This window comes from Homo sapiens, chromosome 12, assembly GCF_000001405.40.
Source record: "Homo sapiens chromosome 12, GRCh38.p14 Primary Assembly".
NCBI lineage: Eukaryota > Metazoa > Chordata > Mammalia > Primates > Hominidae > Homo > Homo sapiens.
Window position 1 is genome coordinate 90,733,713 of NC_000012.12, and position 144,179 is coordinate 90,877,891.

The window sequence follows — 144,179 nt, forward strand, 5'->3', positions numbered from 1 at the left end:
TTCCCAGAAGGCAGATGTGAATACCTTTTCAGGTTTGTGTTTTCAGGGCCTATGAAAGTACCTGGCATTTAGTGGGAATACCAAAAACATCTGCTGAAGTGAATTAAATTTAACTGTGAGGGTTCATGCTCAGGAAGTTGGTTTTATGTTAAGAAATATACAAGAAAAATTAGATAATGGGGTGGGAAAGTGTATTAGTCCATTTTCACACTGTTATAAAAAACTGCCTGAGACTGGGTAATTTATGAAGAAAATAGATTTAATTGACTCACAGTTCCACATGACTAGGGAGGCCTTAGGAAACTGATAATCTTGATGGAAGGCAAAGGGGAACTAATACCTTCTTCACAAGGTGGCAGGAGAGAGAAAGAAGACAAAGGGGAGAAGTTTCACTTTTAAACCTTGATCTTGTGAGAACTCACTCATTATCACTAGAACAGCATGGGGCAAACTGCCCCCATGATCCCACCAGGTCCTTCCCATGAGGTCCTTCCCTTGACATACGGGGATTACAATTTGAGATGAGATTTGAGTGGGGACACAGAGCCAAACCATATCATTCTGCCCCTGGCCTCTCCCAAATATCATGTTCTTCTCACACTGCATAATACAATTATCCTTTATCAACAGTCCCCCAAAGTCTTAACTCATTCCAGCATTAACCCAAAAGTTCAAGTCCAAAGTCTTATCTAAGACAAGGGAAGTCCCTTCCACCCAGGATCCTGTAAAATCAAGACCAAGTTAGTTACTTCCAAGATACAATGAGGCTACAGGCAATGGGTAAATATTCCTGTTCCAAATGGGAGAAATTGGCAAAAACAAAGGGACCATAGGTCCCATGCAAGTCCAAAACCTGGCAGGGCATTCATCAAATCTTAAAGCCCCAAAATAATCCCTTTTGATTCCATGCCTTACCTCCAGGGCATGCTGATGCAAGGGGTGGGCCCTCAAGGCCTTGGGCAGCTCTGCCCCTGCGGCTCTGCAAGGTACAGCTCCCACAGCTGCTTTCATGGGCTAGTGTTAAGTGCCTGTGGTTTTCTAGATGCATGGTGCAAGCTCTTGGTGGATCTAGCATTCTGGGGACTGAAGGACAATGGCACTCTTTTCACAGGTTCACCAGGCAGTGCCCCAGTTGTGACTCTGTGTGTGGGCTCCAACCCCACATTTCCTCTTTGTATTGCCCCAGTTACGGTTCTCTATGACGGCTACACCCCTGCAGACTTCTGCTTGGGCATCCAGGCATTTCCATACGTCCTCTGAAATCTAGGTGGAAACTCACAAAGCTCAGCTCTTGTCTTCTGCACACGTGCAGGCCCAACACCACATGGAAGCTGCCAAGGCTTGGGAGTTGCACACTCTACAGCAATGCCCTGAGCTGTACATTGACCCCTTTTAGCCACAACTGCAGCTGGAGTGGCTGGGACACAAAGAACTAGGTCCTGAGGCTGTACAGAGCAGCAGGGCCCTGGGCCCAGCCCACGAAACTATTTTTCCCTCCTAGGCCTCTGGGTCTGTGATGCAAGGGGCTGCCTTGTAAATCTCTGACATGCTCTAGCAACATTTTTCTCATTGTCTTGGCTATTAACATTCAGTTCTTCATTTCTTTTGCTAATTTCTGCAGCCAGCTTTAATGTCTCCCCAGAAAATGGGTTTTCTTTTCAACCACATGGTCGAGTTGCAAATTTTCCAAACTTTAATGCTCCGCTTCCCTTTTAAACATAAGTTCTAATTTTGAATCATCTCTTGGTGAATGCTCATGATGGAACACTTTCAGAATCAGCCAGGTCACATCTTGAATGTTTTGCTGCTTAGAAATTTCTACCACCAGATATCATAAATCATCTTCCTCAAGTTCAGTGTTCTACAGATCTCTAAGGCTGGGGCAAATTGCCACCAGTCCTTTTACTAAACATAACAGGAGTAACCTTTGATCCAGTTCCCAATAAGTTCCTCATCTTCATGTGAGACCACTTTAGCCTGGATATCATTTTCCATATCACTATCAGCATGTTGGTCAAAACCATCCAACAGGTCTCTAGGATGTTCCAAACTTTCCCATGTCTTCTTTTCTTCTGAGCCCTCCAAACTGTTCCAATCTCTGCTAGTTACCCAGTTTCAAAGTCACCTCCACATTTTTGGGTTATCTTTATAACAGTGCCCCACTATCTTGGTAACAATTCTCTGTATTAGTCCATTTTCATATAGCTATAAAGATACTACCTGAGACTGGTAATCTATAAAGTAAAAAGGTTTAATTGACTCATAGCTCTACATGGCTAGGGAGGCCTCAGGAAACTTACAATCATGGTGGAAGGTAAAGGAGAAGCAAGTACGTTCTTCACAGGGTGGCAGGAGAGAGAGCGAGCAAAGCAGGGAAGTGCCATTTTTAAATCATCAGCTCTCATGATAATCCACTCACTGTCATGAGAACAGCATGGGGGAAACTGCCTCCATGATCCAATCACATCCCACCAGGTCCTTCCCTTGACAGGTGAGGATTACAATTTGAGATGAGATTTGGGTGAGGATGCAGAGTCAAACAATATCAGAAGGGGTCAAAAAAAAAAAAAAGGCAGGAGTCAGAGCTGACATAGTCCTGAGATGTTGAGCCAAGTGTTTACAGATCAGCATGTAGTTGTGCTATAAGTGTCAGAATTTAAGGTTAAAGATGAAGTAAAGACCAATGTTCAAATCAAGAATCTGGACAATAGGCAGGAAGAGTCAAAAAATCAGTAGATTATTCTAGCATTCTCCATCCAGTAAGTCTTTACACCCTTCTTCTGCACTAGGGCCAATCCCTATGCAGGAACAGACACAACTTAAAATAAGAATAAGAAGATGATGTAGTTCTCAGGAAACTGAATTCAAGGAGAGAAAGAAAGACCAAAACAAAATAATGTAAATTAGAAAAAAAATTTAGGAAGGTGATATAGTTTGGCTGTGTCCCCACACACATCTCATCTTGAATTTTAGCTCTGTTAATCCTCATGTGTTGTGGGAGAAACCCAGTGGGAGGTAATTGAATCATGGGACTGGGTTTTTCCCATGCTGTTCTTGTGATAGTAAATAAGTCTCATGAATCTGAAGGTTTTAAGAAGGGCAGTTCCGCTGCACACTCTCTTGCCTGCCAACATGTAAGATGTGCCTTTGCGGCCGGGCGCGGTGGCTCACGCCTGTAATCCCAGCACTTTGGGAGGCCGAGGCGGGTGGATCATGAGGTCAGGAGATCGAGACCATCCTGGCTAACAAGGTGAAACCCCGTCTCTACTAAAAATACAAAAAATTAGCCGGGCGCGGTGGCGGTCGCCTGTAGTCCCAGCTACTCTGGAGGCTGAGGTAGGAGAATGGCGTGAACCCGGGAAGCGGAGCTTGCAGTGAGCCGAGATTGCGCCACTGCAGTCCGCAGTCCGGCCTGGGCGACAGAGCGAGACTCCGTCTCAAAAAAAAAAAAAAAAAAGATGTGCCTTTGCTCCTCCTTCACCTTCCACCATGATTGTGAGGCCTCCCCAGCCATGTGGAACTGTGAGTTCATTAAATCTCTTTTCCTTTATAAATTACCCAGTCTCGGGCATTTCTTCATAGCAGTATGAAAATGGCCTAATACAGAAATTGAATTATGTATGGTAGTCAGATCCAAAAAAATCAGTAAGAAATAGAAAACAAATATAAATGAATCACCAGAGGGAAGTTTCTTCTCCCTAAAGCTATAGAAAAAAGATGAGAGGTTGGATCCAGAAATAAAGTTGTCTAGTTGAAAATGAGGAAAAAGTCTCATTTCATGTCAGTGTACCTAAATCTTCTTGAGGATGTGACATGTTGGGTCGACAGGTCAAAGGAGAATGACAAATTGAAGATGTCAAAGAAGAGTTGTTCTTGAGGGAGATTCATAATCTAAACAGTAAATACACACACACACACACACACACACACACACACACACACACACAGCTCCTGAGAACATGTGCCCAAGGTGGTGATGGCGCAGGAGGCAGGAAAATGCCTAGGCAGATAGGGGTGAAACCCCACCCCAAGCCAAAGACAGTTTAAAGCCTGAAAGCCAAGCTACAAGTCAAATCCATGGACAGGGTTGAGAACCCGTCTCCCTGTTTGGCGCACTTTCCTCTAATTGATCCCTACCCTTGACAGATTTGACATATACCTACCTTTTCCTAATGGGTTTTATATACTGTTGTACCCCCCTTTGAGTGATGTCTTCTCATTAACCTTTCTGCATACTCACAAACCCATCAGCATGCACTTCCCATTCTGAGTCCATAAAATGCCACAGACCCAGCCACAGGGAGAGAGAACCCACCCAACAGCAGGAATGTGGAACCACCGTATGGTATCCCCTCTCCACTGAGAGCTGCTCCATTACTCAAAAAATTCTTCTCTGCCCATCCTCACACTTCAATTTTCAGTGTATCCTCATTCTTTAACTATTAATCTCTTTAACTATATGGACCAGTGGGTTTTATGTTTCACTAAGTATCCATTACACAATGTGAGATAAACAAAAATGTAGTATCGTTTTTTTGCTGTTACTTTGTAAGTGTTTTTTCACTAGAATAACTGACTGCCTTGTCATGAGCTTCCTTTCCTGTATCACAAAAATTATCTACTGCATAAAAACTTCTAAGGTTTATGTCAAAATGTAATTTAAAATCATATTTTTTCTACTTACTTTATTTGAAATCAAATTGTTTATTTTTCCTTTGCTTTTCTACTATCAAAAATACTTTCTCTACTATTATTTTAATGGTTCATTTCTACATTGACTTGCCTTGTTTTTTCCAACTTCATTTTAGTAATTTACTGAACTTTCATGGAACAAAATGTGAGTTATATTCTCTAGGCCTAAGAACATATACCATTAATGCCTAAATGTGCTACACAATCAAGTTCTTAAGAGAGTTGAATTCAAGACATTAAAAGCACAGTATCTGCCTCATACCAATGTTTTATGAATCTCTAGGGCTAGTTAGAGTAACCACTGATCAAGAAAGTTCAACAAATGCAAAACAACATAAAATATAAATTAATATTTTAAAAATCTAGGTACATTACCAAACTATTTAAAACCAAGGATAAAAAGAAAATATTTAATCATCAAGGAAAATAATACATTATATAAAGAACAGCAACAATACATATGAGAACTGATTTCTCATTTGAAAAATTGAATGCCAAATATGATGAAATAATGTTTAAAATTATAAAAGAAAAACTGTATACATAAAAGCTAATCAAATCTCTTTCCTTTACATGCCACAAAAGAAATGCAAAAAGAAGTTCTTCAAACTGAAAGAAAATGTACCAGATAGAAATTAAAATATATAGACAAAAATCGAGAGAACTGGTAATGGTATAAAAGGTATCCATGAACATAAATAAAAGTAAATGTTTTTCTCTCTATTAAGAAACATTTAAAGGTCAACTCACAACTTAAGTAAAAATATTAACAATGCATTTTGTGGTTTAGTATATGTTAATAAAATATGTGTTAACAACATATATATGATAAAGAATGAGGATAAATGGGTGAATAAAATAAAACTCTTGCAGGGTTGTTACATTTGAAGTCCTTTAAAAAAAAATTAAAGGTAGATTCTGATAAGTTAGGGCTGTACTTTTAATATTCAGAACAAGCATGATACAAGGTATAGCTAAAAGTCAACAGAGGATTTGGAATGGAATACTAACATTGATTTCATTTACCAAAAAGAAGACAGGAAACAAGAAACAAAGAAGCCAGGAACATTAGGAGCAAATGGAAAACAAATAGAGCAAGATAGTAGACTTAAAGTAACACCACTAACAAATAGATTAAATGTAACCACACAAAAGGATCCATTAAAAAAGCAGAGATTGTTGGAACTTAACTACATACTGTTTATAAGAAATATACTTTAAATTTACGGACACCAAGAAGTAGAAAGAAACACGGGAAATTGATACATCTGGAAAACAAAAAGCATAAGGAAGACTGTGTGGCTATGTTAATATGAAAGTTGACTTCAAAAAGTTATCATGAACAGTAAAAATAAGAACATTTAATAATGTTCATCAAGAAGAAATAACAATCCTAAGTAACTCTTATAAAAAGGCTTCAAAATACATAAAGCAGAAATGGTTATAACTAAAGGGAAAAGAATAGATGAATCCACAATTTTGTTGGAAATTTAAATATCTCTTTCTCATTAATTAGTAACACAAATAGGAGAAGAAAAATCAGTAAGAATATAGATGATTGACATTTATAGACTATTATAACCATATTGCAGAATACACATTGTTATTGAGTGCAAAGGAAGCATTTGCCAAGTTACACAGTAGTCCCACCTTATCCACAATTGTAATTTCTGTGGTTTCAGTTACTTGTGGTCAACCATGGCTTACATAGGGTTCCAGACCTCATAAACCAGTCTAGTGGGAGAGACAGATATTGATAGCATAATAAGTCCTATATACATTGAATAATAAAAGAGAATACTATCAAAACTTTTTTTTACTGTTCTTATTTTAACCCAACAAAAATTTTCCTCTTTGATTTTATAAAAAGCTGATAAAAATAATATGTATTCTTGACTACAGGGTTAATCTTATATACAGCATATATAATATGCAATAATGAAATCAATTTATATATATAAAAGCCAAGATAAAGTTAAAATAATTGTGTATAATGACATATGTAATAGCCTAATTAACTTATATATATATTTGTAATATGCAGGATGGTAATTTTTACATAAAGGTATATGTGTACTATATATGTGATTTAATAGATAAAAAATTTATATATATGTGATTTATGTATTTATATGTAGACATATATAATATTACTTTAGCCTAAACTGTGAGATTTATGAGCATGATTAGCTTTATCTGTGTATAAACACTTCCGGTATAAACATCTATTTCTACCTTTTCCCCAAATTGAAATATTTAATACCCAAAGTGCAACAATTGTCTGAATCTTAATCAGATTATTCTATCCAGGATCTTAAGGCATTGCTTCCTGTTTCTTTTGTCACTATGACCCAATTGAATTGCTACTTTTATTGTCATTTATTGTAGAACCACCTGTTCAAGCATATGTTGCTGACATTCAGAACGTGCCCATTTTCACACATTTTCACCCATTGTCAACACCAAGGTGTCAACCACGTGTGCAGACGTGTAAATAAATGTAAATGTTTGGCATAACAAGCCTGCCTGGAAGCACCCAAACCCCCCTTATATATTTTGCAGCTACCTCTTTTATACTATGACCTAATACATTTCTGCCTTTTTTTCCCTTTAATTCTTTTAAAACATGGGCACATTAATGGTGCTATTCTTTCTTACTTGCTGACTTTATTGTATTTCTTATGTCATCTTCTTTTCAGTTATTCATAATGTTGACTTTTGCAGATATTTGTGATCTTGGGAAGTCACTTCACCTCTCTGAGTCCCAGATTCCTCAGCCTGTAATATGAAGATGAAGATATTTACTCTGGAGGGATTATTAAGAATTCAATGCAATAATGTGTGTAACGAACTTAGCACAGTGGTCAACATCAAGGTCCATGGTAATCACTAATCTGGTTTCATATTTCAAAGAGTAGCTTCTTCAAGTCTTCCAAATTGTGTCCCTCCTTTCTTTGCCACTCCAGGTAACTGCTTATGGCATTTCAACTGTTCTTCATTATATATTATTTTAATCATCTGACAAGTTTTGTCCTTTACCTTTGAAGTCTTCAGCATTTCTTTCTGGGAAGGTGTCCTGAATAAATATTGATGCAACAAAAATACCATTCTGACCCTGATTATTTTCTTCTTGGGTATAAATTAGTGTTTCTTTAATTTGTTTACTTTGCACCTGGACCGATTACCTTGTTTTGCTATAGTAAGGGCTAAATAAGGTAAGGACCAGAAGTTCATTCCCTGTTTAGGTCAGTCAGGGTTACACTGAAGACATATTTCTTTCATGCTTACAGATGTACCCCTAATCCTGACCATCTGCTTAGCAAATGAGCAGAAGGGCACAGTAGGTAACAGTGGACTGTAGTATAAAACACAATCCCAGAGCTAAGCGCTGTATCCCACTAATCACAACATCATCATATTTAAAGACGAGAGCACAGCTGAGCAGATGTCTTGGGTGTGATCCAGGAACAATGCCAATGGGAGCGAGTAGAATGAGAAAAATGAAAGCTTTAGATGAAATGGCATCCAACCGGGATCCTGAACATGCTGATTTAGATGTTCCTTTTATTCTAAATTATTTTAAAGAACTAAAAAACTAAGCAAATTTTAGCTTTAATGACTTTTCAGTTGATCCTCTGTAAGAGGTTCAAGTGAATATCTATTTGATATTTTTATACTCAAAATGAAAAACCAATTTCATATATATTTGGCAACAGTTAAGTTTCCCATTAAAATAAGGATGGTGTGCTCTTGGTTTCTATTTGTCATGATTGTTCTATCTTGGTATTTTTTTCTTTAACCTGAAGATCTTAAATAAAATTTTCATTCAATTAAATAATTTGAATTATAGCCATGAAAGGGATAGTATTTGGCAAACAGCTTAAGAGACGTCCTGCCTCTCATCACCTTCTGGATTTTAATTAGGCAAATATATATTAGGTTCTGTGTCAGAGCACTCTGCCCAAAAGATAAAGCTGCACCATTAAAATCAAAAGGAACAAACGTCAGAACACTGAGACACTGGGGTTTCTAATAAGAAAAACTTCATTAAGGGAATGGTGCTTTTTACCTCATTCTATTTTTATTCCCTGTCACAGGAAATGATGAGAATCTCAGTTTTTTCAAAGACAGAAAACAAAGGTGTTCACAAATGAATGGCATTTATGTATATGACACTTTATCTTCAGTGGACAGTTTGATCAAGTTACCAGCTTATGGTCTTTGAAATACTAATGAGATTTTTCCATACAGAGGCAAGCAGTCTTTTTATTTTTTCCCTATGAACAACAAAAAAAGTTTCATTTATCAAAGTATTTGCCCCATGTGCTTACCTTTTTGAGTTTGTTTTGGTTTTCATTACAAATATGGCATATACCACTTTTAGCATTCAACAATTAAATCAATGGTTGGGAACCTTTTGGGAAGGACATGCCAAGTCTTCCTTTATCCTCTCTGATGTAAGAGTTTGTGAGCCATCAGTGTAGCTTATGATTAGGATGTCTATTTATAAAATGTAAATATTTCATATAAGCAGATATGATTTAATATGTTTATGAAGGTTTTTTTAATTAAATGGGAATACAGACAGTGCATATGATCCTTGACTTTGCTTTTCTTTGTAAAAATTTCAGGAGAAAAATCACCTCTTGTGGGGGTCCTGATAAGTCATATTTTTTACTCTGTTATTCCTGGGGCAGCTGTTGGGAACAGAAGATTTTAAGAGGGAGCATCGTTCTGGTTTGCTGGAAGCAGGGACTGTTTTATTTCATTTTTGCAACCTGTGTACTAGGTATATAAGGGATATTCGATGATGGCTGTTTAAATAAATACAACTAGCTTGGAAATATATTTTCCAGATATGGTTGTATTAAGGTATAGTTGCACTGAATTATAGTTTTCTCCCAATTTGCTGTGTATCTTTGCAACCCCTCTTCCATAGAAATATAACTGAAGCCAACTATCATGTCTACATTTCACAAAACAGCCTTAATCCAACCCAATATCTGATAAACTGCCAAAGCCCATGGATATGTCTCTAATTAGAAACACAGAGGCCGGGTGAGTTGACTTACGCCTGTAATCCCAGAACTTTGGGAGGCCAAGGCAGGCGGATCACCTGACGTCAGGAGTTCCAGACCAGCCTGACCAACATGGTAAAACCCCATCTCTACTAAAAATACAAAAATTAGCCAGGCATGGTGGCAAGCCTTATAATCCCAGCTACTTGGGAGGCTGAGGCATGAGAATTGCTTGAACCCAGGAGGTGGAGGTTGCAGTGGGCCCAGATTGAGCCACTATACTCCAGCCTGGGAGATAGAGTGAGACTCTGTCTCAAAAAAAAAAAAAAAAGGAAGAAAGTAATACAGAATATTAACCTTCTAGGCACTCACCCTGAAAATATACCATAACTCTCAAATGTCTAGTACTTAGAAAATTCCAAACATATAATAAGTACTCAATAAAGATGACTTAAAAGAGACATATCTATTCTTTGAGATATACTAAATTTTATTTATTCATCGAAACTGATAAGTAAAAAAAGTTTTCATGGCTTCAGTCCCAATGGCAGGAAAACTGCAACCCTTAAAAATCTTGAGTATTATTGTTTCCGCTACACATTCCTATTGATTTTATTTTATCTTGTTTTTTATTCTTTTCATATTCATATTACTTCAAAAACAATTGTAAGAAGATTATTTTATACTTTGTATATTGTATATACATTTTGTAACATACCTCATATCCTATGGGGGATAAAGATGCCATAAATATGTCTGTAGAATTTATTTTTTTTTGCTACTCTTCTACATAGTACAGTGCCTAGCCCATAAGTGTTCAATAAATGATTTGTAATAGAACTGAACTAAGTGAGCAACTACCATGGATGATGGAAATGCTCATTTGGAGGCTACAATAAATAAATGAGGGTCAGAGTTTGGAAACACTTGCATTAGGTATGATCCAATAGTGAAAACAGACAGGTAGGAGTAACTTCATTAGTTGTACCATCTCATTTTGAACTGATATGAGGGAAATAATATATGAAGTTAGCCATATCTTGCTTCAGAAGCAAAGGAAAGTTTTAATTTAAAAGTCCACTTTTGTTTAGGAGACAAAAGTAAGTTAATTAATTCATGAATTCTAGAGGAACAAATTAAGCATTTGAACAAGTTAAGCATCTGTGATATTATAAAATATTCTGGCGAAATTTTTGTTTGGCTGTGAGCTTTTGTATACTGAAATATGATGTGTATTTTATATATAACAGTTTAATTTTGTGTCATAAATTCTAATTATATCAGGCATGACCCATTAATAAAAACAAAATTTTAAAAGGGGGAATCTTTCAGCTTTGAAACCATCTCACAGGATCTATAGCTATGTCAAGGAAGGTTCCAAGTCAATACTGTATAAGATTTTCTTGTGTAATTCTTTATATGTTCCAATTTTCTATTGATAATTTCAGGAAAAAAGTCTTTAAACTAAAAATATATAGCCTTTCTACAATATAACTATGTCTAGAATATAAACCAGATAAATTCTTAATTATTTCCAAATATTTATAAATAAATTGATATATGTGGTCATCCTACTTAATTTAAGGTTAATATTTTGAGGCACAGTCAAAGAAGGTAGGAAAGTCTTAGTTTGTCAGAATCCCAGGATTCACTTGATAAACATCAGAACTATTTCACTTAGTGGTACAAAGCCATTATAAAGGCAAAATAAATAGTCCACTTGAGACTCTTTCAACTTTTACAAAGTAATTAAGTAGTTTCTAAAGCTTTATTTTATCTCCCAGTCTCTTAGCAGGAACAGAATTAGGATTAGTGCCCATCATCTTCTTCCTATGGAGAATGATTGTTCAAATGGTTAGAGTGTGATGCTACTGAGGACCCTATCACTGGTTTGAGTATTCCTTGAGTTAGCTGGATTTGCTCCAAAATAACTAGTCACAGTTGGTCCCCATCTAGAAACATAGATTCCTGTCGTAAAAGCCTTAGAATCATATAACAAAACTTAAAATAATATTACTTTATGCTGTAATAAACAATTGCCATCAAATGATTCACTTCATCACATAAAATTTTTATGTATTTTGCAGATGACATTAAGGCTTGCAGGTTAAGTAAACTGACAGATGTTACAAGCTAGTGTCACAACCAGGATTTCCACCAAGTCTGTAAAATCCAAAGGCTATGAAATTAAGCTTTATGCCAGTGTTTCTCCTACTTAAAAGTTTGCAGATACATTCTCAGGGGTTTGAGAATTCTATTTAAGTAAACAATGCATGGCTGGCGTTAGTTCAGCATTTTCTCATGAAAGAAGCAATAATTGGCCCATATCTAACATTGTATTAAAGAATTATTTTGCCTCCATTTTTTTAGTATTCATTGATCAGAATGTCCAGTCACTCTGATAGGCACTGGGGACAGACCAGAAATTAAGCACACAAAAATACTTGTCTCATGCAGTATGCATTTCAGTGATGTAAGACAGACAATAAACTATAAATAAATAAAAATGCATATAATATAGTGATGTTATTAGAAAATAAAACAGGGCATTGGGGAAACAAAGAGATCCAAGGGGTTATGGGGTTACATTTTAAAATAGAGTTGTTAATAAAGACCTCATTAAGGGGGTGATATGTAATCCAAAAACTGAGTGGGATAATCTAGTGGAGCACGTCTTGAGGTTATCTGGAAATCCAGATTAGGGGCAGTCCTAGTAGAGAGCGTGAGGCTTCAAGTTGTTGGCTGAAATAGAGGATTAGCAAATAATTTATTGTACAGGTGCAAAATGAGCAAGGTTAAAGTAGTAGGAGAGAGAAGGAATGCGGATAGTTTAAGAAGGAATGGGAGCACTTGGAAGGTTTTGAGTAGAGCATTAAAATCATGTGGGATATTTGGAAAAAATTACTCTGACTGCACTTTCAAAAAAAGAGAGTAAATGTACAAAATAAGAAGCAGTGAGTCAGTCAGGATGCTATAGCAAATGTCCAAGAAAGAGAGGTTTGGCGGCTTGTTGCCATCACATGGGAGGTGTTGGTGACTTAGAAGAGAATGAGAATGATGAGATGGTGGCTAGAATCTGGATATATTTTAAGGGTAGAGCAAAGAGGATTTTTGGTAGTGAGCGGTGAAGCCAGCTGGGCTTCTGGGTCAGGTGGGGACTTGGAGAACTTTTCTGTCTAGCTAAAGGATTGTAAATGCACCATTCGCACTCTGTAAAAATGCACCAATCAGCGCTCTGTGTCTAGCTAAAGGATTGTGAATGCACCAATCAGTGCTCTGTAAAATGGACCAATCAGTGCTCTGTAAAAAGGACCAATCAGCACTCTGTAAAATGGACCAATCAGCAGAATGTGGTTGGGGCCAAATAAGGGAATAAAAGCTGCCCACCAAGCCAGCAGCGGCAACGTGCTCAGGTCTGCTTCCACCCTGTGGAAGCTTTGTTCTTTCCCTCTTCACAATAAATGTTGCTGCTCATTCTTTGGGTCTGCACTAACTTTATGAGCTGTAACACTCACTGTGAAGGTCTGTGGCTTCACTCCTGAAGTAAGCAAGACCACAAACCCACCGAAAGGAAGAAACTCTGGACACATCTGAACATCTGAAGGAACAAACTCTGGCCACACCATCTTTAAGAACTGTAACACTCACTGCGAGGGTCCATGGCTTCATTCTTGAAGTCAGTGAGACCAAGAACCCACCAGAAGAAACCAATTCCAGACACAGTAGGAGGGTGTGTATTGAATGCATGGCTAAAGATGTCTCCAAGTTTTAACGCCTAAGAACTTAAGAGTAAGTTACAATTTATGAGATGAGGAAATCTTTGTGAAAATAGAGTTTGGGAAAGGAAGAAAGAAATTTACAGATTTAAAGATGTTTTTGTTTGTCATTGATATGTTAAGTTTGGAATGCCTATTAGTCATCCAAGTGGAATTATTAGTGAAGTTCAATATACGAGCCTGAAAGAGATGTGGGCTGGAGATGTAACTTTGGAAGCTAATAGCATAAATATGGATATATGGGCATGAATATGCAAGAAAGAGAATGATACACTGAATAATGAGTATAGATAGGAATGAGTTAGGAGCACTTAGCCATACACCTCTAATTTTAGAGGTCAGGGAAATTAGAAGAAATCAGCAAAGGAAAGGAAAGAAAAGGAAAATGAAGAAGCAACAAGAGAAATGGAAGAAAAGCTAGAAAGTATTGTATACTGAAAGCCAAACAACGTTTCAATGGTAATCAAATGTGTCTGACGCTGCTGGTTGTTAAATATGAGGAAGACTAACAACTAAGCCTTGGATTAGCAACTTGGGGTCACCAGTCATCTCACTAAGCAGTTTGAATCAAGAGGTGGCCTCCAAGCCTAACAGGAAGACATTATAGAGAGCAATATTTTATTTCTTAATTAAGTTAATAAAATGAGAATGTGATTTGTTATCGCGGCAGTATTGTGTGTGGTGTATTTTTATTTGCTTCAAGGAACAATTTTTCATTATGTAGCAACTTTAAAATTTTGCAGTTACATTTTAGGGCACACTATTTGATTGATGGACCCATCTAAATAGTAATTATTAGATTTAAAAATTATTCATTACACAAAAGAAACACTAAAGCAGTGGTCATTTTACTTTTATAGATTTGTTCATTTTTAATTTGTAAATCCATTTAGTTTCATTGTTTTTATTAAATTTGTAAGCATAAGGAGTTTATAGCTAGTAGGTTTGATCATATTTATTTGAAATCACAACAAAAGAAAGTTAAATCAACATGATGGAGTATCAGAAAATTGTTTTTCCTAAGAAGAAAGCTGGACGTTGTTCAATAATAACAAACTACACCATACTACACTGTATCCTAGCAGGCATCAATCAAGGTTGGAAGGAAAGGAAACTATTATTATCGTCAACTATAAAATATCATAGGTTTATGTGAGTGAAGGGTAGCAGAATACGCCACCCCAATATACACCGCTTTGGCATAGGTATATTTTGAGCTAAATGTAATTTAAAAACTGAAACAAAAACAAAACACCAGATGTAGAAAGGACACTCTGACACTCTGTTTCTCTTCCTAAAAGCAGAAGATGGAAGATGTCTTAGGTATATCAGGAAAAAAAGTAAAATTCTTGTTACCGGGGACACGAAGTTGAGATCAAGAGAATCCTGTACAAACAGACCTCCTCAAAAGAATTCATATTTTTTAAGTTGTTTCTTATTTGCATAAACTTATGGAGTACAAGTGTAATTTCATTACATGGATAGATTGCACAGTGATGGCCAGGGCTTCTTTTATTGCATTAGCCTGTCCAAATAGTTCAGTTACTTTTTTACAATTGTCTGTCTTTGTTCGAACTAAACATTCAGGTTCGAGAAAAACATTCATGTTTTTTGTCACTTCGTTTTGGGTCATTATTTCCATATGAGGATTCCTGTGCCTCATCAAGCTTACATTGAATATATTTGTTTGCTTTTTTCCTGCTAAGCTGTTTTACGTTACTTTAATTCTTAGGCTCTGACAAAAATGCATAAGAAGGTAGAAGTAAAATTTAGCCTCCCTGACATGAATAACAAGTTTATAGAACATTGTTTGACATATAAGTGTAATTTAAGTGTTTGCTATTGTTATTACTGAAAATATGGGAGATACTGAGTATTTGGAAAACTGCAAAAATTATTTTGCATTTAATTGTATAATAATATAATCCTAGTTCCATAAGAAACTTTCACTTCTTATGATTTTGTATACCATCCTCAGTTAGAAACAAAGTAAAAAATTAGATACTGAAAAAAAATTGTGAAATATAACAGATCCTGAAATTATTTTACAAAGACGATGTATAGTATTCTAAGTTTGGGGCTCTTGGCATCTTAATTTTGATTTTAATTTTAGCTATTAAGGTTAATAATTGCATCACAAGTTTTTAAGGTTGTCTTAGTGGTTTGTGCCTCATATTTCATGCCATTATATGAAAATATCATGTTTGTGTGCCTTCAACTGAAAGAAGTTGGCATCTATTAACAAAATATATATATATGAGATTCATCTTTTCTTTTTATTGTTATTATTCTTTAAGTTATGGGGTACAGGTGCACAACATGCAGGTTTGTTACATAGGTATACATGTGCCATGTTGTTTTGCTGCACCCATCGACTCGTCATTTACATTAGGTATTTCTCCTAATGCTATCCCTCCCCCAGCCCCCCACCCCCTGACAGGCTCTAGTGTGTGATGTTCCCTGCCCTGTGTCCATGTGTTCTCATTGTTTAACTCACACTTATGAGTGAGAACATGCAGTGTTTGGTTTTCTCTTCTTGTGTTACTTTGATGAGAATGATGCTTTCCAGTTTCATCCTTGTCCCTGCAAAGGACATGAACTCATCCTTTTATATGGCTGCATAGTGTTCCATGGTGTATATGTGCCACATTTTCTTTATCCAGTCTATCATTAATGGACATTTGGGTTGGTTCCAAGTCTTTGCTATTGTGAACAGTGCTGCAATAAACATACATGTGCATGTGTCTTTATAGTAGAATGATTTATAAACCTTTGGGTATATACCCAGGAATGGGATTGCTGGGTCAAATGGTATTTCTGGTTCTAGATCCTTGAGGAATTGCCCCACTGTCTTCTATAATGGTTGAACTAATTTACACTCCCACCAACAGTGTGAAAGCATTCCTATGTCTCCTCAGCCTTTCCAGCATCTGTTGTTTCCTGACTTTTTAATGATTGCCATTCTAACTGGTGTGAGATGGTATCTCATAGTGGTTTTGATTTGCATTTCTCTAATGACCAGTGATGATGAGCATTTTTCCATAAGTTTGTTGGCGGTATAAATTTCTTCTTTTGAGAAGTGTCTGTTCATATAATTCGCCCATTTTTTGGTGGGGTTGTTTTTTTCTTGTAAATTTGTTTAAGTTCTTTATAGAATCTGGATGTTAGCCCTTTGTCAGATGGATAGATGCATAGATTGCAAAAATTTTCTCCCATTCTGTAGGTTGCCTCTGATGATAGGTTCACTCTGATGATAGTTTCTTTTGCTGTGCAGAAGCTCTTTAGTTTAATTAGATCCCATTTGTCAATTTTGGCTTTTGTTGCTATTGCTTTCGGTGTTTTAGTCATGAAGTCTTTGTCCATGCATATGTCCTGAATGTTATTGCCTAGATTTTCTTCCAGAGTTTTTATTGTTTTAGGTCTTACATTTAAGTCTTTAATACATCTTGAGTTAATTTTTGTATAAAGTGTAAGGAAGAGATGCAGTTTCAGCTTTGTGCACATGGCTAGACAGTTTTCCCAGCACCATTTATTAAATAGGGAATGATTTCCCCATTGCTTGTTTGTGTCAGGTTTATCAAAGATCAGTTGGTTGTAGATATGTGGTGTTATTTCTAAGCCTATGTTCTCTTCCATTGGTCTATATATCTGTTTTTGTACCAGTACCATGCTGTTTTGGTTACTGTAGCCTTGGAGTATAGTTTGAAGTCAGGTAGCGTGATGCCTCCAGCTTTGTTCCTTTTGCTTAGGATTGTCTTGGATATGTGGGCTCTTTTTTGATTCCATATTTAATTGAAAGTAATTTTTTCTAATTCTGTGAAGAAAGTCAGTGGTGGCTTGATGGGGATAGCATTGAATCTACAAATTACTTTGGGCAGTATGGCCATTTTCATGATATTGATTCTTTCTATCCATGAGCATGGAATTTTCTTCCATTTGTTTGTGTCCTCTTTTATTTCCTTAAGCAGTGGTTTGTAGTTTGCCTTGAAGAGGTCCTTCACATCCCTTGTAAGTTGGATTCCTAGGTATTTTATTCTCTTTGTAGCAATTGTGAATGGAAGTTCACTCATGATTTGGCTCTCTGTTTGTCTGTTATTGGTGTACAGGAATGCTTGTGATTTTTGCACATTGATTTTGTATCCTGAGACTTTGCTAAAGTTGCTTATCAGTTGAAGGAGATTGGGGCTGAGATGATGGGGTTTTCTAAATATACAATTATGTCATCTGCCAACAGAGACAATTTCCTCTTTTCCTAATTGAATACCTTTATTTCTTTCTCTTGACTGATTGTCCTGGCAAGAACTTTTAATACTACGTTGAATAGGAGTGGGGAGAGAGGGCATCCTTGTCTTGTGCAGGTTTTCAAAGGGAATGCTTCCAGTTTCTGCCCATTCAGTATAATATTGGCTGTGGGTTTGTCATAAATAGCTCTTATTATTTTGAAATACATTCCATCAATACCTAGTTTATTGAGAGCTTTTAGCATGAAAGGCTGTTGAATTTTGTCAAAGGCCTTTTCTGCATCTATTGAGATAATACTGTGGTTTTTGTCATTGGTTCTGTTTATGTGATGGATTATGTTTCTTGATTTGTGTACGTTGAACCAGCCTTGCATCCCAGGGATGAAGCCAATTTGATCGTGGTGGATAAGCTTTTTGATATGCTGCTGGATTCAGTTTGCCAGTATTTTATTGAGGATTTTCACATCGATATTCATCAGTGATATTGGCCTAAAATGTTCTTTATTCGTTGTGTCTCTGCCAGGTTGTGGTAGCAGGATGATGCTGGTCTCATAAAATAGTTAGGGAGGATTCCCTGTTTTTCTATTCATTGGAATAGTTTCAGAAGGAATGGTACGAGCTCCTCTTTGTACCTCTGGTAGAATTTGGCTGTGAATCCATCTGATCCTGGGCTTTTTTTGGTTAGTAAGTTATTAATTACTGCCTCAATTTCAGAACCTGTTATTGGTCTATTCAGAGATTCCACTTCTTCTTGGTTTAGTCTTGGGCGGGTGTATGTGTCCAGGAATTTATCCATTTCTTCTAGATTTCCTAGTTTATTTGCATAGAGGTGTTTATAGTATTCTCTGATGGTAGTTTGTATTTCTGTGGGATCGGTGGTGATATCGCCTTTATCATTTTTTATTGCATCTATTTCATTCTTCTCTCTTTTCTTCTCTATTAGTCTGGCTAGCCATCTATCTATTTTTTTTTTTTTTTGATCTTTTCAAAAAACCAGCTCCTGGATTCATTGATTTGACGGGTTTTTTGTTTCTCTATCTCCTTCAGTTCTGCTCTGATCTTAGTTCTATTTCGTGTCTTCTGCTAGCTTTTGAATTCGTTTGCACTTGCTTCTCTAGTTCCTTTAATTGTGATGTTAGGGTGTCGATTTTAGATCTTTCCTGCTTTTCTCTTGTGGCCATTTAATGCTATAAATTTCCACCTACACACTGCTTCAAATGTGTCCCAGAAATTCTGATACGTTGTGTCTTTGTTCTCATTGGTTTCAAAGAACATCTTTATTTCTGCCTTCATTTCGTTATTTATCCCATAGTCATTCTGAAGCAGTTGTTCAGTTTCCATGTAGTTGTGTGGTTTTGAGTGAGTTTCTTAATTCTGAGTTCTAATTTGATTGCACTGTGGTCTGAGAGAAAATTTGTTGTGATTTCTGTTCTTCTACATTTGCTGAGGAGTATTTTACTTCCAATTGTGTGGTCAACTTCAGATAAGTTGCAATGTGGTGCTGAGAAGAATGTACATTCTGTTGATTTGGGGTGGAAAGTTCTGTAGATGTCTCTTAGGTCTGCTTGGTCCAGAGCTGAGTTCAAGTCCTGCATACCCTTGTTAATTTTCTGTTTTGTTGATCTAATATTGACAGTGGGGTGTTTAAGTCTCCCATTATTATTTTGTGGGAGTCCAAGTCTCTTTGTAGGTCTCTAAGAACTTGCTTTATGAATCTGGGTGTTCCTGTATTGGGTGCATATATATTTAGGATAGTTAGCTCTTCTTGTTGCATTGATCCCTTTACCAGTATGTAATGGCCTTCTTTGTCGTTTTTGATCTTTGATGGTTTAAAGTCCGTTTTATCAGAGACTAGGATTGCAACCCCTGCTTTTTTTTGCTTTTCATTTTCATGGTAAATATTTCTCCATCCCTTTATTTTGAGCCTATGTGTGTCTTTGCACATGAGACTGATCTCCTGAGTACAACACACCGATGGGTCTTGATTCTTTATCCAATTTGCCAGTCTGTGTCTTTTAATTGGGGCATTTAGCCCATTTACATTTAAGGTTAATATTGTTATGTGTGGATTTCATCCTGTCATTATGATGCTAGCTGCTTATTTTGCTCGTTAGTTGATGCAGTTTCTTCATAGCTTCAGTGGTCTTTACAATTTGGCATATTTTTGCCGTGGCTGGTACTGGTTGTTTCTTTCAATGTTTAGTGCTTCCTTCCGGAGTTGTTGTAAGGCAGGCATGGTGGTGACAAAATCTGTCAGCATTTGCTTGTCTGTAAAGGTTTTTATTTCTCCTTCACTTATAAAGCTTAATTTAGCTGGATATGAAACTCTGGGTTGAAAATTCTTTTCTTTAAGAATGTTGAATATTGGCCCCACTCTCTTCTGGCTTGTAGAATGTCTGATGAGAGATCTGCTGTTAGTCTGATGGGCTTCCCTTCATTGGTAACCTGACCTTTCTCTCTGGCTGCCCTTAACATTTTTTCCTTCTTTTCAACCTTGGTGAATCTGACGATTATGTGTCCTGGGGTTGCTCTTCTGGAGGAATATCTTTGTGTTGTTCTCTGTATTTCCTAAATTTGAATTTTGGCCTGCCTTGCTAGGTTGGGGAAGTTCTCCTGGATAATACCCTGAAGTGTGTTTTCCAACATGGTTCCATTCTCCCCATCACTTTCAGGTATACCAATCAAACATAGATTTGGTCTTTTCACATAGCCCCATATTTTTTGGAGGCTTTGTTCGTTTCTTTTCACTCTTTTTTCTCTAATCTTGTCTTCTTGCTTTATTTCATTAAGTTGATCTTCAATCACTGATATCCTTTCTTTTGCTTGATGGATTTGGCTATTGAAACTTGTTTATGCTTCACAAAGATGTCATGCTGTTTTTTCAGCTCCATCGGGTCATTTTTGTTCTTCCCTACACTGGTTATTCTAGTTAGTAATTTGTCTAACTTTTTTTCAAGGTTCTTAGCTTCTTTGCATTGGGTTAGAACATGATCCTTTAGCTCAGAGGAGTTTGTTATTACCCACCTTCTGAAGCCTATTTCTGTCAATTCGTCAAACTCATTCTCCATCAAGTTTTGCTCCCTTGCTGGCGAGGAGTTGTGATACTTTGGAGGAAAAGAAGCATTCTGGTTTTTGGAATTTTCAGCTTTTCTGCGCTGGTTTCTACCCATCCTTGTGGTTTTATCTACCTTTGGTCTTTGATGTTGGTGACCTACAGAAGGGGTTTTGGTGTGGACGTGCTTTTTGTTGATGTTGATGCTATTCCTTTCTGTTTGTTAGTTTTCCTTCTAACAGTAAGGCCCCTCAGCTGCAGGTCTGTTGGAATTTGCTGGAGGTCCACTCCCGACCCTGTTTGCCTGGGTATCACCAGCGGAGGCTGCAGAACAGAAAGTATTGCTGCCTGATCCTTCCTCTGGAAGCTTCGTCCCAGAGGGAACCACCAGATGCCAGCCAGAGCTCTCCTGTATGAGGTGTCTGTTGGCACCTACTAGGAGGTGTCTCCCAGTCAGGCTACACGGGGGTTAGGAACCCACTTGAGGAGGCAGTCTGTCCATTATCAGAGCTCGAAATCTGTGCTGGGGGAACCACTGCTCTCTTCAGAGCTGCCAGGCAGGGACGTTTAAGTCTGCTGATGCTGTGCCCACAGCTGCCCCTTCCCCCAGGTGATCTGTCCCAGGGAGATGGGGGTTTTATCTATAAGTCCCTGACTGGGGCTTCTGCCTTTTGTTTAGAGATGCCCTACCCACAGAAGTGGAATCTAGAGAGGCAGTTGGACTTGCTGAGCTGTGGTGGCCTCTGCCCAGTTAGAGCTTCCCGGAGGCTTTGTTTACACTGTTAGCGTAAAACTGCCTACTCAAGCCTCAGCAATGGTGGATGCCCCTCCCCGCAACAAGCTCTAGCATCCCAGGTTGATCTCAGACTGCTGTGCTAGCAGCGAGAATTTCAAGCCAATGGATCTTAGCTTGCTGGGCTCCATGGGCATGGGAACTGCCGAACCAAGCACCAGAGGGAATCTCCTGGTCTGCTCATTGCGAAGACCATGAGAAAAGCACAGTATCTGGGCAGGAGTGTACAGTTCCTCCAAGTACAGTCTCTCATGGCTTCCCTTGGCTAAGAAAGGGAAATCTCCCAACCCCTTATGCTTCCTGGATGAGGTGACACCCTGCCCTGCTTTGGCTCGCCGTCTGTGAGCTGCACCCACTGTCCAATCAGTCCCAATGAGATGAACCAGGCACCTCAGTTGGAAATGCAGAAATTACCTGCCTTCTGCATCAATCTCACCAGGAGCTGCAGACCGAGCTGTTCCTATCTGGCCATCTTGCTGGAAATCCCTGAGATTTATATAATTTATATGTACATATATAATGCATGTATATGTATTATATATGTCATATGCTGATATGGTTTTGCTGTGTCCCCACTCAAATCTCAACCTGAATTGTATCTCTCAGCATACCCACATTTTGTGGGAGGGACCCATGGGAAGGTAGTTGAATCATGGGGGCCAGTCTTTCCCATGCTATTCTCACGATAGTAAAAAGGTCTCACAAGATCTGATGGGTTTATCAGTGGTTTCCACTTTTGCTTCTTCCTCATTTTTCTCTTGCTGCTTCCATGTAAGAAGTGCCTTTCACCTCCCACCATGATTCTGAAGCCTCCCCAGCCATGTGAAACTGTAAGTCCAATTAAACCTCTTTTTCTTCCCAGTCTTGGTTATGTCTTTATCAGCAGCACGAAAATGGAGTAATACATATACTATATAAAATATTACATGTTATATAGTGTGTGTGTATATACACATATATACAAATTCACACAAATACATATTTTTGTGTGGTGTGGAAGAACATGATCTGTAGTATAGATATAGTGTATGTTTATATTTTTGTAATACATATATAATTTATGTATAAAATACTTAGCTTTTACCACCATATAAGGTAAAAATCTTTTAATGTAATTTCTTTGTGCAAATAAATGGTAAATGTAAAATCTGTAATTTTAGAAAACAAATAATAGGGACTCCATTATTGATTTCTAATTTTTATCACAATTATATGTTCAATAGTTACCTTAGAAAGTAAGGTAAAGTGTTCAGATCTTATAATCTAAAATATATTTTCATTACCAAGTCTGGGTATTTACATGGGAATCCGTTTTTCTCCCTCAACAGGCAGATTTTCCTGAATCCATCTTTAAAGTCTTCTACATATTTAAGGACAATATAGTTAGAGGTCTTTGAAACAATTTAAGCTTAAATTTTCTGTCTCTATGCTCTCTGTATTTCATGGACTGCTTGAGGCCAATTCCATGTGAAAGACTCCCAACTGTTGTTACTTTGTTGGAAGAAACAAGGGGAAAAAGAATGTCTTAAATTAATTTTTTAGACCATACTTGATCCAGATTTTCTTTCTTTTCATGACCTCTTCTGTTTTTTGGTATTATTGAGGTTCTTTAAACAAGGCCTTGAGCTATTCATTGCTAGTGATTCACTACCAAAAGACTTTTTGTTAAAGAATTTCATTGTGGTTCTAGGAAAAGAAAACTATGAAACTCACAATTCTCTATTGAAATGTATCACTGAAAAACCAACAAATGCAGGTTTTCAGCATTAAAAATAATTTAGGTAAGAAAACAAAACTGTATAAATAACTTTATTGGAAGAATTTTTAGAATCCAAGTTATCATGCTTTTAGATAAAAATACATTTTATTTCTATTGCTTCCTAACAAAGACTCTCCTTGACCTAACTTCAGTCATGCTTTGCTAAGGCCTCAGCCTTCAATGTCTGTCCTTGTTGGGCATCCATCACCCAGCTTTAGGAAAAACTTTGCTAAATCAGTTTAGCAAGAACTGTTATTTCATCACTCTGGCCTGCCTTCAGTAAGAATTCTGTTAAGTCAGTTTAAACAGAAACCCTCTTACCCAAGACATTTCCTCTTATAATTCCATCCACCAACTCCCCTACCCTAATCTCCTCTGTGGCTACAAATTGCCACTTTTCCTTGTTGTATTCTGAATTGAGGCCAGTTCTATATTGAGATTTCTTTTTTTCCTATTACAATAGTTCCTAAATAAAACCTGGTTTACCACATTAACTACTATCCATATCTGGTTTTTCTTTGACAATTCCTATTCAATCTTTAGGATTTTCCCTATACAAACTTGGTTTCATACACATTGGGTTATTTTAATCTGTAATTCCTTTAAATACAATATTAAACACTTCCAAATCTTCACTTTGTTGGTTTTTTAAGTGCAAAACATATTCTTATTCAACACAATTGTATATATTTTCTTTATTATATTCTCTTGTATTTAGAAAAATTCAAACGAGCACATATATTCATATTTATAGCCTATTTTACATTCTATTTCATTCTGTCTTGATATTTGAGCTGAGCTCTGGCAAAAGAATGGGGTAGTTTTTGCCTCACATGTTTTGTACATGTGTCCTGCTTTACTCTTGTAAATATAGCTGAAATGTGCAGTCAATGTTTTAGCCCTTTGGGCACCCATCAGGCACCAATTGTTTACAGAAGTGAACTGGGTAGCAAGAATTTAAACTGCCTTGAAATCATTAGATGATTAGCTTTCCCTTGAGTTTCATGTCTCCCTGAAAAGTCTTACTGGAGAACCCATTATATTCTCTTCCCCTGGTACTGATCAAGGAAAACAAAAATGGAAGCATTATTGAGTGCAATGTTGATTTTGAGACTAGGCATTGTTTAAAAAGAGAATGCTAGGAAACTGCTATAAAGTACAAACATTTATCCAAGCGTAATAGACAATGCCAATTGTTTTGCCTCAAAGTCCAGAGTCTTTTAAAAAGCCTTTTTTTCCAGTGAACAAATCTCAAGAGAAATTGCTGAGATTATTTCTCTAAATGATAAGCATGTGGATGTTGCCCACTTTATGAAGCAAATAAAACTGCATATGAATTAAAGCTAATTTAAGCTTTTTAACAATAAGACTACATGATCAATATAAAAAATGATCAGGTGCATATAACCAGTCAAAACTGCAAATAGGATCAACAACTCTCAGTTTTTTAAAAAAAATTATATATATATATATATATATATATAAAAGATGGACACTTATTATTTATTGCAACATTCTCTGAATGCATATGCCATGTGATTATTGGATGTAGACTATGAGAAGAGAATTTTTAAGTAAAAGTAGGTAAAGTAAGCACCTCTGTCTTTTCCTTTGAATATATGTGAGATGCTTGAATTCAAAGGAAACACAGGCCAATTACTCACTATAATGTAAGGCTTGCATTTGAACTTTTGGGGATTTGAAAGCTTATATAGGAATACCAGTAAGTGTGGCTATTTTTCTTTTGTACAACTGGTGTTCAAACAGGAACATTAATATATTTCCCCCAAAATAGCCCATGTAAAAGGACTACTACTCACATCAGTGTCACTTCTAACACTGCTGTCTGTTAGTGCCATCATTTTAAACAAACAAAAAAACTGCCTCAACCACTCCAAGTCAGAAAATATACAGAAAGAAATATATATTTATAGTCCAAGAAATGAGAATGTGCTGCTTTTGTCTGATTTTTAGGGCAGAATAATGAAGGTCAGTAGTTGTTAATAAATATGATGATTTACACAAATGCTACAAATCACATAGATGCCCCTAGAAAAGGGCCTTTTACAGGCCTCATAAGTCATCTAAATATTTAAAATCTCTCAGTGTGATAAAAGGCTTATTTCTAAATGCAGTCTATGATCATTCAGGATATTAAGCCTAATTCTACTGGCTCTCTCTTCAGTACAGAATGAAAACCAATGGCCCACATAGAGTCATCATTTAATACATTTTAGCCAAAAAAAATGTTTGTTCTCATGATGGCTGTATTGGGATTATTGTCATATTTGTTAAGCATCTACTTATGTGGTGGCTGTAAAAAAAACTCTTCTTTGGGATCAAATTTTAAATTGTGAAAACATTTGATTTAGTGACACCTTCATCCTAATTTAAAGAAGATGTGGATTTCAGGTAGAATTTAAAGAGGCCTAAATGTAAGTGTGTGTATACATATCAGTTGTCATTACATAGCTATACATTCAGTTTTCAAAAGCCTGGTCACCTGGCCAACAACACCAGGTGTATGGACTTGTTTCTTTCAATCTAGTAAGTAGAGAGGAAGCACAAATCCTGGACCAGTATATAGGAAAATGGGAATAAAGTAGGAAAGGAAATACCTGCATGAACTGGTTCAACTTTATTAGGTGATCATTTCTCTTTTTTCAGCAGAAAGTTATTTATGGTTAACTTCCAACAGATCTCACATCCACTATTTTCTCTCTCCCTGAAACATTTTAGGGTAGCATGCCAGTTGAGGTAGTTCCATAGCTTTTTACAGACTTTGAGCACATCCCTCCTATCCTCAGGTCTCTTTTACAAGGTAAATGCTTGTCCCAATTCCTTTTGCATTTTAAGAAATATGCTTAAATGACCAATGAACTTTAGCCAAAAGCCATAGCCTTTACAGATTGTTAATCACCAGATTAACTGAAAGCTCCCCATAAATTCCTGTTTCTGAAATGGGAACTTGCAATTAAATTAACTAATTTGTTTATAACTTTATTTGCTTCCAGAGTAACAGAATGTGATTTTGCTGAGGGCACTCATACTAGCAGAGACATAATTTACAAAGTAATATTTTTGAGATCTATTAGACTGAAATGGAATACTCAGAACAGCAACGAATTGTGGCTTAGTGGACATTACAGCCTGACTGGCTGTTTCTGTGTTTCACATGCTTCCTTCCAACCATCCTCAAAATATAACTAAAACTATTTGGTTACAATTTAAAAATGATGAACGATATTAAATTGAGTGGTGGGTTTGCTAACTGGGCTTTGAGAAATCCTAAGGTTTCTGAAGAAACCCTAAGTTCCAGCTTGGAGACAAGGAATAAATTCAAGAGACAAGTAGGCAGGCCCCATTTCAAATCAAGCAACTCCACTTTCTTCTTTTGCACATTGAACTACAACTGCTTCAAATATTTGTCTCATTGACCTTGAAGTTAAAGAAAAAAAATTACTCGATGGCATAAACCAATTGTCTAGAATACACTTAAAAAAATGTTCATTAATACTATTGGATGTTTAAATTAGTTGGCATTCTTAGTTCTAAAATCTTGTTTGTCTTACTTTGTATATCTTTGATCTTCTTGCTTGTACAAGAGCCAAATCATGTCTTCTGAAATTTTAAATAATTTTTAAATAATCAATTTACAATGAACCCTTGGAGGGTAAATGAAACCATTTTGCCTAATTCCAAGAACTGTTTCAAACCCCAGAAGGTGGAAGACTTAATTGCAGTGTATTTTTGAGAGAAAGTTAGTCCATTAGCATTTGTTTATTTTTAACTAACATTAAGTTGGAAGTATGCTAATGTAATGTTTTATTGTTAAAAGAAGTTATGCAGAAAAAAAGCTGAATTGGAGAAAGTCATAAAACTGAATGACCTAATAAATTTTACCAAGGAAACAAATTTTATATTCTCTATAGGCAAAAATTTATTCTAAACACAATAACAAAAGCAGAACCTTGTTTCATAGTCACTAAATTTTTAATTTTCACTTCTGTTCATAGAGAAATTTTGTTGATCTGTATTTCAGAGAATTCCTTTAGTAGTTTTTATGGTTTGGCTGTTTCTCCACCCAAATCTCATCTTCAGTCATAATCTCCATAATCCCTACGTGACTAGGGAAAGGTTTGGAGGGAAGTGATTGGATTATGAGGAGAGTTTCTGCCATGCTGTTCTCCTGATAGTGAGTGAATTCTCACAAGATCTGATGGTTTTATGAATGATAGTTTTTCTTGTGCTCTCACACACTCACTTCTCTCACCTACTGCCATGTAAGACATGCCTCTTTCCCTTCCACCATGATTGTAAGTTTCCTGAGGCCTTTCCAGCCATGCGGAACTGTGAGTCAATTAAATCTCTTTTCTTTATAAATTACCCAGTCTCAGAAAGTATCTTTATAGTAGTATGATTATGGACTAATACAGTAGTCCTGAACTTTGATAAATTTGTGTTTCCAAAACTGGTGATGGGGAAGAAAGAAACTCGGTAGTCTTTTTAGGCCTGCCAACTTACAAAAACTTGCCAACAGAAGCATCAAAATTTTTCCTGACATGTCAAGTTCCAGTCTAGCAAAGGTTTTCACTACTTACAGAAGTGGCAAATTTAGGAAATCTGGAAAATGAAGAAAGGCATAAAGAAAGTAAAAATCCACAAATTCACTACTTGCCAACATTTTGGTTTATTTCACTTTTCCAAGTCATTTTACTATGCACATGTGTTGAGATGCATGTGTGGACATAAGCTTAACTTGATTTTATTTTTAGTAAATTACTCCTAATGAAGACATGCTGGGAAAACCTATTAATTCAAAAATTATTAGTAGTAATATTACCATTTTGAATTGTTCCACACTTCGTAAGACATTAAAAATTCATTCCTAAAAAATAAAATGCTTCTCAAAGTAGAAATGCTATAAATAGTACAGGATTTCGCCACAAAAAAGATTTGCTAAGTGGCTTGAAAGCTGGTGCTTACAGATGAAATTAACACATATTCTTTAGAACTGTAGCTGCTGCTTTAATATCCCGATGAACTTTTTCACTTTGTGATCATCACAGTAATCATCAGAATGTTTGACACAACCATAAGATGCATTGTATCTTGTAGAGAATTAGGGTACATGTTTAACTCTTTAGGGAACATTTAAGTATCACCTAGGGAGGCAGAAAGGAAGACAGAAATTAAATGAATAAATCACTCAAGGTCACAGAGCAAAGTTGAGTCAGGAACTCACATATATTTTCACACAAAAAATGTATGTACTTTATACTTTTCCTTAGTACCTAACTTTTACAGAAAAAAAAATGCCTCCCACTAGAAGGTTGATCTGTTTCCATACTAAATCAAATTGAATTAATTTAACTTAACGTCACTTCAAAATATACCTTTCTTGAGTTTGTGTATTTCATCAGGAAAAGCAAACCAAACTAACTTTCCCATTATCTTTGTAATGGACTTTAATTACTTTATAGTCATTTAAGTGGTATTATATGACTATGAAAACAAAATGGCATTTCTTTATTTTTATTTAGTTTATATTACCAGCACAGATATCAAATAGACAGAAGCGTCAAAGGAAGCATTTAATTTATCTCCAGTGTACCAAACCAAAAAAGAATACTTTTGCAAGACAATATTTCTGTCAAAAAATGGCTGTACACTGGTGGTTATTCTGATTCATTTTTGATTTGTCTGATGAATCTTGTTTGATAGTACTCTGTTCTCAGACTAAATTAGAAAAGTGTATTATTTCCTATTCATTACTTAGATTAAATACAATCTAACACCATTGTGCCTTTTGTTCTTCCCTTCCAGGTGTAGATTTCAACTGAAACAATTTTAAACTAGAACAAGATTACATTATTGATAGAATTTGAAAAGACAAAATTAACTTTTCTATGATTGACATGATTTTTAAAGAAAATACCCTCCAAAAAGACCTATTAAAAAAGAAATGAAAACTTAAAAAAAAAACAAAACCTGAACAGGAATTAGGGAGCTCTTATTTATGAACATAAGAATAACTTTTGGTTTCAAAAAACCAAGAATATAGTATTTCCAGAACCATCTCCCTTCCTCCAATTTATATCTTTTCCTTTAGCTTTCCAAATTCCTATAAGGCAATGCCTCTTTCCTATATATTTTGCCTTCTGGTTGGAACTACCACATACTCTGTTTTGTTTTTACTAAGGGGTAGAATTATGACTCAATGGAAGCCCATCAGACACGTTCTTCTAAGTCTTGTCTTCAGCAGAGCAACAAAGACGGTAAGAATTAGAGCTGATTCCTCAAATAGGAGTGGCTCTAGGAAACTGTCTCTTATTTCCTGCTACCTGGATCCTTAGACCTGTCTTGTTGCATATTATTTATGACACTCATTTTCCCATCCATTAAATTTTCCCAGGCTGCCCAAGCCACCATCTGCTCTTCCAATGAATCTTCCCTTTGTGCCTCAGTAACCCAGAGTCATTCTTTGGTTCATCATAAAGAATACTAACTAACAGAAGCAAGGACTATATTATTAGATGAATAAGATATTTAAGATAAAGTGTTAAATATTGTCACCAAAGAAAATTATCTAAAAACAATATCATGATTAGAATTTTACATAAAAACATCTGTAGTACCTCAAGGATAAATTGCACCTCATCTTGAAGAAAAAATATATTTTTCCCCAAGAAACGGTGTATTACAACCATCTTCATGTAAATAGTCTCAAATGTTCCTGCTTTTTGAGATAAAAATGAAAAAAAATATGTTTCATTCCTCTTAATCATGCCTTTAAAGTAGACAGGCTGCTACAATTAGCACCTATACTCATGCTATTAAGACTTGAATTCAGTGTTTGCTGCCCTTTTTCTTCTCAAAACAAAACAGTAAATAAATAAAAACATAAGCTATAGAAGAAGGCACATACAGTAGATTTTAAGGATTTTTAAATTGGAAAGCAGTTGCCATCTGACTTCTTACAGCCTTTTAGCTTTAATACCTTCAGAGAAGTCAAAAACAAAATTTTCGTTGGATGGGTAGAGGTATCACTGAACGGAACTTCCACTATGAAAATCATGTTAGCAGCACTGGCACATTTTAAGTGATGTGACAAATAATGAAATAATTAAATTTTATTAGTTCACTATTTTCTGGCAAAATCAACACTCAACAGTGGGTTGAGACTGCGAAGAATGAAACTTCTATTTTAGTAGGAACTGGTAAGGGTTTTTTTTTTTCTGATTTTTTTCAACTTCTGTCCCTTGTCACTGCTACATTTTCCTCATTTCCCACACTTGCCTCCAACAATTGCTCAGAAAAATGAGGAAATTAACCTGTAGCATGTTCTCTGTGTTATTCTGAGGGTGGGAGAAAGCAATGTGCAAAATCTGTCAAATGAAATATGGATACCCAAATATGACTAATTAGGAAAAGTTTCTTGAAGATGTATTAAGCTTGGGTTCATTCACAGTTCCATTTTCTAAAAGTCAACAGTTTTATAACTGCTTGCCACTATGGAGAATAGTTCGTTGATAAAATGCATTAATTTTCATTGTATTGCTAAGCTATTAGGGTTTTTTTTTTCCCTGTGTGGTTGTTCTATAACTGAAAAAATCAATTTTTAATTAATATACAAATTATAATACACAATTTAACATGTAACATAGGATAATTTTATGAGTGCCTGAAGTTATTTAGATCATCTCATACTTTTAAGTTAACGAATGGACTTTATATCTATAATAAAAGCTTTTACTTGTAACAATGAGAACAGTTTATTACCTCTAACTTTTTTAAGCCTTCTCATTGCCCCTTTATATGAGTTTTAAAAACTGGAGAAAGTTTATGTCTATACTGTGATTGTTAACATTGAGTATCAACTTGACTGGATTGAAGGATGCAAAGTATTGTTCCTGGGTGTGTCTGTGAGAGTATTTCCAAAGGAGATTAACATTTGAGTCAATGGACTAGGAGAGGCAGACCCACCCTCAATCTAGGTGGGCACTATCTAATCAACTGCCAGCATAGCTAGGATAAAAACAGGCAGAGGAACATGGAAGGACTAAACTGGCTAAGTCTTTTGGCTTCCAACTTTCTCCTGTGCTGGATGCTTCCTGCCCTCAAACATCGGACTCCAAGTTCTTCAGCTTTTGGACCCTAGGACTTACACCAGTGGTTTGCCAGGGGCTCTCAGGCCTTCCGCCACAGACTGAAGGCTGCAGTATCACGCCTTACCTACTTTTCAAGTTGTGGGACTCGGACTGGTTTCCTGGTTCCTTAGCTTGCAGAGGCCTACTGTGGGACTTCACCTTGTGATTGTGTGAGTCAATTATCCTAATAAACTCCCTTGCATATACACATCTATCCTACTAGTTCTAACTCTCTAGAGAACCCTAATACATATACACATACAGTATTAAAAATTAAAATACAGAAACTGAATTGATATCTGTTTAAGTTATAATGATTTATGATCCAATTTTACATTAATTTTAGTTTCATCACTGCAATATGTTATGCCCTGTGTTCAGCATAGAGGTCACAGTTAAGATCTATTTCCTGCCTTTGAGAAGAACAAGATCCAGTGAAAAAAATGTACTAGTCTTTGTGATTCTCATAATTTCTCCCCACTTCACAATGCTAGAGAGTAATCCCATTAAATAATCTTAATATTTGGATGCTCCATGATTTGTTGTAAACAGTTATATATCTCCTGAAGCCCTCTCACTCTGAGTACATAAGATATTCTTACACACTTCAGAGAATCAGAGGCCATAGGAAGATCAGGTCCATACTCCCATCCTTTCAATGTACATATTTTCATCAACATATATTATTCTCCTTTTAGCACACGTGCTTAAAGATAGGTTTCTTCTTCTTTCCCTAAGATTTCATTTCATAAGTATAATATTTTCTCTATTATTTTTAATCTCACTTTCATAAGCTAAAGTTTTCTAGCCTTTAGCTTATATTGTTCAAATATCTCCTTTGTTTACAGGTGCTTAACTCTCAGTGTGCTATTTTAGATTTCTCCTGCCCCTTACTCAACCAGTAAGAAGGAGGAATTCTGGTATAGGCAAGAATAAATTGGTATCTTCCTGTACACCCAATTTGGCTATGATGTTAGGGTATCTTCTTATGAATGCAAGATTTGAAAATTTGCTCTTTCATGAAATTGGTGTATTTGGGTAGTGATGGTGGCAGGTTTGTTGCTCTATATACACCCCCAAGATCCCCCCCACATTTTTTTTTTTTTTTGAGACAGAATCTTGCTCTCTCGCCCAGGCTGGGGTGCAGTGGTGCGTACCCGGCTCACTGCAAGATCCGCCTCCCGGGTTCATGCCATTCTCCTGCCTCAGCATCCCGAGTAGCTGGGACTACAGGCGCCCGCCACCACGCCTGGCTAATTTTTTGTATTTTTAGTAGAGACGGGGTTTCACCGTGTTAGCTGGGTCTCGATCTGCTGACCTCGTGATCCACCCGCCTCGGCCTCCCAAAGTGCTAGGATTACAGGCGTGAGCCACCGCGCCCGGCCTATTTTTTCTCATTATCTTCTTCCTCACCCTCTTCTCCTCTTCCCCTTTGTCTCTTCCACTCCCTACTTTTTCAATACTCCTCCTCCTCTTCCTCCTTCTGCTTCTTCTTCTTCCCCTCTTTCTCTTATTTAAAATCCATATTTTGTTCTTTTTTCTGAGAAGGAGTTTCACTCTTGTTTCCCAGGCTGGAACACAGCGGCACAATCTCGGCTCACTGCAACCTCCCCTTTCTGGCTTCAAGCGATTCTCCTGCCTCAGCCTCCCGAGTAGCTGGGATTACAAGCACAGGCCACCATATCTGGCTCATTTTTTGTATTTCTTTAGTAGAGACAAGGGTTCACCATGTTGGCCAGGCTGTTCTCGAACTCCTGACCTCAGGTAATCCACTCGTCTTGGTCTCCCATAGTGCTGGGATTACAGGCGTAAGCCACTGTGCCCAGCCGGAATCCATCTTTATTATAGATCACCCACAGTAGAAAAACTGGATCCAGATTTCAGTCTTGGCCTCCTTTATTATTAGCAATTTATCCCCTCCATGAAATGAAATCAATTCATGATTGATTAATCAATTAGAAAATAATCTCTTCCTCTTTATTTCAATTTCCTTCCAAGTTACAATTTTTTTTTTACTGTTTTGAAACAAACCTTCTGAAGCATTGATGTCCATTTTGCATTTGCTATAGTCTTTCTCAGCATCAATTAAATTCTCAAGCCATTAAACCCTAAATTTTATTTTGACCATAATACAAAAATATTGTATTAAGGTTAACAATGACCTTGATTTTTCTGCATTTGTACTCTCATTTTTTTCACCTACCAATCTCACCATTGCACTTTGCTCTGTCTACACCAGTTTCTCTTTTTTCTTATAACCCTCTTTTATAGTACTTTCCTTTACTCTGCAACATTCTTCCTCAGAATTATTTGCTTGTGCTTCATTTTGAGATTAGCTATTAATGTTTTCCTTCTCTTTTCAGTTAAAATGATGTTTTTGATCACTCCATCTTATTCCATGACTTGAAATATGTTAGTGATTCTGTGTGTTTATTTCCAGTGATCTTTCTCTTGAATATTAGAATGATATTTCTAATTGTCATGTTGACATCTACACCCGAATACCCGACAAGCCCCTGGAAAATGAACATGTCCAAATTGCACTTAATATCTTTCTTGCCTCACTCATCCCACTTATGTACTATATTTAATTAAGGTTACTAACAGATGCAGTGGTACATGCCTGAATCCCAGCACTTTGGGAGTCTGAGGCGGGTGCATCACCTGAGGTCATTCGAGACCAGCGTGGCTACTAAAAATACTAGCTGGGCATATTGGCAGTTGCTTGTAATCCCAGCTATTCGGGAAGCTGAGGCAGGAGAATCACTTGAACCCAGGAGGCAGAGGTTGTAATGATCTGAGATCGGGGGTATTACCATTTACATTGACTCCAAAACCAGAATCCATAACTCCTCTTTCTAGCTCCTCCTCACACCAGTCTCATCGGATTCTGTCAGTGCCTCTTTTGAAGTATTTCTAAGTACAATCCTTTCTCCCTATCACTGTTTTACCACTACTACCACCATCATTACTCCTTCATGGATGATAATATTATGTCTAAGTCAGTAAATCACTCTTATTTTCTTTCTCTCCTGTCAACTGCACCCTCATCCCCATTTCTATTTCTATCTTGATGCTTCCAGATAATCATTTGAAAAAAACTAATTTAGCAATTTTATGTCTAGAAAATTCTGTCCTACTAAAATGATGAGAACAAATTTTAAAAAAAAGGCAGAAAGAGCAACAGTTAACTTTTCTTTCTATCTCCAAACCTTACCCACTTACCCCCTACAGCCTATTTTGTATACCCTTAGCTCTAGATTAGAACAGATACTAGATTTTTCAAGTCTTCCAAATTTTCTCTGGAGTAGGGCATCATTAAATTGTGTGATTTCAAAGAGGATCATCGTAGACAAAACAAGGCTTAATGCATACTAAGCTGTGAACACAACTAGTAAGTATGTTCCTTAGTTTTAATGTATTTCTATTGCATCTTAGAAGGAATTCTTCTAAAATTACAGGTAATTGCATGGAATAAAGCAAATATGAAACCTTAAAAGACTTTCTGAAGGGATACTGCACAAAGATAATATAGTGTTCAAAAATGTTTAAAAGTTATACTTTTGAAAGTGCACTGGTATTTACAAATTCTCTTAGGGCAGAAATTGGCAGAAAATATGATTTTGTCTGAAGACAAAATAAATTGTCTTTTTTTTTCGCTAGAGTCCTTATTGCCTATAAGATTAAATTAAAGCTCTTTATCAAATATTAATGCTTAGATCACTTTTCATGGTTAAAATTTCTCATAACTTAGTAGTAACATTAACATTTAAGTCTAGAAGTGATAATATCTCTGGGAAAAAAACTTTTATTTTCCCATTTAGTCTAAGTCTGGGAAAAGGAAGAAGCTACGAAGTGCTTCCATAGGCATACAAGATTTGGACAGCTTAAAGAAATCTGTAGACTACCATACTTACCTCCATCTTTCAGGAAGTTTTATAGTCAGGTCTTGCCTTTACTCCTGTTATGGACTCCTTTAATACTGGTTTGAAATTTTTGTAAGACTTTGCAATTAAACATAGTAATCACTCTCAATGGACAGCATATGTGTTTATCATCCCAGTAACTCCAGACTCCTGTTTTCTCTCTGGCTCCTAGAGTGATGTTGGCTGTCATAATCTTCCGAGAGCATACAATTATGTGATTGAATTCATTACTCTGAACCATTCAGAAGTCTGCTATTGATGACTGTTCCTGATTTACCTAGCTTAAATTTGTAGCAATATTGACTAAGGTTTGTATCTTTCATGCGAAACTTCAGTCAAGAGTGTTCTACTGGGTCTTCTACAACTACTTTCCAACCTAAATCTTTACTTTCAACCCTATCCTCTTATCACAAGTCAAACTTCTAATCACATTAATCTTCAAAATGCACCTCTAATTATCCTTGTTATGAAGAATTTCTCTTCAGCAGAGTTACTGGACTTTTCTGTTTCTTCAGCATTCTGTTTATGGTGTTTAGCATCTCTAGTAGGGCAGCTGGGACATTGTATTTTAATTAGCAGCTCACATGTCATTCTCCTAGCCTAGACATTGAGTGCCTGAAGAGTAACACTGTGCCCTTTACATCTCTTTATCTCAAGCACATAAAATAGCCCCTACAACACGAGTATTTCATATTTGCTTAGTGGGGAATAAAAGGGATTGTATTACTGAATACCTGAATGAATAAAAATGACCTTGTATGGTATGTTTACTATTATTCCACTTTGGAGCTAAGCACATCATCTTTTTATAGATGGCTTTGCCATATTTTAAGTCCTTTCAAAAGTACTTGATATTCATAACCTCACTGTGAAGCAGACAGAGCTGATATCATTGTCTCATTTTAGAGATGAGGGCATTGGTGTTTAGAGCAAAAGAGACTAAATAAACTAAGATAAAAAACTACGCTAGAACCCAGATCTCCTGACTTCATGAATAGTAAAATATAAAGTGACATTCTAGTTTATGTTATCTATTACATATAGACAAGGGGAAATTGAGTTGTCTACTACCAAATAAGGTGAACTATCTATTTTGAATTCTCAGTAGAGAAAGAAGAAATACAAAATCATAATTTCTGCCAATTTCTGCCCTGAGAGAATTTGTAAATACCAGTGCACTTTCAAAAGTACAACTTTTAAACATTTTTGAACACTGTATTATCTTTGCACAGTATCCCTTCAGAAAGTCTTTTAAGATTTCATATTTGCTTTATTCCATGCAATTACCTGTAATTTTAGAAGAATTCCTTCTAAGATGCAATAGAAATACATTAAAACTAAGGAACATACTTACTAGTTGTGTTCACAGCTTAGTATGCATTAAGCCTTGTTTTGTCTACGATGATCCTCTTTGAAATCACACAATTTAATGATGCCCTACTCCAGAGAAAGTTTGGAAGACTTGAAAAATCTAGTATCTGTTCTAATCTAGAGCTAAGGGTATACAAAATGGGCTGTAGGGGGTAAGTGGGTAAGGTTTGGAGATAGAAAGAGAAGTTAACTATTGCTCTTTGTCTCTCTCTTTTTAAAATTTATTCTCATCATTTTAGTAGGACAGAATTTTCCAGACATAAAGTTGCGTGGAAAGGTGCACTACAAAGACAATTGAAAGTTTTTTTAGAATATTAACGATCTTGGATCCTGCACCATTCCAGTTGTATCATAATACAGTGGGGAATAATAACAAGTAAACTGTAATACTATAAAAGTCAAGTTAGGAAGAATTTAAACATAAGATATTTCCTTCTGGTGCTTTATGACTTCCCACTTAAGTTACTTTCTAATCTGTGGCATGTTGTACTGCTCATTCAAAGGCAATCCATTAATCAACAAAAACCAGTGTGTTCTCCAGAAATCTGTGGCTCTCATTGTTTGCCCAGAGTACACTGTTATCTTGTCTAAACAAAGTAGTTTCCTGTAAATAACCATACTTTTCCTTCCTTTTTGAAATATACCTGTTCCACATCCCATTTCAAGGAATATAATTTTTGTTATGGCACGTATCTAATTGTCTTAGTCATTTTCTATTGTTATAAAAAATACCACAGACTGAGTAATCTATAAAGAAAATAAGTTTATTTAGTTCACAGTTCTGAAGGTACTCTCAAGAACATGGCACTGGCATCTGGTGAGGGCCTTCTTGCTGCAGCATGACATGGCAGAAGGCATTATATGGCAAGAGAACAAAAGTAAGAGAACCACAGAGAGCTCTCTTTTATAACAAAGTTACTCCAGCAATAACAAACAAACTCTCATGATAGTTAGTGGCATTAATTCATTCATGAGGGCAGAGGGATTAAATTCCAGCACAAGAACTTTCGGAGGACACACTTAAACTGTAACACTAGCTGATAAAGGTGTTTGCTATTATTTTAATGGCTAACAATTCTTACGACAGAAAGAAATCAAAATTTCATTTTTAATTCATATTTCTCCTGGAAAACAATTCTTAAGTAAAATAGATTTCCTTGTTAATTATTTTTTTAGCTTTATTTATTTATAAACTAACAGTCTTCTATTTTAATGATCAGTTTTATGAATTTTGGTGATTATACACAGTTGTATAACCACTACCACAATCAAAATATAGAACAGTTTTATTCCCTTTCAGATGTTTTCTTCCCTTTTTATTGTCTTTCCTCAACCATTGTCTTTAGATATATAATACTGATCTGATTTCTGCCATTATAGTTTTGTCTTTGCTAGTATTTTATATAAATGTAATCAAACAGTATATAGTAAACTGTCCTTATATATGGGTGTGTGTGTGAGGGATACAATCCAAGACCTCCAGTGAATGCCTAAAACCATGGCTGTTAACAAACATATATATATATATATGTTTGTGTGTATACACACATGTATATATACCCTAAATGTGTGCGTGTGTATATATATATACACACACACTATATATATATACACAAACACATAAATACACACACTAAGTGTATATATATACCTAGTATATTTATATATGTAAACATATATAGTACAGTATATGTATAGTGTGTGTATGATTTATATATTATAAACTATATATAGTTTATAACAGGTCTAATAAGAGATTAATAAAAATAACTAATAATAAAGTGGAATAATTATAACAATATAGTATAATAAAATTATGTGAATGTGGTATCTCTGTCTTGCTCTCTCAAAATATCATATCATACTTAAGTGCAGGTAACTGAAACTGCAGAAAACAAAACCATGGATAAGGGGGACAAACGTATATTCTGTTTTTAACTTATTTTACTTAAAATAATGCTTTTGAGATTTATGTATATGGATAAATGTATTAGTAATTTTTCCCCTTTTCATTACTGTAATATAAAATAAACCAATTTGGACCATGTGTTTTGGCCCGTAGGTTGTTTGTTTCTTCAGGGCACTCTGAGATCCATTAGCACAAAAGCCTACTGACACCACATTCGAATTTTTACACATGTAATTGTTTTTTAAAACAGCCAAACAAGCAGAGTTTTTAGTCATTTAGGGTCTGCTTGCTTTGCATATTCTGCAAAACTACACTCAACATCTGTTGGTCATTGATAACCTAGAACCGTTTGGTTATAAGACCCCAAATGACCATTGCCATTCAGAGGTCATTGGTAACTTACTAAGAGACTCCCCTGCTGCTGAATGACAATACCTAGACATGTAAGCTCTCGCTCTGATTCCCCTTTGCCCCCAGAGTTCTCTGTCTACATGGTGTCCCTCACCTTAAGCCTCTGGACAGTTTCATGATATAAGAGACCGCCCCTCTCTTGCAGTTCTGTCCAAACATCAACCAATAAAGCTTGTTCTGTTTTACTGACTTATTGATCATATGTATTTTCTTGATCACTTCCCAAATCCTGTAGAACCCCTACAATTATAAGATAGTATTCTGTATCATAGATATTAGCACATTTTCTTTATTAATTAAGTGATGGACATCTGTTTCCAGTTTTTGTCTTTTATCCATAATGCTGCTTTAACATTTACATACCAGTCGGCTGGGTGCCGTGGATCACGCCTGTAATCCCAACACTTTGGGAGGCCGAGGTAGGTGGATCACGAGGTCAGGAGATCGAGACCATCCTGGCTAACACAGTGAAACCCCGTCTCTACTAAAAATACAAAAAATTAGCAGGGCGTGGTGGCGGGCGCCTGTAGTCCCAGCTACTTGGGAGGCTGAGGCAGGAGAATGGCTTGAACCCAGGAGGCAGAGCTTGCAGTGAGCCGAGATCATGCCATTGCACTCCAGCCTGGGCAACAGAGCAAGACTCCGTCTGAAAAAAAAAGAAAAAAATGTACATACAAGTCTGCAGACATATGTTTCCATTTATTTTTGAAAAAATACAGAAAATGTGCCTAAGTCATATGGAAAATATGTTTAGCTTTAAAAGAAAATAACCAAATTGTTCCCCAAAGTGGCTATACCACTTTGTATTTCATTAAGAATGCATGAGCTTTACGTGTTCCACATTATCTTCAGCAAATGCCATTGTCAGTTGTTTCTGTTTTTGTTTTAACTTTAGCAAGACTTGTGGGTGGATAATGGGATCTCATTGTGGTTTCTCTTTGCATTCTCTGAAGATTGTGATGGGAGTATCTGTTCATGAGCTCATTGGCCATGCAGATATCTTTATATATATATATATATATATATATAGTTTTTTATATATATAGTTTATATATATATAGTTTAAGTTCTGGGATATCTTCTTTTTAAAGTGCTTGTTCAAACAATTTGCTTTTTCAAAAATGGATTGTTAGTTTTATTAATGAGTCATGTGAGTATTTTTTATTCTGGATGAAAAACATTTGTTAAATATATATTTTACATTATTTTCTCTCAATCTCTGACATGCCTTTTCATTCTCTCAACTGTATCTTTAGAAAAGCACATAAAGTTCATTCTAGTAAATGTTATCTCTTATAGTTTGTACCTTTTTGGTCTTTGTAAAGAAATTTGTACCTTACCAAATAGCACAAAGCTTTCTACCTTTTTTTTTTTTTTTTTAGAAATTTAAGAGTTTTGGCTCTTACATTAAGTCTGTAGTCTATTTCATGTTAATTTATGGGGGTAGTATGAAATATGGATCTAGGCTCATTTATTTTTCCATACAGTTATCTAATTGGTCTAGCCCTATTTTTTGAAAAGACTATCTTTTCCCTGTTAAATTATCTTGGCACATATTCCAAAAATCAATTTACTGCTTAAACATGAATCTATAATTTGTAATTTTTAAATGCTTGTTTTCTGACCCTAGCAATCCATCCTCTACACTGCTGCCCTATTGACACATATAAAATAAAAATATTGTCATCCCACTCTCCTACTTAGAATATTTTAGTAATTTCATACTCCCAACAGAATAAATTCAAGGCACACTCACATTGTCCAAAATACCCTTCACAATTTTGGATAGTAGAGGGGGGCCTATTGAAAAGAAAGGTATACAATGTGCAAGGACACAAAAGGTGTGTTTTTTACCCAAAATTTATCCAAAAGTATGGTAAATTTTTGAGATTCCCAAGACTTTTGTATTGCTGCAATATAGGAAATTAGGTGACATATATTCATCTAATCAATAAATTTTTTTTATTTTTTTTTCTTTTCCCAGTGTCTTCTTTCTATTCATCTTTATATCTTAGCTTCATGGTCTAGTTCAGTGCAACTACACGTATCATTCTCTGGCGGGCATCTTCAGCATCACATGGTAGTTTGTGTCAAGAGACAAAATTACAATAAATTTAGTTTAAAGATCTTAATTGTCTTTTATTTGCAACTCTAGAATCATGCAGCAACTCATTCTGTAAGGCAGAATGTGTATTCAAATGAGCCGATCTGGGGAGGTTGGTTTTATAGACAGAAAAGGGCAGAGGAAAGCAGAAACAGAAAACAAAATGTCATTTAAAAGTTACTTTTCTTGTACAACTCAAAGCAGAGGGGATTTGGGGATTTCTTTATCCAGTTTTCACTGGCCTGTTTCGATATTTGACTGTTTCTCTCTCTTGATTTTTTGGAAGGTCAAATAATTTAGTTTCTGCTTGGTGGCCTGGAACTTCAGAATGAGTGATTCCATTTTGGTTTGGTTTGTTGGGCCTAGTGCAGGAGCTCAGTCCAGACCAATGACCTCCTATACATTTTGTTTAACATTTGTTAGTGATGCAACATCTCAGGCCCCACCCAAGAATAACCGAATCAGAATCTCTGAGGGAGACATGAAGAATCAGTGTTGTAATAAGCCGTTCTAACTTATTAATATGCATGCTTATTGTTTGGTATGACCTGTATGTTCTGTTCCTTTAGCATTTCTTTTATAATGTTAAGATTTCTTACGCATGGTCGCCCATGTTTAAATGTCTTAAAATATTAAATATTTTGATTACAAGAAAACATATTCAGAGACATTTGAAATTCTTGAAAGTAGTTACTAATTATCTGTCAACTGTCAGTACTAAGTATGCTAAATAAACAGATATGGTTTTCACTCGAGTGACGCTTTACTGTTCATTTCCTGAAGTTTAAAAACATACCACGTGAATTCTTAAGATAAAATCAGGAAAAAGAGAAAAAATTCTGGGAGATGTATTTTGAAAGTTCATATCAAACCGTAACAATCCTCTTTTTAATGAAATATGACAACAATCATAAAAATTTTATCCTTTAATATGTTAATGTTGTAAATTACATTAATATATTTTCTAGTGTTGAATGGTTCTTAGTTGAAATCTTCTTGGCTACCATGTATTTTTAATTTTTCTGTTATTCTGTTAAATTTTATTAATTTAATTCATGAAAAGCTCGTGATTAGGTAATATATTTATGTGATTCAAAAACAAAACTATTTTTAAAATATATTCTGAGAAACATCACTCCATCTCTGTCCATTCACTTCATTCCACAATTTTTATTAGTTTCTCATTTATTCTTTCACATTTTATGTAAATAAAAGCAAATATGTTTCTACTTAGCACCTTCCTAATCTTATAAAATGTGGCATAATATGTCCATGATTATGCATCTTGTTTTTTCTTTCTCTTAACAAAAATATTCCCCAAGTCTCTCCATACCTGGATTTAGAAAATATTTTAACTGTGTACTTCTTTACTAAATAAAAGACAATTTATTTTGCCGGACTCTTATTGCTGGATACTTAAATTGTTTCCAATCATTTGTTATCCTGAAGCATGCCACACTTACCAACTTCGTGTGTGTGTGTGTAATGTATATAACATATATGTTACCTATATATAACATATATAACATATATTACATATATAATATATATAACATATATTACATATATTACATATATAACATATATAACATATATTACATATATAACATATATTACATATATAACATATATTACATATATAACATATATTACATATATAGCATATATTACATATATTACATATATTACATATATAGCATATATTACATATATAACATATATAATATATATAGCATATATTACATATATAACATATATAATATATATAGCATATATTACATATATAACATATATAATATATATAGCATATATTACATATATAACATATATAATATATATAGCATATATTACATATATAACATATATAATATATATAGCATATATTACATATATAACATATATAATATATATAGCATATATTACATATATAACATATATAATATATATAGCATATATTACATATATAACATATATAATATATATAGCATATATTACATATATAACATATATAATATATATAGCATATATTACATATATAACATATATAATATATATAGCATATATTACATATATAACATATATAATATATATAGCATATATTACATATATAACATATATAATATATATAGCATATATTACATATATAACATATATAATATATATAGCATATATTACATATATAACATATATAATATATATAGCATATATTACATATATAACATATATAATATATATAGCATATATTACATATATAACATATATTATATATAGGATATATTACATATATAACATATATAATATATATAGCATATATTACATATATAACATATATAGCATATATTACATATATTACATATATAACATATATAGCATATATTACATATATAACATATATAACATATATAGCATATATTACATATATAACATATATTATATGTATATAACATACATAACATATATTATATATTACATGTATATAACATATATGTTATATATTACATGTATATAACATATATAATATATATTATATATTACATATACATGTAATATATGTGTATATATGTAATATATGTATATATATGTAATATATATATGTGTATATATATATGACCCAATTTTTTAAATTCCACGATTGGAATTTCCAGGTCAAAGGGTAAATGCATCTGCAATTTTGGTGAATATTTTCAGATATCTACCTTCTTCAACGGAACTGTTTCATTGTGTATGAGCTGGCCTCATAGATACAGCAGTTTTCAATTTTTTGGATAGTTTGTTAGTTTTAGAATAAATGTGTTCCTTTTTATATATGTGCAATTTGATATATTTTCATACATTTGTCCAATCAACTATCTGTTCACATTCTTTGACTATTTTTCCAATGGGTTATTTGTCTTTCACTGTTGATTTCTAGAAGTCGTGTTTTGTTTTGTTTTTTTTACTAAAAGAGAGACAAATCCCAAGTTTGTTCTGAACAACTAGATAGAGAAAATTTGGAAAAGGTGGAGGTTTGTGGAGAAGGCAAGTAGAAATTAAGAGTTTGATTTTTGACATGTTAAATTTGAGATATCTGTGAGACATTAAAAGTAGATGTAAATTAGGCCGTTGGATGTTCCAATTTGGAACTCGAAGGAGAAAAGTGGGCTGCTGATATAAATTTGGTATTCATTAGCATATAGATGGTAATGAAAGTTCTGGGAATGGAGGAGCTCATCTAGGACAAAAAGGTAAAAGAGAGTGGAAAAAGAGACCAGAACTGTTCCTTAAGACACTTAAATATTTACAGTGGGCAGAGCAGCACTTCACTAAGAGGTCAGAGATACTGATTTCCCCAGGTACTGGATTAGCCAGGCTGAGCCTATACCAGCTGGATCCCCTGGGCCAGCTGCCTCTGAGAAATGGAGACTCTATTAATGACTCCGCCAATGGAAGTTAGAGCAGTGGGCTCTGATGGTATACCCTACAATCTATATAAATGGGGAGCATGAGGAAGACATGTTCACTTGCTAATCCTCTACACAGGCTGAATGCAGTTAAGGAGATGCCTGACCACCCAGACGCTCTATTTGAGCAGCTAGCTATGGTTTACAACATGGTTCATTTTGAGCAAAATATCATGCTCCAGATCCCAAGAAAACAAACTGACTTTGACCAGCTTCTTGTTAACTCTCCATCATTTACATGTATATTTATATATAAATATGCTTTTCTCCAGTATTTTAAAGAACGAGAATTATTTAATAGAGCATATAGTGAAGTTAATGTTACAAATATTCAGGAAATGAACTGATATCATGAAATATATATGTGAAAGTTTTAACTGTTATTTTCATTGTTGAAACTAAATGTGAGTTTTTTTTTCTTTTTGGTTATCTGTGTTTTTGTTTTGGTTCTTCTAATAATCAACACATATGTACTACACATGTAAAATAAGTTACTTTATGTATTTAAGCTAGCAAAAGGGAGAACTAGGAGCAATGCTCATTCTCTGTGAATTTATTTTTAAAATAAAAACATATAAACAGTTTTAAAATTGATAAATTAGATGTAACTACATTATTGGCCTAATTATTATCTCTTCATTGTATTAGTAAGTTTTGCTATTGAAGTCTTTCAAAAATATTTTCTATTGAAATAAAATTCTCATTTGTAATTTGATTCAGTAGAAAGAGCCTGTAGTTTTTATTTCATTTTTCATTATGGGCAATGACATTTAGATCCATTTGTCATTTAAATGCAAAAGTTTTCACACAGAATTACCTCAGTTAAAGTGCAGTTTTAATTAATTCAATTGCATCAGCCACCTCTTGCCCACATCACCTTACCCTGCTAGGAGGTGCTATTACAGAAATGCAAACAATATTGCAAAACAAGATCAGAAAGTGATTTGCTGGGGGCAAGGTGAGGAACGTACTTGGGATTTGGGGATGAGAAGAGCCTTTCCTTGTGGTTACCTAGAGTAGCAAAGATTAAAATGTGTTGCCTTGGGCAGCCTGTGGCTCTTTCTTCTTAAAATCTAACTTTTCAAAGGCTTTGGCATCTCATTACCACACATATGTGTAGTTCTCCAATTGCCTCCCTTTTGGAATATCTCATTACCTCACTTCGTTTATATATCTAACAAAATCCCCTTTAGTTATGTACATCTCATTACTCTCTGGCCAAGGTTGACCTTGACACCTCTGGACCTTATTTGTCTTGCAATATGTAGCTGTTAATGATTCATTTCCATCTGTGTCATTTATTAAAACATTTAAAGGCATAACTACATAAGAAATCTGCCTTCATTTTATAGGTTTGCCCTTTCAAATTTAAGAATGAAAAGCATATTTATTTCACTCGAGTAGTTTGTCTACAATTTGAGTGAGTTACCACCATGTGATGTTTAACCAGATACAATATCAGTAACTTTTGCTGAACCATTCTCTGACGCATTTAATAAAATACATTGATGGTGTAGTTAGTAAAGTGAATAGGATAGATCCAGGCTACTAATAATTCATAAAATAATTATGATATTAAAATACATGCCTTGGGCCGGGTGCGGTGGCTCACGCCTATAATCCCAGCATTTGGGAGGCCTAGGTGGGCCAATCACAAGGTCAAGAGTTCAAGACCAGCCTGGCCAACATGGTGAAACCCCATCTCTACTAAATATACAAAAAATTGGCTGGGTGTGGTGGTGGGCACCTGAAATTCCAGCTACTTGGGAGGCTGAGACAGGAGGATTGCTTGAACCCAGGAGGCAGAGATAGCAGTCTGCCGAGATCACCCTGATGCACTCCAGCCTGGGCGAGAGGGTGAGAATCCATCTTAAAAAAAAAAAATGCCTTAACTGCTAGATGCCTTATAATTGCTGATGAGTGGGTAATATAGTCAATTAAAGGGTAATGAAAGCAATGCACTAATGGAGGATTTTTATATGCCATATTATCCCATAACACCAGCATAATACATTTGTAGCCCAACTTCTCCAAATACCACAAACATCCCTTCTTCAGATACAAAACTGGAACACACTGTTCTGTAACTTTAAATCTAATTTACAATTAGAGATAAAATACAATATTAAAAGCAGATATAAAATTATTTTTTCAGGTTCCTTTATTCCAATAATGTGTCTTAAAAGATTAAAATTATATCAACTATATCAATGGGTCGCAACTTTATTTCTCCTTAAAATACAATTTTTAACGTTGTAACATATAAGCATTCCCTAAAACATCCTTTGAGAGATTTTGGGTGCCTCCTTTCAGAAAATCACTTATGTAGCTAAAACAGGAGTAGCTTAATTTGGACCATATATGACCTACTGATTGGAAGTTTCATTCAAATGTACTAGATAGATGGCTCATTAATCTCTGAACTAGGTAAATGCTACTGCCACAGCACCATCTCCAACCCAATTCCAGGAAATGTACATTAATGTCTACTGAAATTCAATAGGAGGAATTCCTACCTAATTAAGGCATCAGTCTGATATTAGTGATCCCATTTGGAAAGCCCTGAATGTTCAAGGATATTCAGAGATTTAGGGAGTTCCATGGATGTTTTAGACCTCTCTCATCCACCATTTCTCCAACCTAAGCTCCTTGGTAATTGTGTAACAGAAAGTAAGGGAATTTTCTCGTCTTTTATCAATTTCAAACCTTGCGTCCACCACAAATACTACTTACAGCTGCATCAATAATGGGTTTTGCTGCCCCTCAGCTTTAAACCATCAAAATAGATTTTCCCAAACAATGGGAAAGGCTGTTTATGACAATATCACCCAGGCTCTTCCTCCTTAAATGCCTATATCTGCCTTTGTATGTAATTAGTCCTGGGTAAGGTAAATTAATCCATATGGCATTGAGTGTTACTGACAATCAACACTATGATGATCCAAGGCTACGGTAGGCAGAGTCTTCTATGCCACAAGAACAGAGTAAGATCCAAAGTCTTTCAGATGTAGACCCAAAGTAGAAAGAGAGCAAAGCGTTGTTCTATTAGCTGGCAGGCTGGCAATAACACTACTTTGGCAGGACACGGGGCTGTGTTCTAAAACCAAAACATAGACTACAGTGAGAATTGATGGCCCTAAATCAGACCAGTGAGTTTCAACCTTCTGAAAGGAATGGACCTTGTCTAGTTTACTGCTGTGTACATAGTTCCGAAACTACTATATTTGCTTGAGTAGGGTGTTAAATGATATTTATTAATTGATGGTATACAAACATGTATGATGTACATTCCCTGGGCAAAGACATCCCAGTAGAATGAACTTCTGCTACATTTATTCATAATTTCTGAATATCCCAGGGCAAACTAAGAATATATCTACATTTTAAAACCTTCTTCTTACAGCTCTATCATACTCTTATGGAAATGAATATTTTCATCAAAGTGATGCAATTACTCTCTGTTATCAACCTCTCATTTACTTCTGTAAAAATATCGGTCCCTGTTCATTAAAGACTGTTCCTTCTCTACAAATCCAGGCACTTAAAACAATCTTCTTGGTTTGTGTTTGATTTGGAAAACAGCTTTGAGAATGTTTCACGTCTAACTATACCACTAGATACCCACAGATCGATGGCCAGAGAGAATGTTTCAGCTAATAACCAGAACATGTGAATAACTAAGAACTCTTCAACTTAATTTTATAGACTGTACATGGTGTGATGTTGGATTTGATACTAAATAAATCTCATCATAATAATACCAGATAGAAATTATTTTCAATGTTATTATATATCTAATTAATCATTTACTTTTTATATCATTTATATCCAAACTTACAATGAGAAAGAAATTAGAAATTATAATGACTTGTCAATGCTCTGTTGGTGGCCTTAATAAAAATTATTTAATTCATAGTTTGGGTTTATTATTAATACTCAAAAATTAAAAAAAACAAATTAAAAAATAAGTGCCATCTCCCTTGGTGTATAACTTCTACTTAGTTTACACGTTACTACTTCATGGATTCTTTCCCTGAGTGTCTACAGTATTAGAAAAGTGACTTTTTAATGCATCTCCATATTGCTAGTAACCTTTTCTACTGAAAAATAAAGAAGCAGTGGGCTTTAAAAGATATTTTACCTAAGGCTAGCATAATTTGAAGCATGAAATCCATTTTTATTTTTTATCATTTTGACAAGTGAACTTTAGGAGGGCAAAAACAATTTTTAACAAGTAGAGAAACTGCTTAGATAGCATTAGAAGAAAAATTATGCTGTGCTATTTTGTTTATTCTTCAATATTTCATGTGTCACTGTCATTAAGCTTGACAGACTTGAAGCAAGCAGTATTTTTAAAGGGTACATTTTACTGCTTCCTAAACAAAAAAAATCAGTTTTTGGACAGCACTATTTATTTTCAAAGTAAAGGACAGTTATATATAACAGACTGAGTAACTTAACAAAATATTCTGATTTATTTGTTTCTTGATACAAAGGTTTAATTTTTGAAGCTTGAATGATGAGAAGTTATTAATTCTAGCCATTATAATGTATTTATTTGCTTATTGAAATGTAATATAAAATTTCACCATCACTCCCTGCCCTTAAAAGAATGCCTGGTTTCTTTAATGCAATATTTCAAAACTAATGAGTCTTATTTTTGGCAAGACACATCTGCATTTATTCTGAATAAAAGCTTCAAATGATATTTTTAAAGAATGATTTAAAATTCTTGTACTTTATATATGTTGTCAGCCTTGATCACGTAAAAAAGTAAATTTATATTCATAGCTAAATCAAAGACAGTGCCCATATTATTTTTTGCTGCTTTTAATATTAATCCTGCTTTTGTATTCTCAGTGAATAACCATGTGTCTTTCCATATAGTTTAAATTGAAATTAAATATTTTGCAATTAAAACCAATTATTATTTATTTCAATTTTTATGAACACCAGAATATATAGAATGATAATAAACATAATATAGTACTTTGGGTCATTTCTAAATTCACTGGATTATGCTATATGGAAATCATGTTAATGAGTGTGAAAAAAATAAATCTTTTAGTGGAATTTGGTAGATACAGTATAGTGTTCTGTTCTCATCATAATTATAATCAATATCTATATGTATATCTACCAATCAACAAATGTATCAAGATCCAGAAAATTTCATATTCTGTGCAATATATGCTATTTATATTTGCATATATCAATATATTTGAAAAACCTTTAATTAGACTGACAAAGAAAAAATAGTAGACACAAACTATCAATAGCAGAAGTGGAAGAGGGCTATCAGTGCAGACCCTACAGACATTTAATAAAAAAAAAAGAATAATATGAAAAATATAAACACATAAATACAAGTTATATGTAATGAACCAATTACTTGAAAGTCCCAAATTATGAAAATTGACTTACAAAGAAATAGATAAGGTCAATTGTTGTATAATAATTATAGGAATTTAAATTATAGTTCAAAACATTCTGAAAATGACAGTTTCTAGCACCAAGTTGTTTCACGGGAACATTTAAATAAGAAATAAACCTACATTTAAATAAGAAATATTATCGATGCTATACAATCTCTTCCAGATAGTAGAATTAGAGTGAATATTCATAATTCATTTTATGAGGCTATTAGCACCCAGATAGCACAAGAAAAGAGAACTCTAGCCAAATATTTCTTTTGAATCTATATGCAAATTATTCTCAACCTAACACTAGTACATAAAATCTAAAAATATATATAAGAAATAATATACCATGCCCATGTGCAATTTATCCAGGAAAAACAAGACTAGCTCTGTATTAAAAAAAACTCAATTAGGCTGGGCGTGGTGGCTCACGCCTGTAATCCCAGCACTTTGGGAGGCCGAGGCGGGCAGACCGCAAAGTCAGGCTAACACAGTGAAACCCCGTCTCTACTAACAGTACAAAAATTAGCCAGTCATGGTGGCATGCGCCTGTAGTCCCAGCTGCTGGGGAGGCTGAGGCAGGAGAATGGTGTGAACCCGGGAGGTGGAGCTTGCAGTGAGCCGAGATTGTGCCACTGCACTCCAGCCTGGGTGACAGAGCGAGACTCCATCTCAAAAAAAAAAAACAAAAACAAAAAACACATGCAATGTAATCCATCGTATTTGCAGACTAAATTTCAAACCATGTGATCATATCAATTGATGCAGAAAAAGCATTTGACAAAATTCAACATCTATTCACCAAAACAAAACAAACAAAACAAAAAGGAACTCAACAAACTAGAAATAAAGAGGAACTTCTTTAGCTGATAGGCATCTAAAATGAAACAATAGGTAACATCACATCTTATGATGAAAGTCTAAATGGTTTCTTCCTAAGATTTTGATGTGGTAGATAGAAATCTAAAATGGCCTTTGAGATTCCTGTTCCCTGCTGTACACACCTTAAATATTCTACTGCCATGGAGGGTGGGTGAGAACAGACAATATAATGGCACATCACTCCTGTGATTACATTACTATTAGTTAACTGAGTTTATCAAAAGGGAGATTATCTTAGCAAGGCCTGACCAAATCAGGAGCCCTTTAAATGAAGGTGGAGAGTCAGAGAGTTGTTTTCCTTGCCTTGAAGAAGTAAACTGGCATTTTGAGACAGCAAGGATGGAAGGGGCCATGTGGCAAGAATTTGAGGACAGGTTCTAGAAGGTGAGAGCAATCTTAAGCAGACAGCTAACAAGAACCAGGGACTTCAATCACACAACCTCAAGAGACAAAATTCTGGCAACAGCCATATGTGAGTTTGAAAGAGAACACTGCACCTGAAATGAGATTCTAGCCCCAGTCAAATCTATAATTTCAGCATAGTCATATCCTGAGCAGGGGAACCAGCTAAGCCATATTCAGACTCCTGGCCCATGGAAGCTTTGTGATTAAAAATATCTGTGTTGCTTGAAGCTTCCAAGGCATTGATAATTACTTATATGGCAAGAAAACTTAAACACAGTGGGGAAAATAAGGCAAGGATGTTCATTCCCCCAACTTCTATTCAAGGTCAAGCTGGAAGTCCTAGCCAAAGCACTAAGGCAAGAAAGATAAAAATAATTCTGATTGAAAATTTGAAATAAAATTGATCCTAAATAGGCTGGGCATGGTGGCTCATATCTGTAATCAAAGCACTTTGGGAGGCCAAGGCAGGCAGATCACTAGGTCAGGAGATCAAGACCATCCTGGCTAACACAGTGAAACCCCATCTCTACTAAAAATACAAAAAAATCAGCCGGGCATGGTGGCAGGCACCTGTAGTCCCAGCTACTAAGGATGCTGAGGCAGGAGAATGGCATGAACCTGGGAGATGGAGCTTGCAGTGAGCCGAGATTGTGCCACTGCACTTGAGCCTGAGCAACAGAGCAAGACTCCGTCTCAAAAAAAAAAAAAATTGATCCTATTTATAGACCAGGATTGCCTATGTAGAAAATCCCAAATAATCTTTCAAACAAACCCATAAACTCACTCCTAGTGAGAGATTAAGGCAGCTGGGCTTCTGTGTCAGGTGGGGACTTGGAGAACTTTTGTGTCTAGCTAAAGGATTGTAAATGCACCAATCAGCACTCTGTGTCTAGCTAAAGGATGTAAATGCATCAATCAGCACTCTGTAAAATGGACCAATCAGCAGTCTGTAAAATGGACCAATCAGCAGGATGTGGGCGGGGTCAAATAAGAGAATAAAAGCTGGCCACCCAAGCCAGCAGCTGCAACCTGCTGGGGTCCCCTTCTGTGCTGTGAAGCTTTGCTCTTTAGCTCTTTGCAATAAATCTTGCTGTTGCTCACTCTTTGGGTCTATGCCTCCTTTATGAGCTGTAACATTCACCGTGAAGGTCTGCAGCTTCACTCCTGAAGTCAGCAAGACCACGAACCCATCGGGAGGAATGAACAACTCCAGACGCACCGCCTTTATGAACTGTAACACTCACCACGAAGGTCTGCAGCTTCACTCCTGAAGCCAATGAGACCAAGAACCCACAAGAAGGAAGAAACTCCGGACACATCCAAATATCAGAAGGAACAAACTCTGGACACACCATCTTTAAGAACTATAACACTCACTGCAAGGGTCCGCAGCTTCATTCTTGAAGTCAGCGAGACCAAGAACCCACCAATTCCAGACACACTAGAACTAGTAAAACTGAGGTTAACACCATAGGTTAAAAGTTAACATACAAAATAAGTTTCTTTATGCTAACAATATACAACTGGAAAGCAACTTAAAAATACAATACCATTTATAATAGCTTACATAAAATGAAATACTTGAGTATAATTCTAAAAATATGTACAAGATTTGTACACTGAAAACTAAAATGCTGATGACATGAAACAAACAAGAACCAAAGAAATCGTTAGATTTATTATGTTCATGAATTACAAAGATAGATATTGTTAAGTTGGCAATTCTTCCATAATTGATCTATAGATTTAATGCCATTACAATCAAAATTCCAGCAGGATTTTAGTAGATATAAATAAGCTGATTCTAAAATGTATATAGAAAGTCAATGAAATATTAAAAACCAAACGGTTGTATAAAAAGTATATGTAAAAAAGTATAAAGTTAGAGGACTCACACTAGATGGTTTTTGAGACAGTAATCAATACAGTGTGGTATGGGTGAAAGGATAGGTATATAGATCAATGGGCCACAATAGAAAACAGACTCTGAAAATAAACACTAATATGGCCCATTGATTTTGACAAATATGCAAAAATTAGTCTCCAACAGATGGTGCTGAAACCATTGGCAAACCATATATAGGCAAAAACAAATGAACCTCAAGCTTCACATCTTATTTCGAAAGTTAACTCAAAATGAATCATAGATCTTAAGGTACAATAGTAAATCATAAGAAATTATTGGAAGAAATCTTTGAGACCTGGGGTTAAGCAGAGTTCTCAGATACTACACGACATTGAAAACATGACGCATGAAACAAAACATTGATAAATTGTATGTTGAGAATGAAATAACAAGATACAAATGGGGAAAATATATACAAATTACTTACCTGAAAAAGTCTTCTATACAGAATTTATAAAGTACTGTCAAAATTCAACAGTCAAAAAAAAAACCAACAACAAATTTTAAAAGATGGCAAGGAGGCATCAAATGAAAAGATGTTGAACATAATTAACCATTAGCAAAATACAAATTTAAACCACAATGAGACACCACTAAACTATTATTAGCAAGGAACATGCACACACATATGCAAATATTAGCAAGTGTTGGCAAGGATATGGAGCAGAAGCTGGAACTCGGATATATTTCTGTTGGGAATGAAAGTGAAAAATGCCACAATCACCCTGTAAAGCAGTTTGGAGCTTTCTTGTAAAGTAAAATCTACTTTTATAAATAACACAGCAACTCCACTCTGGGGTACTTACTATAAAAATATGAAAAAATCTTCAAAAAAACCCTGTATACGAATGTTTATGTCAGCTCTATTTACATTTACCCAAAACTTGACACAACCTAAATGTTCTTTAATGAATGAATAGATCAACTATGGCATAATCCTGCAATAGAATACTACTCGGCAATGAAGAGGAACAAATGATTGAACATGCACAATGTGGAAGAATTTCAAGTGAATCATAACAAAAGAAGCCTGTCCCCAAAATTAACATACAGTAAAACTTTATTTATATAACATTCAGGTAAGGGTAAAACTATGAAGATGGAGAACAAATCATTGGCAGCCAAGAGTGATAGGGGAAAGTAGTAACTCAAGGGGGCAACATGATGGATTTTTTTGGAGTAATGAGACAATTTTGTATCCTTATTTTGGTAGTAGTTGCATGAAGCTATGCATGTGTTAAGACTCATAGAATTTTATATCAAAGGAAAAAGTCAATTTTTTTGACTTTAACTTTTAACTATAAATGACAGTTTTAGAAATGTAATAAGTAGACACTACACTGTCAAGATAATGAAATTTTCCTTACTTGTATGGTACCTGTTCAAGTGTTCAAATAAAAGCACTGTTTCTGCTTTTATTACTACTTTTAACTGTCACATAATAATTGTACATATTTATGGCATACAGTAGGATAGTTCAATATATGTGTATAATCTAATAATCAAATCAGGGTAAATGGCCCCATTTTGGAAACATTCCATTTAAATAAAACACCAACACCTAATCCTTTGAATATCTTTGACTAAGTAATATAATTAAAATAGATTCTTTATGGACAAGAAGAAAAGTGTGTCCAGACTGATGCCTACTGTTACATCTCACTTCTTTGTTCTAAGAAAACAAAATCAAATCTAACAGGTAATAATTTTGAAGGAATCACTAATTCAAATGACTTCAAAACTGATTGTGTAATAGGAAATAAAAATTTATACCCATAGCATAGTATATGAAAATGTATTCAGGCAGTCTCTTCTTTTTTGCCATATGAGAAATAAAACCATTAAATGTGACATATGGAATTAAAGCTATATTAAAATGCAAATATCCATCTTATAAATTATTTCCCATAGAAAGGTGTAATATTTGATGTCTACAGTCTTGACAGGTAAGATCAACAAAATGCCATGAAACAAAAATAATAAGCCAATTTGTTGAAGCTAATAAAATTTTGAACCAACATGCACAAAATGAGCGTAAACATATTCTCAGTTTTGATTTCACAAAGGCTCAGATGTACTCTAGTCTAAATAAATCTGCACTTTAAAGAAACTTAGAAAACTAACATGGTATGTATAACAAAATGGGTAAAATTTTAATAAAATATCTATTATTTTATACCATCTGAGAACTTGGCACAATTCTTGGGGCACAGTTTGGTGGCTCAACTTCCTTTATAGTAAAAAGCCAGAAAGTTTGACGTAAAAAATCCATATATATGATAAAAAGTAAAACAGGTTTACCATATGAACCAACAAGTGCACTTCTTGATATTGACCCAACAGAGTTAAAAACTTAAGTCCACACAAACACTTGCACACAGATCAGTTTTATTCATAATTTCCAAAACTTGGATATCACCAAAGATCTCCTTCAGGTGGTGAATGGATAAATAAACTGTGGTACATCCAAATGATGAAATATTATTAGGTGATGCTGGGCACAGTGGCTCACGCCTGTAATCCCAGCATATTGGGAGGCTGAGGCAGGGAATCACTTGAGGTCAGGAGTTTGAGAACAGCCTGGCCAATATGGCGAAACCTTGTCTCTACAAAAAATACAAAATTAGCCAGGCATGGTGGTGGGCACCTATAATCCCAGCTACTCAGGAGGCTGAGGCAGAAGAATTACGTGAATCCAGGAGGTGGAGGTTGCAGTGAGCCGAGCCAAGATCATGCCACTGCACTCCAGCCTGGGCAACAGAGGGAAACTCTGTCTCAAAAAAAAAAAAAAAAAAAAAAAAGAAATATTATTAGGTGATAAAAAGAAATGATGTATAAAGCCACAAATACACATGGAGGAAACTTAAATGCATATTGGTGACAGAAGTCAATATGAAAAGACTAATACTGTATGATTTCAACTACGTGACAGTCTAGAAAAAGCAAAACTATTGAGACAGTGAAAATATTAGTGGTTACCAGGGGTTGCGTGGGGCGGGGAATGAATAAGGATAAATGAATTAGCAGAGCATAGTGGATATTTAGGGCTGTGAAAATACTCTAAATGAAACTATCATGTTGGACACCTGTCATCATACATATGTCCAAATCCATAGACTGTAAAACACCAAGTATAAACCCCAATATGAACTATGAACTTTGTTAACAATGACATGTCAATGTTTGTTCATTGACTCTAACAGATGTACCACTCTGGTGGGGGATGTGGATAATTGGGGACGCTAGGCATGTGGCGGGGAGAGAGTATATGGGGTATCTTTGAAACTTCCTGTCCTTTGCTGTGAACCTACACTGCTCTAAAAAATTAAGTCTAAAACAAGTAAAACAGAGAAATAATAAAAAAGTCTAAGACAAAAATCTTGTTTTAAACATTTTAATTTGTACCAAACTCTTGCCTATTATAGAAAAATTAGAAAATACAGAAAAAATAAATCAAACACACTGTCACATATCTTTTATGTGATATACTCTCACTCTAATTCAGTAATATTTTTAAGTAAATATGTGCTCACTCTATGCTTTTTCTTCTTCATTTAATTTTCTAAAGACCTATGGCCAATGTTATTATTAGTAATAAAAATCATCATTATCTTTTTGGTTATTCAATTTCCAACTTTCTGTTTTCATTTATAGATATTTTGTTATTTAAACAAATGTGGAAGCCATGGCTAACAAGGAGAATTATGTGATGCTTTCCTTTCAGGAGTAGTTAATTTTGGCAGTCAGTTTAGCAGGAAGCAACATTCCCATTTCCAGCCCACGATTCAGAGAACCAAAAGGTTCTCTTTCAAATATGTGTAGTTTTGATTATAATTTCCAAAAATTTAGAGCCTCATTGTGATACAAATAAAGTGAGCATATGTCAAAGATTTACTTAATTCATTAATGAAGGAACAGCGACTTGGTAAGGCAGGTCCAAAGTGAATTGGAGAGAGCACAAGTAATTATGGCAGAAAAACAGGACGCTACAATTAGATTGCTAACATAGAATCAAAGCTGGTTAATGTCCTATAGGACATTAAAGCCACAATTTTGCTGATATCATTTGAATCTCCACCAAATAAAATTCATTTGCAAAGCTACGAGAGAGGAGTCATCATTACTATAGGACAAGTATTATTTGCATACTTTTTGCTTATCTACAAATTAACATCTTTACTTTAGAGCTGTAAAATATATTAATAAGTAGTAAATGGGAAATTAAACAAAGGCACACTCACCTAGAGACATAAAGTGTCACTGCATGACCCTGACAGAATAAACAGTGATCCTCCTTGCCTATTTCTAAGTTTTAGATGTATTTTCCTAACGATTTTATATTTACAAGTTAAGGGATGAAGAGGTTCATGTGATTACAGATCTATTTTTAAATGCTACTGATAATTACGAATATGCAAAGTATTTGTAGCAAGTATGAATCTGCTGCATAGATTCTGAGGTTAAAAAATAAAAGTCATTTTCCTTAAGCAAATTAACTCTGGAATAGTCTCTGTTCACCAGCTGGTTGTGAAATTTAATCGTTATCATTTTTGCCACCACTTATCTCCTATTACCCCTTGGGCACGACGAGATGGTCCATTCAAAAACCCTTTCTTCAGTCTTTCCATACCATGTCCATAGTTTTTATCCAAAGTTTCTAATCTATAGCATCTAACATCTGGTTCACATTTAGTCATCACTGTCTGAGAGGTACTACATTTGGCTGGGGCTTAAATTCCCATTATTGGTGTAATTGGCAGCAATATGTATTCTTTCAGCCTCTGGAGAAATTCTTCCCTATAGAACCATTCCTCATAGGGCCACCATCTTTGACTCATTTTCCTCTTGCTTATCTGTGGCAATTGCAGCCCCTTTCTTGATAAGACACAACAAAACCCAAACCAAAACAAACAAACATTCCAAAATAAGACTTTTAGGATGTTTTCTTCATACCATATTGTTAATCTCAGGGTATGTGTGTGTTTGGACGATGTAGGAGGATTCGTAATAACACCAGGAGCAGGTATACTGAGAAGTGAAAGAAGGTTAAGCTTCAGAACTTCACTTTTCTGAGTCCCTTCCAAATCCCTGGAAAGACTTGAGAAATTTGTTCATGTGGCAGTCATAAGTTTCTGCAAAATTTACAAAACTAAAGAAATTTAATCACATTTGGTTAAACTACTATCCTTTCCTCTATGAACTTCTAGGTAGATTCTCTTCACATATGTGGGGGTGTGAAGGTTGCAGGGGTTGACAGAGGGACATTAGAGTAGATGATAGTATTTTAGAAATTTGGTAAAGGAGTTAAGTTTGGTGGAATGGATATATTTATTGGCTTGCAGTACTGCCAGATATATTGCTAGCATGGTTACACAGGCTAGGGAGCGGGATAGTTGCGAAGCTAAAAGCTTTCTAAATTACTACTAATAAGAGTAAATTGTGACCAACTTCGCTAGATGACAATTGAATTACCATTTTCTTTCTGTAAATGATATTGTAGAGTCATTTTTATATAAAAAGGATCAAATAGTATACAAGAAAAGCGTAAAGGAACAAATAACATTATGGAGATGGGTTAGGTAGTAAATTATGCATTTTTTCAGGATTTTGTGATGTTTTTCAGTTTTTTTTGTTGTTGTTGTGAGTTCTGGAATACATGTGCAGAACGTACAGGTTTGTTACATAGGTATACACGTGCCATGGTGGTTTGCTGCACTCATCAACCCGTCATGTACATTAGGTATTTCTCCTAATGCTATCCCTCCCCTAGCCCCCAACCCCCCAACAGGTCCCTGTATGTGATGTTCCTCTCCCTGTGCCCATGTGTTCTCATTGTTCACCTCCCACTTATAAGTGAGAACATACAGTGTTTGGTTTTCTGTTCCTGTGTTAGTTTGCTGAGAATGATGGTTTCCAGCTTCATCCATGTCCATGGGAAGGACATGAACTCATCCTTTTTCATAGCTGCATAGTATTCCATGGTGTATATGCGCCACATTTTCTTTATCCAGTCTAACATTGATGGGCATTTGGGTTGGTTCCAAGACTTTGCTATTGTGAACAGTGCTGCAATAAACATATGTGTGCATGTGTCTTTATAGTAGAATGATTTATAATCCTTTGGGTATATACCCAGTAATGGGATGGCTGGGTCAAATGGAATTTCTGGTTCTAGATCATTGAGGAGTCATTACACTGTCTTCCACAATGGTTGAACTAATTTACACTCCCACCAATGGCATAAAAACGTTCCTGTTTCTCCACATACTCTCCAGCATCTGTTGTTTCCTGACTTTTCAAAATTTGTAGTGTATTATGATTTGTTTTCTTAGTCTAAGTAAATGTTCATTTTCATACTTTATTTTGAATTCATAATTTTGTATTATTTTTCTTAAACAGGACCCTCAAAATTAATTTTTAGGACTCACAAAACCTGAGACAAGCTTTTGGCTCTCTTTAGTGTGTAGTCTGATGGGTATTTTCATATGCAGAAATTGCTTTTTGTTATTTTGAGTTTCTTATAGGACTGAAAAAAATACACATCATTTAAACAGATGATCCTGCTCCACATTATGTTTTATGTTGTCATTAACCTGCTGTTGATAGATATTCAGGCTACTTAACATGTAGTACAGTATTCTAGATATTAACAGTCATACCAAGGATTTTTAGATTTTCTTTTATCTCTACAGAATAAAGAGTCTACCTGTAGTTTGTGTAGATAAATTCAAATGAATATGTGTACACATTCTCTTGCCTCAATCTGTCTTGAAAAAAGAATCCATGGGCAACTGAGAAAAAAACATTTTAAACATACCCAGGTTGAGAATTAAAATGGTATTAAACAAGTCTTCAGAATTTCATTCCCCATGTCTACTGCTCCCCAAATGTAAAATATGTGTGACAAAAATATATCTTGGCCCATGACAGGAGCAATAGAAACTAACTATAATACATAGCTGATTTTAATTTATACATTATAGCTGATTAAATAGCTAGCTAATTTCAATAAAGTGCTAAAAGTACAATGTTAATGATATAACTCCCAAACTTGATTCTTAAAAGTTTTCTTTTAATTATTAATGCTTTCTACCCAAATAATTCAAAATTATATTGATCCTATATATGGTAATAACCATCCTTCCTATTTAAGCTGGCTCATTATCTCCAAAATTCCATTTAGGACACGTATGAGGACTTAACAAAAGTATGACAACCCACAATTATAACAACATATGAAAGTAAGAGTGACAACAATCTAATTTCAGACAATTTGCACTAATTATAAGGCCTACAAAGTGAAAAAGAAGAATCATTTTGTGAGTTAAAACTGAAAAAAATTACCCTTGGAAAGTAAACAGACTCATTTGTCTGAGAGATGGCCAGGAAATGTTTTCTCACACATTTTCTTCCTGATTTGTGGATCCACGGATTGCATAATCGAGAAAATAGAGCAGTCTTCTCTACATCATATTGATTTCAATTTATGAGGCAACAGGAATGTGTTCCCTAATCTTCCACACCCCACAAAAAATACACATGATCACATTGTACTTTTTTATTCCTATATTGCAAAATTTTAGTGCAAATAATGAATACCTCAGGACTAGGAGAAATAACAGCTTCACATTACATCTTAGCAGATGGTCCACAAGTGCAACCAACTAAATGTTTATGTCTCCCCATATTTCAAATGTTGACATTCTAACCCCCAATGTGATGGTGTTAGGCAATGGGGCCTTTGGGAGGTAATTAGGTCATGAAGTGGAGTCCTCATGAATGGGGTTAGTGCTCTTATAGAAAGAACTTCAGAGAGTTATCTCTTCCCCTTTACACCATGGGAGAATGCAACAAGAAGTTAGCAATCTGCAGCGGTAAAGAGGGCCCTCGCCATGCTGGCATCCTGGTCTTGGGCTTCTAGTCTACAGAAGTGTGAGAAATAAATTTCTTTTATTTGTAAGCTACCCAGTCAATGCTACATTGTTATACCAATTCCAGTTGACAAAGACACCAAATAAGTAATATATTTAAGGAGAGGGAAAGAATGAACAGTACTGCATCTTGTAAAATATATTCTCCCTTGTATTTCATCATTTCAAAGTTTTATATAGAAATAATAGAGTGAGTGAAGATAATATTGCAACCCAATGAAGCTACAGGAAGTGAATGGCTATGAAACACTAAACATGGGGATAAGGGCTGGGACCTTTCTTCAGTTCTGCAGGGATCGACAGAAGAGTCAGGTTTTATTAATTCTGATTGTGGTGTTTCTAGGGATTTGTTTTTAAATTGAACATTCTGCCATTTCAGTTGTTTATACAGAAAATAAGGCTATGCAATAATTTTTCTTGTATGCACTGGCCATGCCATCTATGGGACTGTTCTATCTTTCATTTTGCTCCCTGTCTGCTTCGTTCTCAGCCTTCCCTCTGATACTATACGAGAGGACTAGTCCAGGGTTCAGGGCCAAGCACAAGCTACATATCCTAAATTTTGGGCAACATTGATACTGGGAGAACTCTTTGTTTCATCAAGCCTGAGTCTTAAAGAAAAGAAAGACTTATGGAGGGCCTCTAAAAAGCATTTTCTCCTAAAAGAAAAATATAAAATAAAACAATCCTGAAGATGTAGAGGCCTACCTCCAAAAAGTATTTTGTACATAAAGAGAAGAAATTATTTAAGAAGTAAATTGGCAATGGTATTGATTTGAGCAAAGCCTCGGCTGCTGTAACTATAAATCTCTGATGCACAATAATTAAAACGAAGGTTTCTTTCTGATGTGACAGTACAGCCAATCTACAGCGGGAGTCAGCAGTCTACCACAGGGTTATTTAGGAACCCAGGTTTCTGCCATCTTGTTGTTCTGCCATTGTTATACTTGGTTCCATGGTTGAAGGCCATTGCCATGTTCACACTGCAGACTGCAGGAAGGTAGAAAAGATATGGCCCAAGGAACGTGAATTATGTATATTTTAGAAATTACATGGAAGTGGAAACTCCTACTTACTCTAATCTTTTTTGCTGGAATAAAATAACACGGTCACATCAAGTTACATTTTTGGGAAATGTAGTCTGTACCTGTGCAGCCATGAGCTAAGGGAGAAAAGAATATATTTTTGTTTGTTTGTTTTGGAACAACCCAAAGGTTGTCCTTTCAGGATATAAGACAACAAACTACAGGGACCAAACAGGTTGAGATAAAGTTCAAAATAATGTTCGAGCTGGTTTAAGTGAGAAGTTGGCACAGGTAAACCCAAAGAACACGATTAACACTGGAAAATTCAATCACTAAAACAAAAGATGCAATTTAGACAAGAGTAGAAGATAAACATGATGATAGATTAGATGATAGATATTGAAGGAGGATGGAGGCAAAATAATCCAGGATCAACGTAAAAAGTATGTATGTTCTCAAACGGAAAAAAAAACAAAAATAATAAAAATATGTATTTTAAAAAATACTTTTCTAAGCTTGAAAATAGAATGGAAATACAGCTTATAACATATGAGTAAAATTAACAAGAAGAGAGACAAAGTTAGGCGAAACAATAATAAAGAAATATGTAAGCATTATGAAAAATACTAAATTATAAAAGTGGTCACTGACAATGGAAAATATCTGGTTGATATCTGCAACACTGAATCCCAGAAGATGTAAAAGGAATTTAGATAGTTAATGTTTGTAATCTAGCTTTTTCTGTTGTAAGACAAGTCACAATTCACAGAGATGAAGGTTTATAATATATATATATAATAATACATATTATATATACATATACTTCCTAAAAAAAAACCCTTGAAATAAACCAAGAGTGATACAAAATAAAGAACACATGCATGCGTTAAGACTTTATTCAGTTTTCTTTCTTTCTTTTTTTTTTTTTTTGAGACGGAGTCTCACTCTGTTGCCCAGGCTGAAGTGCTCACTGCAAGTTCCGCCTCCCGAGTTCACACCATTCTCCTCTCTCAGCCTCCCGAGTAGCTGGGACTACAGGTGCGCACCACCATGCCCGGCTAATGTTTTGTATTTTTAGTAGAGACGGGGTTTCACTGTGTTAGCCAGGATAGTCGCGATCTCCTGAACTCATGATCTGCCCCCTTGGCCTCCCAAAGTGCTGGGAATACAGGCATGAGCCACCGCACCCAGCCCAGTTTTCTTTATAAAATTCCCTAATCATAAACTTTTTTTATTTGCTTAGTTTCCATATATTATTAACTTTTGCATATACAGTTGACTTTATTAATCTATTACTATTGGTTTTTGCTGCTGCAGTAAAACATTACTACAAACTTAGCAGCTTAAAACATATACATTTATTATTTTAGTGCATTTTTGGGTCAAGTGTCCCAGCATAGCTTTGCTGGGTCTTCTGCTGGAGGTTTTCATAAAGCTACAATGAAAGAGGCAAATGGGACTCTTGTCTAATCTGAAGCTTGACTGGTGAAGGATTTGCTTCCAACATCAGGTTGTTCTTGGCACTGCTCAGTTTCTTATGGGCTGTTAGAGGATTGGGTTCCTTGACTGGAGGATACCCTTGCTTGGTTCCCTGCCACATGGGCCTTCCAGTATGCTCACATGCTTTCTTATATCCAGCAAGGGAGAGTGTCTCCTCATAAAATGGGTTGAAGTTGTATGTCATGTCATCACAGAAGTGACATCCCATGACGTTTGCCTAAATTTGTTGGTTAGTATGAAGTTACAGACTCTGCCCACACTCAAAATAGGGAAATTACACAAGATATAAATATTAAAAAGTGGGAATCCTTGGGGGCCACTTTAGATTCAGCCTGTTTACTACCCAGAATAGAATTAATCATATAGACAAATGTATTATATAATCCTTTAGATCCTTTTTTTTTTTTCCAGGAGACCTCTCTCCTGGAACTTCTTTTCCCTTAACCCCATGTTGGTTTCTTTCTTTCCCATATTCTATGTTCTTTGTTTTTTTTTTCCATTTTTATTTATCCCCTTTTTGTTAAGTACATTCTCTTAATAGCTGAGAAATTCAATTTTTGTGATTTTTCAGAAATAATCATGTTCTTATTTCTTTCTTACATTTGACTGATTATTTAGGGATACATAGAATATAAATTTAAAGTACTTCCCCTCACGTGATTGATAGTATTGTTTTGTTATGTTTTAATTTGCAGTGTTATTTTCCAGTGTTAGAGAATATACATGTAAACAAGAATTTCTGTACATTATAGTAATGTTAGTCTTTCTGGACAGTGTTCTATCAATTTATATTAAAAGTTTTTAACAAGTTTATATCCTTTGTCCTTTTCAGGATTTTTTTCCTAAGGAAATAATTAAACATTTAGTTTCACAGTAATATTCATCTTTGTCTTCTAATAGTCAAAATTTAAAAATAGTTGTAATTCTGAGTTAGAGAAGATTTGTTTAACAGCTAATCAAGTGATTAAATGCATGACCACATACATAAGCATTCACCAATTCTTATATTTTTCAAAGAATATTATTCATTGCAAAAATAGGAATCAATAATTTATATACACAAATCTATATTATGTGTAAATATTTATAGAAAAACATAAGGAAATTTTGAAGGGGCCTGCAGTGATTAGTTATCACTGGTTAGCCACTTATGCATAGACTTTACTTTTTTTTTATTTCATAAAATTTTCAAATCCTACTGAAGGAGAACAATCATAAGGAAAAATTTAAATTGAGTCCCCAGTGAGAGATAATTAAATTAAATGTTATACTTTCCTAAGTCTAGGTTGGTGTTTTTCTGCCAAGGAGCAATTCTGCCCTCACACCACCACCTCCAGAGGACACTTGGCAATGTCTGGAGGCATTTTTTACCATTTTAAGTGAAGGGTTGCTAGTAGTATCTAGCAAGGCCAAGGATGTTGCTAGATCTTCTGAAATGCACAGAATGACCCTCTGCTCCACAGGAAAAAAAAATTATCTGTTTCAAGATGTCAATAATGCCTAGGTCAAAAAACCTGCTCTAGGGGTATGTAGGGGTACATATGAAAGAAGATCTGATCCAGTAGATCTCTGTGATTTGCATTCCTAAACATGAAAGAAGCTTACATTTTAATTATCCCTTCAATGAGGACACAGTTCCATCTTTGCACTGACACCTCCACCATTTAGATAGCATCAGGGTGACAGGAGGAGCCACAGCTATACATTTTCCATTCACCTATGCACCACGTATCAGACAAAAGACAAATTTCCCATTGACAGAGTAAGCGGCTTGACTCTTGGGCAGTTTAGAAAAGAGGAAAGCCTCAAATGGAGAACACTGAACATTCTACAAATTTTGAGAGTAGAAATTTCCAAGCAATTGATTGAAAAAGTAAAATAAATGAAACCATTGACTTCTATTTAATAATTTGTACATGCTACACTCAAATATATTGTTATAATGTGAAACTAAGCATTATTAAAAATATATGTTCCTAATATTAAGTAATATTATTGAATGTTAACTAAATAATGCCTTTTAAATAAAAAAACAACCTAAATGCATCTGTCTAGTAAAGTTCCTAGCAGACAGTAAGTGCTCATTAAATATTTGTCAACTGAGGAAAGAAAGACAGCAAGAAAGCAGGAGAGTGCAAGAAAAAATATGACCAAATATGTGGAAGTTGAGCTAGGAAGTAGTCAGGCTAAAAATACAGAAATCAACTCCACAGTGAGAGTCAGATTGAAATCCAAGGTCAGCTTGAAACTAAATATGCCTTTTTTTTCTGAGCTGTTCTTTACCTGCTTCATTTATCAAAACTTTAGATCTTACTTTGATATTGCCATTTTGTCTCCTACTCCAGCATGTGTATTTCTTACTCTGGTATATTAACCCCATGCTGGTTCTAGCCTTGTTGATTTATTTTAGTATCTAAAAATCTGAGTTCATGGGACTTATCTTTACGTATAACTCAACACATCATTAGCAATTTTAGTAATAAAACTAAAACTTCTCCATATAATGATTCAAAAAATCCAGGCTTAATACAATATTTTTTAGTTAAAAGATAATTATTTAGATTGATTTTTTGAAAAATAACAGCAGAGCTAACAGAGATATTCATGAAAACAAGTATGTAATGTCATTATTTTAAGACCTAATCTGCTAAAGCTCATCATCACTGGGCATCAGAGAAATGCAAATCAAAACCACTGTGAGATACCACCTCACACCAGTTAGAACAGCAATCATTAAAAAGTCAGGAAACAACAGGTGCTGGAGAGGATGTGGAGAAATAGGAACACTTTTACACTGTTAGTGGGACTGTAAACTAGTTCAACCATTGTGGAAGACAGTGTGGCGATTCCTCAAGGATCTAGAACTAGAAATACCATTTGACTCAGCCATCCCATTATCGGGTATATACCCAAAGGATTATAAATCATGCTGCTATAAAGACACATGCACACGTATGTTTATTGCAGCACTGTTCACAATAGCAGAGACTTGGAACCAACCCAAATGTCCATCAATGATAGACTGGATTAGGAAAATGTGGCACATATACACCATGGAATACTATGCAGCCATAAGAAGGGATGAGTTCATGTCCTTTTTAGGGACATGGATGAAGCTGGAAACCATCATTCTTAGCAAACTATCGCAAGGACAGAAAACCAAACACCGCATGTTCTCACTCATAGTTGGGAACTGAACAATGAGAACACTTGGACACAGGGTGGGGAACATCATACAGTGGGGCCTGTCATGGGGTGGTGGGAAGGCGGAGGGATAGCATTAGGAGATATACCTAATGTATATGATGAGTTAATGGGTGCAGCACACCAACATGGCACATGTATACACATGTAACAAACCTGCATTTGTGCACATGTACCCTAGAACTTAAGGTATATATATATATATATAGATGTTGTTTAAAACAATTATTGTTACGCAAGTGCTACTCAGTAAATGAGTCAGCTAAACCAGTAAGGTGACTCAAAAAGTTGAGTCTTTAGGGTGGAAAAGCAAATTTTATTGCCGATTGCTCGGAATTTAATGTTGACTATGAAATTTTAAAACACCTAATTTTAAAAAGTTCAAGGTCTCAACTATAAATGAGACATTTGTAATTATTGTAATAGAATATGTGAATATTCACTTTATTTTTAACATAATCATTGAGAAAATGCAGAAACAGATAAAAATAGATTATGAACATAAGATATCATTTTACAACTTTGCAATATTATCATACGTTTTCATATCATGTTTTAGATTATACATTTTATATCAATTTTATATTGTGTTTTATATCATAGATATGTTTTATATCAATTATATTTTATATCATGTTATACATAGATAAGTAGCTATAGAGATAGACATAGAGATAGTATATTAGTCCATTCTCACACCATTATAAAGAAATACCTGAGAGTGGGTAATTTATAAAGAAAAGAGATTTAATTGGATCATGGTTCAGCAAGCTGTACAGAAAGCATGGCAAGGGAGGCCTCGGGAAACCTGCAATCATGGTAGAAGGCGAAGAGGAAGCAGGCACATCTTCACATGGCCAGAAAAAGAGGAAGAGAGAGAAGGGGGGAAGGTGCTCCACACTTTAAAACATCCAGATCTCCTGAGAACTCTATCAGGAGAACAGCACTCAGGGGATGGTGCTTAAACCATTAGAAACCACCCCCTTGATCCAATTGCTTCCTACCAGGCCTCACATCCAGCATTAGGGATTACATTTAGATTTGGATGAGGACACAGATCCAAACCACATCAGATAGATACACTGCATCTAAAATAATAGGCGTTCTACACTTAGCCTTTCTAAAAACATTTTTCATATGTTTTTAACAATGAATATATAGAAAGCACGAAACCGTAAAATGAAATTTGCGAGTCCCTTTTACCATGTTTGTTTTGCCATATTTGTGCCACTTCCCTAGAGAAGGATCCTTAATGAGCTCCTTGCCTCTCAGGACCTCCTTTGAGCCAACTTGGGCTTCCATGGCCGACTCTCACTTTAGTTATTTCCTGACTCACTCTCCACACTGAATCATGCCTATTGTATGATGCACTCTATCACAGCCTTTGATCCCTGTTTAATGATAGCTAGCAAGTGGAAAACAAAAGCAAGCAATGATTGCATACTTGTGTCTTTTCAACATTTTTTTTTTAGTAACTGCCAGTTTAATCTTTACCAGGTCACATGCAATTGTATCAATACACAGTAATGATCTCTCAGCACACTAATTTTATTTACATTCTCCACATGGCATTGATCATTTTCCATCTATTTTACTGTTGGTAGTTCCTAACCTCATATCCTGTATTGGCAATGATATCTTTAAGGTTTTTCATCTAATGATTATTGTGGGGTTTTTTTATTGTTTGTTTTCGAGACAGAGTCTCCCTCTGTCGCCCAGGCTGGAGTGCCAGTGGTGCCATCTTGGCTCACTGCAACCTTCGCCTCCTGGGTTCAAGTGATTTTTCTGCCTCAGCCTTTCAAGTGCCTGGGATTACAAGTGCACCCCAGCATGCCAGGCTAATTTTTATATTTTCTTTAGCAGAGACAGGGTTTCACCATATTGACCAGGCTGGTGTCAAACTCCTGACCTCAAGTGTTTCACCCATCTCGTCCTCCCAAAGTGCTAGGATTACAAGTGTGAGCCACCGCTCCCGGCCATAATTATTGTTTTGGGGCCTTTTTTTTTTTTGAGACCTAGTCTGGCTCTGTCGTCCAGGCTGGAATGCAGCAGCACGATCTTGGCTCACTGCAACCTCTGCCTCCTGGGTTCAAGCGGTTTTCCTGCCAGCCTACGGGGTAGCTGGGATTACAGGCGCCAGTTTCCCCATGTTGGCTAGGCTGGTCTTGAACTCCTTGTCACTAGTAGAGGATGGCGACTGCAAGTTGTCCAAGTTCTTGGCATTTTGAACAAAGAATTGGATAGAACACCCAGCAAAGCAAACAAAGTATGAAGCAACAAAAGAATGAAAGTAGGGATTTGTTGAAAAGGAAAGTACACTCCACAGTGTGAGAGCAGACGCGAGCAGTAGCTCAAGGGCCTGGATACAGTGTCTTCTTGGGTCCAAATACCCTCTAGAAGTTTCCCATTGGCTACTTCATGCTCACCTCATGTAACGGAAGTAGTAGCCCTCAATCAGTCTGATTGGTTGCAGACAGCAGCCATTCAGAGGCTAGAGTGAAGTTACAAAGTTGCAAACCAAAACTCACTGGCACTCAGTATGATTTGTTGCAGACAGCCAATCTCCCATCTGCCATGCAGAAAGCGTCAAAGGGAGTAGCCTCTGGTCCTTGTATTACTTAGAGTGGAAAGTTAGGATTTTCCTTTCAATTTAGTTCTAGAATGTCGGCATGAAACAGCCTTAGGTTTCCTGCCTCCAGACCCTATTCACCTGCCTGGTCCTGACCTCCAGTGATCTGCCTGCCTCGGCTTCCCAAAGTGCTAGGATTACAGGCATGAGCCACCACACCCGGCCAGATCTAATGATTATTTTTAATTTCGGTCCAATGGTCATTTCTTTCTCCCTTCAATGATATTCTATATTTATACTCCGGATTAGTGCTCTGGGAACGCTAATCCTATGAAGCCCCAAAGTGTAGACTGTGGAATGATACAGTAGTATTAAGATGAAAGGGAATGAACTGGTAAGATTTTTAATCTCACTTTTTTTTTTCGACTCAGAGTCTCGCTCTATCACCCAGGTTGGGGTGCAGTGGGCATGATCATAGCTCACTGTAACCTCAAACTCCTGGACTCAAGCCCTACTCCCTCCCATCTCAACCTCCTAAATAGCTGGGACTATGGATATGTGTCACCACGCCCAATCAATTTTTTATTTTTATTCTTTGTAGAGATGGGACCTCACTGTGTTGCCCAGGCTAGTCTCAGACTCCTGGCCTCAAGTGATCCTCCTGCCTTGGCTTCCTGAAGTGCTGGGATTACAGGCTTGAGCCACCACACCCGGCCTATTACATATTTTTTAGTCAGGTTTGTTAAGGCATATTATAAATAGGATAAAATGTATCCATTTTACGTTTATAGTTGGATAAGTTTTTGACAACTCTATGCGATTATGCAAATATCATTAAAATAAAAATATAAAACATGCTATAAACCTGAAAAATTTATTTGGATCACTTTGCAGTTAATCCCCTCTCCCCAATTAAAGTCTTGTCAATTATTAACCTATCTGTTTCCTGTCCCCATACTTTTATCTCTTCTCAAGTGTCAAATCAATGGAAACACACAGACTTGTGTTTAGTTTCTTTTACTTGGCTTAATGCTTTTAACATTCATCCATTTTGTCAAATATCTTGCATTCATTCCTTGTCATTGCTGCGTGGTATTCTGTTTAATAGATGTACCACAATTTGTTTATCTATCTCCAGTTAATGGAGTTTGGGAACGCTTCTTGTGTTTGGCAATTATTATATTTTAAAAAAACTTTCAATGAAAATTAGCATATAACTATTTATATGTACTTATCATTTTCCTTGGACAAATACTTGGGTTAGGTTATAAGTGTATTTGTAACTTTATGAAAAACTTGCAAACTGTTTGTCAAAGTGGCTACATCATTACACATTTCCACCAGAAATGTATGAGTATCTAGCTGTTCCACATCATTACCAACAATTGGCATTGTCTGGTTGTTTGTTAGCATATTTTTTCTTTTTTTTTTTTCAGCCTTTCTAGTGTGTACTTAGAAGTATCTGCTTTAAATTTCATTTTCTTAATGACTACTGCTGCTAACTATCTTTTCTTGTCATTTATCATCCATATACATTATGAATTACCTGCTCAAATATTTCTGCTCATTTGTAAGTTGCATTTTTTATGTTCATGTTGCTGAATTTAAAATGTTCTTATGTACTCTAGATTCAGGTCTTTTATTAAATATAGAACATTATTTTGCAAATATTTTCTTTAGTCTGTGGCTTGCCTTTTCATTCTCATAGAAGTTTTCTAAGAACAGAAGATTTAATTTTAATGAAATCACATTTATCTATCTTTTCTTTTATAGTTTGTGCTTTTTGTGTACTATCTAAGAAATCTTTGCCTAACCCAAGGTTACCCATATTTTTTCTCTGTTCCCTTTTAGAAGTTTTATGATTTTATCTTCTAGTTTTAAGTCTGTGATATAGTTTAAGTTCCATTTTATGTGTTTTCGCAAAGTGTTGGTTAACAATAATTTATTGTCTATTTCAAAAGAGCTAGAAAAGATTTGGAATGTTTCTAACACAAAGAAATGATACATTTCAGGTGACAGATATCTTAATTACCCTGATTTGATTGTTACACATTGTATACTGTATCAAAATATGATATGTACATCATAAATACATATAATTATTATGTATCAATTTAAAAAATATTTTAACTGCCTTTAATTTGACTGGCCTTGGGTGTTGGATTTAACAGAAGACTTCATACAATACCTTAATCCCAAAAAATGCCCTCAGTGATATAAATTATGAGACTACTCAATTAAGAGAGTTATAGGAAGCATGTGGGAATTATGTGGGCTTATAATTAACTGTAAAAAAAATAGAACCAGTTTTTGTGTAAAGTTTAAGGCAGAACACAAATCTGACCTATTTATAATCAATCAAAGAAAATGTTGTTTAGGCAATGCTAACTTTCAACAAAGTAGCAGTTTTCTAAATTTATTCCAGCATGATTACTGAAAAGATAACCTTTTTATTACAGAATGTCTGTTTTATGTTTACATAGCTTCAAGATACCATTTCATATATTGGCAAATCCCTAAAATGTTTTTTAAAAAGGAAAGCTTTGTTGATTCTATTAGCAAATTTTACCACTAAGTAGAAATATCTTTAACATTTTGGTTAGTATAGCTTTTGATTAAGACATTTTTGAACTTTTATGCTATTTTTCCAGCAGTGATAACGCATGAAACAAAGAAAAAGTGCCAAAAGATATGTTATGCAAACATGGTCACATTATTTTAAATAATAGAGTTATGAGAATGGTAGTTTTATTTTATATGCTTAAGAATGTTTTGTGTAATCATAATCACATTGTTTCTAAGCTATATACCATGGTGATGATGCCAATGGGATCAAATAATCACATTTTCCACCTATATTCAAATATCCAAGTAATTATTTCAAAATAACATATTTTAATTATAGAGTAAGATTGCAGAGTAAGAGGCATATTGAGCTATTGATAGACAAGAGAAGTGGTTTTAATCAGCCATATCAAGTATTAAAATTCCAAACCAGATATATTAGAGTAGTAATTCATTGTAACATAAATGATCAGAAGTGGGATACCACCAATTTTAGTGTTTAACATTCATTAATTTGTTTAACTGGGGAAACTCTGAAAGTAAAAATTTTTAAATTCACATATCAGTACTAAAAGTTCTTTTGCCTGAGAAAATATATTGTGGCCTAACATTATAGGATGATTTGATATTTGCCTATATTCCAGACTCCTCTAAATTACATGTATATTTAGTATATGTTATCTGGACTCTAATATAAAATAATGTTCTTTTTATCAAGAATCCTATTCGTTTTATACGACAGTTTTTTTTTCCTGGTAGTATCCCATATTGGATTTTGATTAGTTTAATCACATCAGTAGTTTCATTTTAAATCTTTTTTAATCTACTGTAGAAATCACAAAGATATATAGGATACAAAATGTTGTCTGGTTGTTTGAAAGACCATACAATAGTCTGTTAACTAAAAAGTATCATTTTCTCTTCCCTTATGAGGAATTACATTACCAGCTCATCAAAGTATAATGAACTTACATTAACATGGATGCAGCTGCTGTCAGAGAACATCCTTAGTCTTGGAGGAGAATTATACCTTTAGAAACAAAAGTTTGAGAATGATTAGAGCATGAAATACTCTATAAAACATACAAATTTGTCCAGTTCTAAAGGTCTAACTTTCATTTTACGATATATATTTTATAATGTTAATGTCATAGAATGTGGATTCCAGCTGTATTGCCATTAGAGTTCTGTATTACTCACTTTCTTGGATGTTTAGGTAGAGTGAATAATACCTGATTATTTGAATTTACCATCCTATAATGTTTAACAGTAATGCCATCAGGAGTTATTGAGCTGTGAAAGGTTATTTTCTCCTCTACCTAATGATTCCAGGCTGTTTTCCAGCACATCATGACTTTGACTATTCTTCTCTTTCTTTCTTTCACTTGTCAGAATAACTATATTGATGAGTCTTAATTATTTCTATCATTGGTTCTAATATTCTGTCTTTTGCAATTCTACTAAAGACTTAAGGTACAGAAGAAAACAGAAACAAATCTTTTATAAACCTAAAATTTCTGACAATTTAGTCATCAATTGCTATATTATTCACTCACAAAACAAAATCCATGAGCTTCTGTAACAAATGCACCATTCTAGATGCTGGATAAATAGATTTTACTACTGTTGTTCACTTCCCATTTTGCATTCATGTTCTAGATGCTTGAAGCTGTCAGAAATCTGTTCACCAAAAAATTACTCAGTATTTGGTTTCATCAACCTGTACATTGGTTCAGAAGGTAAAATGATAGGAAACTGAATTGCATCACAGGAATTTAAATTGTTATTTGAAAATATTTCTCTTTTGTGTTTAATATCCACTTTGCTTAGTGTCACAGTGTGTTGATTTTAACCGAACACAGTAGCATACAAAGTGGATTTTCAAGTTGAGACTTGAAAGACTCTGCAGGATCAAAGATAATACAAGGTGGGTGGATAAAATAGTAAAAGTGAAGAGCATCATAATGAAAATAACATTAGTTTCACATTTTTCAACCCTGTACCCTTTATAAAAAAGTTAAATGATCTAAAAATATATATATAAAACCCCTTCCAGGCATACAAATAACTACACAGGGAACATCAAATGTGTAAGACAAAACAAAACAGAATAAAAAACTGAAAACTTTTTTTTCCTTTCCTTTAAGATTTTAGAGTGTATTTTAAGAAGGGAGCAATAGCTTTACTCTATTTTATTAATTTTGGAAAGAATATGCTGCTTAAGACCCCCCCGCCAGCTACTGAGATATATGAGGTTTTGGGATTTGAAATAATTTCATAGTTCTATCCTCAGTGCCTAGAAAATGACCAGCACATTGTAGGCCCTTAATGAGTATAGTTTTTATTAAGTGAATTAATGAATAAGCTATCAGATGATAAAGTAATTGTCTTTCACGGTAGCCCACATATAATTCTAATGGGCTATAATTCTCAAACAAGTTTTGTAGTCATCTTAAGTTGAATCAAGATCAACTTCTTAAATTGCCCTTTAAATATTCACAGAATTCTTCTTTTAGTAGGCATGTGCTCTTGGGCAAGTTAAGTGCTTCATTTCCCTCTTCTGTGGAAAACCTTGTCCATAGGAGTACCTACCTTATTCTAAGGAAAGAAAAAATAATAATTCACGTAAAACATCTTGAAGAGTGCTTGACTCATAATAAATCCATATAGTTTATATAAATATAAATTATCATGCTGTATTATTTCACCATATACATAAATTAAATCTATTGAACTTAAGTAATTTATACGCTAGTTCTAAATGAGGTTATTATGCCCATGAGCATTAAAAAGACTATTTTTATCTATATATTTCTGATTATTTACTAGTAAGGAAGTCATGTTATCTAGAAATAATGATCAGTACTGATGACTTACAGTTTAAATTGTAGTAATCCAGAATTACTTTGAAAATTGTCAATATTTGCTCAAGGCTAGAAAATAATTACTCATCAGCAAAACATTTTTGAACACTCAGAGACATCCCATAAATGCGTACAGGTTTTATCTCACACCAAATCTATTCCCAAGAGGAAGACTGGGGCAGGTATACACTGCTTACTAAGCTGTAAGACTTGGTGTGCAGTTGCATCTGCCTGCAGGAAGGGAAGCTTATTTGTAATTCACACAAAAGTGTGAAGTTGACCGGCAGCAGCCATGTGAACCCACAACCTTATTTTCCTCCAGTGCCTCAATAATGTGCTTCGAGCAAATCATTTTAGAAACTATTTATTTAAAGTTAAATTCATTAAAAAGCCATTTGTTAATGCTGTTGAAGTCTTCCTACAACCATGTTCTAGTCATTGTGCTATTTGTTGAAGATACACACATAAATAGAATGAAGTTCCTGTGTCTGTCCCATACACATTCTCATGGCCTAATGGAATTGAGGGAGACCCAAGCATATCATCACAATATTAATTATACATATGTCACAATATTAATTAGAATTCAGAAGAATAAAGGCCGACCTGACCCAGAATAGAAATATCCATCTAAGCCTGGGATAGAGGAGGATTTCAGAAGCTTGTACATAAATAGAAGTGGCAAACTTAATTCATAATCTGACTCCCAAATTTGCAATTATTAACCTCTAGGTTTTCAGACACTCAAGACAAAACAAAAAAATGCACATTTAAAACAACATACAACTATAAGTTCATCTACAGTGAACATGTGATAACTTCAGTTCTCTACAGACAGAATCCTAGGAAACTTCAATTCTCAGGGATAAACACAGAAGGCAAAATCTTGGAAGAGATAAATAGAAGGACTAACCAGAAAGTTGTGAAGGAAACCAAGAGAGAGTTGCATTGAAAACCCAAGGGAGTAGAAAATATCAACAGAAGCTGAGTGCCAAGAAGTACAATAAATTAAAGGCAAAAGTAAATAAATAAATACATAAATACATAAATATAATTGGGTTTCATAATCGGGAAGTCATTAGAAAGAGTTCTACTTAGTTGTATAATTTTGGTTTTGGCATGTTTGTCTTTACTTAGTTCATGCTAATAAATACCAGACTAAAAATATCTTTTTAAGCTCAGACTAAAAAAAATCAACTTTTTTAGTTTGAATGGCAAGAGGTTATGGCAGAATAAAGAGACTTAAGAGAGAATGGAGGGAAAATTGATAAAGCAAAAGGAATCAAGCTGAAAATTCACAAAGATAGAAGAAGAATGAAGTTCAAAATACAAATGCCTGGGTTGGCTTTGGACAAAAGAAGCACTACTTCATTTGAAGTTGGGCAGCAACAGGTAAAACAAAACAAAATATAAATTTCCTTAGGGCAAACCTGCCTCCTATTTTATTCAAACTCACCCCTCTGCTCACTGAGATAAATTCACAACTGATTGCATCATTTGGAGTGGCTAATCCGTAACTCAAAAGAATGCAACTATTTGTCTCTTATCTAGCTATGATCTGGAAGCACCATCCCTGATTCCAGTTGTCCTGCCTTCACCTTGAGTTGTCCCACCTTTCTAGACTGAACCATTGTACATCTTAAACATATTGATTGATGTCTCATGTCTCCCTAAAATGTATAAAACCAAGCTGTGACCCTACCACCTTGGACACATGTCGTCAGAACCTCCTGAGGCTGTGTCCCAGGTGCACGTCCTCAACTTTGGCAGAATAAACTTTCTAAATTAACTGAGACCTTTCTCAGATTTTCAGGGCTCACACATGTATAATAAAAGCTTTAATGCAAATTGGCTATTTCAGCTTGATCTGTCCTGTGCTTCTTCCCTCTCCTATAGGAATAGAATATTCCAGACAGGAGCTGTTCCTTTAACCTGGATCACAGAATGGAATTTCAAGTGAAGCAGACCTTTAGTCAACCCATAGACCTACAGCGGAGCCACAGACAAATCTCAGGCTTCATACATGAGAAATAAATTGATGTTTATTTGTGTAAACCATTTTAATTTAGTAGGCTGTTTCTTACCTCAGAAAAAGCTAACCAATACAATTTCTTATGATGATCATGTGTTATAATGGATACATTGTTATTACATACGTAAATGAATGATTATTTTCCCTTTCCCAAACAATTAGAAAAGTTTGGTTTTTAATGAGTGACAAAATATTGTCCTTTGTTAACATAGTTGAGAAGAAATAATTTTCTTAAGTCAATATTGATTCCTACATTTTTAACATCCTCAGTGTTCATGTATATTACAAAAAATAGTATGTCTTCAGAGAATTCCCAAAGATTTTCAAATAAAATTACTGCTGTATTTGAAACGTATTACAACCTGAAATGGAATCTATATAATGATGCAATTTTAATATAATATATTCTAGTCATTTCTCTATGTAACAAATTAAGAAATTTGTGATTTGAAAGTATACTCAAAGGCTAATTCTAATTTTAATAGCACTCGACCACTTTTCTGTACAGATCATAACTCTAATGTGAAATAAAAATTCAGAAAGTCTATTTTCCAGGAATTCCAGAGAATCCCAAAGTAAATGCCAGTGATATTTGTGTTAGATTTACAAATGCTAGATAATTTAGGGATAAAATAAACCTAAGAGAAGAACAAATATACTAAAGCATTTCAAATCAGAGTATTCAATTGGAAAGAGCAAAAACCTGTTAATAGAATATTTTCCAAAAGAAGTATCACCTAATTTTGCTTATATGACATCCAAATTATATATAACACCCTGAATACATGCCTAAATATATTAATGCCACTATTTCACGAAATAATACCAAAGCCTTTTGAAGACATATATGACCCTTTCGAAAGTTAAATTGTTAGATTAAGTTCTGAGAAAAAATGTTTCATTTTTCTATGAAGATATCAAGTTTTTAAGATGCACCCATCAACTAATAAGCATTTATTGAGGGCTTCCTTTTGTTCATTACTTCACAGATAGGTGAGATGCCAAAATTGCAGTAGACAGCCTTAAGATTATTTCTGATTCCTGACATTCATGTTCTTGTAACATTACTTTCTGTTGAGTGTGAGTTTGACCTAGTGACTTGCTTCTAACAAATAACTCAGCGCAAAAGCCATAGGAATCACTTTAAGATTAAATTTTAAAAACACTCTGTCTTCTATCTTGGGCACTCTCTCTTGCTCATATTTTTTGAGAGCCCTCTCTCTGAGTTAAGCCAGCTGCCATGTTGTGAGTTGCCCTATGGAAAGAACCCCTTGCCAAGGAACTGATGTCTATGACCAATCATTGAAGATCCACCTTGAGGCCTTACAACAGCTTCGTGCGTTTGGCTTCAAAGCCTGCCACAATTGAGCCTGGAGATGACCAATAACTCAGCCTCAGTCAACACTCTGAGCTATAAGAGAACTCGTTCTGAGCTAGAGGACTCTAGCTAAGCCAAACCCAGATACTTAATAGACATAGATTGTGAGATACATATTTGATATTTTAAGCCACTAAGTTTAGGGGTAATTTTTTATTCAACAATGTAAATAAAACTGATACACACAGCATGGTTCATCTTCACAAGATCTCAATAATAAATTATGATTTTAATTAAATATTACACAAAAGTCTAACAATTAATGATCCAAAATGAGCAGCTGAATAGTCAATTCTTAATAACCAGAATCTTTACTAGATTATTTATTTGTTCCTAAGTTGGAGAAAATGATTTTATGTGTTATTTTAAACTTTGATCTCTGTGCACATTATGCCATTAATGGTAATACTTGTTTTCTATTAACCACTAAAATGTGCTGCCACATTAGTAGAGCTCGTTTTAGAACTAGTTTGGAAGATGATCAAGTCCTCTGTGATTTCATAGTGTCTGACCCATTGAGATCCACAGATTTAAGATTAATTTAAATTTCTCTTTTTAGTTAACATCTGCTATGTTACTACTCTGGATCTGGCTCTTCTTGTTGTAAAATATGAATTGAATTTTCTTGAGGAACTAGAACTAGAAGTGGGACCTGATTAGTCAATTAGTCAAACTTCATAATCTCCTTCTTGGCTACAGTGATTAGTTCACTCAATTTTGGCCTGTATTAACCATGTCAAAGACCCACTTCAATGATAAGGGAGAGAATAAACTTTTTCTTCTCTATCTCTCTGTAAAATTTTTTTCTGTAGTCTTGAATCTAAAAGGATGTAGGCTGGAGCTATGGACTTTAATTAATAGTACTGTACCAATATTGGCTCATCGACTGTAACAAAGATACCACACTAAGGAAAGATGTTAAAAATAGGAAAAACAGGCGTTTGGGAAGAGCATATGGAACTTTCTGCTGCATTATTTTGCCTACAAAACAAAAACTGTTCTTAAAAAATAATGTCTATTCGTTTATTACTTTCACTACATAAAAACTGGGAATTGAGCCAATACAGGGAACAGAGTAAAATTGAGAGCAGGTAGAGGAATCAGGCTCTGGTGCTCTTTTAGTTTTGGAAGCCAACTCCAGACCCTGGACTTCTCAACGAAGCAAGCCAACAGACCAACAGACTCCCACTCTGTTTAAGATAATGTATTTGCTTATTTATTTATTTATTTATAGTACATTTCATTTGCTCAATTCATCCAATCAGGTATTCGTTTATTCAAGAAGTTTATATTTGGTGCTTATTCTGTGGAAGCAGTTCTCCCAAATTCAAGAGGAATTAAAGATGTATAGGACTAAGTAACACACTCAAAGGACTTAAGATCTAGTGAGAGAAGATATGCCCACAAATATTTCTGGTATCTGGAAGTATGCAATAATAGTATTTAATTTCTTTCTTCTTTGTTCTAATGTTTTTAGTTTGGGCTACAATCCTTGTCTGTTGGTAAACTCTGCTGCAAACTACCGTCCCCCTCAGTTAACCCTCCTGTTCCACTGACTCTCTTATTTTATTACCTACCACTCTGCCCTGGCTTACTATACTCCAGCTCTTTCTGGGATGTGTCCATCATACCACAGCCTCAAGGTCTTTGCACCTGATTTTTCCTCAGTCTGGAGTAATCTCACCTCAAATATCCACAGGGATTGCTCCTTCATCTCCTCCAGTTTATTTTCCATGAAATGTCATATTTTAATGTGGTATTACAAATCCTGTTTCAAAACTGAATATCCTTTCATACACACTACCTGTCTCTTTTCCCTGGTGTTCATACCATTGCACATGGTGCCATTTGACTACATTAAGTAGCTTGTATTTCCTCTCCATCATGATCTTCTTTTATGTCAGTCTTCCCCCATCAGAAAACAAGCTCCAGGAAAGCAGGGATTTGAAAGAGACTGGCACAGATGCTTCCACTTTTGAGAATGCAAGTGAATATGATAGAGAAGCAACTAATATAAACAGAGTTGGGAAAAACTTTCTGCAGAAACCTGAGCTAGATTTAAAGGAATGAACCTCAGAGCATCAATCAAACAGACAGAATGTAACAACAACAGCACTGGTCTGTCACCAGGGCATAACGTTTGTAATGGGCATTCCATTGACCACCATTTTCACTGGTCTCCTCTTCCCAAATATATTAAATCAGAAATAAAAATGTATCAAGCCTTATTATCTCATAAGATCCAGTCAGAGAATAAGGCAGTCTTGTTTTCTTTAGCTTAACTGTTGTACCTCTTCTAGAAACACGAATTCATTTAAACCTGAAGTACAATTAACCTTTGAACAACAGGAGTTTGCACTTCATGGGTCCACTTATACTCTGGTTTTCTTCCATTTCCGCCACATCTGAGACAGCAAGACCAAACTCTTTTCTTCCTCCTCCTCTTCAGGCTACTCGATGAAGAACTTTATGATGATCCACTTCTGCTTAATGAAGAGTAAATATATTTTTCTCTTTCTTATGATGTTCTCAATAACATTCTCTATTCTCCAGCTTACTTTATTGTATGAATACAGTATGTGATATAAATAAGATACAAAATATGTGTTCACAGTTTATGTCATTGGTAAGGCTTCTGGTCAACAGCAGGCTATTAGTGGTTAAGTTTTTGGAGAAGCAAAAATTATATATGAATTTTCAACTATGCAGGTGTCAGCAGTCCTAACCTCTGTGTTCAAGAGTAAACTATTTATTTCAACCAGACTTTAATTCTTGGCTTTTCGATATGAAATAAAAGTTATGCATTAATGCAGAGAAAATGTTAAGAAAGACGGTATATTTAATCTTAAAATGAGAGTCATATTTCTTTGTCATAAACTAGGAGAGTTACTAGTTTTTCATTTCAATTATTTTTGCAATTTATAGTCTTAAAATGACATTAACAAAATATACAAGTCATTATTAACTTTTGCTTACCACACAATATTTTTGAATGACAAGAGGTTTATTTGTGAAGAAAATGTAATCAAAATATGTATTATAGGCATGCTATATACTAAATTATTTTTGTTTGCAAGTTTTATAATTTCTGTATGACTTTAGAAAAAAAGTCATATTTTCTAGTAAAATAACAAGTAAATTTTTAATAAATGACATTTAGTGATATAAATTATCATAGCATCAGTGATAGCCTGAAATATCAATGTTTTTCTTTTCAAGTAGATTTAATTTTTAATAGACTACATTTGTTAGAGTTTATTTTTTTGAAGAAGTTTAGGTTTATAGAAAAATTGGGCCAGGTACATTGGCTCATGCCTATAATTCCAGCACTTTGGGGGGCCAAGGAGTTTGCATCGCTTGAGGTCAAGAGTTCAAGACCAGCCTGGCCAACATGGTGACACACTGTCTCTACTAAAAATACAAATATTAGCCAGGCATGGTGGCACCCACCTGTAATTCCAGCTACTTGGGAGGCCTAAGGTGACAGAATTGCTTGAACTCAGGAGGCAGAGGTTGCAGTGAGCCAAGATCATGCCATTGCATGTCTCTATCTCTTGGCCAGATCAGCCTGGCCAAGAGAGAGAGACTCGTCTCAAAAAAAAAAAAATGAGCAGAAAATATAGAGAGTGTTTATGTATCTACCCTCCATACAGTTTTTTCTATAATTGTTATGTTATAATTGATAAGAAAATGTTGATATATTATTATTAACTAAAAGCCATAGTGTATATTAGGGTTCACTCTTCGTGTCGCTCTTATATAGTCAACTTGACTTTGTGGTTGGACAAATGTGTAATGACTTGTATCAACTATTACAGTATCAAACGTTCCCTGCTTATAATCTTACAAGAAAAACAAAAACAAAATAAAGTAACTGTATGTCTTGTTAAAATTTTATTGTGCATTTAACACATATTTACTTTAACTAACAATTTTTTCCCTACTGTCTTTAGAAAAGCCAACCAGATATGACATGTATAGAAAAGTGTATGTATGTTTGTGGGGAGATATTGCTCCCTTAACAACTGGACAATTAAAGAACCAAATGAAATATAAGCAACATTTATTAATTGTTCATAAAGATGACTGAAATATTAATTACCAATTAAACTATTATGGAGGTTAACTAAACCAGATAAGAGCTAGAGAACCTTTATCTGGAAAAAAAATTTAAGCTTAAAACATATACTTTTATATGAAACGAGTCACGGCAAATTGATTAGGTCACTTGTTAAAACAATGATTAACAATCTTTATTGTGTATTAAAAATCACTTTGAATATTTATCAAATTTAAATTTTGTGTTTGACTCTCTGGGAATCTGATTGAGTAGCACTGGTGTGGCAACATCCAGATATTTGCTATTTTTAACAGAAAAAGAAACCAGAATGATTTGGATAGAACTAGTGCATAGACCAGACTGCGAGAAGCAACCTTGAAAATGGAGCCAAGTTTGAACTCTCAGACAACCCTGTGTAGTTACTTTTAGCACACAAGCATTTATATTTGTGCTCACTGTCAAAGCAGACAGGTAGATGCCACCTCAGCAAATGACTTGGCCCACACATTCACTGTGCATACGAATTCTAAATCATTTTACTGATGGCTTTTTAACCTATCTCCAGTAAAGTAAAGCTTCTTTTTGAAGGGTGTTCCAGGATGTAATTGCCATTATGTTCAAGAAGTTGTTATGCTCTATTGTGTTTGCTCCAATTGGTCAAGGTGTGCCTATTCAATCTTGTTTATGACTCTTTGATGACTAATAACTGACTTCCATTCTCCATATGAAAACAGTAATGGAGCCAATTCAAATAATTATATTTTCTTCAGATTAACTGCCTCCCACCACTTTAACCTTCCTTCATAGTGTCTCCTCCACACCCTGACTCATTTTTATTATTCACCAGATTCTTTTTTTCTTCCTAAAACTATTGAAAACTGACACAATACTCTGCTGATGACTAACGTAAAATATAGTGGAACAATTTCAAGACTCTGTAAGGGTAGCTTTCACACTACTACTACTACTGTTATTTGAGTAAAGTTGTGGCTTACATAATGCTTCCACATGCACCATTCTACTTATTAGACAACCCTGTGAAGTGGATTCAAATACTCTCATTTTATAGATAAGAACAATTTAGATCTAGAAATAGTAAGGAACTTAAATCCAATTTACACAACAATGTTTTCTTGTTTCCCTGTTCTTGTTACTACCCTTCTGTACTTCATCTTAATATAGAATGGCCAGGAGATAAGTGAAGCTATAGAACTGACTGGGTGATTCCAGAAATTGGAGCTATAGAGTCCCATAGTAACTTATGAATTGTCCTACAGTGCAGTCCTACAGCTCCGTTATGATAATCCTCCAGATGAAGCTATGTTCAAGACTGGACTAGATCTTGTGCTATAAAGCCACACTGGAACCATCTCCAATTCCCCACCTTGCTTCAGTTTTATATTCTTGCAGATAGCCTCTTTGAATCCATCAGGTAAGAACACAGAAATTTAAAATTGTGTCTTTTATGAGTCTAATTACATTCTAAATTTACATTTTTCTTCTCTGAGTCTCTATTTTCGTTTTGTATGTATATAATCATCTAACCATCACAACAATCAAGACATAAAGTATTTCCACCTCCCCCTCAAAAATTCTTTCATGTTCCTTTGTCATCAATCCTCTGCTGCCATCTCCGCCCCTGGAAAGTACTGATTTGATTTCAGTTACCATAGGTTTACCTTTCCCGAATATGACATAAGGAATGAAGTCTGTTGAGTCTGACTTCATTCACTTAGCATAATTCTATGTAGATTCATCTGTGTTTTTGTGTATAGTAGTAGTTTTTCTTTGTTACTGAGAAGCATATACATACATATAACACAATTTGTTTATTCCTCATTTGGTGAACAATGGGTTATTTCCAATTTTCGGATATTATGAAGAAATATCTAAAAAATCATTCACATACAGTTATTTTCATGACTATACATATTCTTTCTATTTAAAAAAATAGCTTGGAGTGGGATTGCAGGACTATCTGATATATATGTAGGTTTAACTTTATAAAAAACTGCCAAGCTGTTTTCCAAAATATCTGTACTACCTTGCATTTCTACCAGCAATGTTGAGAGTTCCAGTTACTTTTTATGTTCAACAGCAGTTGTATTTGTTTTAGTTTTAGCCATTATAGTACATATGTAGTAGTATCTCACTTTGGAATTTATATGTATTTATCTAATGATTAGTTATGTTGAGAATGTTCTTATGAGCTTACATGACATTAGTATCTTATCTGTGAAGTGAATTTTCAAATCTTTTGTCCATTTTTTTTAAGTTGGAATTTTTTCTGAGTACAGAGAGTTAAGAGTTTTAATGTATTACTAAATACAGTCTTCTATGGAATATATTTTGTAAAGATTTATTTCAGTGTTTGGCTTAACTCTGTTTTCTTAACAGTATCTTTCAAGGCAAGATAGGTTTTTTGTAATTTTGTGAAGTTAAGTACACATATTTTCCTGTGGTTCATGACTTTTGTATTTTAAGAAATCGTTGCTTAGCCAGTGTCACTAGGAATTTCCTTTATGTTTTCTCCTAGAAGTTTTATTGCATTAGGTTTTGGGTATATGTTCCATTTCAAGTTGTCTTTTTTTTTTGTTTGCTTGTTTGTTGTAAAAATAACCAATTGTTCCAGCATCATTTTTTGAAAAGACTTTTCTTTTTTCATTGAATCATCTTGGCATCTTTTCTGAAGACTCAATTGACCACTTTGTGTGTCAATTTATTTCTGGGTGCTCTATTCAGTTCCATTGATCTGCATGTCTGTTCTCATACCAGTACCACACTGTTTTCATTGTGATCACATTACAGTATATAATCAAATCACGTAGTGTGAGTTTTCTCATGTTCTTCTTCTTCTTCAAAATTATTTGACCATTCCATTCTAGTTTCTTTGCTTTTCTAGATTCAGAATATCAATTTCTACAAAAATCTAGGATATTTATTGGTATTTGGAGATCAACTTGAATGAAATTGATGCCTTAATGATATTAATTTTTCTAATGCATGAACATATTATATCACTCAATTTATTTAGTTGCTATTTACTTTCTCATCAATATTTTATAGTTTTGAGCATAAAAATGTTACAAATATTTTGCTAATTTATCACTAAATAATTCGGTTTTAAATGCTATTATAAATCCGATGCACTTAACTTTTGGAAGCCACCATGCCTCTAGCCAATAGGACATTTAATCTGAGTACTGTGGTGGTTTCTGGCCTTGCTCGAGCAAAGCAAAGCACCTGGAGATCAGAGCTAGTTCAGAATATTAGGAGGAAGATCTTTACAACTTATTTGCTCAACTGTCTAATCTACAATGTCCACTGACTCCATAATTTAGTTCAGCAAGAATGGTGACATTCTAACAACTTGGAACCAGTATTACTGATGATAAAAAGGGAGCCTTGTATATCTTCGTTAAAATTTGTTGGCTATCTTACACATACTGGGAAGAAGTGGCTGGAGCAGAGAAGAGATATCACTATTGTCCTGTAGACCTTCTTTACTGGGTACAAGGTGGAGTCCTAGTTTTTAAAGGCCTTGAAGGTGATTCTGACCTTCAATCAGAGTTGAGAACTATAGACCCTCTGCTAAATCCCCATTACTGTCTTCATCTTGCCAATCTTGTAATGTATTCACTTATTTATTTTTATTCAAAGAAAAACAAAATTATATAAACATATGTTAATGCAACATTATGTGAAAATATGCTCATAGTTCTTTGGATTCTAAATACAGTCAATCCAGCATGAATATTCATAGTACAGTTAACTGAGCTGCATATTCTTGTTTGCATTGAAAATTGATGGGGATAAATGAAACTGCCTTGCATACAAATTCTTTTGACTACTTGCTGTCAACATCTTATTGCTTTACAGCCCTATTTAGCTCCATTTATATTGCCTTTTGCATATCAGTGAAAATCAACCAAAATGATGTAAATACATGTGAGGGATATAATCCATTATTCCATGCTACAAGTGAGGATGAAAAAAGAGCTCAGAAATCCCAGGGAAAAAAAGCATCAGTGGACATGAATGCATTGCATTGGGGGTTGGGGTGCTCTTATGTAGAAAATAAATGTCATTTTGCCAAAACTAAGGTAGTCAAAATGATTTCATTCTGATATACAATAAAGATGAAGACCAAGTTGACCAAAGACTAGCCAAAAGACCCTCTTTGCCACTAACTTGATTTTAAAAATCAGCCAGAACTATTTAAGTCTTGATCTTTTATATTAAATATCCAGGTAGTTGAAATCCAACTTAGCGGTCTATTTTTTAATTCAAGTACTTCAGCTCCAGGTTTATTTTTATGAGTCAGAGAAACAAAAAATTGATTTTAAAAAGTCATTATTCAATAATCTTCTTCTAAATTATTTCCTTTCTATAATTTGTTATATTGAATTTGTTGAAATTAATTTAAATTATTTTTATAAGAGGAGCTATCAAAAATTGGTTACAGTTCACTTGGCATTTCATATTTATATCTTGAGTTTCTAATTATTGTGTATCTTGCTTACAGTTCACTTGGCATTTCATATTTATATCTTGAGTTTCTAATTATTGTGTATCTTTGATGACCTTCTGGCAACCATGTTATATCCTACCCCAGATGAATTAATGTGCATTATAACTATGGAAACATAGTCCAGGTTAACAACAACAACAAAAATCTGCTGCTACCTAATCAATTGAACAAACGTTTTAAAATGTCCTCAGAATCACAGAATTAGTACTTAACTGGACAGAGTAATATGAATGAAAGACAGTCTGTATAGCTATTGAAAGTCAGAATTACATTACATGGCTTCATATCGCACCCACACGCACCGAATTTCAGTATATCACATTTTCCTTTCAAAATGTTTGTTAGGTATCTTTCTAAATGGGTTGAAGGATGATTCCAATTTAAAATTTTCTAAAATAAATTAGAACTTTAAGTAAATTTATTAGACTTTGGAACTTATCATAATGGATTGGCTCAAGTTTAAGACTAAAATAAGAATCTAGCCTTTCAGTTATAATCTTTGAATTTCCATTTTATTTAGATGTGATCAAATTCACTCAAAAAGCAAATTTTAAAATGGTTTGATTTTTCTAATATCTGCCATCTTAAAAATTACTAATATTTTTTGTTTAAGGGAAACAGATTACAGATTCTTTTTTAAATAGCGTATCTTAAAATGAAAAGGTAAAACCAAAACAACAACAAAAACAGAGACTTACTACCGATGTTCTTCGATTTATGACAGGTTTATGTCCCAATAAACCTATCGTAATTTGAAAATATTGTAAATTAAAAGTATGTTTTGCTTAGAATATTTTGTATTTATGATGAGTGTTTCCAGATGTAAACCCATCATAAATTGAGGCGCTTACTAAAAGCCTGTCAATTTAGCACCATTGTAAAGTCCCAAAATCGTTAAGTCAAATCGTTGTAAGTTGGGGATTTTTTGTATTAGATATGTGATATCGTAATTTAGATAAGGTTTAACCCACATGTGAAATCCTAAAGATGACGGGTGATTTCTAGACTATTTTTTTCTTAGAGACTTCATAATCTGGAACTATGTTAAGGCCTAACTTTCACACCATTGACACAAACATGTTAATCATTTAAAAAGAAAGAAAATCAGCTACAGAAAAAAAAAAACAAAAAACATTGTAAGAGCAAGAAAAAAATTTTCCCCCTTTGCTGAAAATGTTGTAGCTAAAGCCCCCAAAATTCCCAGATGAATAAATTATAAGACAAACTTCAGCAATTCTACAGGACTGGTGTCAGCAGTGAACAAACTGGTTGTGAACATCACCGGCACTTGGATCCAGGCCTTCATCGTCCTGGATAAAACTCCTTTTTACCTTCCCAACATCCTGGCACATTCTTTCTTTTATAGGATCTCATTTGTATGCACACTCAGTGTTCTCAGGCTGCCCTCTGGCCCTTTTAAAATATAATCTCAATGGCAAAATGTCACCTAGCACTTCCCTTCATCACACATGTCCATTTCAAATTTATCCCTCCCTCTAATTCTCTTTAAAATCAGAATGCCATCTTTAAAGTAATTCATGCCTTGTTTTGTGATATTACTATACCTGCTCCATACATTTATCCATCATTCTATTTTAATGATTCTAAAATGCACATTTTTTAAAAAATTAGTAGTATTTGAATTAAATCTTACATTTAATGTGTTTAATTGATGTGACTGTATCAATTGTGTTTTTACACTGGTGTTATGGAATTGAGAAAATGTAGTACTTCTTTATGGGCTTTTACCTCTAAAAACGTATTTTCCTAAACAGGGTGTGTATAACATTAATGGTATATGAGTGACTCTAGATGACACATCAATAAATGTGCTATGTTATGTTAATAGTTGTATGTGTATTTTAATGTATTACAGGAAAAATATATTGTGCACTTTAAACTCATGATTTTCAGGCATAAAATTGCTTAGAATTAAACTAAGTTGGCCAGGCGTGGTGGCTCACACCTATAATCGCAGCACTTTGGGAGGCCGAGGTGGGCAGATCACAAGGTTAGGAGTTCGAGACCAGCCTGGCTAGTATGGTGAAACCCCTTCTCTACTAAAAATACAAAAATTAGCTGGGCATGGTGGTGCGGGCCTGTAGTCCCACCTACTCAGGAGGCTGAGGCAGGAGAATCGCTTGAACCCGGGAGGAGGAGGTTGCAGTGAGCTGACATTGTGCCACTGCACTCCAGCCTGGGCGACAGAGTGAGATGCTGTCGCAAAAAAAAAAAAAAAAGAATTAAACTAAGTTTAAAAAAAAAGTTAATTTAAATTAGAGTGAGAAAAAAATCCAGAGTAATAATAATAGTGCAGATGGGACAGGAAAATCATGAGTTCCATAAGGGCAAGGGATGTGCCTTCTTCATTTTTGAATCTCCAAAGCTTCATAATTAGCACATTACGTGTATTGCATTTCTTTGAATATTGAATGCTTAGTCTCATTTATGGTGGATTATATGATCTGAAAAATTTACCCCAAAGAGTGAAATGCTTGATCTATAAAAATACTTCTTCAAGAACAGAAGTATTTTAAAAGAAGAGCTTGTGATTCTCGATGAGTTTTTTAAAAAGGAAAAAATTGGTTTGTGCTCTCTAAGTGCATGGAATGGCTTTAGGTGCCCCCACCACCAGCTTTGCCCATTCTTTCCTCAGCACACCTTAAGACTGAAGTTATTCACATTGTATTTCCTTAGAATGCTTGATCATCCCTGTTAAACTACCATAGCCTAAATCAGAAACTTCCAAATTGTTACTTCATGTAAACACATTTTCAACTACATGGTACATGGAGTAGAATGCAGACTCCACACTTAGGTTTTTATTAGAGTTATGGTTTCTACTTCCCTCTTTTTCTGGCATCTCTTTTTCCTCACTCTGCACATAGCATTGAATGCCAATGGGTTGAACACTGTGATGATGATGTTTGGGGTCGGTATCTTTTACTTTTTTCTGTTTTTCCTTCTTCTTCTTTTTTTTTTTTCTTTTTTCAGACATGATCTCACTTTGTTGCCCCAAGCTGGAGTGCAGTGGCACAATCTCAGCTCACTGCAGCCTCAACCTCCCAGACGCAAGTGCACCTCCAGCCGCAGCCTCCCAGGTAGCTTGGACTACATGCATGTGCCAGCATGCACAGCAAATTTTGTTCAATTTATTTATTTTTTTTAGAGACGGTGTGTAGCTATGCTGCCCAGGCTGACTTTGAACTCTTGGGCTCAAGTAATCCTTTCCCCTTAGCCTCCCAACGGCTGGTGATAGGTGACAACGTGCTAGCAGCCCTTGCTCGCTCTCCGCACCTCCTCACCTTCCCGGCCTGGGCGTCCACTCTGGCCGTGCTCAAGGAGCCCTTCAGCCCGCCGCTGCGCTGTGAGGGCCCTTCTCTGGGGCTGGCTGAGGCCGGAGCCGGCTCCCTCTGCTCGCGGGGAGGTGTGGAGGGAGAGGCGCGGGCGGGAGCCGGGGCTGCGTGCCGCACTCGCGGGCCAGCGCGGGTTCCGGGTGGGGCGGGCTTGGAGGGCCCGCACTCTGGCTTGGCCTGCCGGCGCCTGCTGGGCTTGACTAGGGGAGCCGGAATGCCCAGGCTAGGTGCCGCAAAGTCCTGCAGCCAGTGCCATTGAGAGGTGAAGCCGGCTGGGCTTCTTGGTTGTGTGGGGACCTGGAGAACTTTTCTGTCTAGCTAAGGGTTTATAAAGGCACCAATCAGCCTTCTGTATCTAGCTAATCTGGTGGGGACTTGGAAAACTATTGTGTCTAGCTAAAAGATTGTAAAGGCACAAATCAGCACTCTGTGTCTAGCTAAAGATTTGTAAATGCACCAATCAGCACTCTGTCAAAACAAACCAATCAGCTCTCTGTAAAATGGACCAGTCAGCGCTCTGTAAAAGGGACCAATCAGCTGTCTGTAAAATGGATCAATCAGCTCTCTGTAAAATGGACCAATCAGCAGGATGTGGGTGGGGCCAGATAAGGGAATAAAAGCAAGCCATGCAAACTAGCAGTGACAACCCGCTGGGGTCCCCTTCCAAGCTGTGGAAGATTTGTACTCTTGTGCTTTGCAATGAATCTTGCTGTCGCTCACTCTTTGGGTCTGTGCTGCGTTTATAAGCTGCAATACTCACTGAGAAGGTCTACAGCTTAACTCCTGAAGCCAGCGAGACCATGAACCCACCGGGAGGGATGAACAACTCCAGATGGGAGGAAAGAACAACTCTTGACGTGCTGCCTTTAAGAGCTGTAACACTCATGGTGAAGAGCTGCAGCTTCACTCCTGAAGACAGCGAGACCACAGACCAACCGGGAGGGACGAACAACTCCAGGCAGGAGGAAAGAACAACTCCGGACGCGTCGCCTTTAAGAGCTGTAACACTCACTGCAAAGTTTTGCAGCTTCACTCCTGAAGCCAGCCAGAGCACGAACCCACCGGGAGAGATGAACAACTCCAGACGGAGGAAAGAACAACTCAACTCCGGAAGCGCCGCCTTTAAGAGCTGTAACACTCAACTGCAAAGGCCCAGAAGGAAGAAACTCCAGACACATCTGAACATCTGAAGGAACAAACTCTGGACACAACATCTTTAATAACTATACCACTCACTGCAAGGGTCCGCGGCTTCATTCTTGAAGTCAGGGAGACCAAGAACCCACCAATTCTGGACACACTGGGATTACAAGCGAAAGCCACCACACCTGGCCAATGCTGTTTTCTCTCCATTGAAAGGCCTAGTGAGGGACCATAAGAAAACCAATTCCAGAAATACTTTGTGCTTCTGCAGTTTTCAAGAATGTAAAGACCTAATTCTCATAGCTTGGTGTAGAGAAAGGTTTTATCTCACCCCCCTTAATTATTGTTAAGCAGTAAAATTAGCACTAGACTAGAAATCAAGTATCTTGTTGTCATGTATGCCATAACTGCCTTATTCTAATTCCTTCATCCTTCCTCTGTACCTCAGTCTTCTTTGCAGTAAAATAAAAGCTTCATTTAGATGATTTCCAGGGCTGACTTCCATCTTGAAGTTTCCTTGAGCCTATCATAGTTTAGCATAGTTAGACTATAGCTGGCGTAAGGAGGGACTATAAAATAAATGAGTTTAGCATCATTGCCCACCCACCTGAGTGTCTATTAAGAGAAAAAAAAAAAAAACTCAGCTGTCATCATGACAATTGATTCATTGTTAACTCCTTTGTTACCCTCTCTCACTTCTTTCCAAGTGATTTATTCGTCTGTTGTAAACAGACATAGAGTATGAATAAAAATAACCAGAATGATGGCCTCCATAAGCTGTCACTGAAAGGCCTGGTAGTTTATATGAAATTGAATAGAATCCTTAAAACAAGGAAGATACCACAAAGAACATAGGGTGCGCAGTACATGCATGTGTGTGAGTGTGCGTGTGTCCGTGTGTGTGTGTGTGCGTTTTCAGAGCAGAGTTATTACAATTTACAGAAAAGACTAGGTGAAATATGTTCTCCCTCAGATGAATCCTTTAAACTTTCAAGTAAAATTCCCAAATGGATCTAGATTACAGCCAACTGCCTCCACCCTATCCCCAGTGACAAATACAAGACAGCTGCTAAATTTAACATGCCTTTACTGGAACACCAGTGCCTGCTGCACAATAGCAGGCTATGTGCTGCCAATCCACAGGATGCACTCAATTTCTGAATTGCTGCACAGCAGCCCTGCTGATCCTTAATCCTTGTGAATATAGCACTGACACGTGGCCAAGACCTTCAGAGGACTGATTTTTAAGGGAAAAAATAGGAACAAAAGGAAAGAAAAAGCTCAGCGCAACATGTTAAGACACATCCTGTGAGGCAAAAAAATTTGAGATGGGGAAAAAAATGACTCAAATAAATTTAAAGACACGCAGTCTCCAATATACAGATGGTTCGTATTCTAAAAGTTCATTCGCAGATGAGTTGTTTCAAAATGGGAATGTATTCCTCCATAAAAACAATGTTTTACGTGTCAGTTGGGTACCCAAGTTAGGCCATAAGATCCTATTTAATCCAGAATGTGCCTGATGTAACTAATATACAAATGATATGGAATCCATCACTTATAATAATATGTTGGTTGAAAAAATAATCAGACATGCATCATACATGCTGTTAGCCTGATTCATTCATTCACTGAACACTTAATAAGTTGTAGGTGGGACTACATGGCCAATGATACAGGTCTAATTCCTATCTTCATCGAACTTACTAAAATCATGATTGATATGCTTAGGTACTAGCAATATGTTCAACTGATACTGACTGCAGAGAAGGCAACTGGATACTCCAATATATAGTGTTCATATGACTCAGTCAGCAGCGCCATTCTTATGTTTGGTATATATGGGAAAAGGAAGAGTCAATTCAGTGAGTCACATAAAATATTGCATATAGGTGTTAGCAACATGGATCTGAGTGGTCAGGATCCCAATTAGTGTCTATGGGCTTCAGGAAAACTGTCAAGAGATAGGTAGGTTAAGAGTATCATGAGTGGGAAAGACATTGACATATATGATAGTCATTGATCCCTAAATGAGAAAGAGGACCGTCCAGAGCCAATATATAAATTACTTCTTATGCCTGTCTTGGAGGGTTAAAGGACTGAGTCCCTAAAACTCATATTTGTCTAAGTTTTTTGGATCTGTTGAATTTATTTGAGGCATGATCACTAACCAGAGTTAAAGCTGATTCTTCCTTTTGAATAAGCTTTCTTTCTTTCCCTATTTTCTTCAGCCTCTGGGTCCAGTCTCACTTGTGATCCTGTGGTAGGCACCATTATGGCTAGAACCTATTTGCTTCCCATTGGCAGTTTCGAACATCCTGCAGCGGACTCATTTCTCTTACATTTTAATCATATTAGATCCCCCATCTAAGTTTCTGCCAACAGAAACCCAGTAAATAATCAGGTCATCTGCCAAGGTGACCCTTTAAGGTACCCTAGCAACTTTTTCATAATAGAAACATGTTCTGCACACACAAAAACAATTCAATATAAGTAGGCATGTTCTCAAGAAGAGGGCTTTTTGCTCAAAGAGTGCAAAAGAATTTAGAACTGTGGTTGTGTGGACTACCTGGACTTCTTGCTAACATAGCTATCTAAAGTGGCTCCCAGTTAAGTCTTGGCTCCATACCATCTGCTCATTCCTCATGAAGAACACAGGAAGTAGCCTCTGCACTATTTCTCTTTTCAGTTTCACTGTGTCTTTCCTTCTCTGGCTTGATGCTGGTGCCAAGAATAGTCCTGGAGCTTTCCTGATACTCTATAATCCCAGAATTGGCCACTTTTGAAAATTCAAGGGGCTTTTCTGCTGCAAGGAAAGAAAAATAGCTGTGCACTCAAAGATTCCTGCCTGTCCTCTTTTTCTTATTATTTTATTTTTCTCCTTAAACTCTGTAGAGGAAGACGAAGGGACACATAGGTGATAACAGTGGGACTCAGGGTTTACAAAAGGCAAAGTTAAAAGTTAACTTCTTTATTTCAAAGGAAATTTAGACTTCAGGGGCTCAAGGAATGAGTATTCCAGGAAGATATCCGTCCTTCATTGTGGATAAGCCTTGCTGAGTTGAAAATGAGGATATTTATTTCAGAATAATTGTGATCTCAGGGAGCAATAGGGTAGGGTCTTTAAGAAGAAAAGATGTTTCTAATTCTCTAACCAAGTTTTGCAAGTGAAGATATAGGGAAAGGGCAGTTAAGAATAGAATGAGGCTAGTGCCACAAAGAAATTGTGAGGTGGTGATGAAGGTAAATAAACAAGAAAGTCTAAATACTACTTAGCAGCAGGGCTAGTTTGAGTTAATATAGGTTCATTCTGCTAATCTCACCTCAGAATGCAAGGAAATAAATCCAGTGCCTGGCAAGTCCCATTCAGGATTGTACTAGGGCCTTTGCAATTCAGATATTAAGGGATGGCCCCTTGTAGGTAAAAGAAGTAGTAACTTGGCTCTAGGTCACTGCTTTATACGTATAATTTCTATTCTGTACAACAAACCTGAAAGAAAGGAACTGTTGTCTCCATTATAAAGAAGAGAGAACTGATGTTCAGAGAGGTTAAAAATAACTTGTTCCAGGTAACAGAACAAAAAAGGTAGAACAACTTGAACCCTGGTTAGTTTGATATGCAAACCCATTTTATCCCTATTGCCCCAGGCTGACTCTCCACCTACTAGCTGCAAAGCAAATAAACCACATTGGCCTAGAGCTGAGCAGGAAGGAGACAAATTGTAAGCATTGTAGTCCTACCTTTGACTCTCTTGTTTGAATGTGTCTGTGAGTGTAGGGAAACCGTCTTAACGTGGGAAGGTAATAAAATAGAAAAAAATCCTGTGTCCCTAATGCCATTTTTCTATATAATCAAGCCAACATGGCCCACTTCCAGACCCCAAGTTATAGAATAAATAACTCCCTATTTATGTAATTCATAATTCACAGTATTCTTGCAGTTAAGCCTGATCCCAACTTGTATAATAATAGGGCACCCTGTACAGCAGCAGAGTGCAGATTCTGGAGCAGAATATCTGGCTTCAAATCCCAGTTCTGCCACTGACTGGCTTTATAATGTAGAGCAAGTTTCCCAACCCTCTTTGCCTTAGTTTCATCATATGTGAAACTTAAATGGTATTTACTAGTTCAAACTGATTTAATGAGGTAGAAGTCAATATTTGTAAAAGACTAGGAATTGCACCTGGCATGTAGGAAGTGCTATATACAAAGGCTTTTTTTTTTTTATTTGTTTGTGTGTGTTTCGTGTGTGTGTGTGTGTGTCTTTTAAATAAAATTGTTTCAATTTCCCCATGTAGTAATTTTAATAATTGTACATTTTTCTTTTGTAGTTGTATAAAGTTTCTGTGTGTCAGACATACTCATTTTCAAATATAAAGCTGTCATATTATACTCCTTGTTTAAACTTAGAATACTAGTATTTTCCACTAACAAAATTAAAGTTTATATGTGTGTGTGTATATATATGTAATAAAGACCACTCTATATGATACATAAGTATTTGTGACTGACTTCTGAATCTACTCTCTCATTTTAATTTCTTTAGCTCCTCTGAGAATTATTTAAGTTGGCTATATCAACCTCATTTAACAGATGAAAAAATAGGAAGCTTACCGACATACTCAAAATTATGTAGCTAGTGAGAGAACTGAGACAAAATCCATACCTTTTGATACCAAATTAGTGTAACTTGTATAACTGTATGATAATATGCCATGTGGCAATTTTATATAATTTTCCTTTATTAATATTGTAATAGTGACCTCTCATCAGTAGCCCCTGGTTGGTAAAATGACTTCAGTTATCTTTAATTAAGTGTTTAACATACATTTAAGTAAATATATAAAAGGATATAAATTAAGATTGATCTAAACCAACATGGAAATGATCTTACCCAAATTTCCAGATTCCCTTGCAGCTGAGATGGTCACAAAACTCAGTCCTGGACAATGAGATAAGAATTCTGAGGGAATTCTGGAAACACTTTTGCTAATGTTTCTCCATAAACTTTGTTCAAAGTTCAGCTCTCACTTTTTTCGGCAGGAATCAATCAGTCAGTTTTATGAAAGATGGCAGAAGTGCCAAGTAAGAACAGAACAGAACAGTGCTTGTGAATTTGGCAGCTTGAAGGATTAGTTCTTAACAAAAGTTGAAGTGGCATGGAGTTAATTAGTGATGTGATGAGATGGGGTGTCTACTGAAATTTTTGTTGTTGTTGTTTGTTTTTTTGTAGAGATGGGGTTTCACCATGTTCTGCAGGTTGGTCTTGAACTTCTAGGCTCAAGTGATCCACGTACTTCGGCTTTCTGAAGTGCTGGGATTACAGGTGTGAGCCGCAGCTCCTGGCTGTCTATTAAACTCTCATTCAGAATGTAAGTCATGGAAGTATTTTTTGTAGCATCAACTAGTGATGTCTGTCAAAATGTAAAATGCACTCTTGAGAGCCAGAGATTTTACTTCTAGGGATCTATTCATAGCAGCATTGAAATAGTGAGGATTAGAAATAATTTTAATTTCTCTCAGTAATGGAAGTGTGCGTCTCTGCTGTAAGATAGACAATCAATAAAAACACTGAGGTAGCCTTAAATGTACTAAGGACAGTTGTCCAAGACATATTCTTAGTGAATGACTTTTTTAAAATCAAGGTTTGAAAGAATAAATATGGCTGGGCTCGGTGGCTCACGCCTGTAATCCCAGCACTTTGGGAGGCCGAGGCAGGTGGATCAGGAGATCAGGAGATCGAGACCATCCTGGCTAACACGGTGAAATAAATATATATTTATTTATTTATACTGTGAAGGGAAGGAGGCATTAGAGAATGGTTTAAAACTTGCATTCTTCTGTAATTTTTGTGCCTTATACAATGGTAATGTGCTTACATATTATTTATATTATTTAAAAAAAAGTGTTTTTTTAAAAACTGTAAATTGTGGTAAAGAAAGCAGATAGAGCCTTGTAGAGATTACTCTTGAAAAACCTGTATCAACAAAGACAATCAAATAAATTGAGTTATAGCTGAGGAAAATAGGGGTTCAGATTTATTATATTTTTTAAGATGAAGGACACTGTGTATATGTTAATTGGGAATGATTTTCTGGGTAGAAATATCATATTTCTTCAATTTTAAAATACAGGGGTTTTTTTCACATTTTAGTGATTCTGAATTTGGAATATGTTTCATAATCCATTAAATGAAGTGTAGAGGATTGGCATTAGCTTCTACAAGTCATCTTGAGGCAATATTCACCAAAATCCTTTTTAGATTAAATTTTCCACTTGAGGTCTTTGAAGCTCACTTGTGTTCAATTCTTGGGCTATTTCCCCCCTCCTCTTTTCATTCTGTGTCAAGGTTAAAATTGGCACATTCCATTGCTTTCCCTTTCTGCCTAGTAGGCTTTTGTCCTCACACATCCTTACATTGAAGATGAAGGCCTTTGATGTTCAAGTATTTGGGAATTTTTTATTAGCTTTCCTGTCTTCAAGCATATATTTTTTATCTCTGTGAAATGCAGATAAAGGCTATTATAAAAGTGGTAACAAAAAACAAATTAAGAAATGTTGATGAGGATGTAAAAAAAACAATCAAAACTCTTCTGCATTGCTGGTGAGTAGGTAAAATGCTGCAGTCTCTATGGAAAATGATATAGTAGGTCTTCAAAAAAATTAAACATAGAATTACTCTGTGATACAGCAATTCCACTACTAGGTATGCATTTAAAAGAATTGAAGGCACACCCATGTTTATAGCACCATTATTCACGGTAGTCAGAAGGTAGAATATTCCCAAGTGTCAATCAACAGGTGACTGGATAAACAAAATGTGGTACATACATGTGACAGAGTATAATCAGCCCTAAAAAGGAAGGACATGCTGACATATGCTATAGCACAGGTGGGACTTAATGACATTATGCTAAGTGAAATCACCCAGTGATGAAGAAAACATAATGTATGATTCCACTTATCTGAGATACCTAAAGGTACCTCAAGATGTAACTCACGAGGTCTTATTTATAGAGACAGAAAGCAGAATGGTAGTGCTAGGGCAAGGGAGGTAGGAGTAGGGGAAAATGGGGAGTAATTGTTTAATGGGTATGTCATTTCTATTTGGGAGGATGAAAGAAGTTTTGGAGATGGACGATGATCATACAAAAATGTGAATGTTCTTGTTGTCACTGAACTACACACTTAAAAATGGTTTACATAGCAAATTCTGTGTTTTGTATATTTTACCAGGATTAAAGAAAATAAAATAAATGTACATAAAGTAATGGCACAACCTATATTTAATGGCAGCTTAGATTTAAAGGAATGTTAAAAGCTCCAAAGAGAGAAGGAAACACAATACTTGAGAAGCAAGATTCAGCTCAGAAGTGCAGGGCTGGCCTTCAACAGGAGGAAGAAAAGGTCCATCAGCAGCAGGGAGAGACAAAAGGTGGCAGGGGCAGGTATGTTCACAGATGGATTAATATGAAAATGAGGGAGTTTCCTTCTCAATGCCATCTTACTTCTAAACAACGTATGAAGTGAGGTCATCAGGTGAGAGGGAAGTGTAGGCACGGAGGTGTGTGACATGTGAGAAGAGACCCTAGAAGTAGTAGTTATCCCAAAGAATGGGAAGTTAGCCCCACAGAAAAACATAAATACGCTTGTCAGTAGTACTGAGTCCCCACTTGAGAACATAAAGTACAATCAGTCTGAATAATTGTGTTAGTTATTCCAGCAAAGTTCACCTGTCTGTGTGCAAATAAGAGGAAACACAATTAGGTTGCTTCAGGATCAAGGTTGTGCAAGTTTAGAACAATGGCAAGAAGGAAGCAAGTGAGGAAATTGGGGATCATTTACATATATATATTTAAATGATTGACTATTGATTTCTCCATTTTGAAATGGGGATAATAGATCTTACCTCATACAGTTGGGTGAGTTGAATGTAAAGCATGTACAACTCTTTAAACAGTGTGTCTGGTAAAGTATTTAATACACATCAAATATTGTTACTGTCATATTACCATGGGTTATGAAATATATGCTAGACAATGAAGAAAGTGAAGACAGGTGAAAGCTGATGAATAATAAGAAAGCAGTCAGTCAGCAGATTAGACGTTTGGTGAGAACAGCAATAAAAATAATTATATTGAGGACTTTTGAACAAACAAGCCAGTTAAAAGTTTGAATGCCTGGAGAGCTTGACAAGAGATTGGTAGGAGGCAAAGGAGTGGGTAATTAGGGAGGCAAAGGAGTGGGTAATATAACCTGATAGCATAGGCTTCAAACGAGCAAGGGTTTGCAAAAGCAACAGGTTGTTACACTTGGAAACTGTCAGTGTGGGCCAGGAGGAAGTTCACTTCCCCTCCTGGCCCTGAGGAACATGGTATAAAAGAGAAAAGAAAAACAACTTTGATTCTATTTGAAGAGAAGTAGCTTCCTCAGGGGACAGCTCAATTTCAGTAAAAACACAGACATGAAGGGAACAATCAGAGAAAAGAGTAATAATTTAAAGATGTTCACTGATTACAGACTTAGAGCTCAAAAGGATGGAGAGATAAAGTCTTAAGAAAGATACTTTTCCTTTTCTTTATGACAGATTGAGTCAGATCAGAAGAGATGCATCAAGTATGGGAAGAGATGGACTCAAAGGCAAACACCTCTTGTTTTAACTATTATAAATGGGAATGTGGCTGAGGTGCTTATTTTGATCTTTTAACAGGGTGAAGCTCTCAGACCTGATTGAAATACTGGGGAGACTGAGGGCTCCTTAATGTTAGGGTAAACAGCAATTTAATGATGAACTATTCTGTGCTATGTGTTTTCTGCCTATTGCGTTATTTTAACTCCACATATATTTATTCCTGGTATCCGTGAATAGATTGCAGTCTTCCTCAGAAAAATTATTTTCTTTTAAGGTTATCATACTTCACTAAGTAATTTAGAGTATCATGTAAAGAGTACATACTCAATTTTTTTTCTTAAATTGAATTTTTTATTACTTGAGTCATAGAAGAGATTATATTATCAGTTTTAAATTTATACTTAGCTGTGTGTGTATAAAGAATAATTTTAGAAAAAGAACCTAATATTCTCCGTTCTTAATCTTGGTATGATAATATTTTATATTCAGGAAGGAATATGGGATAGAAGAAAATCCCCATAACCAGACCATAAAATTAAGTTGAAATGAAATATAAAGGATATTGTAGTATCTGCCTTGTATAGTTGTCTCTTTTTTTCTGGGCTTTTTTTTAAAATATTTTACACAGTTTGAGCAAGTCCAAGGCTACTTGAAGATTGTTTTCTTTAAAACCTAATCATTCTTTTAGCAATTAAAGTACCGAAAACAATTTTGTACAAACGTATTTGCCACTAGATTGTCCACAAATCAAACACATTCTTGAAGGTGAAAACAAATATTAGGGGAAAAGAGTACGTAAATATGGGGAAAACATCTGCTTCATCATAGGAATTGAATCTGATATCAGGCTCTGCAATAGCTTATTTATGATAATATCCTGAATCACATTTTGTCACAACTTTAGTCCCTGGGTTACTTCTGATTCAAACCTTTGGAACTCTATCATCTTAGCCCCTCCTGCATAAGGAACACAAGCATTCAATGAGCATAGTGCCAGAAATTGAAAGTAAAATTAGTAAAATTCTTCTTAATACAAATACTCCTAGGATGAGTTAACTATTATATATCAGAGTACTCTCTCCCCTTAGATGTATCATTAAACAATATAAATATTAATAAAGGCCTTTACAAATGCCTTTGATCACATTATAAGCCTTATCTGAAAATTTGGAGTAATTTTGATATTTGTAATTTTTTTTTCTTTAATATTAAAAGAGAGTATATCAAAGTGTTACGATTGAAGTATTATGTTTTCCTTTCTCAAAATAACTTGAATAAAATATCCAACAATCCTAATTACTGCCTTCATTTTTATAAACACTCCATTGTTGACTGCTTGCAAAATTTTTCATTAAATGCAACATATATCTTTAATGTGTATTAAATAGTATTATTTTATGAAAGAAAAATAAATCCTGGGGCCCCAAAATCACTGAGCTAAAGGGAAATGTCAAGCTGGGAACTGCTTAGGGCAAATCTGCCTGCCATTCTATTCAGCCACCCCTCCGCTCACTGAGATAAATGCATATCTGATTGCCTCATTTGGAGAGGCTAATCAGAAACTCAAAAGAATGCAACCATGTCTCTTATCTACCTATGACCTGGAAGCCCCTCCCCACTTTGAGTTGTTCTGCCTTTGCCTCCAGTTGTCCCACCTTTCCAGACTGAACCAGTGTGCATCTTACACATATTGATTGATGGCTCATGTCTCCCTAAAATGTATAAAACCAAGCTGTGACCATACCACCTTGGGCACATGTCGTCAGGACTTCCTGAGGCTGGGTCATGGGCATGCATCCTCAACCTTGGCAAAAATAAACTGTCTAAATTAACTGACACCTGTCTCAGATTTTCAAGGTTTATAATTTGACAGAACAGTTATATTTGTATTATTGGAACTGCAATGAGAAAAGTATTAATATCAACTACCAGATATTTTATCTTTAAATTGATAAGAAAAATAATTTGAAAATAATTAATTTACAGCTTTCAAAAAAGTTTTCTTAGCCCATAGATTAGCAAATTCATTAGCAAAGTCATTGATATTTTAAGTCAAATTATAGTAAACTTTATTGTATCTGTACCTTTCACAGATACAATAATTTGAGAAAATGAACTATATAACTTCATCCTTTTTAAGTCTTATAAAATTATTATACATGAGGACTTTATTTTAAGGTTCCAGTAAAATAGGTAGTTTACATTATGTGACTTCTAGATAAATAAATACCATAAAACCCTCAAATTTTCTGCTAGAAATAATAAAAATAAATACTTTTCCAAGCTCTCAATTTTACTACCTCTTAGAACTCAAAATATATCTTAAAACTTAGTGAAAAATGGCTATAAACTTTCCTTGATTTTGTGATTTTGATTTGAAAGTACCTTAATGAAGTGGCATAAGCATTTGATTTTCCCTATTTTACTTAGTGAACATTTCAATGGATTTTTTAAACTGCTGAATAGCTCTGAAAGAACTAAGGTTCTTTATTTTCAAAAGCAAAATGCTCTTCCCTCACTTTAATAGACACTCATACAATTAAAAAGCAAGCACAGCCATCTAGATGAGCAATCAGCAGCAAAGGGAAAAGTTATTACAAAATTGCTAATTATCAAAATAGGCAATTATAGTTTAGACTGACTTTCTGAAAGCACTGCTAACATATTATGTGTAAGACTAAATGGTAAACGACTTGGGGATATTAAAAAAGAAAATGCTTGTTACTTTACTTTCAATAAAGCACTCACATGTAGACTAACTCATTCGAACCTCATCTTTATGAGACAGATATTGTTGTTCCCATTTTACAGTTGAGAAAACTGTAGAGGAGAGTTGTAGTAGCTTTTGCAAAGCCACAGGGTTGGTAGGTGGTAGAGCTCAGATCATCAGCCAAGTTTTTCCAACTCCTGATATCCTTGTATCTTTGTGATCACACGGAGCTCCTGTCTGTGTAGACACATGGAGCCCTGTGATAAACAGAGCCAAACCAAAAATCAGAGCATTAGAATTTCATTGCAAAAGTGTTGGATGTGTGAGGCTATTGGCGCTCTGTCTGTGCTACACTGTAGTTCTTCTGCAGGCCTGTCAACAAGAATGTTATCTGAAGTCAGCAGTTCAAGCGCTGCACAGAGCCAGGGAAAGAATATCTGCTTTATATCAACATGCTCGCTTCCGAGACTTTCTGTTTGACAGTATTTACTCGAAAGTGACCTCTGCCAGAAATATAACAGGCCTCATTCAATGATAGGAGACTCCACATCTAACATGGTTCTTCCACTCATCTCAAGGAAAGTTATAGCAGTGGTCTTGGAGCAGGAAGACTATCACCTCAGCTCTTTCCAATAAAACGAACCTCGTACTCATGTACATTTTCTTGTTTATCTGTTTATTTACTTATCTATAAATGTTTCTTATAATGTTAAAAAATAAATTGGGCATAATTCTTTCTCTTAATAAAAATCAACATCTCTCTTAGTATATATAGCTGCATAACACATCCCCCCAAATCTTAGGGCTAAAATAATCACTACTAGCATTCTATCCTATCTCACCATTTTGGACAGGAATTTGGTCTGGCTGAGTAATTTGGTGCCATATGATATCAACTAGGGATTCATTTCCAATTAATATCTGTTCTGGTCTGCAGGGTGCTTAATGCTTAAGGCTTTACTCAAATGCCTGGCACCTTGCTGAAAAGAAGTAGAAGACTGGGCTCAGCTGGGCTCTTCCTTCTTTTCACGTGGTCTCACAGTCTCTACACCTGCACTCTCCAACCAGGGAGTCAAACTTCTTACAAAGAAATTAAAGGCTCCAAAATGGAAAGTTCCAAAAGCTCCAAGTCTGAACTGCAAGCCTTGTCTTATCATCTTTGCAATATTCTCACAATCGTAATTAATGATTATTAATTCATTTTTTAATGTCTGTTGTGCTATATTGTAAGGTCCATAAAAAAACAAGACAATGTTTGCAGTCATTCTGCTGAGCCCATGTGTTTATCAGAGTGTCTTGGACACAGCAATAAATATTTGATGAATGAATTAAAGAATAAATGAATTAAGGCCAGGTGGTGGTTCATGCCTAAAATACCAGCAGTTTAGGAGGCCGAGGCAGGTGGATCTCTTGAAATCAAGAGTTTGAGACTAGACTGGCCAACATAGTAAAATCCTGTCTCTATTAAAAATACAAAAATTGGCCGGGCGCAGTGGCTCACGCCTGTAATCCCAGCACTTTGGGAGGCTGAGGCGGGCAGATCACGAGGTCAGGAGATCGAGACCATCCTGGCTAACATGGTGAAACCCCGTCTCTACTAAAAAATACAAACAATTAGCCGGGTGTGGTGGCAGGCGCCCGTAGTCCCAGCTACTTGGGAGGCTGAAAAGGGAGACTGGCGTGAATCCAGGAGGAGGAGCTTGCAGTGAGCCGAGATCGCGCCACTGCAATCCAGCCTGGGCGACAGAACGAGACTCCGTCTCAAAAAAATAAATAAATAAAATACAAAAATTAATTGGGTGTAGTGGCACGCACCTGTAATCCCAGCTACTGGGGAGGCTGAGGCAGGAGAATCACATAAACCTGGGAGGCAGAGGTTGCAGTGAGCCAAGATCAGTGCCACTGTACTCCATTCTGGGTGACAGAGTAAGACTGTCTCAAAAAGAATAAAAAATAAATGAATTAAATATAAACATTTTAACAAAAGAAGTAGAAAAGTATGACACTTAATTACTGAATGTCCTTTGAACAGGATCACTTTTGAGGTAGTATGAACTACTTGTTGAATTTTTTTTATGATAAAAATATTACCATTTTTAAAGTACATGCTGTGTGCCAGGTTTTTTTTCTTTTCTTTTCTTTCTTTCTTTCTTTTTTTTTTTTTTTTTACAAAAGTCATCTTATCTTTTTCTAACAACTCTTAAAGGTAGATATTATTACCTTCATTTTGTGAACAAGTAAACTATGACTTAGAGAGGTTAAACTGACTTGTCTAAAATCACAGAGCTATTCAAAATACCACATTTTGGTCTTCTACCTGGTTATGAGGTGATAGGGGTTGATTAAAGGTGGGTTTTAATGTTACACTGTCCAAGTCAAGTGCAGACCCTAGATATTTTATTTTCCATACCCTGAAAAGCACTCTGCATCAAGTACCCAACCCATTGATTCCGGCAGCTTTGGAGTAACCTTAATCATTGAAAATGTAGTAGATAGCCCTTATGGGACAAGTAAAAGTGGTGTGGCAAAGTTTCAAGGTGTAGGAATGTGTCTATCTGCTTGATATTCCCTGAGGTAGCTTTCAGTAGAAGACCCACCATCCATATAGAAGACATGAAAAGCCAACTGTTCAAATGACTTATTCTGGTCCATAATTAGTAACAGGATACTATGTGGTTCTGTATATACTTCCTTACCATGATCTGACAAATATAGGCCCTTAATGTTATTTTATAACCCCTGATTAACACCTGTTTTAGCAATATTTTATTAGACTACCTACCAAAATTCTGTTGACAAAATCCACCAGAAGCTCTGGCTGACTCTCAATAAATATAAGGACAAATTCTAGCATAACATAAAAGAACTGATGAAAATTTGAGCTGCCTTCCTAAAATAGAGTTTACAATTTGCATCCAACCAAGTTTAAATTGCCTACTATAACAAACAAAAAAAAAATCAGTTCTCTTTAGAAAAATATAACAGAATCTACAACATAATATCCAGACTGCAATCTTAAATTAGCCATCATGCAAAGAACCAGGAAAATCTGACTCATTCTCAAGAGAAAAGACAATCACCAGATATCTACCCTGAAATAATCCAGATGTTTTCTTGAGTATACAAGGATTTTCAAAGAAGGTATTATAACTATGCTTGATCAGGCAAAATTAAATTTTCTCAGAATAAATGAAAAGGTAAGAAATCTCAGCAGAAAAAAAATAGAAACTATAAAAGATAGTTAAAAATACTAAAAGAAAAACCAATAAAAATTCATTGGATGGGCGTTTTGAGGTGTCAGGGGAAGAAGTCCATGGGCATAAAAATTGATGAATATAAGTGATCCAATACAAAGAACAGAGAAAAATGTTGAAAAAAAATAAATGAACACACAAGGGATATGAGAAATAATGCTAAAAGATCCAACATACATTTAGTTGAAATATTGAGAGGAGAAGAAAATATGAGACAAATAAATAATTGAGAAAATAATGGCCTAAAATTTTTCAAAATTGATGTAACATGTTAATTTATAAATGCAAGAAGCTAGTGTAGTGTAAACAGGATAAATACAAAGAAAGCCATACCTTCTTATCTCATAGTAAAACTGCTGATTAACAAAGGTATAGAGAAAATTTTGAAAGCACCCAGAGAAAATCATCACATTACATATAGGAGTGCAACAATTTGAATAACCACTGATTTCTCATCAGAAACGATAGAACTATAGAGACCAAGAAATAGTAAATTATGTTTAAAGTGCTGAAAGAAAAAAAAAACACACAAAACAAAATTTTGACCCAGAAATCTATATCCAGCAAAATATCCTTTTAAAACTGTATGATTTTGCTCAGGCTGCCATAACAAATTAGTACAGACCAGGTGGCTCAAGTTACAGAAATTTATCTTTCACAGTCCTGTAGACCGAAAGTCCAAGGTTAAGGTGTCATTAGGTTTGGTGTCTGGTGAGAGCTCTCCTCTTGGGTTGTAGATGGCTGCCTTCTTGCTGTGTGCTAGTATGGCCTTTCCCTGATGTATGCAGTTGGAGAGAGACAAAGAGAGACAGCGACAGAGACAGAGAGAGAGAGAGAGGTCTGTGTTGTTTCTTCTTGTAAGGACATTAACTCTATTGGATCAGGGCCTTACTCTTATGACCTCATTAACATTAGTTACTTCCTTATTCCAAATACAGCCTCACTAGGGGTCAGAGCATCAACATTTGAATTTGGGTGTGTGTTGGGGGCTTGAGAGGGGCAGGGGAACATATGCATTCAGTCCAAAACAAGAATAAAGGCGACCCGAAGACATTTTAGATACAAAAAAACTTGGAGAATTCATCACCAGTAGATTTACACTGTAAGAAAGGCCTGAAGGAAGTTGCTTAAGTGAGAAGAATATGAGACTAAAGGGAAATCTGGATCTTCATGGAAGACAAAAGAGTATCAGAAATAACAAATATTTGAGAAAACATAATTTTTTTCTCCCAATTTTTTAAAAATATGCAGGAATGTTGAAAGCAAAAAGAATGTAACTTTGTTTTGTGGGATTTATAATGTGTGCACAGGAAATACATAAGACAACTATAACATAAAGGATGGAGGGCAATATAAATGGAGCTATGTGGTTGCAAGGTTCTTATATTTTAATATTTAATATTTAAGAGTTTAATACTAACTCTATGTAGGCTATGAAACGTTAAAGATATATTTGTAATCAACATAGTAATCACCAACAACAGGCCTATAACTGAAAAGGTACCAAAGCTATCTTGAAGGTATTCCCACTGAATGAATTAGGACCACTTTTGTCATAAAAGTCACAAGTTGTGGTGACATACTTATTGAATAAGCCCCAATGTCATCAATAACAGAAAATGGATCTAAACTTTGCCACATCTGTCACCCAAGTTTGTGGATGAATTACTGTGCTGTTCAGTCTGTAATATTCTATAATCTCTTTCTTCCTGAGGAAAAAGGTGTCTATTGCTTGGACCTAAGAGCCTATTGCCTGACTCATTTATTAGCTCCTATAATTCCTTCAAGATGTTAGTTGCTTCAATCATTCTGCAAATATTTATTGAGCTACCACTATGTGCCTTGCCCTATTGCCATGTTATGATGCAGAAAGGAGGCCCTTTCAGCAAGCAGTGCTGAAAATCAATTTCATGGTCAATAAAAGTATCATCCCTGGCCTTGTGGAATGCACATAAGAATTAAAATCTTAACCTTCTTAAAGCTTTCAGGTCTCAGAGACAAACCATCATAATGGTATAGAGGTTGGGGGACACTATGATGAGCAATTATGAGCCAGGGGTTGTCTTCATAGTAACATCATTACATCCTTCACAGCCTAAAAAAATCTCTCCCATTTGGCTGGGCGCGGTGGCTCACGCCTGTAATCCCAGCACTTTGGGAGGCCGAGGCGGGCGGATCACAAGGTCAGGAGATCGAGACCATCTTGGCTAACACGGTGAAACCCCGTCTCTACTAAAAATACAAAAAATTAGCCGGGCGCGGTGGCGGGCGCCTGTAGTCCCAGCTACTCGGGAGGCTGAGGCAGGAGAATGGCGTGAACCTGGGAGGCGGAGCTTGCAGTGAGCCGAGATTGCGCCACTGCAATCCGGCCTGGGCTAAACAGCGGGACTCCGTCTCAAAAAAAAAAAAAAAAAAAAAAACTCTCTCATTTAATTCCACTCCTAACACACAGTTTTAGAGCCAAGAAAAATAACATGCACACTCACCTTGTCTAAAGAGGATTCCTAATTTTAAACCAAACTGAGACAATTAAATTTTTATTAAAGTAACGTTTTGTTCAAAAAAATTCCTGTGGCATATTTTTTATTAAATGTCCACAAGATAGCTGGCACTAATCTAGACCCTGGAAATCCAACTGAAAGCAAAACACATAGTTTTTGCCCACAGAGCTTATATACTAGTAAGGGGAGATAAATTATAAGCCAGCAAATAAATAAAAACATATGTCCTGTATTACAGTGCGTTAAGAGATAACACCAAGTAATGTCTTCTTAAAAAAAAAAAAAAAGCAATGCAAGGATTATGTGAGATTACATGGTCATCTCCAGCAAACACTTCTATAAGGCATAATTAGCCTCATAGGAGTGGCAGGTGTTTGTGAGCACTTTACATGCATACTTGACCTAGGACATGAACTACGTAAGGGAGCAAGTCAAGGCAAGGTTTTGGAGAAAAGATTCCAAGCTCACGGAGGATCAAGGGCCGAGGCAGGAAGGAGCTTGCATTTACACAACTGAAAGGGAGGGGGGCAGGGTCTGGATCTTGGAGGACCTCGTGGGTTTAGTGAAGACTTTGGAGTGCAGTAGGAAACAACCAGAGGATTTTAAGCAAAGGAGTGATATGATTGGATTTACATTTTTTAAAAAGTCAGTCTGGGCACTTGGAGAGAATGAATTAAAGGGAAACAGGAGTGAAATCAGAGTGACAAATCAGAAGACTATTGCTTTGATCCAGACAGCAGATGATGGCTGCTTGAAACAGGATAGTTGTGGTGGAATTTCAGGATGTCTGGGATCTCTTCCTCTTCTGAATTCCTGTAACATTTTGTTTATATCCCTTCTTTTGTACTATAATAATCCTGTACTCCCATTTTAGACTCTTTTGGTAGCAGAAACTAAACCTTGCTCACCTCTATTTTCTCCTGGTTTCTGAATACATTTTATGTAGCAGGTAGTTGATGATTATTTATGCAAAATAAACAAAATTATAGTATTCTCCTTTGATAATTGTATTGTTACATGAAAATGCACATATTGTATTTGGATAACCAAAATTAAGAATAAAATATTTGTTATATGTTTTAAGGTTTAAATCATATGGGATTTTTTTTAGTTTGGCTTTATTTTTATTCCCTTGCGTAATACTGCCAAGGATGAATTTTATATGTACTCCTGAGTTAAATCAGTACAAATAAAGCTTCAAGCAATTTTTAAGCGAATGAAAAATATATTTTTCACTGTCTCATATCTTAAAAATAACTGAGACAATTTAATTTACTCTTTCTAAAGTGAGGGCATTGGGAGAGGAATGGTAGTGAAGAGATGTGGAACAAATAAAAAAATAACAAACCTGTATGTCCTGCACATGTATCCCAAGACTTAAAATAAAATAAAATAAATTTTTAAAAATAATAAATAAATAAAACTTATCTCATAAGACCAAGGCTAACATTTCAATTGCAAGCAAATATCTTGAATGTTGTAAACAAGTTAAGATGGAAATTGAAATGAAAATTCTTTTCACCTTTGAAGAAAAGCTTCTGCAGTTTAACATCAAAGGTCCTAAACTAAGATAAATCTTTTGGGTTTTGAAAGAATAATTCAAGAAAACACTGCTTGAGGAAGATCATGAATACATCTGATACATCCTTAGCGAGAAAAGATTGTGGAAACATATTGTGGAAAGAGAAATATAAGAACATCAAAGGTTGAATCTAATGATCTATATTTGTGCACTGTTTTTTCCTCACTGATTATAACTTCTTATCCCATTCCCTATCCCTATCAACAAGCATCTCATCTGCAATAAGGTTATTCTGTCCTCTATGATAAATATTACCCCAGCATATACATACACATATATCCAAAAAATAATCACATGGATTCCATAATATATAGAAACACTGATTTAAAAAATCAGAATTGAGGAACTAATGAAAAGGTGGAATACAGAGGAAATATTCATCATATATTAAATCATCTCAAGAGCATCCTGTGGAAAAAAAATACATCATAAGGATATGAGCTAACTGTTGGCCAAATGGAAGAAATAGGAAGGAAGTGCTTATTGGAGATTTATTTGGAGAAAACTGGTCAACAACCACTAAAACAAATGCTAAAGACATATTTCATGTTGTGTTATTACAGTGGTTTCCCATCTTTCATCAAAGTCACACTGTCATCCCTTATGATAACCTACTGTCTTATGTCCACTTTGAGAACTGGTGCTCAAAATTCAGCAAATTTCTCCTTGTAGAGTTAGTTATACCAAAACTCATCTCCTGCTTATTCTGCAGATATTGCTCAGCAAAACTTTCCTGACTAGTGGAAATTTACTTGTTACATGCTGTCTTGGAACTGAAATTTTTAGATCCACTACCATGATTATTTGTTAAAGCCTGTCTCATTCACCAAACTGGTGGGTTTGACTGACATTGGTGTCTCAAAATGTAGTACTAGACACTTCATAATATTTGTCAAATGAATGAATGCAGTGCATTTATGCCTCGAATTTCTTAGCTCAATTTTTTGGCCGAAAGAACTGCCAGAGAGAAACAAGTTCTCTAGCAGTTGTAATTAATACTCTTTCTACCATACAGTTGCTTAAAAGGAGTTTTTTCAATAAATTGAGAAATTTTGACAAAATATATTTATGTTCATGTTAAATATATTCAGAATCAGACTTCTATATTGGCATAATAGAGAGCTAATCTTTTTAAGTGCCCATGTAATATACTAAGACAGAGCAAATACTGGGCCATAAAATAATGAAAAATATTAAAAATTGAAACCATACAGAGTGTGTTCTCTGAACAAAATAGAATCAAACTGGAAATCAATAACAGAAAGAAAATAGAGAAATCTTCAACCTCTTGGAAACTAAACAACACATTTCTGAATAATGCAAGAACCAAAGAGGAAGTCTCAAGGAAATCAAAAACACTTTCAACTCAAAACGGATTATGGACTTAAGTGTAAAATGTAAAACTATGAAACATTTATAAATAAGAGGAAAATCTTTGGAATCTAGGACTAGGCAAAGAATTATTAAACTTGACACCAAAAACATGATTTCTGACAGAAAAATTCATAAATTAGAGCTCATCAAAATTACATCCTTTTGCTCCATGAAATACCCTGTTAAAAATATAAAAAAGAGAAGCTACAGGATTGGAGAAAATATATGCAGAACATATATATCAAAAATACTGTATCTAAAATATATATCTATATATCCCATATTATATGTGGAATATAATTTATTCATATCATATATGGAATATTATATACATACCTCAAAATGCAACAGTAGAAAGACCATCCAATTAATTACAAGACAAGCAAAGACAAAAGACATTTCACCAAACAGTATACACAGGTGGAAAATTTGAACATACAAAGATGTTCAACATCATCAACCATTAGGGAAATGCAAATTAATACTACAATGAGATACCACTGTTCATCTATCAGAATGACTAAACAAAAAGTAGTGACAACACTAAATGCTGGTGGGGAAGCTGAGGAGCTGAGTTGCTTATAGTTGGCTGGTGGCTATTAACTGCTGCTCTGGAAAGCAATTTGGAGGTTTCTTTAAGGGAAAAAAAAATGAGTATTATATAACCTAGAAATTGCATTATGGGTATTTATCCGAGAGAAATGAAAACTTATTTTTATACAAAAACCTGTACACAAATGTTTATAGAAGCTTTATTTGTATAGCTCTTAACTGGAAACAACACAGCTATCATTCAATAGGTATATGGTTAACTGTAGTACATATCATGGAATATTACTAGGTAATAAAAAGGAACAAACTATTGATCCAGTCTACTACCTAGATTAATCTCCAGAGAATTATGCTAAGAAAAAAAAATCCAAAAGATTTTTATACTTTATAACTTCATTTATATATCATTATTGAAACAATAAAATTAGAGACATGAAGAACAAATTAGTGATTGGCAATGATAAAATAAAAATGTAAGAATATTTAAATTTTAAAGAAATAGTGATCAAATAAACTCTTTAAAATTTAAATGTGCTTGAGTTTTTCTTTTGTTATATCTGGTGTCAGAAGTGAGAATCTGAAGGACACTACCCAATGAAGACATCTGGGAGCAACAAGCAGGCAGGTGTAGACCCCCTACTGACCTCATGCTCCCTGCTTCTTGCTGCACATTTGCAAGTCATCACTGGGAATCCCCATAGGATACAAGAGCCCCACAACTTCTGTTGTTTCTCCAAGTTTACTTGAGCATTTTTTATTTCAACTGGGTTTGAAAGTTGCAACAGAAATAAGACTGGGTCCGGTAGGGAGGCTTCAGATTTCTGACTGTGTCAGACAGAAACTGAATTGGGTTTAATGAAAGACCTCTGGTAAAAAAAAAAAAAAAAAAAAAGCTTCCAGAAAGACAGAACATAATGGATTTCTTTAAATCCAAGGAGTCTGAGACTCCACATCAGAACCTCTAGAAAAATAGGTAAATCTTACCAAAATTTAGAATTTTTTGGGTCACAATGAAGTTGTAACCCAAACCAAATTGCTCATCTATAGGGAAAAAAAAACAAAACAAAACATCATGAATGCCTCAGAAACAATGGGATGCATTTTGGATTGGCATATAGATGCTTCTAAGCACTGTATCTGTCTCTCTATCCTCCTCTGTACTCTGAATCTGCTAACATTTTTACTGGTTTGCTTGCCTCCCCCCAACAAAGAGTTGGTGGAGAAACAGCTAGATAAGTGATTGCTAATGACAGGTTCTCAGATCAACCAGGTATGCTTTCTTTGAGACAGGATCTCGCTTTGTCAGCCAGGATGGAGTGCAGTGGTATGTTCTCAGCTCACTGCAGCCTCAACCTCCCAAGCTCAAGCAATCCTCTCACATTAACCTCCAAAGTAGTGGGTCTATAGTCATATGCCACCACACCTGACTAATTATTTATTTATTTGTTTATTTATTGATTGATTTTGTAGAAACAGGACCTCACTATGATCCCCAGCCTGGTCTTGAGCTCCTGGACTCAAGTGATTCTCCTGCTTTGGCCTCACAAACTACTGGGATTACAGGCATGAGCCACCATGCGGGGCCCAGTCTGCTTTTAGCCACCCTTATGCATTGGTTACAATCTTGGCGCTCAGAGCAGTAATGAAAGGTATCCCTGTTGGCAAAGGAAAGGCTTTGTCTGTCCTATGCATTAATGAGTTTCACCCTAAACTTAGTAATCTAGTTAAATCCATGTTGATAGGATCCAGAGAAGCTCAAATTGGACGCAAGAGTCAGAATGGTACTGCCTTTAGGATATTAGTGATCACAAACCCCTATCTGGCCCATGTATGAGCCAGTAAAAGAAACACACACACACACAGTCTTTTGAAAGCCATTCCTAAAGTGTTTCCTGTCCATGCTGACTGATCCATCAACTAGACCTGCAGAGAAAAGAAATTGCTACTGATTTCAAAGCCCACTTGGAGAATATATTAGTCCATTCTCACATTGATATAACCAACTACCTGAGATTGCAGAGTTTATGAAAAAAGAGGTTTAATTGACTCACAGTTCTTCAGGCTGTACAGGAAGCATGGATGAAGAAGCCTCAACAAACTTACAATCATGGTGGAAGGCGAAGGGGAGGCAGGCACATCTTCACATAGCAGAGCAGGAGAGAGAGAACAAAGGGGGAAGTGCTACACATTTTTAAACAACTGTTAATGACAACAGATTGTCATTAAATGTCTGCGTTATTTCTTTTTTTTTTTTTTTTTTTTTTTTTTGAGACGGAGTCTCGCTCTGCCGCCCAGGCTGGAGTGCAGTGGCGTGATCTCGGCTCACTGCAAGCTCCGCCTGCCTGGTTTACACCATTCTCCTGCCTCAGCCTCCCGAGTAGCTGGGACTACAGGCCCCGCCACCACGCTCGGCTAATTTTTTTTGTATTTTTAGTAGAGACAGGGTTTCACCGTGTTAGCCAGGATGGTCTCAATCTCCTGACCTCGTGATCCGCCCATCTTGACCTTCCAAAGTGCTGGGATTACAGGCTTGAGCCACTGCGCCCGGCCTAAGTTAAAATACTTTAGCATTAATTGCTGAACATAAGTTTAAAGTATATATATTTTGGCATCTCGTTTTTTATATGGAATAAAGAAGTTGAATGTGTATAAATCCATTAATTAAAGACATAAAAATTGTATTATGAGAGAATGTTTATCTACAAAATGCTAATCTAAAGCAGTTAACAATGCCTACTAGTTTTTAGTAAAAGTTAAAGTTACTAAAAGTTAAAAATTCGGATTATTATATGTAATACAAACTTCTAGAAACAATAAGTGAACGACTCTGTATGCAAGGCAAGTAGGCATGTTTTATAAAGAAAGAAGTATGAGGATGTGTTTTGAAAAGAGAGTAGTTTTTGTCCTAGAGTGACTAATTGCTCCACAATTAAAAAGATAAAGAATATAGGACAAACTGAATATATATATATATATATATGCTGGGTGTGGCGATGCATGCCTATAGTCCCAGCTACTTGAACGGCTGAGGTGGGAGAATCGCTTGAACCTGGGAGGCAGAGGTTGCAGTGAGCTGAGGTTGTGCCACTGCACTCCACCCTGGGTGACAGAGAGAGATTCCAACTCAACAATAACAACAACAACAGAAAAATAAATAAATAAAAGCACCTATATGGCCAATCACTATTCTTACTGTCTTGCTGCACTTATATAAATAGGCCAAGTTTGATGAGACTAAATTTATTTGGTAATCAAATTATTCTTACTCTGATTATCTTCAGTAAAAATTTGGATGACTATAGAGAGAAAAACTATGTTTCAGAAGAAACTATAGTACACCTGTTATTAGATCGTGGCTCTAATCATTGCTTTTGAGTTTCATTATTTACCTATAAATTAAACTGGATCTTGAATTGGTATAGATTCCCACAATCCAATTTTCTCCCACTTTCCTGACTTGGAATCACTAAAAAGAAGAACTGCTCTGTTTCTGAAACACGACAAGCTGTAGATCAACAATTGGATGTAATTTCAGAGGATATCCCTCATGCCTGACGTGTGGGCCACTCAGGAAGTTGCCTGAAATGTCCAATGCCATAAGCAGGGACACTCAAACTGCAAACCGGGAACATATGCCTTGAGCTAAAATCTAGAAACCTTCTTGACTAATTACCCTCTGGACTCAGAGCTGAATTTTTGGTTTATTTTCGTCATTGACCTTTGCTTTTCTTCTGTTTCTTTAGAAATAGTTGATTTGGTTCAAGGGGACCTTGATTAAGGGGCACACTCCACTTTCTTGGTACTATCCTCCTGATAGCCATCATTATAATCGTCCTGGCATGTTATATTTTCTCAAGGGTCTTAAATTTGTGTTTGCAGACATCGACAGTATGCCAGATGGTCTCACTGTGATCAGAGCAACAAAAATAAAATGAAAAACAAAAGGAATCTCTTCAACAAGCCTGATGCCTTAACTTATGAGTTCCACAGAGACAAAGACAACTCTGTCATGATGATCATACAGACTGACTCTCATGCCCGAAATGGTCAATCTCTCATAAATAAGAGGCTCATCAAAAGGAGAGAATTATTTTTTTAAAAAAATCGAATTGGGAAGCCGTTGGTCTCACTTTAAATTCCTATATAAGCAGACCAAAGTGCAATGTCAACAGTAAACAGAAACTAGAAACTGCACCAATAAGAAACCACCAACTAACCTGTAACTAGAAACTTTCCACTCTAACCAATCAAAACTATTCTATTTTTCTTGCTTCTACAAAGATTTCATAAAAATTTTCCCTTTCACCTCTCCCAGCAAAGTGCTAGCCACTTGAGGACTGGTATTGCCCGGATTCATGAAACTGAATGCACAAATAGACTCTAAAATTTATTTTTACCAGCAGGAATTGAGGAAAGTGTAGAAATAGGAGGGAAATAAATGTGGCTATAAAAGTGTACATGAGGGATTGTGATGGAAATGTTCTGTATCTAGAGTGTATCAATATCAATATCCTGGTTGTGAAACAGTAGTATAATTTTGCAAGACAATACCATTGGGGAAAACAAGGTGAAGAATACCTGGAATCTCACTGTACTTTTTCTTACAATTGCATGTGAATCTACAATGACCTCAAAATAAAAAGTTAAATTTATAAATTATAAGGTAAATATAGTTATTACTCCAGTTTACAACTAAGAAAACTAAGGCAGAATTCATTTACATGATTTGCTCATCATGACAGGATTATTAAGGAAGACTTAGAATTTGAACCATTTTGGTTTTGACAGTCGATTCCTCACTCTCTTTTTTTATTGTTTCTTTTATTATTATTACTATTTTTTTTTGAGACGGAGTCTCGCTCTATCACCAGGCTGGAGTGCAGTGGCGCAATCTCGGCTCACTGCAATCTCTGCCTCTCTGGTTCAAGCGATTCTCCTGCCTCAGCCTCCCAAGTAGCTGGGACTACAGGTGCCTGCCACCACGACCAGGTAATTTTTGTATTTTTAGTAGAGACTGGCTTTCACCATGTTGACCAGGATGGTCTCAATCTCCTGATATCATGATTCCCCTGCCTCAGACTCCCAAAGTGCTGGGATTACAGGTGCGAACCACCACGCCCGGCCCAATTCCTCACTCTTAATCCTGAATCTTTACACCTTTTACTTTTCTTCTGGCTGCATATGGTCCATAACTAAGTGGGATTTTGCTTATGATTATGCAAATTACATTTTAGAAAATAATCTTGTAACATTCCAAGATAATCAATATTAGTAAACAGCAAGTTCAAGTTCACTACAAATTATTTCACACCATACATTAAATACCAATATTCGAACCCTCATAAATTATTATAAACATAAAAATGTGTATAATATAATATGTACGTACAAAATTAAATTTTTGTGAACTAGATATATGTGGATATTCTAATTCAAATTGTATTTCGTGCAATAGCTTACAAGGGCTACTTGCTTGTTTATAAAGGTAATGAAAAAGAGCAGCGTATTTTTCAAATAATTGCTTGTAGATCAAACAAAGTCAATGTAAGTCTCAATTCAGCCTTCAGTCTCAAGTAAGTCTCTTCATTAACGAGCATAATGATATAAAATCTATTTTAATTCTTAAACCATTAATGAGATTGATTTTTTGGTTATATTGAGGCAGCAGTTCTACATTGAAAATATTGTGACCTGACATGTTATCATGTTGTGTAACGTTTCTGTGAACAAAGATTTAAAGATATTCTAAATCTCTTCTTTAAAATCAAATATAAGTGGTGATAATTAATTGAAGTTATTTCCTTAACTTCTCACCTGTTTTTGTTTTCATTTTATTCTTACAACCTTATGAGGCAGAGAGAATACGATCGACTATGCATGACAGATGAAGAGAGAGGCAGAGGAAGAACACCTAATCAGTCTACATTCTTCTAACTAATAACCTAAGTGAATGCTAAATTGAATAATGTCATTTGAAATAAAAAGTTTGTGAATTAGCCTGATTTAATTATTCACATTGTAAATATATACCAAAATATCACGTTGTACCCCACAAGTATATGGAATTATTATTTGTCAATTAAAATTAAAATTTCAAAAGAAGAACATGAGAAAAAAAAATTCAGGTAGGTTTCCACAGAACAGAGTGACAAAATAATGAGTCAATATAGTGTAAACAAAAAGGTACCAGTATATAAAGCTGGTCCAGAAGTCATTTATTGAAGCACAACAGATCGATGATGAACTCTGTTTTTGTGGATTTAGGTAACAGTATCAATAGAGGTTAAACAAACAATAGTCGTCCATATCAGACTGTGACTGTGCTTAAATCCCCAAATGGTTATAGGGTCAATAGGCAACTTACACATTGCTCTTTTATAGGGTCAATAGTCAAGTTATACATTACCCTTTTTCTGTCTCATTTTCCTAGCATATTAAGGAAAGAAGATGCTAGCAATTACATGTTGTTATTTTAAAAATGAGACAAGATACTTACATAAAATACCTAGTGAGTTACTGCCTCAATGCAAGTGTTGAGTCAGTGGTAGAAGCAGTGAACATTGCAATTATGATCATCAATGAACAAAAAAGTTTTATTAAAGGAAAGAGGGGAGGAAACCTGTTATTAGCAGGAAAGCTAATAGTGGCAGTTGCTTTATATTTGGTATGTCATTAACTCTAGACAAAGACATACAGATACTCCAAGTTGAAAGAATTTTTTAAAATGGGCATTTTGCCAAATTTTATCAAGGCATTTATTGAGTTAAAGAATGCATCAAGTATTTTGAACAGCACCTGACATACAGCAAATGTTCAGCATGTTAGCTCCTATTACTATCACTATTGCTAAGTAGTGAAGCAATGATTAGAATCTGTTCTGTCTGACACCAGTGCACATCACACATCATAGAAGTGTTAATTAGCAGTGTTTTTGAGGTTAGGTTGTAAGTCATCTACAAAGAACAATAAATATCTACACTCAGGAGACTGGAGAGAAAAAAAAGTAAAATAAAGTCTATTTCATTTGTTCCCAAATTTACCATCACTAAAAGAAGTCTAATTAAAGTTACTGAATTTCTATTAAGGACCAAACCATAAATAGATGTGATGATTTGGGGATGAATAATATACATTGTCTTGCTCCTCAGAGAGTTCATGGATGAGTAGGAGCAACTAACATTTGGGCAAATAATCTTATGCAATGTGGCAGTTACCATAACAGAAATAGGTGAAGAATAATAGGATAATATATAATTAATTTTTTAGTAGAAGAAGAAAAACTACAAATGTTTCTAAAATCACTACCTATATATGAAAACTCACATATATGTGAAAAACTATGTATACATGCCATAAAGACATAAATATATATACTCATTATATATATATAATAAGTAGTATTAAAGGAAGAAGGAGAGGAAACCTGTTATTAGTAGGAGTATATATTATATAGAGAGATAGAGAGAGACTATATATATATATATATATATATACATATATATATATACATATATATATATATATATATATACTCATTCATTCATTTTAAGCATGCTTGCAAGTCAGGGCACCACATTGTCATCATATGCCAATCATTGTATAATTACTTGATCCAAATGTCCAGTTGAAAATCAAACCAAGTAAGGTTTGATAAAACCCAGAAAGTAATCTAAGTCTTTTATATTGGGGTCATCGCTGACACATTTATTGCACTCAAGAAATATGATGTTCTCTAACATTATAAAAAAGGATTTTGAACAAAGTTAACATTGAAAACTTCATAGCCTATTATTTCTGTCATCTCTATATATTATCATTCATAAAAATTAGTCTCTGAAAGCAGAAATTCTATTGTCTTATGCTTTACATAACAGACTATTATTATCTGAAATTAGAAATAGTCTAGTAATAAATATATGAAGACATTTGCTACTGATTGCTTTGGGCAGACGTTTTGCTTGAGATATATTGATATTTGTCTTTATAAAGTTTAACTTCTGTACATTCCAAAACCACTACATTACCATGATGTTCTCATTTATGAGCTATCTCATGGAAAGTATTCCATTTTTTGCAATGAAAGAAATGAGATGCCTTTCTCCAATCATTGTTACATTGTGCAGGTTTTTATATTTTCCTTTTTCAGCTTCCCACATCGCATGTCATTATAACAACTACATTATAAACTAAAACAAGTGATTATATTGGAAAATAATGGGGCTTGGGAAGGAATAGTCTTCCATGCAATAATTTTTTCTCTGCAGAATAAAATATTCTAATTTGCTCCCGACTCAGTGCTTGAAATAATGGACATGATGTTTTCTAAAATTAAAAACAGTAAAGTGACAAGAAAAAAGAAATTTAGAATATCATTTTAAATAATAAAACAGTCAATACTGCAAAAAGATAAACGATGCAAAGTAAACTCAAATGTTTGGAGACTGCATCGCCCAGACCCATCACCATTTACCAAATAAGGTGTGTTCCACTGGCCCTCTAGTGGTGACGTGTTAGAATCATAGATTCTTCCACTCGAAGGGTAAAAAAAGCTGTCTTCTTTCAGAAGTACTAAAGTGAAACATGTTCCTGTAAATGCCATATTCTAGGAATGTATTTTTAAATCTCCGTGTGGGATGTAAGTAGAAAAATTTTCCTCAGCCAATGTGGGGTTTCTTCTTGTACCCCTCAATAAAAGCTATGTCAAGTGAAGATGACAAATTGGGATACCACATGGTACATCATAATAACCCAGTACTTTTGCCACATTAAGTTTTGCAAAAGGTTGCAAATGAGTCATAGCACAAAGTTCTGCAAGCCCTGCAACATCTCCCTCCATTGCACCTTAATTCTTTTCAGCAAGCCCCGTCTTACTGGAGCCCTGGCATTTTCTTTAAAAGGGAGTGCCCCATTGTTATAATGTTTCTATGACGGACAGAAATTACTCTGCGGTTTCAGACTGAAGAGCAAGTGCAGTTACCTCCTGCATTGCCATCCTCTTAGCAAAGCTTTCTGATGTTTCTGGACAGATAATCCTCCTGAGGAAACCCCCTCAATAATGAAGGTATTACAAATAATACATGTTATACCATCCACTAGACCTTATTTGGTTCTTGGCCATAACGAACAGTGGTCTTTAGGAGGATGTCACAGCTCCCCGGCACTAAAGTGTGTCTAGGACTCATTTTCATAACTTAATGCACAAATATCCAAAAAGGAATCAGCAGCTGTCTCTCCTCGAGTTTCTTTTACCTTCCTTTCTTTTTTTTTCCTTTTTCTTTTCTTTTCTTTTCTTTATTTATTTATTTATTTTTGAAATAGGGTCTAGCTCTGCTGCTCAGGCTACGGTGCAGTGGTGCAACCATGACTCACTGCAACTTCAAACTCCCTGGTCCAAGGGATACTCCCACCTCAGCCTCCCAAGTAGCCTGGACTACAGGCACATGTCACCATACCTGGCTAATTAAAAAAAAAAAAAAAAAAAAAAAACTTGTAGAGATGGGATCTCCCTATGTTGCCCAGGCTGGTCTTGGACTCCTGGGCTCAAATGATCCTCCTGCCTTGGCCTCCCAAAGTGCCGGGACCACAGCCATGAGCCACTGCACCTACAGCCCCACCCATCTAAAAAACAAAACAAAACAAAATCAAAACTTTTCTACAGTACAAGAATTCTATGTTTATGTAATAATTGAAAATAATATTTTATCAATACAACTTCTGACTAAAGTATGGTTGCAGAGCTCTGGGATTAGTGCTGTGTACGAGGAATGGGAAATTAGACAGTATGTGTGCTTATTCACTCCACAATATTCTGTTGCAAAAACCATGGCAGTTAGTGGGGACAGCGTTGACTCAAAATGAACAAGTTAGTTGGAAGGAAGGAAGGAAGGAAGGAAGGAAGGAAGGAAGGAAGGAAGGAAGGAAGGAAGGAAGGAGAGGGAAAGGAAAGGGAGAAAAAGGAGACAGACAACAAAAAAGAAGGAAGGAGGGAGAAAGAAAAGAGTCAATGTGTCCTGTTTACATGAAAACCTTTTAAAGCACAATATTTCTTCAAGGCAGGCAGAGATAAAACAGATCACTTTTCAATAATTTACTCTGAGTTACTAAGATCTTTATTTTTCTTTTTCTCTTTTCTTTTTTGAAGGAGAATATTCAGGTTGATAATCAGGGTTAAAGTACCATGATATTGTAAAAGTCAAATACACAACTACATGCTTCTTTTGCAACCAAAATTTCCTTTATTGTATACATTTAAGAGTTGTGATACTTATTCTACTTCACTGTAAAAACAAAGAAATGTCACACTTAACACCTGCAGGTAGAGACAAGTTACGTTCATGTTAAATTCATGGCAGTAACATAGCATCTTTTTCAGTTTCATTTAAGATTCTGCTTTTCAGAATTCATTTGCCACTACCCGTTTTAATGCCTAGAATTGTGTTAAAGAATATTAGTTCTCTAATCTTCACTTAGTTTTATAATATTTAATGCTCTTTTGACTTCAGAATATTTCCTTAAATAAAAAAGATATACATATATTTGCAGTATATATATTCATAATTGTATATGCTATTACATGCATGCAATATACATATATGTATATATACATTTGCATACAAACACACACACACACATTTCTATGTATTTGCATCTTGACCATGTATTAAATACCTGAGTTTTTTCTCAGTATAAACTTTAGGATATATTCTAGAAATGTTATTAAGAATGAAGAAAGAAGACTGAAAGAGAGAAAATGCATTCTATTCCAAAACTAAATAATATTAGGTTGGCATACATTGACTTTCAATGGCATAAACCTCAATTACTTTTGTGCCAACCTAAAAATTCAAAAGATTTTAGTCTAATGTAATTTTATTATACAATGGAAAATTATTTTAGCAGTTAAAAATACTTGGTAAGATCATCAATGCCATGCATACAGTTGGGGCTACAATAAAACACATCCATATTAATGTACATAAATGCTGAAAGGGAAAATCATGCATTATTTTAGGTTGTAAAGTTTTAAGTTAGAGATTTCTATCTAACTTTTTAGGCCTCCTGAGTCCTGATCCTTCAAGGATGCCTTATAGATTGGTGGTTAACACCATCAAAGATGGAGTAAACAGACTAACCTAAATAGAATCCTGGCTCTGTTATTTAGTACCTGTGTGCCTTTAATTTAGATATGTCTAGTCTCTGAATCTATTTTCCTAATGTAAAATACTACCTAACTCTGCATTTATTCAAAGAATTAGAAGAGACAGAATATGCCAAGTTCTTTTGCACAGAAAGTTTTACATTTTAAGAGCTAGGTAAATGGTGACACATTATTATTATTATCATTATTATTATATAAGAAAAATGAATCAGGCAATAAGATTATTTGGGGCAAAGATGGGAGTAGGGAAATTATAGGTTAGGGAAAAGGAGGGCAGGCTTGTTACTTGTTTTGTGAAAAAAATGATATACTTTAAGGAATTGAATTCATTGAGTAATTTCTAAGTTCTCCATTTTAATTGGGGTTTTTGTTCACTGACTCTGTGATTGTTACTTGGTTCATCTGAATTTTATTTCTAAAAGTCTCTTTATCATGAGAGAGGAAAAATGTAGGTAAAAATGATTGATATAACACTCAAACACTGTCTGCTGTTTTATGTACTCAAACAAAAGTGTTAAGTGTATGCTTCAAGAATAAATTATAATTATCAGCTTTTAGAATAAAGAAAGCCTTCGGTTATAGAATGGTTCTGCCTAAATGATACAAACGACTCAGTTATCTCACTGCTACTACATCTTTTAGCTCTATCAACCTGCTATTTGATACAAAATTAGAAGTGATTTTTAAATATTTCTAAATTCCTCCACTTCATAGGTCAGAGTTACCCCAAAATGAACACTACTTTATGCTGATTTCATTAGTCATAGGGAAGCAACTAAACAAAAACTTGAAATTCTGCAACCTGGATTCACAATCCCCACTCCCTGCTTCTCTATTATCTTAATAATCATATGAGATTCAGAAATTAAGCTGGAACACTCTGATCTAAACTGCGCAAAGTTGAATGCAGTTAAAAAATCTTATAACAATTTCCAAGGTGACATGGTTTACCTTGAAAGTGCTGCATATGTATTGAAAGCAAAGCTTTGACTTTAGGAGAACTATCAGGTTTGGGGTAAACAAATAAATTTCAAGGTTTGAGTCCACAACCTAAAGGTCAAAAGATACATGATGTGGATGTATGTGACACTGCTTTACACTGAAATAATTATGCAGAGATTAACTTCATAGTGATTAAAAAAACTAAAATTGTATTCAAATGAGTATTTCAGATTACTATGTTAATTTGAAACAGTGGAACGTCACTGGTCTCATCTAAGGTAGTATCTGATCTTGTTGTCTCATGACTGAGACAATTGAGGACACAAAGAGAGTGAGGTTGGAGTGAAAGTTTAATAAGTGAAAGAAAAAAGCTCTCCTCAGTGGAGAGGGGAACCCAAGTGGGTTGCTGTTTTTACAGTTGAATCCAAAAGCTTTTATGAGAAACTCCTCTCATCTCTATAGCTGTTTGAGTAACTTCTCTTATCCATAAAGCTGTCTGCATAATTCCCCCTTGCGTATGTAGTTCTGGGTATGTCTCTAGGCAGGCACAATGTGCACTTCTTTTGTTTGTATAAATGTGGGTTTGTTTTAGGTAAGCCCCTCTCCTCCCTGTGCAAGTTCCCATCGTATACATGTCTGAGAAGGGGAGGAAACTTTTCCTGGGTGCCTGCCAATTACACAAAGAACAAAAGGCTTCTGTGTTGGACCATGCCTGCTTTGCCTGCTTATCTGTGCAGGTGCAGCCCAAGTTTTCCCCAGCCTGCTCTATTTTTGCCTGTAGCTGTGATTTTTCAGGCAGGGTGCTTCTCTGAGGACCAGCCTTAACTGTTTACCTAATTGGTGTTTATCCTTTTCTTCTGTATCAAATTGATGGCTGCTAAAGAGTTCTGCAGAAACTAGCTAAGTTACATGATAGAATTTTGTAAGTGAATGTTGCTTTTAAGAGGTTAATGTATTTTTATTTGTTGAGTTCCTGTGAAGATGTTACTTTTTATGTCTATTTGTTACCCGTTTTTCTAACTATAATTTATATTTAATCCTTTGGTAATAATAATTACATTTTGCACAAGTACAAGAAATACTACATTAGAAAAAGACAAACACAAACCATGTCATCTACAGACAGAAATTTTGCTTCATTTGTTTTATTTGCACATGAGCAAACAAAAATGTGGGAGAGAAAAATATTGAAAGTTGTGCTTTTTAAAAATTTTTTATTGCAATAATTGTTTCAGAGTCCTCTTTTTAAATATTCTTGGCTACAAAATCATACCTTTTATTTTATTACTCTTCATTTGATAATATGATTAAACATTTTCTGCTTAAAGTATTTAACATTTGGAAAACACAGAATTTCAACAAATAAAAATTTTAGAAACTTTTGGTTATAAACAGTATTTCATTTATATCATCTACTCAATGGGATTGCTTAGGGAAAAGAGAGTACATACAGCTAACGGACATATTTGATAATTGCATACCAAGAACTTTCTTCTGAAACAACAGCTTGCAATTTTAATGCCCTTTCCTTTAATACATAGTAATGAAAGGGAATCTGAGTTAGATTATAAAATGAGTTTATGAAAGCCCACCAAACTCTGGAGAAAAAACACATCATTACTGGCTCTATGAGTGAACTTTCAGGTAGAGAATGTCATACTCAATGTAAGAGTATATTTTAAAGCTTTCTCTGTAACTTTTCTTCAATTAGTTATTAAACATTTGACACCAGAAATATTAATATACACAAGCTGTCCACAGGAGTTCCTATTTCTACAGAAGAAATAAACATGTAAACAGACACAGAATGTAGCATGTTTTCATAGTGTATAGACATATCACTTTAATGACCCATAAAAGGAAATAACTAACTTGAAAGCCTGAGCAAACCCATCCATCATACATACATAAATAATCCATATGTACATCCACATGGTTACAATTACTGCCTATTGATTCACTGCTTCCAAATATTTATCTTTAGCCAAGACTCTTAGTGAGTTCAAGGTTCAAATATTTAACTATATACTTGCATTCCCATGTAGATGTCCCCTGGGCAAAACTCAAATCATTCAGAAGTTTTTCTGTACAAGTCAAGAAAACTTATTTATTGGCTGAAATAGGAAAAAAAATGGGTAACTTTTATAGTTGTTCTATAAAACACGTGAGCTATCCATGGTCTCCGTCCTGGTTTCAAATGGAAGATATTCCCTGTCTGGGCTTTTGTACTCAACATGGGCACTCGGCAAAGGACAGATAGCGATGACCTTCTTGTGCTAGGACTTGGGTGCTTGGGGATCAAAGTTTATTTTGGATTTGTTCTTACAGAAAAAAAGGAGACCTGAGCAGTAGATTTGATACCACAGCATAATCTGAAGGAACAACCAATCTTACGTATTCTCCTTACCCCTTGGTTGGGACTCAGGGTTCCTTTGTGTACTCATGGTCATCAACTCCAGGTCCTGCCTGTCAGAGTACATCTGTCTTTTTCCTGGACCCTTCTCTCCCTAGAAAATATCTTCTAAGTGGGAGCTTATTTTTCATTGACTTATTTCTACTTTAAATCCAGTCTAGGGAGTGAAAGTCAATATTTTATTGGTCCAACTATTTTTATCTTACTTAGAGTGACAGGTAATTTAAGGTTAAAAACATGTTTCTCTGACCAGATCAAGCTATTTGTCTCCAATTCACAAAATGTTTAATCATAAAAATTCTATCTGAACATTAAATATTATCATGATCCACCTGTGCTTTAAGCATATTTTTCTTCTTTTTATATCTTTGAATTTTCAAAAGAAATACATCCTTATTTTGAAAAATTCATTCATTTCAAACTTTTCTAATTTCCCATCTCTTACAGTCCTTCTTCCATCTTCAATTTTAAAGAGACCTCTGATTTTCTATAACCTTTAAGGCCATGAAAGAATTCCAGTTATTACATTAGAAATGTCATCAATTATGCAAACAAATCAGAGCTGCTGCTAATATCTAGCAACTGTGCAAAATTACCTTACGTAGAGTAAGAAATATCTAAGAGATAAATTTTTTGGAAGGAGATAGTGGAGAATAGAGTTCAGGCTTGGAAAATTGGAGAACTGACTTTTACAGATCCTGGGGGGAAAAGACCAAAGGAAGCTTAGAGATGAATATTCTAGCTTTAAAGAATAACCTGGAGACTTAGAAAGTATGGATGATAGCAATTGAATTCATGATATGGAGTTAGAAGTGGGAGAAGTGGAAGGATATACTACCGACTTTATGCTTTGGATATTTAGACCACTTATTTTTTCCTTCAACTTTTATTAAGTTTGTGGGTACATGTGCAGCATGTGCAGGTTTATTACATAGGTAAACGTGGGCCCTGGTGGCTTGCTGCACAGATCAACCCAATACCTACATATTAAGCCCAGCATCTTTTAGCTGTACTTCCTGATGCTCTCCTTCCCCCAACTCCACCCCTGATAGGCCCCAGTGTGTGTTATTCCCACCCATGTGTCCAAGTATTCTCATTGTTCAGCTCTCACTTAGAAGTGAGAACATGCGGTGTTTGGTTTTCTATTCCTGTGTTAGTTTGCTAAAGATAATGGCTTTCAAGCTCCACCAATGTCCCCACAAAGGACATGATCTCTTTCCTTTTTATGGCTGCACAGTATTCCATGGTGTACATGTACCACATTTTCTTTATCCAGTCTATCATTGATGGGCATTTGGGTTGATTCCATGTCTTTGTTATTGTGAATAATGCTGCATTGAACATATGTGTGCATATATTTTTATACTAGAATGACTTATGTTCCTTTGGGCGTATGCCCAGTAATGGGGTTGCTGGGTCAAATGGTATTTCTGTCTCTAGATCTTTGAGGAACCACCACACTACCTTCCACAATGGTCTAATTTACACTCCCATCAACAGTGTAAAAGCAATCCTTTTTCTCTGCAACCTTGCCAGCATCTGTTGTTTCTGGACTTTTTAATAATTGCCATTCTATTGGGCTGCTGCCATTACTTACAATGGCAAAAACCGCAATTACGTTTGCACCAACATAATAACTGATGTGAGATGGTCTCTCACTGTGGTTTTGATTTGCATTTCTCTAATGATCAATGAATCTGAGCCTTTTATCATATGTTTGTTGACTGCATAAATGTATTATTTTGAGAAGTGTCTGTTCATGTCTTTTGCCCAATTTTTAATGGGGTTGTTTGGTTTTGTGTGTGTGTGTGTTTGTGTGAATTTGTTTAAGTTCCTTTTAGACTCTGGATATTAGACCTTTGTCAGATGGATAGATTGAAAAAATTTTCTCCCATTCTGTAGGTTGTTTGTTCAATCTGATGATAGCTTCTTTTGCTATGCAGAACTTCTTTAGTTTAATTAGATCCCATTTTTCGATTTTTGCTTTTGTTGCAATTGCTTTTAGGGTATTCATCATGAAATTTTTGCCTGTGTCTACATCCTAAATGGTATCACCTAGATTTTTTTGTGGGGTTTTTGTAGTTTGGGATTTTAAATTTAAGTCTTTAATCCATTCTGAGTTAATTTTTGTATAAGGTGTAAGGAAGGGGTCCAGTTTCAATTTTCTGCATATGGCTAGCCAGTTCTCCTAGCACCATTTAGTAAATAAGGAATTCTTTCCCCATTGCTTGTTTTTGTCAGGTTTGTCGAAGATAAGACAGTTGTAGGTGTGTGGTCTTATTTATGAGTTCTCTATTCTGTTCCACTGGTCTATGTGTCTGTTTATGTACCAGTACTATGCTGTTTTAGTTGTTGTAGCCTTGTAGTATAGTTTGAAGTCAGGTAGCGTGATGCCTCTAGCTTTGTTCTTTTTACTTAGGATTGTCTTGGCTATTTGGGCTCTTTTTTGGTTTCACATGAATTTTAAAATAGTTTATTCTAATTCTGTGAAGAATGTCGTTTGTAGTTTCATGGGAATGGCATTGACTATAGACCATTTTTATCTAAGATTCCTTTAGTCAGTTTACTAGTGTGAATTGTGCATGGAAAATATTCCTGTCTATATCTTAATAATTCCTTGCCTCCTAAAATACCCTGCAACTTCCATCTACCGCCTAGGTTCAGATTCAGATACGGTGGTAGTTGTCAAAAGGAGTGGGGAGTATTGATTTGATATACCCACTTGCCATCCCAGTGCAGTCATCTGGCAATGCCTGGAGATATTTTTGGTTGTAACACTAGGGAATGCTACTGCATCTGGTGGATAGAGGCCAGGGATGCTACCAAACGTGCTAAAATGCACAGGACAACTCCCACTCCTCACCCTAACGAAGAATCATCTGGCTCAAAATGTCAATCAGGTTTGAGAAACCCTGAAAGGGAGTGTTATAAAATACTTATGTTTATTTGTTATTTGCAAGGCTGTGTTTTCCAGTACATTGTCTTATTTTAACCCATGACATCGCAGTGATCTAGATTGTCCCCATTTTGCAGATTTGGAAACTGAAGTTGAGAGTGTTCAGAGTTGCCCGATTTTCCATGACTCTTAAGGACAGGTGGCAGTCTTAAGGTCTTGAATTTTAAGTGTAAGATTTTATGCAGAATTATCTTTCCTTTATCTCAGTATGTAACTTCTGAAATGTATATCCACATAAATTACACCATATTAATGTGATGAGTTTTTATCCAAATATACATTCCTAGTAACGCATTGTTTAATTGTAGGGTTCATGTTGAAATGAAGAGCTATATACCATCTTTAAATCTTTATTTTTTTTCCTCTCCAGTATTTTCTTACCTCCTTTTTTTCTTATTCAAGTGAATGGTGCTTAATTAACTCAACTGCTCTAAACATATACCTGAGAGACATCCTAAATATCTTGCTTATTTCTACTACTCTTTCCCCTACAATCAATTATCACTGAGGCTTGCCAATTCTATCTCCTAAACATGGCTTACATTGATTACTTCCCCTCTATTCTAATCACTACTGCCCTGGTTCAGGTCTTTATCACCTTCTCTTTGCAACACTCATGCATTCATTGTTTCATTCAATTACTCCTGTTTTTATGTATCCATTTATTCAAAAATATCCCAAACAATTAGTGAGTATACATCCTATGTTCTAGGTTGCTGAGTGGGATAAAAACAAATACAATTGTTATCTAAAAGAACATTTAGTACAATGGAAAGAAAAAATAAAGGTCCTGGCAAATAACAATTATATATGTGCTCATAATGACAAAATAAACTGTTCCAGCTACTAGGAAAGCACATAGGAACACCAAAATTAGACTGAAAGCCAGGCCAACCTATCTAGAAGAAGCAGTGACTGAAATGAAACCTACAGAATCATTAGGCAAGGCAAAGGATAGGGGGTTGTAGATTTTATTACTAGTTCTAATACTTCTTTCACTGCACTCACACTTTTACCATATGACCTTGCAGTCCCTCCCACAAAAGATGGAGGACATATTTCCCATCTTTTTTACTCAGAATAGACACATGTCATTTGGTTTGACCAATTATTAGGCAGAAGTGACTGTTGTCTAGTTTTGTGACTGGGCCTTAAGGGATCTTGCATATTTTCACATTCCCTCTTGCATCTCTACCATCACCACGGAAATAACATGCCCAGGATGGCCCACAAGCTCCAAGGGGAAGATGAGAGACACTTCGAGCAAAGCCCAACTTAAATAAGCTGACTAACCAGCTGAATCCCAGCTGTGTACATAGACACAACTCACATTTTGTGGTTGTTCGATAAGCATCAATTGCAAAGCAGAAATTTTTTGTGATGGAGGTGGCATTTTAGGCAAACAGAAGAACATGTGTACAGGATTAAATAACACTTGGAAAATTACACTCTTTTCAGATAGATTGGGGCATAAAGTTGGGGCATAATGTGAGATTAGCTAGAAATGATATAAAACAAGTAATATGGGATAGATTATGCACAGCATTGTATGTCACACAAAAGATTTAAGAGTTCTTCTTGAAGAATGTAGGCAAATAAGCAGAGAGCATTAAGCAAGAGAAGATGTAAAGAGACATTCATTTTAGAAAAGTCAAGCTGACTGACTATAGTAGGGAAATGGGTTGGAGAATGTGATTGAAATTTAGAATGGCCAGTTAGGAGCTGGAAATGTTGAAAAAAAAAAAAGCCTAAACTAAGGTAGTGGCAATGGGTGTAGAAAGGAGGTAAGAAATTCAAAGAGTGCTATGGAATATATACATATTAATGTTGCTGATCACTTTTTTTGTACGCTCTGGGGATGTGACAAATATGGGTTAGGGGGATCTCAGTCTGTACTTTGATTTAGGCAACTGAATATACATAACCTTAGTAGTACCATTCACTGAGTTTTGTTTTGTGCTCTTTTTGGGAGGAGATGGGGAAGAAAAATAATCCATATGAAGATATGTTGCGTTTCAATGCCTATGAGATACTAAGAAGTAGGTATTCAGTAGAAAGTTGAAAACTTGGGTCTGCTACTTAGAAATAAGGCCTGTTTTAAACTAGATATGTGTCAGATGATTTAGAGAAACACAAGGAAAAAGTCAAGAAAAGATAGCATCAAAATTTAAGGCAGCAGTTGGGACACAAAGGGAGATAAAGTGAATAGGCTTATAAGGAACTGTCAGAAGGAGGAAAAAACAAGATAACGTGGAACAACAGGATGAAAATAGAAGACACACGTATAGTGATTATTATGTAGCAGGCACTATTCTAAACACTTTACATACATACATAGATTTAATCATTACAACAGTCTTGTCAAGTAGATATAATGATTATCACCATATTACAGACTGGAAAGTGAGGCACAGAGAGGCTACATAATGTTCTCAAGGTCTCACAGCTAATTGATGGTAGACAGGGGATTCAGAGCCTGAGTTGAGGCTCTTAGTCGCCATCTGGACAAGAGAAGAAACAAGCCTGAGAGAAAGGAGTGGCTATCAGCATCAGTTCCTGCTTGTCGAATAAAGATCTGAAAGAAGCTCATTGGTTTCAGCAACAAGGAAACATTAATAACATTTACGAAAATAGTTTTGATGGGGAGATAAAGATAGAAAGACAGTCTTTGGTGTTGCCAACTGATATGGTTTGGCTCTTTGTCCCCATCCAAATCTCACATTGAATTGTAATCCCCAGTGTTTGAGATGGGACATGGTGGGAGGTGATTGGATCATGTGGGTGGTTTCTAATGGTTTAGCACCATCCCCCTAGTGCTGTCTCACTGTAGAATTCTCAGGAGATCTAGTTGTTTAAAAGTTTGTAGCATCTCTCTAGGCCAGGTACAGTGGCTCACGCCTGTAATCCCAGCACTTTGGGAGGCCGAGGCAGGTGGATCACGAGGTCAGGAGATTTAGACCATCCTGGTCAACATGGTGAAATCCCATTTCTACTAAAAATACAAAAATTAGCCAGGTGTGGTGGTGCACACCTGTAGTCCCAGCTACTCAGGAAGCTGAGGCAGAAGAATCGCTTAAACCTGGGAGGCAGAAGTTGCAGTGAGCCGAGATCATGCCACGGCACTCCAGTCTGGATGACAGAGCAAGACTCCGTCTCAAAAAAAAAAAAAAAAAGAAGGAAGGAAGAAAGAAAGAAGAAAGAAAAGAAGGAAAGAAAGAAAGAAAGAAAGAAAGAAAGAAAGAAAGAAAGAAAGAAAGAAAGAAAGAAAGAAAACAATAGTGTAGTACCTCTCTCCCACCCACTCACTCTCTCTTGCTGGCCATGTGAATATGTGCCTGCTTCCCCTTTGCCTTCTCCCATGATTGTAAGTTTCCTGAGGCCTCCCCAGCTATGCCTCTTGTATAGCATGCAGAAGAACTGTGAGTCAATTTAAACTCTTTTCTTTATAAATTTCCCAGTCTCAGGTAATTGTTTATAGCAGTGCAAGAACAGACTGAGATTTTCCATGGCAACTTTCCTGACTTGGGGTCCCCCAGCTCTTCTGTTCAGGTTGGCATTTTCCAGAACCAGGGGCTGAGACCATATTTAGGATGCAAGATGTTTATCAGGGATCCACTGTGAAAGGAAGATGGAAGAACTAGATAGGGGAAAAAAAGAGGTCAAACCGTGATGCAGACCTGAAAATTTTCAGTCAATCTGATAGGAAGCTATGGAGTGATGATTTCTATTAAAGTTGCGCTATACTGGGTTAAAATGGCTTGGTTTTATAACCACTCTTGGCTGTCACCAGTTGTGAGCTGCTCCAGGAATGGTGTGACCATGAATGAAGGAAGCTGTTGTAGCTGAAGCAGACCTTTAAAAAGCAAACAGCTGAAAACCATCTGCTGACCAAACCACCTGCGGAAATCCTTTGGGCGGAATGGGATGAAGCCGTTTCATTTCTACCACACCTTGCAACGATTGTTTAAGCTTCTATTTCCTTATATTAAAATTTAATACTTGAATAATTTAAAGTGGTTTTTTTATTTGATTGATTAATAGACATAAGCAACTTTTTGATTATATTTTAATTATTTTCTTGATATCTGCCTCTTTAATAGATCGGTAGCATCCTGAGGTTATAGAACCTATATTTTCTTATTTTTTGCATCATCTAACAGAACATATGACTAATAATAAAATGTGTTAGTAATTGAATAAGAGGGGCATATGAAATAGGTCTTAAATCATTATTAAAGTTTCCCAGTCAGAGCACAGGAATAAAGGCTAAATAGCTTTTGTTCTAATAACTGCAGTCGCGAAACTATTTTCTTTTGTGTTTTTAAGACATATAAAGGAATAGTTTACATTTATTCACTGCCCTGTAAACGCTTAATCATCTCCCCAAGCCGACATCTCTTCAAAAACAATTGAGATAATAAGTAAAATACATTTTTTTATTTTCAGATAATTTGTTTAAATGTAAATATTTCAGTATGTAAACCATTTTCAATGGTTATTTTTGAAAAATCTGAATTGTATTCATAAATTTCATGTTTAAATTCAAACACAGAAAAATAAAGATAACATTTTTTAGAAGTTTTTAAAATACAAAAACATTTTCTATTTGTAATTAATAAGATGTTATACATTTTTCTGTCTATGTTTTTGTGGGTTTTACTTTATGCTAGGCAATATTTCTATTCATCTTCTATAAAAGGGATAATTTATATATTTTTATAAAAATTAAATTACGTAGCATATTTAAAGTACCTTAGGTATAATGGATTCTAAAGTATGTCTCACTGTAGTATGCCTTAATTATCGTTTTATTTGGCAAAGGAATTGCCATTCCATCTCCATATTTTTAGCACCAAACATAGTATTTGACCCAGAGTATGCACTAAATAAATGTTAGTTTATTTAAAGTGAATAAAAAATCAATAAAATAGGTTCAAAATTATGATAGGAATTTTAAACAATTAGAAATCAAAGAAAAAACTAGTCTCAGGTATATAATGGCAGCATTTAAGGCTTATATTGCATTGTTTTCTTCAAATATTAGCTCACAAATGATGTTTGTCCATCACCCAAACAGATGTTCATTTTAAAGTCTGAATGATGACTCAGAAAGAGAATATGAGATTACTTACTTTTCCCTTTCAGTTGAGCATATAAAGGTGTTCACAAAAGGTGTTCATAATATAAAGGTGAACACAAAAAGTGTTCATTTGTGGTAGATGGAGAGCTGGAAATGTAATCTCCAAATACTAAATTCACAAAATCACTATTTCCTAGTTAAAAACATTAATTGTGAGGTTACTATTGTTTCTATCATCCATTCTTCTAGAATTGTAAAGAAAAAAAAATAAAATAGATTCCATTACATAAATCAAGTTATCTTTATGCTTTTATATTCAGCAAATACTTATTTGATGGCTCTCCAATGTGTGAAACAAAGTTCTTTGTTAATGTGATTAATCCTATAAATCAATAAAGCTACTTTCATAAAGGATCTATTGCTATAATAAAATATAGCCAGCTCCTAAAGCTGTTCATTTTACAGTTTACCCAACTGCTTTCCTAAAATACTAACTCCCCTTATCATCCAAAGCCTGCCCAGCCTCCACTGCCAATGTCAAGTTTTGTTTAGCACAAGGTGACTAGGGTGTTGAAAATTAGGATTTTAGTTCTCAAGTCACCTCTAACTTAAGCTACATTATCTGCTGGAGCTTGAAGTCTGTTTGTATATAAGAGGATTGTCTACATATGTGATTTCTAAGTTCTGTTCCTACTTTAAGAGTTGCATGGAACTGCAGAGTGTTTTTTCTTAACTTACCGTTTCTTTGCTGAATTTCTACAGCATTTCATACCCACTGCCATATAATCTGGTGCTTGGAAAACAATATATTTAACTTTGTATGGCTTTCTCTTTGTTTATTGCCTGTACACATGTCTTATTTTCTTTTCTTTTTTTTTCTTTCTTTTTTTTTTTTTTTTTTTTTGAGATGTAGTCTCGCTCTGTCACCCAGGCTGGAGTGCAGTGACGCTATCTCGGCTTACTGCAAGCTCTACCTCCCGGGTTCACGCCATTCTCCTGCCTCAGCCTCCCGAGTAGCTGGGACTACAGGCGCCCGCCACCACGCCCAGCCAATTTTTTGTATTTTTAGTAGAGACGGGGTTTCACTGTGTTAGCTAGGATGGTCTCGATCTCCTGACCTTGTGATCCGCCCACCTTGGCCTCCCAAAGTCCTGGGATTACAGGCGTGAGCCACCGCGCCTGGCCATACGCGTCTTATTTTCTAAATCAAATTGCAAATTCTTCAAGGAAAGTCTTGTACTTAATCTCCACTAGTCTCTCTCTCACTTACAACAATATTTAAGACATAGTTGATACTTCTGGGTTTATTTAATAAAGCCATTGTTCAAAAATTTAAACTTAGAAAAAATTAGATGACAACTATTAATATTATTGTAGAAAGGGGCCCGTTGCTTTACCAAATAAGTAATATTTGAGAAGTGTACAGAATTGTCAAAACTTTTCATTGCTTTCTCCCAGTAAACACATGTGACCAGAGGAGCTTCCTAAACATGGAGTGTCAGAAACACATCTCTGCCTTTTCTCTTTAGGAGCTACCTTCTTTCACAACTACACTCAAAGAAAGAAATAATAAAATCTGGCTTACCTGTTCAGAAGTTGCCAACCCCTGCCAGAAGAAAAAATAAAAATAAAAATAAAAAACAATTGGAGGAAATGGCAGTTTGATGGGAAATGCTAGGTGAGTGTTCTCTTTTTTATTTCGCCTCTCCTTCCCCTATCAATCTGGAATAGTTCTTCTCATTCTGAATATGTCTTTCTCCCCTGTCTTTTCTCCCATCCTTGCACAAGGCTCTGGAAATGATTTTTAATATGTAATCTGAATGGTGCTCTGGAGCTTATGGTCTTATTCAATCCTCCTAAGAAGCTTGTGAAATAAATATAGAATTTAGCATCTGAATGTCACACAAATGAAATTGAACTTTAGAGTGACGGAGCTGAGATCAGAATCCAGGCTGGGTGTAGTGGCTCATGCCTGTATTCCCGGACTTTGGGAAGCCAAGGTTGGCTGGAGGATCACTTGAGCCCAGGAATTCAAGGTAGAAGCCTGCAGTGAGCTATGATTGTGCCACTGCATGCCAGCGCAAGACTAGTCTCTAAAAAATAAAAAAAATAAAAAACTATAAAATTAAAAATTCACACCTCCCAAAGAAAATTTCTTGAAGTAACTGTGTAAAACCAGAAGCCAAATAATATTAACATAACCTTTCTTTCCTATTTACTTCTTTTGAATTGTCTTTAACTTTTTGTTCTTAAATATGTTTCCATTATACTCATGTTGTTTAAATACAAGATAATCAATAAAAGATACGAAATATTCTGAAGGTATAAGACATAAGACATAGAGCAATCTTTTTAAAAAGTCATTATCCTCTATTATGTGAATGAAACAAACCTGTATTATATTATAATATGAACAATAACTTGATAAAGCATATTTGTAAATTTCATTGATATAAGCGTTTTCAAACTTGATAAAATTTAAAGGGAAATTATTTTGAAACGTTGCATCAGTTTTACACTCTTGCCTCTATTTTGATAGATTTTCAGGGGTATTGTCCCAGAGCTAGTACAAGGGAATGGTGAACTCTCATTTCTTTCACAGTCCTGACCTGGACTTTTTAGAGCATCATAGTTTCCTTTTAAACACTCTACAAGTACTCAAGTACAACCAATTTAATTTTGAAGAATATATGCCAAATATTTTCCATAATGTGTGATGCTTTCCTTACAGCCAGTTGAACTGTGATCTTCAAACTGATTAACTCTGCTTTGTTTTCTTTTTTCTGCTTGTGAGAGCCTGCAGGTAGGTACTGATCCATTCCAGTTAATATCTAATGATGATGAGCTGAAGACAAAATCCCAGCTAACAGCTCCCATCTGTGGTTATGCATAAAATATCTGCTTCTGGCAAGTGACACCATATGCAAATCAAAAATGTGAATACTGCAGAAGTTACATAATATATTCACATATGCCTAAAATAGAAATTTCCCCACTTTTACCATCTTCCATTTCTATAATGCTCAGGAACCCTATAAATAGAGTTAGAAATATATTTTTATTTATATTTTCTAGTATGCTTGTTTTGGCTCTCACATTAAAGAATACTTTACACAACAAATTTAATTTAATGGATATTAATTTTTTAAAATTGGCATTGCTTTTCATGTCATTATAATATTCTTAAGGCTAGTGGCTATATGTAATTATTATAGTATTCCCCTAGGACCTAATACTTAACATATACTTGCTGCCTTAAGGCCTTCTCCGTATTTGCTGCCAGCAAAACCATCCATCCATATGATTCACTGTTTTCAGACTTAAAAATGAATGTAAGTAATATATTCCATGTGTAGATTTTAAACTCTTATTATTTCAGAAAGAAAATTGTCTAGTCTCTCTCTCTCTTTGCAGTTAGTTTCTATTTGGTATTAGGTTGTTTACATTTTAGTGGCTGTATATCTGTAAAATTAGTCTAAGATTCGTCTTAAGGGAGCATCATTCTTAGGGAGCCTTGTCCTTGAGAATAAATTATGAAATTAATAATTAACTTGACATTGCATGAGCAATTCTTGATGGAATCCAGTGTTCAAAAAGAATGTTAGCATCTTGGAAGGAGTCACTGGGGCAACCTTTTAGAGACAAAGTGCTCTTCCTGAATGTATAAGACTTTGCCACTGTGTGTCAGACATCAGAAAGCCGGACATTTATGGCTTAATAATACAGCTCTGTTATCAAATAGTAAGTATGCCCTCTTACTTGGAAACTTTTTATTCACTTGGAAACCAGGTAAACTCCAGAAGTTAAAGAAGAAAAGTGATATCATTTTAGGAATATAAGGATACATCTTATAACTTCTATAGCGCTCCATTTTTTTAAGTCAAGTGGGACATAGGAAGATAAGTTTTAATTATCTTTTGATTGGACAGTACAAATTTTTTTTATCATCTCCAGGAAAATTATATGTGTTCCTCATATTTCATTAACTCACAAAGTACACACTTTAACTTTAAACCACTCAGGCTAATCCTTCTCTCACTTGAGGAATTTAATTATAGAACATTGCCTCTATAAATCATGCTGCTATAAAGACACATGCACACGTATGTTTATTGTGGCATTATTCACAGTAGCAAAGACTTGGAACCAACCCAAATGTCCAACTATGATAGACTGGATTAAGAAAATGTGGCACATATACACCATGGAATACTATGCAGCCATAAAAAATGATGAGTTCATGTCCTTTGTAGGGACATGGATGAAATTGGAAATCATCATTCTCAGTAAACTATTGCAAGAACAAAAAACCAAACACCGCATATTCTCACTCATAGGTGGGAATTGAACAATGAGAACACATGGACACAGGAAGGGGAACATCACACTCTGGGGACTGTTGTGGGGTGGGGGGAGGCGGGAGGGATAGCATTGGGAGATATACCTAATGCTAAATGACGAGTTAGTGGGTGCAGCACACCAGCATGGCACATGTATACATATGTAACTAACCTGCACAATGTGCACATGTACCCTAAAACTTAAAGTATAATAAAAAATAAAAAAATAAAAAAAAACATTGCCTCAAGTGAGAAAAGTAATTTTGAAGGTGTATTTGCATAGGTGCTGGGCTGTGTCTTTGTTGACCTTTATTTTATTCTTTTTAGATATTCACTGAGTTCAGCTGGGCTCTCTGAGTCTCTGGGGTGTTAGAATACTAGCAATTTTATGATCAGTAAATGTTTATTAGGAGAAAACGTGAGTTTTGAGAAACTTAGGAAAGCTGGGATGTTTATCTTTTGGAATAAGGCAAACAATGATGAATCTCTCTTACTGAGAGATTTATTCATTTATGGGAAGTTTGACATGAACAACTCCCACTCCTAAATACACGACTGGGAGTAGTAACAATTCTTATGGAGGTGAGGACTCTAGATATGACTGATCAAGAGTGAATGAATGGGAATATTATTCAGCACTAAAAAGAGATGAGCCACCCCTGGTAGCTCATGCCTGTAATCCCAACATTTTGGGAGGCAAAAGCATGTGGATCGCTAGAGCCCAGAAGTTTGAGACCAGCCTGGCCAACATGGTGAAACCTCCATCTCTACAAAAAAATACAAAAATTAGCCAGGTGTGATGGCATAGCTGTAAACCCAGCTACTCAGGAGGCGGAGGTCGGAGTGAGCCAAGATCCCACCACTGCACTCCAGCCTGGGTGACAGAGTCAGATTCTGTCTCCAAAAAAATAAAAAAATAAGAGAAATAAGAAATGAGCTAACAAGCCATGAAAAGACCTGGAGGAATCTTTTTAAAATTTTTTTACTTTCAATTTTTGTGGGTACATAGTAGGTGTACATATTTATGGGGTACAACCTTAAACATATATTACTAAGTGAAAGAAGCCAATAGGAAAAGGATGCATGCTGCATGATTCCAAGTACATGGCATTCTGGACAAGTCGAAACTGTGGAGAGAGTAAAAAGATCAGCGGTTGCCAGAAGTTGAGGGGAGGGAAGGATGACTAGGCAGACCACAGGGATTTTAGGGCAGTGAAACCATTTTGTATGATAACACAATGATGGATACTGCCATTATACATTTTCTGAAAACCCATAGAATGTAAAAACCAGGAATAAATACTACTGTAAACCATGGACTTTGGATAATAATGATGTGTTAATGTAGGTTCTTCAATTGTAACAAATGTACCACTCTGGTGGGGGATATTTGCAGTGGGGGAGGTTATGCATGTGTGGGGGCAAGAAGTACGAGTATTTGAAAAATTTCTGTACTTTCTGCCCAATATTTCTGTGAACCTAAAACTTCCCTAAAAAATAAAATTTATTTGAAAGGAAAAAAATTATAAATGAATGTAGTGTTTTAGAAACTATATTAAATATATTAGATGAAATAATATACCAGAGAAATGGTTCGGGCAGCATTGTAGGCCCACTAACCTAAAATTATTTTAACCTAAGTAGATGTGCTCCTTTATTGATGTTCAATGTCTTATTAAGCTTTGTAGCTCACAATGTGAAGATACTGCCTAGTCACAGACACCAGTTATTTAGTGCCCAGCTTCCCTACCATGATTAGACCAGCCATTTAGACAAATGTGTCTCCTGTCCTTAAGGCCTTGCTTGGCTAAATCAGAGGCCAATAAGAGTCTCTCACTGTCTGTGATGGTTAATATGAGTGTCAACTTGATTGGATTGAAGGATGCAAAGTATTGATCCTGGGTGTGTATGTGAGGGTGTTGCCAAAGGAGATTCACATTTGAGTCAGTGGGCTGCGGAAGGCAGACCCACCCTTAGTCTGGTGGGCACAATCTAATCAGCCAGGAGTGAATATAAAGCAGGCAGAAAAACATGAAAAGGGAGACTGGCTTAGCCTCCCAGCCTATATCTTTCTCCCATGCTGGATGCTTCCTGCACTGGACTCCAAGTTCTTCAGTTTTGAGACTTGAACTGGCTATCCTTGCTCCTCAAGCTTGCAGACAGTCTATTGTGGGACCTTGTGATCACGTAAGTTAATAAACTCCATATATATATATACATATATATACATATATATATACACACACACATACACATATATATATACACACACACACACACACACACACACACACACATATATATATATATACCCTATTAGTTCTGTCCCTCTAGAGAACCCTAATTAATATAGATTTTGGTACCAGGAGTGGTTCTAGAGGAACAGAATATTAAGGATGGAGTTCCTTCATTGGTTTTGGGGTTTCTGGAGTTGGCTGCTTAACATGATTACACCTCAAAATACTAAAGACTGTACTTCTAATGGTGTGCAGAATACTGACAGTCCTTGGAGTGAACTATTTAGAGAATATGCAAAATAAATGCATTTGACACTCCTGATTCACCGCTTGTGAGAGGCAAGGAACTTAGTGACACTATACATAATACCTTTGACCATATGTGGAGAACCAAGGAACATAATGAAACTGGTTGGGTGTTCCTAAGTTCAGCGGAAAAAGTGATGAAAGAAAATGATGAACTCAGGGATTCTGTCTCCCAGCTTCAGAAGCAGATACTGAGGCTCAAATCTGCTAAGATTGCCCTGTATGAGAGTATTCTCTCCTTTAGAGAAAGAGCTGAAATGGTGGAAAAACAGATACAAGATCTTATCATGCGAGTGGCTGACCTGCAATGAAAGCTGCATGGACAGCCTCACCAAGTGTCTACTGTTAAAGTGAGAGCATTGATTGGAAAATAAATGGACACTGCAACCTGGAATGGGGACATGTAGGAGGAACTTGATGAAGCTGAGGACACTGAGTTTGTAAACTCTGGTGAACCTTTTTGCCAGAAGAACAGCTTCCCCATTCCCAGTAGTGGCAGCATCACCTCCTGACCCATGCTGCCATCAGCCTTTCCACCTTTGTCTGAGGGAAGAAACCTGAGCTGCCTGGGGCAATAGTGATGGCCTCCTCTGAGGCAGTTGCCAGGTAAAATAATGTTGATTCTCCTCAGAAGCCACCCCCAACACCCCTGTTTGCTTCTAGACCTATAACTAAAGTCCCAGCGGGGCCCTAGAGGTGAGGTTGAGAGTGTGATCCATGAGGAGCTGTGCTACACTCGAAAAGAACAGCTTGAATTCTCTAATTTATGTAAATGGAAATCTGGAGAACAGGCTTGGGAATGGATACTAAGGGTATGGGATAATGGTGGAAGAAACATGAGTTGGATCAGGCTGAATTTGTTGCTTTGGGCTCACTAGTAGGGACTCTGCATTTAATGTTGCAGCTCGGGGAGTTAAAAAAGGTTCTAATAGTTTATTTGCTTGGTTAGCTGAAATATGGATTAAAAGATGGCCCACTGTGAGCGAGCTGGAAATGCCTGATCTCCCTTGGTATAATGAAGAAGAAGGGATCCAAAGGCTTAGGGAGATTGAGGTGGTAGAGTGGATTAGTCACTTTAGACCTACTCATCCGAGCTGAGAGGGTCAGAAGATATACCCTTGACCAATGTCTTGCAAAATAGACTTGTGAGGTCAGCACCTGCATCATTGAAGAGCCCTGTGATTGCTCTTCTCTGTATGTCAGATCTAATAGTGAGAACCACAGCCACTCAACTGCAAAATTTAAATACAATGGGAATAATTGGATCTGGAGGTAGCAGGGGCAAAGTGGTGGCACTCAACCATCAAAGGCAAGATGGGCATAGCTACCATAATGGACAGCAGAGACAAACCAGCAATCAGAATAATCTGACTCATGCAGAGCTCTGGCATTGGTTAATTAATTATGGTGGTCCTATAAGTGAAGTTGATAGGAAGCCTATTGCATTTCTACTTAATTTATATAAGGAGAAAACTTCTAAGTCAAATAGAAAAAGATTACTTTGAATTTTAAAAACAGAGAATCACTTTCCCTCAATCAATTTCCAGACTTGAGTTAGTTTACAGACACAGAACCCCTTGAATGAAGGGGAGGCCGGGTCCCGTTGAGGAAGGACCCCACTACATTACTGACAATTTATGCAGTGAATCTTTCTCCCATCCTTCCCCAAGGAGGCCTCCAGCCTTTTACCAGGATAACTGTGCACTAGGGAAAGGGAAATGATCAGGCATTTCTGGGACTACTAGACACTGGCTCTGAGCTGACCTTGACTCCAGGGGAACCAAAATGTCACTGTGGTCCTCCAGTTAAAGTAGGGGCTTATGGAGGTCAGGTAATTAATGGGGTTTTAGCTCAGGTCAAACTTACAGCGAGTCCAGTGTGTCCCCAGACTCATCCTGTTATTTCCCCAGTGCCGGAATGCATAATTGGCATAGACATACTTAGCAGCTGGCAGAACCCCCACATTGGCTCCCTGACTGGTAAGTGAGGGCTATTATGGTGGGAAAGCCCAAATGGAAGCTATTAGAGCTACCTAGAAAAATAGTAAATCAAAACCAATATCACATCCCTGGGAAGATTGCAGAGATTAGTGCCACTATCAAGAACTTCAAACACACAGAGGTGGTGATTCCCACCACATCCCCATTCAACTCTCCCATTTGGCCTGTACAGAAGACAGATGGATCTTGGAGAATGACAGTGGATTATCCTAAGCTTAACCAAGTGGTGACTCCAATTTCAGCTGCTGTACCAGATGTGGTTTCATTGCTTGAGAAAATTAACACATCTCCTAGTACCTGATATGCAGCCATTGACTTGGCAAATGCCTTTTTCTCCATTCCTGTCCATAAGGCCCCCAGAAGCAATTTGCCTTCAGCTGGCAAGACCAGCAATATACAATTACTCTCTTACCTCAGGGGTATATCAACTCTCCAGCTTTGGTTCTTGATCATTTTTTGCTTCTGCAAGGTAGCACACTGGTCCATTACATTGATGACATTGTGTTGATTGGATCCAGTGAGCAGGAAGTAGCAAACACACTGGACTTATTGCTGAGACATTTGCGTGTCAGAGGATGGGAAATAAATCTGACTAAAATTCATAGAACTTCTATCTCAGTAAAATTTCTAGGAGTTCAGTGGTGTGGGGCCTGTCAAGATATTCCTTCTAAGGTGAAGGATAGGTTGATGCATTTGGCCCCTTCTACAACCAAGAAAGAGGCACAACAT

At 35.6% G+C, this 144,179-nt stretch overlaps 2 long non-coding RNA genes across 3 annotated transcripts, besides 1 other annotated feature; one reads left to right on the forward strand and one right to left on the reverse strand.

Annotated features, from left to right (window-relative positions):
* Positions 1-28,431: 28,431 nt before the first annotated feature.
* On the reverse strand, positions 28,432-75,439 carry LOC105369895 (uncharacterized). Of its 2 annotated transcripts, none has more exons than XR_945187.2 (3): positions 75,378-75,439; positions 73,022-73,079; positions 28,432-28,496 (listed from the first exon to the last, which is right to left on the reverse strand). It is a non-coding gene; the product is annotated as an uncharacterized LOC105369895 (long non-coding RNA). The 2 variants fall into 2 exon arrangements; XR_945188.2 differs by lacking the exon at positions 75,378-75,439 and adding an exon at positions 74,927-75,076.
* Positions 75,440-75,494: 55 nt separating this feature from the next.
* On the forward strand, positions 75,495-76,968 carry LOC124903074 (uncharacterized). Its single transcript, XR_007063578.1, has 2 exons — positions 75,495-76,305; positions 76,810-76,968. It is a non-coding gene; the product is annotated as an uncharacterized LOC124903074 (long non-coding RNA).
* Positions 76,032-77,231: an enhancer, noted in NCBI's record as "BRD4-independent group 4 enhancer chr12:91203521-91204720 (GRCh37/hg19 assembly coordinates)". NCBI's record gives its function as "activates an origin of replication core promoter dependent on BRD2, P300/CBP, MED14 and CDK7 cofactors, and independent of BRD4, by STARR-seq in HCT116 cells {active_cell/tissue: HCT116}" and the evidence as "EXISTENCE:reporter gene assay evidence [ECO:0000049][PMID:35650434]".